The sequence below is a fragment of the Podarcis filfolensis genome (genome assembly GCF_964270895.1).
Source record: "Podarcis filfolensis genome assembly, chromosome: 14".
In the NCBI taxonomy this organism is placed as follows: domain Eukaryota; kingdom Metazoa; phylum Chordata; class Lepidosauria; order Squamata; family Lacertidae; genus Podarcis; species Podarcis filfolensis.
Window position 1 is genome coordinate 29,664,793 of NC_139616.1, and position 119,151 is coordinate 29,783,943.

The 119,151-nt window shown below is 46.1% G+C and overlaps 1 protein-coding gene across 2 annotated transcripts; it reads left to right on the forward strand.

The window, feature by feature from the left end:
• The first annotated feature begins 3,585 nt into the window (after window positions 1-3,585).
• On the forward strand, window positions 3,586-118,229 carry PKD1 (polycystin 1, transient receptor potential channel interacting). 2 transcript variants are annotated; one of them, XM_083584728.1, is made up of 46 exons: window positions 3,586-4,445; window positions 41,855-41,926; window positions 43,929-44,000; window positions 44,821-44,990; window positions 46,098-46,766; window positions 48,760-48,943; window positions 56,224-56,432; window positions 57,128-57,243; window positions 57,336-57,462; window positions 58,432-58,706; window positions 59,534-60,292; window positions 61,052-61,183; window positions 61,642-61,817; window positions 62,348-62,481; window positions 64,492-68,117; window positions 69,783-69,929; window positions 74,956-75,099; window positions 76,965-77,244; window positions 78,323-78,539; window positions 80,483-80,642; window positions 81,657-81,809; window positions 82,693-82,837; window positions 91,902-92,501; window positions 93,710-93,875; window positions 94,185-94,437; window positions 95,093-95,288; window positions 97,457-97,627; window positions 98,662-98,805; window positions 99,524-99,734; window positions 100,070-100,196; window positions 101,149-101,265; window positions 101,784-101,833; window positions 102,193-102,395; window positions 103,204-103,309; window positions 103,430-103,563; window positions 105,308-105,510; window positions 105,768-105,962; window positions 106,642-106,781; window positions 107,204-107,331; window positions 108,496-108,670; window positions 109,576-109,701; window positions 110,067-110,241; window positions 110,948-111,235; window positions 112,278-112,412; window positions 112,758-113,072; window positions 113,620-118,229. In XM_083584728.1, exons 1-46 carry the CDS (start codon window positions 4,153-4,155, stop codon window positions 114,208-114,210), a joined length of 13,209 nt encoding a protein of 4,402 aa, XP_083440854.1. In that variant the 5' UTR covers window positions 3,586-4,152; the 3' UTR covers window positions 114,211-118,229. The 2 variants fall into 2 exon arrangements, with proteins under 2 accessions (XP_083440854.1, XP_083440853.1); XM_083584727.1 differs by having other exon boundaries at window positions 3,814-4,445; window positions 59,534-60,283.
• Window positions 118,230-119,151: the final 922 nt, after the last annotated feature.

Consider the following 119,151-nt stretch of genomic DNA (forward strand, 5'->3'; position numbering starts at 1 on the left):
TTTGGAGACATCTGCCCCCATGTGGCGAAAGCAGACATATATTTAGTTTTTTTAAAAAAACGTTAATTATAAGAAACGGATAATGTTCCAAAATAACATATACAGCATAAACACACCTGAACATAATAGCCATATGTAGTAAGTCAAGGCAGCATCGAATCTCAGGTAAAGGTGAGGAGAAGGATTTCTATATGATATTTTTGTGTTTCTGTTGTTTAGAAGACATCTTGGGGACTCACCTTAAATGGAGCATCCTTCACCTCTGGATGCTGCCATTACAAATTTTGATGAACCTTTAATGAGTCCCATGAATGTGTATATCTGGCAAGGAATTGTGTTCCACCATCTTCCTGATTAACAAAAGAAATAAAGGCGCCCATGTTGCTGAGAATGAGTCTGTTGTCTTGGGGGTTTTTCCAAGATGTCCCAAGGCGGCATGTTACTTTCTTTTCTTTCTTTTTTCTCAAATGACTTTTTATTGGTTTATCATTATATATACATATAAACAAATACAAAGTATAATACATAAATTACATGTGTCATATCCAGTCCATGAATCATACATATATTACATAGTTGTTTTAAGCTCCACCAAGCCTTAGACTTCCCTCCACTCCTTTGGTAAGTATCAAATAAATTCTGGAATCACGTATTTTATCTCCTTTACTTATTAGTCGTTCGCTGTTAGAGTTATTCCAGTCCCACCAGTGTCGTCAAAGTTCTACAACTAGTTCTTATATATGTCAAATATTTGTTCCAATTGTCATGAAATTTCTGATCCCTTAATCTTCCTGTTATTTTAGCTAGCTCAGCATAGTTTATCATCTTGACTTGCCATGTTACTTTCTCCATGAATCCACTGTTGGCTGACTCATGTCAGCCTTCGTCAACCTGGTGCCTTCCATATGTTTTGGACTCCCATCAGCTCCAGCAACCACCGCCATGCTACCATCAACCCCTGGCTCCATGTGCCCCTACTCCCTGGGGTTGATGGGAGTTATAGTCCAAACTATCTGGATTGTCAGTGGCCGATTTGCATCCCCTGCTATGCCCGAGGCAGCTTTCTCTCTAGGCAGACGGTTAATTTTACTTCGTTCAACTTTGATAGTCATCTGCCACCACATGGTGAAACAAAAAAATTCATGTCCTTGGGTTTCACTAGTCTGGTCTCAAGTATATAAAGAAATATACGGTAGTTGTTGCCCATCAATGTAGACAATATTGAGTTAAGTGGACCAATTATCTGAGTCAGTGTAAAAATGGTTCCCGCCTATGGTTCTGTTGCCTCAGTGGTAGGGCATCGTTCAGCCCCGGACACTGAGGTCCAGCTCTGAGGGCCTTCTGGTGGTTCCCTCACTGTGAGTATTGAGGTTACAGGGAACCAGGCAGAGGGCCTTCTCAGTAGTGGTGCTTGCCCTGTGGAATGCCCTCCCATCAGATGTCAAGGAAATAAACAACTATCTGACTTTTAGAAGACATCTGAAGGCAGCCCTGTTTTGAGAAGTTTTTAATGTTTGATGTTTTTTTTAATATTCTTTTGGGAGCCGCCCAGAGTGGCTGGGGAAAGCCCTTCAGATGGGCAGGGTATAAATAATAAATTATTTATATTCATATTTATGTATATTTTTATATTATCAGGGCCCTCAATCCAGAACATGCTCCCAGTCTGGTTTTGGGGACCCCCCCCCATGTGTTTCCTTCCAAAAGTCTCTCTCTCTCTGCCCCTGCACCTACCCTGGCTATTATTGGCCTGCAAAGGTACCATTTAGACCAGCCAGGGAAGGTACAATTTTCCAGCAGGAAATTGGTGTGTGGCCCTGGTGTTGCATTCTCTCCAAAATAAATGCAAAGAGTTTAAGCTTGCTTTTTAAAAGAAAGGTGCATATTGGATGTGAATTATGTTCTCTCTTCTGTTTCTCCTGTATGGTCTGGAACTGTCTTCTTCCTTTTGCTAATTTGTTTTTTGTGGCGAATCTGGACAAGAGTGGTTCCAGGGCAAGGCCTGAAGGCACATTTGGAGCTTTTCAGTTTAGAGAAAAGGCAAGTAGGAGAAAGCATGATAGAAGCATATAAAATTAAGCTTGGCATGGAGAAAGTAGAGAAGCATTTTTCTCCTTCTCACATAACACTAGAACCTGGAGACATCCAGCAAAGCTGAATTTTGGAAGATTCAGGATGGAGAATCTGGTTCTGGTGGAATCAGAAAACTGTGGAATAGGAATGAAGTGGAGCGGCTGAAACCCGTAAGATAAAGCTGCCCACACTGCAACATTTTGCTGCAGGGTTTCACTTGCACATGCTAATATCCAATCTCCATGTGCCATCCTTTATTTATTTTATGTCTTATCTGCCCTTTGCCATAAGAACCCAGGACGGGTAACAACAATAACATATGCAATTATAAAACCAATAAAACAGCTACATCCATTAAGACTAGGAAAGTGTAAAAACAATTTAGAACAGTTCCAGATATAAAACATTTTTTAAAAATATATTTTAAAAAAGCCAATGCAAACATTTAAAAACAATTCCATATAGAAGAAGTTAAAACTTGGTTCCAATGCTGACTGGGATAAATATATCCAGTTAAAAGGTTTGTTGGAAGATGAAGGTCTTCAGCTGGCACCAGAGATGGCGCCTATCTAATATTTAACGGGAGGGAATGCCAAAGGGTCAGCGCCAGGACACTAGAGGCCTGGTTACCATATTGTGCAGATCCGACCTCCTGATGAGATGGCACCTGCAGGAGGCCCTCACCTGCCCAGCACAGTGATTGGTTGGGGATACAAGGGATGAGAGGATGCTTTAGGTATGCGGCCAGTAACAGCACCTTGAACTTAGCTGGGTAGCTAATTGCACAACCCAAATTCACCCATATGTGCATTTTGTAATTTAATAAGCTATGTGCCATTGCTGCTCAGTTTGATCTTTTTACCGTCATTTAAGTACTTGGTATTTTATGTTTTGATGTTATTTTGATGTGTTTTTTTTAATTGATTATAGTCTAGTAATGATTTATTGTGACTGCCGGGAGTGAATTTTTGTTAAATTTTTATTTATTGATATTTTGATGGTTAATTTTATGGTGCAAAATTATAATCTGAATGAATTATTGAATATTACTTTATTTGGTATAGGTTTATTTTACAGTCATCTATTTTTATTATGACTTACTTGCATTGGATGGGATTGTTATAGGATGTGTGATCTTTGTGGTATATAAACCGCCTACTATACAAAATATAGGAAATGAAATGAAAAATGCAATCCCATTCGAAAAGACCAACAGGGGCCGGATTAGGCCCCAATACGGACTTTGGACATGCCTACTTTAGAATCAGAGGAAGCTAATTTATATGGAGACAGTTCTTTGGTCCATCTAGCTCAGTATTGCCTACAGGGACTGGCAGTGGTTCTCCAAGGTTTCAGGCAGGGAGTCTTTTAAGCACCTGGACATGGCATTGGGGACCTTCTGCGTGCAAGGCAGATGCTCTCCCAGGAAGCTGCACCCATCTCTCCATCTAGCTCAGTATTGCCTACACTGACAGGCAGCGGCTCTCCGGGCAGCGAGATTCCGGGGACTGATCCTGCAGGGCAGACGATGCTCTTCCACTGAGCCCGGGGCCCTTTTCTCGCGGGCGTCCCGGGAGAGGCGCCGCCGCATGGGCCTCTTCTGGCCGCTGCCGTCGGACTGGCCGGGGAGTCCGGAGCTGCCCCGAGAAGGGGCCTGGCAGGGTTGCCTCCCTCCTCCGCCGCCTGGCCCTGGAGCCGCCTTGGCCGGGGCAGGCCTGGATTTCCTTCCTGGAGCGGGGCTTGTGGAATGCTGGCGAGGCGCCCCGACGGGGCTGGGAAGGAGGCGGAGGCGGAGGGGAACCAGGAGGCGGAGGCTGCCGCTGCACGGCCACGGCGGGAGTGCTGGACGACGACGAGGCGAGGCCCGCTCGGCTGGCTGGCTGGCTGGCTGCGGCGCCGCGGGCGAGGAGGAGGAGGCGGCTGGAGGAGCGCGGAGCGCGGCGGAGGGGCGCGGAGCGGCGGAGCGCACCGGCGGCGGAAAAGGCAGCGGGGAGGCCCGGCCATGGGCCGCCGCCGTTGCTGCTGCTAGGCGAGGGGGCGGCCCGGCCGGAGCGGCCATGCCATGCCCGCGCTGAAGCGATGCCTCCTCGGCGCTGCCTCCGGCCACGGAGAGCGGGGAGCCGGCCGCGACGCAGCCATCGGAGCAGCCTCGACGCCGCCGCCGACGGAGCCGCGGCGGGCTGGCCCCGCTGGTGCCTCTTCTGCTGCCTGCTGGGCGGCGGGCTGGCGCCGGCCAGCGCCCGCAGCTGCCAGCCCTGCGGCCCCGACTGCGCCTGCAGGAGCTTCTCGGCCGCCGCCTGCGCCGTGGATTGCGCCGCCCGAGGGCTCCAGCGTCTGCCCGGCCCGGCCTTCCCGGCTGCCACCGTCGCGCTGTGAGTACTGGCGGGGGGGGGGAGGGGGCTGCTCTTGTCTGTTTCTCTGTCGGGGGAGAGGGTTCCCCCCTCCAAAAAAGCGAGAGGGAACCCATTGTTCTGAGAGAGGGAGCCGTCGAGGTTGACGTCTCTCAGGACAGGCGGAAGGAGGCAAGGCTGGGCAGGAGCGTCTTTGGAACTCGCGGCCACCAGATGTTTCTCGGGGAGGGTTGGGTTGCTAAGCTTCCAGCCCCTGAGCATGGGTGTGTCGTGCCTGGCAAGGCGTTGGACTAGACGACCCTTTGGACCCCTTCCAGCTCTACAGTTATATGATTTTATGACTCAGAAGCGAACCCTATGGTGTTTGATGGGGCTCTTGTGGGCCCAGACGACATGTAGAACAGGTTAGAAAGATGGTGGAAGAGAGGGGTATATGTGTGTCCCCTTTTCAGTGGCTTTTGGCATAATGGAACCTCCATGTTCAGAGGATGCCTATCTTGGAGTCTCTCATACATCTTAGATGGGTGTTTTCCAATTTTAGGTCCCCAGATTCTTTTGGGATTTCAACACCCATCGTCCCTAACAAGCTGCTAAGCTGACTGGGGATTATGGGAGTCGCAGTCCGAAAACAATTAGAGACCCACAGTTTGAAGAACATGAACTCTTAGAGCAACCTTTGTGTTGGTTCTGTCATTAATCTGATACACCAACAGGATGCACAAGAATGTGTGGGGTTTGGATGGGGGGATGTTGGGGAGATGCAGTGCCCCTGCCAAAGATGCAGCACACAATTCAAGGGACATCCATGATTCTCTTAGCCATGTTCTGTCGGGAGGACAGTCTCCCTTGCACCCTTCCTTAATTGCCTCCTGAGCCCAGTCCCAACAGGATAGTTTCTGAAGTTGCAAAGCCATCTGGCAAACCTAGTGCCTCCTTCCATAAAGAATTTGTGCCCTAAGGATGGCATCCTGCATCCCAAGGGGATGGCAGTCTCACTCCACACCCACCCTGATCTTGGTCTCCAAGAGTTTCCATCTCATAAGAACAAGGAAGGGGAACCTGTAGCCCTCCAGATCTTGTTGGACGCCAACTCCCAGCCGTCCAGCAACATCTGGAGGGCCGCAGGTTCCCAACCCCTGCTGAAGAACCTAAGAGGAGTCCCGCTGAATCTGTCTGAGGGTCTGCCTGCCTGGTCCAGCAGCTGCCTTCCCACAATGGCTGACCAGACTTGCCCTGAGAGGAAGTCCTGAGCCCAGCCTGAAGGGAAAAGGGACTCTTCACTGCCTCATCCCAGCAGCACTCAGAGGTATACTTTCTCTGAGTGTTGGGTTTCCAACGTAATTGTTGTTACATTATTTACATTCATTTAAAGGTATTGCATGCTGCTTTCCATCACAGGTGACCTCAAAGCAGCTTCATAAGGCATTTGCAACAAGACCTACTTTTTTTTTAAGACAATGAAAACCAACAATACATAAATCAAGCAAAATCAATATCAAAGTGCAAAGAAAGACATTTATTTTGTGTTCATTGATGGATCTCTACTCTGCCTTTAAGCTGACGTCCATCACATGTTTTAGGTCTGTGACAATATTGGTGGTAGAGATGTCCTTCCTTTCACCTGCTCTGATTCAGGTTTCATTGAATCAGCCTTTTCCAAACTGGTGCCCTCCAGAACTAAGACATCTGGAGGGCACGGGGTTGGGAAAGGCAACATTGGAGGGTCTTACATTCTAGTACTTGGAATACAAAAATTCTCTGTTCTTCTCTGTCCACAACGTGCATCATTTTATAAACTCTCTTGTGTCCTTGCTTTGTTTTGCTAAGCTAACCATCTCTTATCTCTGGTTGCTTTGTTGCTTGAGGAGGATAGGGTACCACTGATCTCTCCTGATTCAATGGAAGGAGGATGTCCAGAACAGATAACGGTGGCATCCTTGACACCAAGGAGTAAGAAATAACAAACAGCCAAAACATTGTCCTTTGTAGTGTTGGCGTCTGGGACTCAAAGGAGGTAGCCAGGCACATTCCCCACGTAGGTAGACCTCTCCCTGGAATTGAAATGAAAACAGTGTTATCGTCTTACGTGTTAGGTCTCTCAAACATTCTGAAAACCATTGTGCTAAATCTCAGGTGTGCATTGAAGTTGCAGCTTGCATCTCTAATAAGAGCTAACATTGCCTGTCTGCTTGCCTGATGAGAAGTTCTCTGTAACGGAAAAGGTTCACTTATTATTTCAAGAAAAGAAAAGTTGCAATTTGCTAGGAGGAGGCCGATTTTTCTTTCACTTGGAAAACCCCAAGGGGGTCTGGCCTTTCTCTGTTGGGAAAGCCGCAGATCTTGCCGTGCGGTCAAGCAAAACTTATTAATTATTTGAGTTTACTTTGTGCTTAAACCCCCTTCTTTGCATAACAATTTCGTTGCTCAGATACGATGTTGTTCTGTGGTGTCTTCTTGGTGAATGTGAAGAATCTCGTTGGTTCGAAACAAACTCACCATTTTAAACAAAGTACTGATAACTTTGGATTCTGGATGTTTCGTTTTTAGATTAAATTCATTTAATTAACAAGTGGCTTCTACAGAACTAAATTTGCATGGGAAGGGCTGAAGCTCAGTGGTACAACAGATGCCTGGCATGCAGAAGGTCCCCAGTTCCTGTGTACACACTATCATTTCTCGGAACTGTGGTTTGTTAAAGGTTGCTGGGAATTGTGTCTCTGTGAGGGGTAAACTAAAGTTCCCAGAATTCTTCGAGGGAATTAATGCACTTCAAATGTGCCTTCAAAAGGGCCTTCTTGGTAGTGGCGCCCGCCCTGTGGAACGCCACTATCAGATGTCAAGGAAATAAACAACTATCAGACTTTTAGAAGACATCTGAAGGGAAATTTAGGGAAGTTTTTAATGTTTGATGTTTTATCGTGTTTTTAATATTCTGTTGGAAGCTGCCTAGTGCAGCTGGGGAAACCCAGCCAGATGAGCGGGGCATGCATAAATAAATAAGTAAATAAATAAATATTACTTTAAAGGTAAGGGAGCAGGACTTGCAAGGGCTGGTCCTGTTCTGCTGATCTTTATCTTGGTGACTAATTTCACTGTTCAGCACCGAAAGGAATAACGAGACCCAAATCAAGTGCAAAAATCGAGCCCTTAAATTGTCAGTCCATTTACTGGCAGAAAAACCCCAAAGTTAGATTTGCAGTAGATACCTTGGGTGGTAGAAGAGCATCAAAAGTAAAAAAACAAAACCCCAGAAATATTCCAATGTAATTTTTAAGTTGGTATTTGTTGAAATTTCTGCTCATCTCACCCATAAATGTTTTCACAGGGTGCAGATGCTGAACTGAGTAGACGTTTTAGCTTAATTCCCAGTTGGCTTAATTGAGCCTAACAGTGTCAATCTCAAGACGAGAGTGAGATTATGCGGCTGTGCTATATGGGAATCTAAATATACTCCATGGTGTTTCTGAATACCAGTTGCTGGAAACCACAGGAGGGGAAATTTGCTCTTGTGCTCAAATCCTGTTGGTTTCCTGCTGTGAGAACAGGATGCTGCTCTAGATGGGCCATTGGCCTGATCCAGCGGGGATCTTCTTATGTCCATATGTACTCAAGTAGAAAAGACAGAGGCAAGATTGACCACCTTTTCATGGGATGTCAAGCATTAATCGCAAGTTTCTGCTGTGCATAGATTCAGGAGCTGGACCACTGTTTGTGATGGAGGAAGTGCTGGGCTGCATAGATCTCTCAATCAGGCATGCAGAAAGATTGCCAGAAAGTATGGGAATCTTAAGATATTCTAGATGGTCAAAGCTGGATTTAAAATATCTATTTTGGCAGAAAGGGGAAATGTTGCTTTAATAACTTGAATTAATTTCAACTCTTTTCTTGGAATTTCAACTCCTTTCTTGGAGTCGAAATGTTTTTTAGTTAGCAAATTCTCACCCGCCTCCCATTTTCTTCCACTTCTGTCAGTTTTCCTTAATTTTGAGACTTGTATTTATTTTGACTATTTAGGTAGGTAAAAGAACAATATTGCATTTATAGGGAAAACTCTTTTTGATAGTTGGTCTTCATATTATCATCCATTTGAAAAGAAAACTGCTTTAAAATAACTTCTCAATGATTCCTTACTCCGTATAAATAAGAAATATCCATTTAGCAATAGTAAATCATGTTAGCAAAGTAAAATCAGCTTTGGCAGCTTTTTAGATTTCATTCAACTAATATTTTCTCCGAGTAGATCTCTTTAAAATAAGAATCCTAAATTGTTCCTGTTCTATTCTGAGGAGGATACAACTGTATATATAGCTTTGGGTGCGCATTCATGTACATATAGCCCTTTTGGAAAAAAGTTTGAAATGTTATTCAAGAAATAGGATATAATATCCCTCTTCATCCAAAAGATATTATTTTGGGATATTTTAAATTGGTTAATAGTTCTAGAACTGATGAAAAAATACTTAGCTGTAGAAATTTGTATTGCCGGGTCCTGGAAAACTTAAAAAGTTCCAATAATTTCAGAAAAGTTAAAGAGATATTGTTCTGTTGGTAAAAACAAAACAAAACTTATTACACAAAAGATTAATTTAGAAACCAAGACAATAGACGATTGAAAGATGATTTGTGAGTTACCAGGACAACAACTTTACAGATAGTAAGATTGAACCTTTTTTTTTATTTATTGTAAAGCTGTTGGCTTTGTTGTTATTGTGTAAATTTTTTCCTGATTTTGTGTAGGTAGTATATTAGCTATTGTTACTGATTCTGCTATTTATATGTTGCACATTTATGAATTTAATACACACATATATCACTATACATTTGTAAAATAAAACAAATGTGAAGTTGATATAGGAGAAGTTAGGCACCTAGTGAGGAGAGGTGCACGTTGAAGAGATCTGTTGAAATATGTAGCTTGCAAATTGCCTTACATGGCAACGTTGGAAGCTGCTTAATACTGAGTCAGGCCAATAGTCCATCTGGCTCAGTATTGTCTACACTGACTGGCAGTGGCTCTGCACAGTTTCAGAGAAGGGGACATTCCCAGCCCTACCTGCAGATGCCAGGCATTGGAACTGGGACGTTCTGTATGCAAAGTAGATGCTTTGTCACTGAGCTACAGCCTTTCCCCAGGGTCAGTCCAATAAAATACCACCAAGCCCTGTGCAGTGACTGACAGCGATACACTTTGGAGGAATTTGGGTACCAAATCTGAGCGATTCACCTTGCAACCAGTGGATGAAAGGACCCTTAGTTGTCGGAAGCTTCTGATGTCTTTTTTCCCATTCTGACTTGGGTGGCATCTGTAGTTGGGGACACATTCGGTGGGTTGTCTGAAAGGGCCCACGATGCTGTGGCTGCGAAGCTTAGAGCAAGACAAATGAGGTCTGGTAGGGAAAAGGTGGTTTGGGACATGGTTTAATTGAGTCCTGGTGCAAATGGTTGGTGGTGAGTTCAGTTGTCTGGCTTGCTCTGTCCATAAGAAAATCCCTGGTGGATCAGACCTCAAAGGCCCCATCGAGTCCACCATCCTGTTTCTCAGCATGGACAACCAGATGTCCACTGGGAGTCCTCAAACAACAACAACTCTCCATGTTTGTGTTCCCCAGAAACTGGTTTTCAGAGGAATGGTGCTTCTTGATCTGTCAGGGAGCATATACTGTAGAAGCCTTTGGAAATGACCCAAAGGTCATCTACTCCAGCTTTTTGCCATGCAGGAATTATAGCTAAAGAATCTCGGAGAGATGGCCAACCAACCTCTGCTTAAAAGTCTTCAGTGAAGGAGACCTGCCACCTAGGAATCAGAACCAATAGATCGGTTGACATGCTCCCACCACCATGAATCGCTGTGGAAATGATGTGGCCGAGTGTCTGTGAGATTTGGTTTAGAAAACGGAGAGAGGATAACCTGAGTTTGATCACTTGTGGCTCATGGAAGGGGAAGTTGAGATCCATCAAGGGGAAATGGATAATGAGGTGAAGCATAGAAGCAAAAGCTCGGGTGTTCTGATGAAGCTGTTTTGTGATCCTGAGAGGTGCAGTCCAACCAGGGCTCCTTGCAACCCCCATGACAGCTAAATATAAGCATGATAACTAAGCGGTCCTTCCGTATTCATAAAGAGGGCAAACCTTGGAATACCAGTGGCTGGAGTAAATTGCAGCTGAAGGCCACATCTGTGTTCATTTCTTGCTTGTGGGTTCCCACGAGCATCAGGTTGGTGACTGCATTGGATGCTAAACTAGATGTACCTTTAGTGTTGTCAGAAGGGACCTCCTTGTGTTGACTCTTGGCTTGGTTTTTTAAAAAAAATTAACTGTGGTCACTGTTGTGGGTCCTTTGCACTTTGATTTGGATGTCTAGATGTCTTTGTGGAGTGTCCCCTCCCTAATGTAACATGGGCTGTTTTTGAAATCCCCCCAAATCAAGCCGTCTAGTTCATGAAAGTATTGGGGAACAATCTCCATTTTATCAGTGTTTGTAAATTTAGCGTTTACTTTGTACAGATGCTCCAAGGAAATATAATGGGGCAAAAAAAAACCAGAGTGAGAATAATAGAGGGATTGTTTTTTGGTTTTTTTGCAGGGGTGTGTTGCTTGCTTTTCCGTTCCTGCTTTATTTGGGTTTTGCAGGGTGTGTGTGTGTATGTTTTGTCTGTTAATTTCCAGGAGGGTTCTAAGCATCACCAGTTATTCTGTGATATGCATATTCTGTGGGTCTCATGACAGTTTCTCAGACGTCCAAATGTGCCCCCCGGCCAAAATTGTTTGGGGACCCCTTTGCTCTGGGTACGAGTAAGATTGGATATCACCCACAGATATGCTTCTCTTTGTTCATTTACTTTATCTTTGAATTTGAGGAAGATACGATGTCATTGTACAGATGGAATGTTAACACCAGACAGACCCAATAGCATGTATGGAACTAATAAAATGATTTTTTTTTTGGACGTGCTGGACCCGTAGAGTGGATGCTTGTGTTACACACATGTGTTGGGGAATGTCCTTTTGCTAAAGGGTTTTTTTGGAAGGGCGGGGATGTGATATTTATAAGATAACAGAGATGCATTGAGACTGCATGCCTTTGTGATCTTAACAAATTATTTGAAAAACTCTGGTATATGAAAGGATAAGAGCTTGGCCTCAACTTCACTACACTGTATTGGCTCCCCTCATAGAAGCACGTCCCTTATTACTATTTTCCCAGTTGGTGAGGTGTTGTGTACTACTAGCATATAAAACAGGAACATCTTACCCTATATGTGCCCGCTTGACTGCTTTTGATCTGACACTTGTAGGAGCCACATAATACTTGTTCTGCAATTGTAAGAGATTGATATTTTAGTGTGACAGAACCTACACTTTGGAACTGCCTACTGCTTGACATCAGACAGGCATCTTCAGTGTACTTTTGACAGCACCTGCTTAAAACATTTTTGTTTAGGCAAGCCTATCCAGGTACCTAGATGTTGACATGATTTATTTTATTTTATTACAGTACTGTTAATTTAATCTTTATAAGTACTTGTTTTCAATATTTTTATTGGTAATTTTAATATTTCTTGTAAACTGTTTAGAGGTATATGATTAATTACCTGCCCTTCACCCTGAGGTCCCAGGACATGTTACAGCATTAAAACACTATATTAAAAAGTTTAAAACAATTTGCAATCACAAAAACAAGCTGGGTACTTCCACCTCAAGTATCAAAGGGCCAGGGTAAAGCGGTGCATCTTCAGCATCTTCCAGAAGCTGTATAATGAAGGTGCCAGACACAACTCAGGGGCCACCACGAAGAAGACCCTTTCTCGGGCTACCACCACTCTAGGACATATCTGCCGGTGCAACTGATCAGTAGTGCCTCAAACTGAATTATGATGGGTTTTTTTTTTAAAAAAAGGGACAGGAAGCATCGGTATTAAAGGAAGACATTCTTAGGGTCAGGGTACCATGCCTTTCGTATGATAAAATGTGTATAAATTGCATACAGGTATAATTTGTAGCATCTCAGGGAGATGAGCAGTTCATTTGATTGAAAATGAGCAGATTTAAGTTTGCTTGGTGCCCTGCTATAAAGGTATGACTTCTTTGATCCAAAGGGCATTTAGTAAATCAGAAGTAGGATTCTGAAGAAGGAAGTGTCTTGTGGATCAGGTATCAAAACTTCTGTTAAAGGCATGATATTTTGCAGAGAGACTTTTTGATCACCATTGCTTTCTTTGTGGCACACTTTAGTTTCAGAACTTGCAAAGTGACTTTGCCGGATCGCTGATCATTCCTGCTTGAAGTTTTGCTCTGCTGAGCCTCCTTTGGAGTTTTTAAAGCAAGACTATCCCTGCTTAGCCAAATCATGCTTGGTGGCGAACTGGAGTTTACAGCCCCATAAATATTTAGAACGCCACTTTGGTGGTCTTGCATGACAAGTCTCTTATTTCTCAGTTCCCCATCTGTAAAATGGTGATGTTATTAACCTCACCACAGGGCTGCTGGGAAGGACCCAAATGCAGATCTTAAAAGGACTCTGCAGATTTCAAGCGCTGTGTATGCCCAGCAGATAGAAAGAAAACGTGTTTCAAGGAGTGGTAAAAAAATATTCTGGTAATGAGCAGGTTTGAATTTTTATTTTATTTTTTAAAATCTTAGTAGTTTACACAAACCTGTATTCAGTTGTGTACCTTTTATAAACTGCTAGGCAGATGCCATCTGAAAAATGAGTCTTGACTAATTTTAAGTATATGAGCTTTGATTAATCAGTTCAATTTGCACTTATGTGGAACTAGATGTTCTGAAGCAAAAAAGCAAATTTTCTTGGGTTTTAGATAATGTGTGCATGCATCTGGTTACTTGGGACAGCTTTGTAGTCAAGCAAATTAAACACTGCACCCCTTGATGATAATGATTATGATGATGATGAATAACGAATAATGATGTTGTAGAGAACTATTCTTTTTCTAAGAACTCCCTGCCTGGTCGTCTGGAAATCACTTTTGTTAGCCAGTCAGCTGGGCATATAGCTATCTGCAAGCCAGGTTAATCAGCAGACTTTCTGCATGCTTTATCCAGAGGACAGCAGTCACTAATGCCCCTGACCAAAACCAGATCCATGATCCTACATTTCTCAAGGGGTTTTAAGAAGGTTTTGATGCTGATGCCAGCATTTCTCATTTGTGTTAGAAACCGATCCAGAAAAGTATTACGCTGCTTATTTCTTCTTTGGGTAAAATCTCAATGATGCCTCCAAGTCTTGAGCCTTTGAAATAATTTATAGCTTTAAATCCTTTCTCTGCGCACACCCTGGCCCCTCGGCATAGTTTTTTCAAGTACCAAAAATAACATCTGGAGAAAACAGAGTCTCACAGAAGGTTGCTGTCTGCAGAAGAAAGACAACAGGGTGGTGCCTGATTTGGGTTGTCAGGGGGAATTCTTATAAGTCAAGGAAGTAATCTGTATCATCTTCCGAAGTAACCAGTCTATAAAAAGGGCACCTGTTGGATGTGAGCATATATTGCATCCACAGAGCGACTTCTTCTAGTTTTCTGGGCAAAGCTGGAAGCATTTTGGACCTACCAACCCATCAGTTCCTTAGGGAGCTCTTGACTTGCTTGAAGATACTTACCCATAAATGGTTATGGGTATGCTGATTTTGGGACACCCACCATTCATAACTGGTGATGTGGGGCAGAAGATTTTTTTCAAAGCAGGATAGAGAGTGGTGTACCACTGGTGTGCAGCTCCCAGGGGGTTGCAAATAAACTTAAGTGGCCCTTGAACTGAAAAATGGTTCTCTGCCCCCATCTTATCCCATGGGAGTAATCTGATATAGTTTTTAAGATTGTCATTCTGTTGCATCAGGAGATGAGGCAGAATTACTTGGGGAGACTGGCTGGAAGAAGGGATGTTCTGAGCAGTGACTCATTCAGAGGTGCATTGGGCAGCCTTCTTTGTGAGTGGCTAAGTCCTGGGAGCTGCTGGTTGTTCATTTAGTTTATATTCCTGTGGCAGGCTTTCAATTCTCTCATGACACATGAGTGTGTCCTGCGACATATTTTTTGTGGGCGTTAAGGTTTCTAAAGTGCCATATAAATGTTCTAAAGCGCCATATAAATGCTCAGATTCATCACCATCAATAGCAGATTTGTCGCCCTGTCTACAGTTTTGGAGTTTTTGCTAGTTTCTTCATTGAGGGATCTTAAAAATAGGTTTTTGGGTGTGAGGAATTCAAATCTATTATTTTTGTGATTCGACAGCATTTCGCTTGGTAAGTCTACGTTGGATGAAGAAGCAAATAAGCTGCTTTCAGAAAACCAAAGAGTTTTAATTTTACCTCCTGAAAATGTCAGGTAATGCTAAACAACAACAGCAACATGATACAACTGCAAGTACTTGGCAATAATTGTTAATGATTTCTGTGCAATTTTACATTCATTTTACTTTCTAACAAAACTAAATTATATCCATTTAACCAAAATATCTTTTGAATTCCCAAGTCATGTTGCAGCATTTTAGTACCCCTCATTTTGGGAATCTGAAAGCTGAAAAATTCAACACGCCCTACCCTGACAAGGAAGCAGGTGGGGCCCTGCTCTCTTGCCCTTGCGGCTGTTTTCTGACGGGAGAAAAAACTCTGGCACCGGCGCTCGGAAGAGGAACGGTCACGGGTTCTGCCTCATGTGCTGCTTCTGTGTAAAGGCTTAATGGCTTTCGCATGGGAATGTTTCTCTCTTCTTTCTGAGCAGAAGGAGCTGTCAGAGACAAGAGCTGGGTCCATCAGCACCAAATGCTGGGGAACAGTAAGAAAGGGGGCCCGATCCTGCAGACGCTGGGCACATTACTCTCCTGTAGCACTTGAGCGTGAAAGATTTTTGGGAGAGAGGCTTTCCTGTGGGCATCTGTCGCCTGAAGGCTGATTCTCACCTATTTGAACCGAAGAAATTGGCGAAACTGCTAAATTCTGCTTTGCAGAGTTTGGGCAGAGGGTCCCATGGATGAAATTCCTTTCTTCCACAACTCAGTCATGTACTAGAGCTTTTTTTAGGCTACTGCCCCGCCTGGGTTCCATTAACTCACCCCCAGTGCCCACTTTGCCGCCCTATAAAAAAAATTATTCAGAATAGCAGTTTGCACAACTCACTTAGGAAGAGAACAACACAATAAAATTCAAAACAGTTACAATTCGTTGCACATTTATTCAAAACCCAACTAAAACTATTTAGTTTCGTTAATTTTTAAAACAAACAAACCAGGAACATGATTCAGTGATAGTAGCTTTTCAAAGTCTGATAGCCATTTTCACCTCCAGTGAACCACCTTCTGCCCTCTAGCATACTTCCAGGAAATCCTACTGCCTCCCCAAGGGGTGGGACAGTCCATTTAGGAAACCAATGCACTAGACCTTTCTTCTTCTTCTTCTTCTTCTTCTTCTTCTTCTTCTTCTTCTTCTTTTCTTTTGCATATACTGATCCTTGGCACAGGAGAAGCTGTGGTGTAGCTTGTCACCATGCTGGACTGGGAAGGGCCGTAGCTCAGTGGCTGAGCATCAGCTCTTAGCTGTCAACCTTCCCTTTTTTTGCGGGAAATTCCCTTATTCCAGTGCTGTTTCCCACTGCTTCCCGCTGCTATCCCGGATTGTTAGATATACCGTAGACTGTCCCCGGGACAGGTGAGGCTGCTGATCCCTTATTTTCGAGGCTGCTAATCCCTTATTTTGAAATCTGAAAGTTGACAGCTATTCATCAGCTGTGCATGCAGAAGGTTTTAGCATCTCCAGGTAGGGCTTGGAATATCCTTTGCCTGAAATGCTGGAGAGCAGCTGCCAGTCAGTGCAGACAAAGCTAGGGTAGATGGACCACAAGGGCCTGATTCAGTATAAAGCAGCTTGGTAAATGGCTATGACGTCTGATATTGTTCCTAGGATTCCCACTTCTCACCCACCAACCAAGAAGCCCACACCCCATGGCAGAGAATCCTTGCTTATTTCCAGAACCTGCTGTAAGCAGGAATTGTCCAGTTTGGTATTTCACCCCCAAAAGTCGTTTCTGCCCCAGTCGGTACCCAGTGGTCCAGCCTGGAAGCTGGCTGGGGTGAAATTGTTGCATATAATGTGCTGCAACAGCCCTCTGGGACAACTGGTTTCTGTTTGGAAAGATCTCGGTGCTTTTCTGTTCCTCTGCTGAGAGTTTCTTTAAGGAGATGGCTCATTGCTACTCCGTCTCTCTCTGTGTGTTTGTGTTTAAAGTGGTAAGGTTACATAAGCAGGAAAAAAAGTTGGAATAAGCATTTCCTGCAATTTGCTTCGGAGCTCTGAGGACAGTATAAAGCTGCATGGAGCTCCAGTGACAGATGGAAAGAGAATCGCCTTCTTTTTCATTCATATATTTGCAGTGTTTTCTCTCCTGCATCGTTGGGGTCCATCGAATCAGGACTGGTGTCCAGATTCTGGAGCAGTTAAGGGTCTAAGGGTCAGAGAGTTGTTGTTTGGGTTCCGGAGCGTGGATGGGGAACAAAATTGATCCAGTTCACATTTAAAGCCGAATTTCTCAAATTCACACTTTCTGAACAGTCATGTTTTTTTGGGGGGAGGTGGCTTCTGGATCCAGCTCTGTCACCGGAGTCTCAGGTAGCCTCAGTGGCTAGAGGTGCCTTTCACCAACTACAACCAGATTGACAACAGCAGCCATTTCTGGACCAGGAAAGCCTTGCCACAGTAGTTCATGTGTTGGCTACTGCAAAACTGGATTACCGGTACACTTGAGGGAAGCTAGTGCCAAATGCTGCAGCATAATTGCTGACAAGAGTGAGGCCTTGTCAGCATACCACACCTGTGCTCCGAAATCTGCACTAGTTGCTGACTTGCTACCGGTCCAGGATCAAGGTGTTATTGATGTCTAAAGCCCTTAACAAGTTGGAACAAATTTACCTACCAAATTGTCTCCCCCCCCCATGTGCCCAATGACCGCTTTGATCAGCGGAATTGGCACTACTTCAGGTGCCACACATAATACATTTTTCACATTTGTAAGAACTCCGTCATTTAGTATGGCAGCAGCTACACTTTGGAACTCCCTGCCTATTGACATCAGGCAGGTGCCTTCACTGTACTGTTTTCAGTGCCTGCTAAAAGCATCCTTGCTAAGACAAGCCTTCCCAGATGCTTAAAAAGTTGAGGTACTTTTAATCAGTTTAAGTATTTTAACTTTTATATGTTTTAAATTAGGGTTTTACTGATTTCATTGTTATATCTTTTTGTAAACCGCTTTGAGGTTCTGTTTTGTTTTTCAGTCAAGCATATATAATTTTTTTGAAATAAATAAAAAATAAATAATATGAGAACTGAAACGCAACTCAGCCTTCAAAATTTCCTCTTATCTGAATATTGCAGTGCAGTTCACCAATCAACCAATGTTTGCAAAAATGCATATATTAGGAGAAAATGTGCCTAAAGATGGAGAGGAAAATAGCATGCTGGGAGTGGGGGAGAGTCTGGAGGTGAAATCAGACACTGAAAAGCTGATATCATTGGATCGAGTTCATCAGTTTTCTTGACTTGAATAAACTAAAATGTTTTAATTGGATTTGGAATAACTGTGCAATTAAATGTTACCGTTTTGAATCTGGTTGCGTTATTATCTTCCTTAGTGGCTTGTGCAAACTGCTCTTCTGAATAATGCTTTTTAAAGGGTAGGGGGGTCACAGGGGATGAGTTCATGGAACCAAAGGGGAGGGTGCCCCCCAAAAAGTTTGGGAACTACTAGGCTGCATTGCCCAGGCCACATGGGCCACAGAGAGCATAGGAGAATGTGGAAAGGAAAAGGTTTCCTGAAAGGAGGAAGGTGAGTTGAGACACGCTGGCCTGGACTTTGCAGGTTAATCATTAGCCCTTGTGGAGTGGCAGGGCGGCTGCCTTCGAACTGGGATGGGTCACCCCGCCTTGCTGCGCTCGGGCTTCTTGCATCGAGGAAGCGATATCAGATTTTGGCACGGTGGGTCTGTTTCCCAGATCACCCGGCGAGCTGGCGGGGAGTGGAGAGCATTGGTTAATATCTAAATGAGCGGCGGCCATTTGTTAAGCTCCATAGCAACAGGGCCCAACACAGCCTTGTAGTACTTGGGCAGGCATGCGCTGCCAACCGTCCCCTCACTTTCCACTCTTCCCTTCACCAGTCACTTGTTTCAAAACGTACACCATGAGGGTGTGGCAGTTCATACATTGAGCTGCGGAGACCTGGGTTCAGATCCCCACTCGGACATTTGAATTCAATCTAGGCCGGCCTCAAAGGGCTGTTGGAGTATAAAACGGGGGCCATCTTTAAGTATCTCAAGGGCTGTCGCATGGTAGAGGGAGCAAGCTTGTTTTTCTGCTGCTCTGGAGGGTAGGATTCGAACTCACAGTTTCAAGTTACAAGAAAGGAGGTTCTGACCAAACATCAGGAAGAACTTTGTGACAGTAGGAGCTGTTCCATAGTGGAACGGTCTCTCTCAGGAGGTTGTGGGCTCATTGAAGGTTTTAAAGCGAAGGTCGGATGCCCATCTGCCTTGGTTGCTTTAGTTAAGATTCCTGCATTGCAGGGGGTTGGACTAGATGACCTGAGGGTTCTTTCCAACTCTATGAATCTATGGGATTCTTGGAAGACAGGCAGGTAATAAGTATAATTAATAACAACAGTTCTTTTTTTTAAGTTTGTAGAAAAGGGTGGGAAGTTTCTACAAAGGCGTTTATAATTCCACGCAAACACAGAAAAAGGAATTGGTGGGTGGAGGGTCCAGGTTTTATTTACTTATTTCAAAACTACCCCCAAGTTTCTAGACCTTATGGCGGCAAAGGGATGCTTGAACATATGTAGGCCAGATGTCTGTAGCCCAGGCAAAGGTGTTCACACCTTGGCGAGAGATGGATTAGGAATGGCTAACAGACTCTTAATAGGTGTGAAGCTGGTTTCAAAAACACCACATCCAACAGAATAAAAGGCGAGTAAGAGGCAGCATGATAGAAGTTCATAATATTATGCACCGTGTGGAGAAAGTGGATAGAGGGGGGGGATTCTGCCTCTGTTATTACACTAAAACCCATAGACATCCAGTGAAGCTTAACGTTGGAAGATTCAGGACAGATAGGAGAAAGTAGTAATTCACACAGTGCATAGTTAAACTGTGGAACTCACTTCCACAGGAGGCACAGGATGGTTATCAACTTACATGGCTTTAAAAGGGGGCTGGACGAAATCATGGAGGGAGAGAGAACTGTTAATGGCTATTAGTCAAAATGGCTCTGCCCTGCCTCTGCAGTTGGAGGCAGTGGTGCTTCTGAATACCAGTTTCTGGAAACCACAAGAGGGGAGAGAGGGCTTTTGTGCTCAAATCTTGCTTGTGAGTTTCACACAGCCATCTGATTGGCCACTGTGAGAACAGGATGCTGGACCAGATGGGCCATGGATTGGCCTGACGTTATCCAAATTATGACGTTATCCAAAATGCATGTTCTCTAAACTAATTGTGTGAGCGCTGATGTAAAAACCTAGCACTGGGAACACAGTGAGTGTGCAACCGATGGGAGTGTCAACACAGATCCTTGGTTACCCCTGCTCTGGAAGCAAACTGGGGCAGACGGGCCTCCCAGACTCTTGCGTCTTGGGCTCGCTGCTTTGGCAAAGTCGCGGCAGTTCTGCGCCTTGCTGGCCGTGCTCTTAAAACCCCAGGTAGGGATGAATAGCCTCCCTGTTCCCAGCAGCGGCTGAGCTTAGGAGGGGCTCTTGGCAAGTTCCCCTGTGGTTGTGCAGCCTGGGGAAAAAAGAAATCTCCCATCCCTTTCCTTGCCGAGGAAGCTGTGCCCAGCTGGGTTTGTCTCCAGCAGTAACCGGAAACTGCATCCAGCAGTAACCGCTGGTGTTCAGGAGAATCGAGAGAACATTGAAAATCAGTTGGAAAGTATTGGAGGCGGTGAATTCGTCTGCCAGGTGCCCTGATGAGACGGGCCTCCTGCATGATACTTTTTTGGGGAGGGGGTGTGCTTGTTAGAGGCCACCCCACCAAGAGCTGCTCCTTTGCATCAGCAGGCAGTTGCTTGGGCCATTTGGCTTTCTGGGTAAGGTCCTTTAAGGCAGTGGCACTATTCCGGCTGGACCTTGGGTTGTCAGTCTTGAATCCTGCAAGCCCCCCCCTCCCCCCAAGCTCTTGGGAACAATGCTGTGACTCTCTTCCTTTGAGCCCTTGAATACCAGTTGATGGGAATCGCTAGTGGGGAGAGTTGTTGTGGTTGTGTTAAGGGCCTGCTTGAGGGCATCTGGCTGGACACTGTGAGGATGGGGCTAGACTAGTTGAGCCCCCTTTGGCCTTATCTAGCTGCAGGGCTCTTCTTGGATTCTCTTGCTCTGATATCTAGGGCTGGGCAATACAGTCAAACCTTGGTTCCCGAATGCCTCCGTTTTGGAACATTTCGGCTCCCAAACGCCAAAAACCCAGGTAACTGTTCCGGTTTTCAAACGATTTTTGGAAGCTGAACATGCTAAGCGGCTTCTGTTTTGAGTTTCCCTCTTGGCTTCCCCTTTCAGTTTTCAGTTGTTGCATGTTTCAGAAGTCGAACAGTCTTCTGGAATGGATTATGTTCGACAACCGAGGTGTGACTGTATCTGGTTTTCAGCATCTCAGTATATCACCAGCTAAACACCGCAACATACCGATATATCATGATGTCTGAAATAAAGATGGAGCTATGTCAAGGCATTGGCTGGCTTCACGGTTTTCCCCACATCGTGATTTTTCCCGGTGCCTGCTCTTATGATTCTCTGCCCCTTGCATGAGACAGGGGAGAGCTGGGCCAGCAGAGTTAACAGGGGCTGCAGGAGTCGAGAGTAGCATTGGCCGGAAGGGATTTTCAAAACAATAAGATATAAAAATATAATATACAATAGAAGATCCATTAAAAATGATACCAAAATGCTAAAAGTGGGGTGACCGGTGTTGGTTGTGGATTATAGTTCTAGGAACTGACACTGGTTGCAAATTATCCTTGCAGGAATCAGTACTAGTCCTGAATTTCCTTTCAGGAATCAATGTTGGTTGCAAACTTTCTGATTGCAAATTATCCACGCAGGAATTTATGCAGGTTGTGAATTATCCTTACAGAAAGTTGTGGTTAGGATTACCCAATTTAGCATGGCTACCGATGCAGAGATCTCTGACAGTAGTAGAAGGAAGGCTGTTGAGGAGAGTGTTTTAAAAGAGGTTTGGGGCGGGGGAAAGAGATGGAAAAAGTCTGTAGAACCCAACCGGTTCTTTTTTAAGAGACATGCAGCAGTAAATCTGTGTCGGCAGCAAAGGCGGGCGCTTTCTCCTACCAGAACCTTGACATCTCCCTGCCGTTTATGAAGGTGTTAAATCACTGCGAAGATTTGCAGTGCTGTTAAGATCCACTACCCTGAGTCGTTTAGTCTGAGATGCTTTTTCCTCGTACCAGAAGGGCTGGAAGCTCCAGTCCTTGAATCTCAAGACTTCTTCTGATTTATTTATAGATTTGCAAATAAAATGTGATTCCTAGAACGAGGTGAAAATTTCTCAGGTGATGATCTTTCACAGACGGGTTCTCCCTGAAATGTTGGGAAATTTCATCCCCTACCCTTGAGAAAGTTTGGCCGAATTGTCCCCTCCACTGCTCTGCTGCCCACGAACAACCTGTCATCGTGTCCTGTTTGGGCCTTGTGCATAGCTGTCAACTTTCAGATTTGAAAATAAGGGATCAGCAGCCTCAAAAATAAGGGATCAGCAGCATAGCTGTCAACTTTCGGATTTGAAAATAAGGGATCAGCAGCCTCACCTGTCCCGGAGACAGTCTACGGGATATCTAACAATCCGGGATAGCAGCGGGAAGCAGCGGAAAACGGCGCTGAAATAAGGGAATTTCCCGCAAAAAAAGGGAAGGTTGACAGCTATGGCCTTGTGGTGGAGTCCGCAGGCCGAAGCAAGACCACAGAATGAACCGCTTGCTTTTGACAAAGGCTGGAGGTGTCTGCCTCACCTAGATTCAGGAAACAGGCCTTCAGTGTGGTGGCACCTATTAAGTTGTGGGTGGACATAGCAGTCGACACAGAGATTTCTCCAAGTGGTTCTTTATAGTAAGCTGGAACTAAACTGATCTGCAAACAGGGTTCACCGCCTAAATTAACTTACGTGGACCTGAGTGAAAACTATATACACACAATACCCCTGGTGGCCAGGGTAAGAACTTCAATACATAACAGCACCTACTCTTGCATGATACATCTCAGGTCCTGCCTGTGTCGTTCTTTGGTGCCTGTTGAGGAATATACGTGTGTGTGTGTGTGTGTATGTGTGTGTGTGTGTGTAGCTATAGATACAGATGCAGCATGCATATGCATATTGCCTTGCATGTGGAAGGCCCCAGGTTCATTCCCTGGTGGCATTTCTAAGTAGGGTTGTGAATGTCCCCTGTCTGAAACTCTGGAGAGCAGCTGTCATAGACTGGCTGGATGCAGAGGAGTGGTGACAGGCATCAGCTGGGGGACCCCAAGGGAACCCTCAGTGGAAGAAAGGTCAGAGCCAGGAGATTAGTGGTGGGATGACGACGAGTGGCCAAAGGGAAGAAGAAGGAGCAGACTGGGAGGAGGAGGTTTCAGAAGCTTAAGAGGCAACAGGGTTTAGGGAGCAGGAAGAGGCTGTGACAGAGGGCAGTTCAGACTCAGAGGCAGGAGAGGAGGCTGGAGAGGAGGGGGTCCAGGAGACAGTGATGAGGCAAGCTGCTGATGAAGCCAGGGAGACCAGCTCCCTTCGCCTTTGGTCTCCCAGAACACGTAGAGCACGGGTGTCAAACACAAGGCCCGCGGGCCGAATCCGGCCCGCCAGACCTCGTCATGTGGCCCGTGTAGCCGCCGCCGGCCGCCAGCCTTCACCTTTTATTCTCGTTGGGTTTTTTTTGACACAAGAAAGCCACCTCTTCAGCGCATGCGCGGCAGCCTCCAAGCCAGAGAACGTCTGCCCTCTAGCGGCGCCGGCCGTTCTACACAGGAAACCTTCACTTTACATGCATTCAGGAAACCTCCACTTGTTTTTATATTGAGCGCATATTGAGTCCTATAGATACAACCGGCCCTTTGAGGGTGACCAAACTGCTGATGCGGCCTCCGATGAATTTGAGTTTGACACCCCTGACGTAGAGGAATAAAGATGTAGTTTTTGACTGCTTGGGAAAGACCCCGGAGAGAAGGAGCCTTAGGAGGTGGTGGGAAGACGAGGGACCTCCAGTCCTCGCAGCTGCCTTGTTGGAGCAATACCTATTGGGGAAGGTTGCTGGGGTTACTAGGCCTGCACTGTTTGGGTTCCTTGAATAAATACAACTTCACTGGCACCATGCTTTTTCTTTGATTGCTGACCTATGCTTGACTCCAGCTCCTAACAGCAGCTTTCAGTCGGTGTAGATCAGTGGCCCCCAAACTTTTTGGGGTCCCCGCTCCCCTGGTTCCATAAACTCACCCCCCACCCTATAAAAAACATTATTCAGAAGAGTGTGGTTTGCACAACCCACTAAGGAAGAGAACAACACAATAAAATTCCAAACAGTAACAGTTAGTTGCACATTTATTCCAAATCCAGTTCATTTTATTAATTCAACAATATGGATGAATTTGAGCCGCTCATCCCAGCTTCTCAAAGTCTGATAGTCATTGGCACTTCCTGCCCCCTTGCCTCTTAGCGACCAGCAAGTAATCCCACCCACTGCAAGGGGCAGTACTGCCTACTTTGGGAACGACTGGTGTAGATGATGCTGAGCTAGATGGACCAATAGTCTGACGATCATATTCTGATCCCTTGGTGCCTGCCTAGGATACTCCAACTCTGTTCCTGACCTCTTGTGGAGTGGTCTGTAGCTCCGGATCAGAGCCCCTGCTTTGCACTCAGAAAGCCCCAGGTTCAATCCTTGAAGACATCTCCATGTAGGGATGGGGAAGGATCCCTGCCTGAAACACCAGAGAGAGGCTGCTAGCCAGTGTTGACAACACTGAGCAAGGGCATTCCAACCCGGTGTCCTGCAACTTCCTGTGTTCTTAAGCTTCAGGAAGAGAAGAGAAGAGAAGAGAAGTGTTCAGTGCTTCTTGGCGCTTCCGCGATGCTTCCCTCCACAGGTGGCTGCTCTTGGCTTGCATCCCAGCCCTGTCCACCTCTGGGAGCTCAGCATAAGCCCTTTTATTCAGCGCTAAGTAGGAAGAGACAGCCCCGCAACCTTCCCTGAAAGCAGCACAGAAGCCAAGCAGTAGCCTGCCCAGACGAGTCTCCTGCTGTCCGTTTTGTTTTGTTTTCGCTGGAGAGGACGGACTTAGGTCTCCATTGAGGCAGGTGGCAGGCCAAAGGCAGGGGAAGCGGGAGAGCACCTGGCAGGTGAAGTGGAAGCTGGTGTTGCTGTGGCTCTTTTCTGTATGTCTCCGCACACGCAGATCAACAGACAGACATGTTTTCATAGGGCCTGTCAAAGATTTTTGGAAACACCTGCGTTCCGCAGCCCGCCCAGTCCCTGGGTAGTTGTGTGAACATTCGTCAGCGTGTGCTTATCAGCAGCTCAGAGTCGGCGGGGTTTGTGGACGGAGAGTTTTCCCAGGCAGATCAAGTTCAGAAATCTTGGCTCTTTTCTGCCTAGATCTGAAGATGTCCAGAGCAACAGACTGAGAGCCGAAAGAGAGAAGCAGCAATTGCTCAACTCCTACTTAAACTCTGTAGTCAAAGTATTATTATTATTATTATTATTATTATTATTATTATTATTATTATTGCCTTTGGTCTTCATTGTCTTGGTTACACATGAGCAACCTTCCTCAACCTGGTGTCCTCCAAAGGTTTTGAACTACAACTCCCATCAGCCCAGCCAGCATGGCAGTGCTGTCTGGGGCTGATGGGAGTTATGTTCTAATCTAAAACATGATTGTGCTAACTGGGGTTGATGGGAGTTGTAGTCCAAGGAATATGGAAGGCATCACAGGCGGAGAAGGTTGCTCATGAGTGTACAGCCCTCTTCCGCCTTTAAAAAAGCGATGTGATGAAGGGAAGCCACACTGGGTTGAAGGCATCCTCTTTTGTTTGTCCCCACATTAATTTCAGTTTGTCGGTTAGCTTTTCTAGTAGGGCTGTTTTCCATACGGTTTGATACCAGTGGTCCATGTTCACTCCTGAGAGGTCCAGCAATTCCATCGATCAATGCATTTCACGACATTTGAAGCATCCCTATAGCAGGAGGAAATCCTCTAAAGGATTAATATTTGACCATATTAATGCAGAAGCAGAGGAGAAATAGGTGGGCTTGATCAGGGGAGCCTGGACTACTTCATTTACTTTTCCCAGTCCCTTTTTTTGAATTTTTAACATCACCTAACACGGGTGGCGCTGTGGGTTAAACCACAGAGCCTAGGGCTTGCCGATCAGAAAGTCGGCGGTTCGAATCCCTGCGATGAGGTGAGCTCCTGTTGCTCGGTCCCTGCTCCTGCCAACCTAGCAGTTCGAAAGCATGCAGTGCAAATAGATAAATAGGCAGGAAGGTAAACGGCGTTTCCGTGCGCTGCTCTCGTTCGCCAGAAGTGGCTTAGTCATGCTGGCCACATGACCCGGAAGCTGTACACCGGCTCCCTCGGCCAGTAAAGCGAGATGAGCGTCGCAACCCCAGAGTCGGCCATGACTGGACCTAATGGTCAGGGGTCCCTTTACCTTTAACAGAATGCAACTTTTTGCACGGCTTGGATTTTTAAACTTCCCAAATGTCCTTGTTGAATTGCCCGTTTGCACACCTTCCTCCCCTTCTAGGGTTAGGAGTTGTGCTGGGGCGGGGGGCTTTTCTTCTGGAACAGACACTGGAAATGTGCCCCCTAAGATATGTGCTAGCCCTGGTTTTCAACATACAGAGAGAATCTTTATTTTCTTCAGCACATGAGAGCAGCAGAAGATCAGTGGTTCCCCTGCATTTTCCACCTGAAAGGGAAGGACTTTTTACTATGTGATCTTGCTGAAAATGTCAGTCACCCCAAAGCCCTTGTCTTCCCCCGCCCCACCCCATCCACCATATGCATCGTTCAGGGTCCCCAGTGCATATTGTCCTATTCTTGAGGCTGAAATGTTCTGCCTGCTTTTTTCTCGAGGACATTCTGTTGCTCAGAAGGAGCCACCTAACCGCACAGATTATTAATACCAGAAGCAGGCGGCTCTCGGCTCTGCCTCGCAGACTAGGGAGGCTCACACTGGAGTCTGATTGAGCTCACGAAAAAAAGGAAACTTGAAGGGATCTGCAGCAGATGTTTATTTCGGCAGAATACGCCACTCTCTCCAGATCGACCCCATTGAGGTTTTTTTAAAAAAAATAAATAAATAAAGTTATAAACAGAGTTTATCTCTTTAACGTAACATGAAACAAGAATTTACAGCATTCTAAAAATTCTTTAAAATCAACAAAAAGCTATAAACCAGATTAAAAGGGGGGAAAACAGATTCCTGCATTGAAGAGGGTTGGATTAGATGGCCCTTGGAGGTCCCTCCCAGCTCTACAATTCTATGAAAACCCATATCAATGTTCTACATATCTGGGTAGGCTTGCCTAAACAAAACTGATTTTAGCAGGCTCTGAAAAGGGTATAGTGAAGTTGCCTGCCTGATATCAATAGGCAGGGAGTTCCAAAGGGCAGAAGTTGCCACACAGAAAGATCAAGTTCTTACAAATGCAGAGCTAGCATTATCTGGCACCTGTAACAGTTCAGCAGGTTGAAGCGACTGAGAGGGTATATTTGGAGTAAGGTGATGCCACAACTGGTCCCGAATTGTTAAGGGCTCAAACTTGGACTTGGCCCAGTATCAAATTGGCAACCAGTGCAGACCTTTGTTTTTGTTTTTTAAGTTTTTATTTATACTTTTCAAGTGTATGCATTTCATTAATTTTACAATCAATTTAACATTTCAAAATTTGACTTCCTTCCCCCTTTTTCTGCGGTTCCTTAAATTTATTTTTTTAATGTCTTCTGCATATCCAAATTCATTTGACTTGCTCATTTAATTATCTACTGTAAATATACAGTCTTATAAAACTACAGGCTATTATAACAATCCTGCGAATGTTTTTATCTGTTTACAATTTATATGTAAATATTCAACTTACCGGAAGAATAAGAAATCAAGATAACAAACTGTTTATAAGGGAATGGAAATGGTTTAACCAGTGCCAATCTTTGAGCAGGAGTGTTGCATGTTGACAGGATCCCCACTCCTATTTATTCATTTATGATATTTATATACCACTTAATTATTCACATTTCTAAGAGGGTGTGGAGCAACAACAGAACAATAATCTTGGCTCTCGTTTGAAAAGGCAAAGCCAGGTTCTAGCACTCACGGCTACAGGGATCCTTTTGTGGGCAAAGACACAGTGAGCCAGGGAGAGAGCCCTTGGATGAAGGGGTTCAATACCTTGACCTGGCCCCTTCTCATAAGGAGAAGCAGGATAAATTATGCCAAATGGCTTCGGAACGACACCTGCAAATATGCAGTGCTTCTGAAGATCATAGCCACCAGCTTTTCTTCACAAAGTAAATGAACTGACTGAGTGTAGAATTTCTCTTTTTCTGGAAGGTGGGGGTAGAGAGGAAATCACATTAGGCAGTGGGGGGGGGGAGTAATTCTAGTGAGTTTACAAATCTACGTAATTTGCATGGGGGGGGGGCAGAAATACATCAACTGAAATGCAGCCATCCTTTCCAATGTGCACTTTGTGCCCCCTACCTTATGAAAAGCATTATTCGGAACAACGTTTTGTACCGCTCACTAAGGAAGGTAATACGCAATAAAATTCAAATCTGCAACAATGAATCCCAATTTTTTTGGGGGAGGAACCACTGGTTTAAATACATCAGTGTGTCGCAGTATATAATTATTTAATATTTAAGAATTATTCATATGGTTTCCTTCACGGAGCTCAAGGCAGCATACTCTGTCCTCCCCATTTAATCCTCACAACAACCCTGTGGGGAAGGTTAGGCTTTCAGATGGCGACTGGTGCAAGGTCACCCACTGAGCTTTGTGGCTGAGTGGGGACCCTGTTCTCCCTGGCCTTTGTCCAGCCTATCTCAAGATGTTGGGGTATAAATATATGATGATGATGATAATAATTATTATTATTACCGCTCCCATCACCCCTAGCTGTCAGAACTGCTAACCATTCAGAATGGCAGCGCCACATCAGACGCAGTACAGTGGTGTTGTTGTTTAGTCGTTTAGTCGTGTCCGACTCTTCGTGACCCCATGGACCAGAGCACGCCAGGCACTTCTGTCTTCCACTGCCTCCTGCAGTTTGGTCAGACTCATGTTTGTAGCTTCGAAGACACTGTCCAACCATCTCGTCCTCTGTCGTCCCCTTCTCCTTGTGCCCTCCATCTTTCCCAACATCAGGGTCTTTTCCAGGGAGTCTTCTCTTCTCATGAGGTGGCCAAAGTATTGGAGCCTCAGCTTCACGATCTGTCCTTCCAGTGAGCACTCAGGGCTGATTTCCTTCAGAATGGATAGGTTTGATCTTCTTGCAGTCCATGGGACTCTCAAGAGTCTCCTCCAGCACCATAATTCAAAAGCATCAATTCTTCGGCGATCGGGTTAAGTACTTAATTCGTTCCGGAGGTCCGTTCTTAACCTGAAACTGTTCTTAACCTGAAGCACCACTTTAGCTAATGGGGCCTCCTGCTGCCGCCGTGCCGCCGGAGCACGATTTCTGTTCTCATCCTGAAGCAAAGTTCTTAACCCGAGGTACTATTGCTGGGTTAGCGGAGTCTGTAACCTGAAGCGTATGTAACCCGAGGTACCACTGTATTCCCAGTTCCTTGGAAGCACAGCTGTGGTGTGAGTGCCATAGCGTAACTATGGTGTCATGGTTCCATCTCATTCGGCCCTCAGAAGCCCACTTCTCTGAAGCGTGAAATGATGTCTTGGTTAACCGCAGAGGGCCGGCCTGCCGGCCTCCTCTTTCTTTCCCTTTCTGCTGTGCCCACCGTCTCGCAGGAGAGGCTCTCAGCCCTGTCAACAAGGCCTCCTTCGCATTTCTGCACTTGGAGGCGGTGGGTGGGTCGGCAAGGAAGCGAAAGGAGGCCATTCTGTAATCTGGAGGGGGACAGAAACGTTACATAACGCCTCTTCTTCTCCCCACCACCTCCTCTCCCCCCCCCACTCCAAAGACATATTCTAATGATTAATTTGAGGCCCTGGCAGCCGCCTCCCTTGGAATAATATTTTAAACATGACTTTTCCGTTCCCTCCTGCCAGCCCTCGTTACTGTGCGCTATGGCGGCTGTAAAATTTCACTTCAAGGATGGGTTTCACTCCCGTTACAAAATGTGTCTGGAATGTGCAGATGTTTCCTTTGGAGAGCGGGGGAGCCAATCCGCTCGAGCACAGCAGCCCTGCTGGGACGGCGTGGGGAACGACGCAACAACGTGCACTGGACGGCCTTGGGTTTACAGGATCACAAACAAACCAGGGGGGGTGGAAAGGGGGAAATAGAGGAGGGGACGCCCACTTCACGTGCCCAGGGCCTGCTCTGCAAATGGCCTGCAAAAGTTCTTTCGATATCTGCAACCCTCTCCCTTGTCTCTTATCTCCCTGCACCTTTGGAGTAACAGAGGCAGGCGCATTGGGACGGCCTCAGGGAGGGACACTTCCCCCCCCCCCCCACTTCCCAGCCGCTCGCCGGCTGTTAACGATTGGTAATGCGGTTAGACTTTTACGCAGTGAGATACATAATTCCTTTATGGGGGAAAGATTAAAAGGACAGATTTGCCTCTCTTGAAGGTGCTGGAGAACAGCTGGCCAGGATCAGAAGGAGGTAGACATTTAAAAAATGAGTTAAGGCAACCAGAGGAAGGTTTTGTCTAGAGCTTGTGTACACTACACAACGTGTACTTAAAACGCCCGCCCACCTGGAATCCTGGGAACTGTAGTTTACTGAGAATTGTAGCTCCCAGGGTTCTGGGTGGGTAATAATAATAATAATAATAATAATATTTATTAATACCCCGCCCTACCCAGCCAAGGCCAGGCTCAGGGCGGCTAACAAGCAATAATAAAAACAATAAAATAGGCTCTTTAAATATATGTTGTGTACACAGCCTTAGGCCATATTCAAGCTTGTTTTCAGCTGTTCCAGAGGATACAACCCAAACCAATGGATTCAAATGACAAGAAAGGATATTCTGACAAAACTTTAGGAATAGCTTTCTGAGGGTAAGAGCTGTTCAACATTGGAATTGATTACCTTGGAAGATGCTGGAATCTGCTTCTTTGGAGGAATTCCAAGAGAGGTTGGGTGGCCATCTGATGGGGATTCTTTAGCTGTGATTCCTCTATTACAGTGGTCCAGACTGCCACGTATTAAGGCGAGTGGCTTAGGAACCAAGACAGGTGGTTTTCTTTTGCACAGAAGAGATGTCCAATTTCTATTCTGTCACTTACTAATTCCTTTTCCCTGGTCAGATTCCCATTTCTTTGGACCAAAGGCCAGATGGATTGTTCTGGCCTTTAGAACATCGCCACATGTGGGATTTGTGAAGATGCACCATTTATTCCCTTCTGACTAACTGACAAAATGAATGATGCTCCCTTCTCCATCATCCTTTGTTATTTGCTGCAGCTGGGGAGTGCAGGTTGGTGGCGGAGGAGGCAGTCAGACATCCCATAGGAAGGGAGTGATCTCATAGCTTCAGCTCCCCAGGTGGCTCATCCTGAGCAAAGTATTCATCATCTCACACAGGTCTCTTAACTTTAGGCGAGTGACCTGCCATTGCATTCTGACCCACCAAGTAGAGCCTTATGCACTTCGTTCCCGCTTTGCTCTGCTCTGGAGTCCTGATAAAGCCACACGGTTTTGCTTCTGAAGAGCATTCTTTGAAATTGATCTGTTGAAAAGCGGTCCTAGTGGGGTCAGCATCTGGATAGCTCAGTTGATTAGAGTGTGGTGCTGATAGCACCACGGTTACAGGTTTGATCCCCATATGGGACAGCTGCATAGGCGGTTGAACTAGATGATCCCTTCCAACTCTATGATTTCAGCAGTTCTATGACTGCTAACAGCATCTTAAAAAGCAGAGACATCACTTTGCTGACAAAGGTCCGTATAGTTAAAGCTATGGTTTTCCCAGTAGTGATGTATGGAAGTGAGAGCTGGACCAGAAAGAAGGCTGATCGCCGAAGAGTTGATGCTTTTGAATTATGGTGCTGGAGGAGACTCTTGAGACTGCAAGAAGATCAGACCTATCCATTCTGAAGGAAATCAGCCCTGAGTGCTCCCTGGAAGGATAGATCATGAAGCTGAGGCTCCAATACTTTGGCCACCTCATGAGAAGAGAAGACTCCCTGGAAAAGACCCTGATGTTGAGAAAGATGGAGGGCACAAGGAGAAGGGGATGACAGAGGACAAGATGGTTGGACAGTGTTCTCAAAGCTACCAGTATGAGTTTGACCAAACTGCAGGAGGCAGTGGAAGACAGGAGTGTCTGGCGTGCTCTGGTCCATGGGGTCACGAAGACATGACTAAACGACTAAACAAGAACTGCTAAAGAGGGAGATTGATACATTTTTTAAGCAGTTCTTGTTTTGTAAGGCTTAGCTTCCGGGTCCCAGCCCCGCACTGCTCCAAGGCTTTTAATTAAAAAGATGCAAGAGGAAATTACCTTAAAACACACTTCCTTCTGGTCTCTGCGGTAGGAGATTTCCTTTGGGCAGGGGAAGGACCATAGCTCATTGGTAAAGCTTTGTGCGCAGAAGGTCTGAGGCTCAGTCCTCAATGGCATCTCCAGGAAAGGCTAGGAGGGACCCCTGTCTGAAAGAGAGCAGCTACCAATCAGTGTAGACACTACTGAGCTAGGTGGACCAATGGACTGGCAATATTAAGACAGCTTCTTACGTTCCAATGTCTGGGGAACCTTTGACCTGCCAGATGTTGCTGAACTACAACTCCCATTAGATTTTGAGGAGGCTGATCTGCAGTTTATCCTGTTGGTTCTTCTCCTTCTGTTTTGGCCAAGGAAGGCCCTTTTCTAGCATGTACTTAGATGCTGACCTGAAACTTTTCTGAGGCCTGAAAGTTGCTGATGGGAGCATTTGTCAGCTACATTCAGCTGATACTGAGAAAGCAAACAGCGAGCTTTCAGTGTATAGTTTTCTCTAGGGGAGCCCTTCCAGCTTCCAAAATCTATCATCCTTCTAAAATTAACCTCCTTTGCATCATGACTAAATATAATAAACCTGGCTGAGAGGCGGAAGAGTTAGGCAGAATCTGGACCACAGGATGGAGACGGGGGGAGTCTCCCTGTGGTGATTTTGTTCCCTCCTTTATTCCAAATGGTCAAAGATTTCCTTTCCAATAGTGGGCTTTGGAAGATGACTTCCACAGTGTTTTCAGACAGCTGCAGAAGGAGCACTCTGGGTTTAGACTTGTGGCTCGAGAGGCAGGAAGCTGCAGGGTTTAATTTTCACCAAGACACTTGATAGCCTCAAGCAAACCATTATTATAGGTGATCGGTAGTAGAGCATCTGCTTTGCATGCCAAATGTCTCAGGTTCAGTCCCTGGTATCTCCAGGTAGGGCTAGGAAAAGGTTTCACAGGAGACCCACTGCCAGCCAGTGTCAACATCACAAAGCAAGATGGACCAAGGACCTGACTCAGTGTAAGTGAGCTTCCTATATCCTTCCTGTCACCAGTACCTTTTCAGGTGGCTTGGTTTGCCACAACTGAAAATGCAACAACCACACAGCACATCATAGGTTTGCTGCAAATTTGGAGTCTTCTAGTCTCTGGAGAGAAAATCCAGAGGTTTCTGATGGTCCTGAAATAACATTAGACATTTGTTTGCTTGCAAAACTGTTTACAAAGAGATACAATAATAAATCTATCAGTAAAAGCAGTTAAAACAACTATTGAAAACATTTTTTTAAAAATCAGCAATAAATTAGAAACATATTAAAACATTCTACATGTGTCTAAACTAAAATGTTTTTAGCAGGCACTGAAAAGAGTACAGTGAAGGCACCTTGCCTGATGTCCATAGGCAGGGAGTTCCAAAGCTGCTGCCACACTAAAAGATAGATGACCCCTAGATCAGTATTTTCCTCTGTAGCGTCCTGGCAAATTCAAAAGTGCAGGGTCCCTTCATGATTGTCCCAGCCATGCTTCCTCACAGCCTTTGGAGATTATTCAAAGATTATTAGTATTGTATAATTATAATATTACTGTATAATCAGGGATGCATTGCAATGATCAATTCAGATCTCCCATGTGTTGACTTTGCATGTGTTGACTTCTCATGTACATGGGCAAATTATTTGGAGTGCTCTGATATCTTATTTCAGAGTGACTTGAAATAAGAGTGGCTTAATTTATTATTTGTACCCCTCCCATCTGGCTGGGTTTCCCCAGCCACTTTGGGCGGCTTCCAACAAAGATTAAAAATACATTAAAATGTCACACATTAAAAACTTCCCTAAACAGGGCTGCCTTCAGATGTCTTCTAAATGTCAGGCAGTTGTTTATCTTTTTGACATCTGATGGGAGGGTGTTCCAAGGGCGGGTGCCAATACCGAGAAGGCCCTCTGCTTGGTTCCCTGTAGCTTTGCTTCTCACAGTGAGGGAACCACCAGAAGGTCCTTGGCACTGGACTTCAGTGTCCGGGCAGAACGATGGGGGTGGAGACACTCCATCAGGTATACTGGGCCGAGGCCGTTTAGGGCTTTAAAGGTCAGCACCAACACTTTGAATTGTGTGTGCCTGGAGTTGTTCGGCAACCACCCGCTCAATCACCTTGTCCAAGAATGGAAGATTTGAGACTGGACGATAGTTGGCCATACTGGCCAGGTCTGAAGATGTTTTTTTAAGAAGCGGTTTAATGACTGAGTCTTTCAGTGGGTCTGAGAATGCTCCCTCACAGAGGGAAGCATTCAGCACCCTGCAGAGCCTATTGCCCAGCCCTTCCCGGCTTGCTTTTATTAACCAGGATGGGCAAGGATCAAGGAGACAGGTGGTTGGTTTCACGTGTCCAAGCAGCCTGTCCACATCCTCAGGGGTAATGGGTTGAAAAAGTTCCCTTTCATGTTAACAGGGAGGCTCTAGGACGCCTGAGACAGGGAATCTGCAGGGCCCTGCTGCAGAAATAGTAATAGTTCTTTGTCCCCCCATGACCCCAGACTACTGCGCTACTGGTACCCCGTTTGCAGTGTCTGTACTCCTGTCCCGTTGGTTTGCAATTGTGCTTCTTCTTGCACCATCTGCTGCAGCGAATTGCTGCCTATTTCCTCCCGCCTGAATCTGGGCAGATGCCTTTCCTTGATGCTTTTCCCATTATGGCTCTGGCTGGATGCCGTTTGCCAGAAGGTCCAGGAGAAGAGGAATCTGAAGCCAGTCTCTTTTTCTTCTTCTTTCCCCCTTCCCCCTCATTTTTTATTTCTTTTCCCGGAGAAACAAAGGCAGAGCAGGCCTACGGATGACATAATGGGAACATGACATCACACTTGGCAAAGGAACAGTTGCCTGTTTCACATGATGTGTTCTTTGGACGGGTCTCAACAGCAGCCCCTTGTGCCACCCCAGAGGAGGTGCATGCATGATGCAGATTACATCAAAGGCAAGGCCATGCGTTGCGCCTTCAGTGCGCAGCAGGCGCAGGGGCTTGCTACTTTGCTTTTGTCAAGCCTGGAGTTTACATCTGCACCAGAATCCCTCTGCTCCATCCAGAGGGGAGCGATACAGTGGCAAAGCCTATCCTCTCCAAGTTCCATTCAAGGCATTATCAGTCAGAAAATGGTATAAAATCACAGAATTGTAGATAAGATAAGATAAGATAAGATAAGATAGATAAGATAAAACTTTATTTGCATTAGCCGGTGACCATAGCTACAATAAGGGATGCGGGTGGCGCTGTGGGTTAAACCACAGAGCCTAGGGCGTGCCGATCAGAAGGTCGGCGGTTCGGATCCCTGCAACGGGGTGAGCTCCCGTTGCTCGGTCCCTGCTCCTGCCAACCTAGCAGTTTGAAAGCACGTCAAAGTGCAAGTAGATAAATAGGTACCACTCCGGCGGGAAGGTAAACGGCATTTCCATGCGCTGCTCTGGTTCGCCAGAAGCGGCTTAGTTATGCTGGCCACATGACTCGGAAGCTGTACGCTGGCTCCCTCGGCCAGTAAAGTGAGATGAGCGCTGCAACCCCAGAGTCGGTCACAACTGGACCTAATGGTCAGGGGTCCCTTTACCTTTACCTATAGCTACAGTAAAACATTACAGTGTACACAGAAAAGGAAATCTGATATAAGAGCACAATTTAAAGTTCTGAATCAGCCGTCAGTTAGTGGCCCTTATTCTGATTGCCCCTGCTATGCACCTAGCAACCTTTGCTGTTATCTGCTCATTTTGATCTGATAGAAGAAAGGACATTGTGGCAGTGGTTGAGCGCCCTGGGATGGTTAGTACGAGTGGGGTGATGCTCTCGTTCCTCAAGTCTTTGTAGAGAGTACAAGACAGGAGGACGTGTGCCGCTGTTTTGGTGCTACCATCTCCACAGGGGCAAAGACGTTTCTTTTGGAATCGACCCTCAAGTACCGCAGATGGCAAAACATCCAGTCTTCCAAGTGCAAAAGCATGTCTGTATTTTGGGATAATAAGTTTGTGCAGATATGGGGCCAGAGAGTCAAAATGGAGAGGTGGAAAATGAACATACCAGGGGCAGAATTTCCTTATAGTGGCCAGGTTGTTCTGATGCTCAATATCTTTTAGACGTTGACCAATTAGACTGTTGGCTTTAGTAGGACCCATAGCGAGTAGGTGTTGTGGGGGTAGGCCACTAGAGTTGTAGTGTTGGAAGGGACTCAACTCCCGATTTCCAGTAATTTCCAAATCATGTGCTGTGATGCCACAAAAGTGTTTGTGGGCCTTGAGAAATAAATAAATGCAAGAGCTGCCATGTTCCTCCTTGGCAACTGGGTGATGTGGGCTCTTGGGAGCCTATTGCCATTTCATTCATTTATATTAAAGGGGTTGACACTCCTCTGGGGTGTTAGGGGAGGGTTGTTACCTCTGGTGAAGGACACGTGCTCCTTCTGGGGTAGTTTGTCCACCTTTGGTCCCCACCCTGCACTCAGCTCTGAACTGTGGCTCCTAGAAGCTGCCAGCATGCAATAGCGGCCACACCCCAGGAAACGGCTTTGACTGGCAGGCTGAACCAGGTGAGGGTAGCTGATGAGTCTCATACCCTCAGTGTGGTGGGGACTTTCTCTGCATGCGATGATAGGCTCCAGCAGATTGAGCAGACGAGACCAATAGTGGGTCCAGCGGTCAAGAAGTCAGTTTTTGCACATGCTGTAGAGGGTAGTGAGGGGCAGATGGGGCTCATCAACCTGGAAAGGAAGCCCATCTGGGAGATGGAAAACTCTGGTCCTAAACCCCAGCTGCATTGCAGGGTATCTTCAGGAGAAGAAAGGGCTAAGGAGTAAACCCTACACAAATTTGGAGTGGAGTCCCTAAGCTGGTACCAAATGTATTGCTCTGCTTTTCTTCAGACCACATCAGCTAGACGGGGGGGGGGGTCCTTGTCATCTGGGCAACCCAAAACCTCCATACACACTGCCCAGGCTTGGGCCTCGGGGAGGTCACTTCAGTGTTGCTAATGCAGAAAAAAACAATGCAGGAGGCAGCAGTAATGACTTACCAGTCTCTGCAGCCACAGCAGGCGGTGTGATTCTCCAGCGATTTGACCACCTCCGGAGGCACACTCCATTGTCTCATTGCAACATACATATGTATGTTTTCCATACAACAATGCACACGTTGGAGAGAAATGCTCTCAAAAAGCCTAATGGATTTTTGTGTGTTCTTTTTTTATTATTAAAAAAAAAAGCAATCTTGTGCAGAAATGGAACGGAAGCAAATTTAAGACTGGAAAAATGAGAAACTGAAATGGACAGATTTTGCCCATCACTCAATGGGCTCGTGGTGATGGTGGTGGTATTTGAAACAGGAGAACAATTTTGCTGTTTAGTTAAGAGTAGCAACTGAAATGGCAAACCTCCAGTATTGCACTCACATGACTCTAGGGGGCTGCTGAGCGGCTGGGGGCGGGGGCGGCATTTGGGCTCCAGTATATTCTAATGTGACAGCTTCATGATAACAGCTCTTTGAGGCTGGGAGGTAGCAGAGCAGCAGAGAAAAAAGGAATGAGAAGGCAGCCGTCACAAGGAAAACTACTCTGCCGCAGCTTAAACGAGGGCCCGTCAGAAAAAGCACTTTTGAAATGCAGGTTGGAGGGGGGGCAGAATGGCAGGACCAGTTGCCCCCCCTACACACATTAAATAGAAAACCCTCCTTCCCCATTGAAAGCTAGTATCTCAGGGAGACTAGCTTTCCCCCTGAGCTGCTGTTCCATATGCAGGGAGGTTTTGTTTTGCTTTTAAAACCAAATATGGGAGACCTTTTGAGCAGACATGCTGCTGCCCCAGGTGAGAGACCCCACAGGATCCTTACCAGTGTGAAGGTCTGCTCTGCAAACCAGGTCACAAGTAACCCACAAAAATCCTTATCAGCCTGCTTGCCCCCACAAACCTAAGTTAGTAATTTGTGGCTTAAGAGGAAAAGGAGTAAGGGGAAAACAGCCAATTTTCTAAATATCCCACCCTAAACCTCTTACTGGCCTGATGCAGCCAGGTGTGTGGTCATTGACAAGCATGGTTCACGTGGATTAACTCAGGCCGGATCTAGACACATCAAAGAAGTGTTTCTGTTAAACACGTTGCAAACTTTGTATGAGAAATCGGGTTAGCAAAAACGGAACTCCACAGCACCATCTGGTGTCACAGTGTTAGAATGCATAAACAATGCATATAAAGCGATTTTTCTTTGCCAAGGCAGCTGAGTCCTCAGCCTTCCCCATGTCCTCCAGATGTCTTGGACTACAGCTGCCATCAGCCCCAGCCATAAAAACCGTGCAGTGCTGGAGCTGGTGGTGGGAGCTACTATAGTCCCAAAATGCTGTGCTGGTTGGGACTGATGGGAGCTGTAGTTCAAAGACATATGGAGGGTGCCAAGTTCAGGAAGTACGGTTTGTCTCAATAGTTGCTTTCAAAACCCTGTAAAAGGCCAGAGTTCCAGCGTTTCTCAAATAGAAGTAGGTTGCCTAATTTCAATTTCCCCTCCTCCTTTTTAATTTAACTTAATATTGAGTGTGTTTGAAGAATAGGTAAGCAACTGCGTTCCTTATCCAGAGAGGCAACAGCTGCAGTTTAAGCGAGGATTTATGAGGTCTTTGCTCCAGAGCTTCTTTCTGGAGTTTGGCTGAAGCCTGTGTCAAATAATAACAGAGAAGAGAGTGCCTTTGAACATGTGCAGAATCCCTTTGTTCCTGCATGGCTCTTCAACTGTTTTCTGACTGTTCCTTTTAGTTGTATGCTGCCTTCAATTAGTAAAAAGTTAAATAGGTACCTCACCTTTATATTTAAATGAATGCTTTAAAAATCTGTGCACAAGACACAAGGGCTGTCAGTTGGTTCTGAGCTTCAGCGCCTCTTATTTTTAAAACCCGAGCACTCTTTGACAAACAAATGGCCGGGCAGAATGACGTTTTGCAAAAGAAGCCTTTGCAGAATCTGAATTTTCACTGCACATCGTTTGGGTATTTGGGACAGAAGGTGGAAAACCCTCCTAAGCAGTTTGGGACTAGATGTACGCAACGAAGAGCCAAGGAAAATGGTGTTTGAGCTATAAAAACAACTGCGTCCGTACCAAGTGGAGAGGGGCCAGCCAGTCTTGAGTGGAGCTGCTGTGGTATTGATCCTTCAGAGCAAATCTGGTGTTCTTGGTCTCCAGCCTTGTGAGTGGGAGTAGGCAGAAATGATCCTCAGTGTCAAATGAGAAGAGCTCCTTTGCGGGCGCCAAGGATTTTGCACGGTTGCTCCTGAGCACTCTGCCATCAGGAAATGAGGGCGGGGGGTTGGGGGGCTGCAAGCATCTTTGTGAGCTTTAATTTGCATGCATTAAATTAAAGAGTTTTGTAAAATGTATGTGTTGGCAGTTCTCTTTTTAATGTGCTATTAAGCTGAAGGCAAAAAAGGGAAAGAAAATGAAGAGGGAACAAAGGAAAGGAAATACACCCCTTTCCCAAACCTTTCAAAGAAGACGTCAAATCCATTGAATATTTCATACCTATCCTGCCTGCATCTTTGCTAAAAAGTCTCTTTTGAAAGACTTCATTTATCCCGAAGTTATAACTTGACTTCAGAGGAGGAGAATAATAATAATAATAATACTTTCAGTTTTATTTTTTTATCGTCGTCTTCTAGCTTGGGGAGGAGGGGGAATTGCGTTTGGGAACTGTGGTTTGGCCAGCTGAAAAAATCCCTTTTCAAACAAATCCTGTTTTGTTTTAGCCACTTGATTGGGTTTAAATTAAGTCTGAAATGAAAGCTGGGATTTTTGAAAAGGCCCTCCGAACCCTTCCTAGCCTGTTGCTAGCGAATTCTCCCACAGCCACTGGCAGAGTCGGTCTGATGTCACAGAATGTTCCCGAGATTCTGTCTGGTGCGGGTGGCTGAGGAATGTGTCACACAAGCAGAATATTGACAGATACTGGTGGTGTGAGAAACGTTAAGAGGTCCGTGGAGTTGGGAAGAACTTGTCCTTGTTCTAAGCACCCATAAGAGCCAGTGTATTTCATTGGAGGAAATGGAATGAAGAGGAAATGGTGTGATCCAAACAGACAGTTTGTGTCCTACCGCATAGTTTTAAAGCTGAGCACCAGCACCTTGAATTGAGTTCCAAAGCAAACGAGTACCTAATTCTTCTGTTTTAGAATTGATGCAATGTAATTGCACCTGGGTCTCAGTTGCAGACCCACAATCAATATATTGCAGTAAACCAGCTGAGAAGTTGCCAGAACATGCCTCAGTTCTCCCATTGAAAGCTAAGGCAAGAGATCCACAAGGGGAACTGCTCAAGGGGGGGGAGTGCTCTCTCTCTCTCTATATATGTGTGTGTGCTTTCCCCCCTCATTTTGGAACAAGACACGTATCTCAGATTTTACAGAGGAGGGAAGAGAGGAACAGGAAGCGCAAAGTCTCATTTATGCATCCAGAATGGGACTTTGCATCACCTCCAGGTATGAAAGTTCCCATTTGGATGTGACAGAGAAGGTTAGAAAAAGAGTGTGACCAGAGGTTCCCCTTCATGTCAACTGTAACATCTGTGTTAAATCTTAAAAGTGCTTGCTCCAGATTCATTAGAGTGGTACCTCAGGTTAAGTACTAGATTCATTCTGTAGGTCCGTTCTTAACCTGAAACTGTTCTTAACCTGAAGCACCACTTTAGCTAATGGGGCCTCCTGCTGCTGCCGCGCCGCAGGAGCACAATTTCTGTTCTTATCCTGAAGCAAAGTTCTTAACCCGAGGTACTATTTTTGGGTTAGCAAAGTCTGTAACCTGAGGCGTCTGTAACCCGAGGTACCACTGTATTCACCTGGGTATAATGTTACATGGATTTTAAATGGATTTTGATTTGCAAAATGGTTTCTTAAATGGTTTGAACAAGAATACACATACAATATCTGAGCTTGCTTTTTATTGTTATCTCAACCTTCACAATGATTATGCATGCTAAAACACGGGAAGGAAAACAGTAAGCCAGGTTAAAATGAGCAAATGGTGAAAATCTGGGAGCAAATGTCAATTCTTAAATTCAAAATTACACTAAAGAATCAGAGGGTTATAGAGGAGAATTGGAAGGGTGGAGATTACTAGGGCAATATATATTTAAGAAAGGAGTTGGAATAACCGAAGATGGAGGAGATTCATGTTATCACATTTAATATTTAATTTAATAATGAAAAATTTATAAGCAGACTTATGAAGTATAAAATATTTAATATTTATTGACGTTTTATAAGTGGCTATTTATATGAATATCATTGGTGAGTTCGCTTGATTTTATGCGCATGCATGCTTCTATCTAATATCTTTCTTCTAGTAAGAAATGTTTTTAGCACATGAAGATTAATAAAAATAAACTTACTAAGGTTTACAATTTTTTAAAATAAAATGTACTACATTCTTAATGCAATACATTTTTTATAACAACAACAATTGGTCCTTTGCCGATTCCACCTGAATGTATTTTACCGTTGAAATATTTTGGGCTATTTTTGTTCATATATGGCCTCATTTTCCTACAATGGATAATCCAGCTTTAGGAATTGTGAGTGGCTTATAGCTGAAAGGTGTTGTCTTTGGCTAAGCGGATCCCTCTGTTTTCACTTGCCAAAAAACAGCTTTTTGTCTCAGTCTGGAATGAAGTGGGGAGACAGACAAGCACTTTTGAAGCCAGGATGATGGAACAAAGACAAAATAAAATGTGAACGATAACAAGCTCTATTCTCATTCTCTCTCTCTCTCTCTAGGAATCTTTCCAGTAACAAGATCAGTGTTTTAAACGTCGAGGCATTTGCACAGCTGACTTCCCTGACAAAATTGTGAGTGTCTCGTTACATCCTTTAAAATCTTGCAGCATTTAAATTTGCCTTCCCTTTTTTGGTATTTGGCAAGCCTCCTGTCACCCAGGCCTGTGTGTATTCTGTGATCCCACCGTTGACACCCTGCACGTAGGAAAGGTGGAACTGAGCAGGGATTAAGTTCACATTTAAAGGCGAACATGTTTAATTGGCACATTCCAACACAATAAGTGAACCGAAACACAGCCACCCTTCAAAATTTGACTTCTCCGAATGTTGCAATGTCAGCCAAGTGATGTGCACAAAAATGTAAGGTGCGCAGAAAAAGCCACACATTATTGAAAACAAGTTACGAAAATGAATTATAGTAAGGGAAATCATTTTGCAAAAATGTGATATCAGCCAAAACTGCATGCAAAAATATGTGTATTAGGAAGAAATTCACATAAAGACGTTAGTTTTCACGAGGGTTGAAAAAAAAAATCACCAACTGATCTGGAAATGCGAAGACATGAATTTAAGACTGGAGAAATGAGAAACTGACGGAACAAGAACTGACAGATTTGCCCATCCCTAGGAGTGAGTGCTCCATTCATCGTGTGCGGAATCCCTGCTTTAAATTTTAAAAGAAAACTCTAAATGCTGTGACATTGAGGTCAAAAGTATAGGGGCACACCAGGGGAGGGGAACGAGGTTCATGCTGTTCAGTGGCTATTCTGCAGGAGAAGGAGCTGGGCACCTTTGCATGATCTGTACAAAGCACAGATTTCATTCTTTTCTTAGTGAAGAATTTGCATTTCATTAATGCAGAATATTGACTTCTGTTAGCATGGAGCAGAGCCTGAGGGCCACATTTCCTCGTGGGCAGCTGTCTTAGGGGCCGGATGCCAGTGATGAGCAGGACCAGATGCAAAAGGGGAAAAAATACATTGTTAAAAACTCAGTTTTCGGTTAGATAACCACATCACAAAATTCAGAGAAGAGCAAACTTTGGAGGATATCTGTGCTCTGTTCCACATGTTGATTTGGGAAGCGCAAATGAATTTCTCTCTCACACAGCCCTGCATCCCTACCACAGGATGAGGTTTTAAAAAGCAAAATGGGCTGTGATTTGAGCCGCTCTGGTTCCCTGGTTTCCTCAGAACGTTGTTACCCTAGCGAGCCAAAGCCTTTGCCCTCTATTCATTGAACAATATTATCCTTCTTGAAAAGGGAAAAAGGAGAACAGTGTTGGATGAGCTGTCAGCCCTAAGTGGTCGGTTGGGTGGACAGACATTTTTGACGCATCTTGGGGCCTGTTGGCTCCTGGTGCAGGAAAGGAGAGGTGGTTTAAGGAGAAGGCCAACATAGCCAAAGACAGTTAGCTGCAGTTTCATACTCAGGGTACCTTGGTCTGAAAAGACACCAAGGCTGGCATCCCACTCTGGGCTGAAAGCCAGTGTCAGCTCAGACAGAGACCAGCTCTAAGGGCTTATATGAAAAAGTGGGATTTAAGGTCCAAACAACATATGACATTAAACTTGCTTTTTAAAAGGCCTAATTAGTTCTCACCATTTTCTTTCTCCTGCCACTTTCCTTTCTCCCCTCGCCCAGCAAAAAACCTCCAGAGGCTTTAACCATTTCCTCCCTGTGCCATTTTCCTGCCACAAACCACCTGGGAAAAGGGAACTTGCCAGATGGTGGAGCGACCTGTGGCAGGAAAATGACATTGCAGGGAGTGCGGGAAAGTGTTATTAAAGTCCCTTCTCTCCATGCATCACATTCCTAATCCTTTTTCCCCCCTGGAAGTTAAGGAGGGTAATGCTAAACATGCATCTCTAAAATATGACGTAACATGTAGTTTAAACCTATTTAAAGGTATTTAGGCTGTTGCTAAATTAGCAAGGACTCTGGTTCCTTTCTCTCTTGTTTCATTCCAGCTGATATGGGGCAGGATGTGGGGGTCTGGGCAAGAAAACAAAGCCTTTTTGTTCTCAAGATAATACTCAGGATAATATTGTTCTTTGTCTCTCCCTGACTGCAGAGATATAAGCAACAACAAGATTTCTTCATTACAAGATGGAATATTTGATAATTTATTTAATTTAAGTGAAATGTAAGTCTGAGCATGCTAAACTTCCATATCTTTTCAAGAGAGTATTGTTTCTTTTCCTCCTTTTTCTAATGCAATAGTGCAGTGGGTTTATTGCATTTATAGTCCATATTTCATGCCCGCCCCTCAAGGAAGTCAAGGTGAAACTCATAGTTCTCTCCCTCACAATTTAATCCTCACAACAACCCTGTGAGGTAAATAAGGCTGAGAGGCAGTGATTGGCCCAAGGTCACCCAGTGAGCTTCATGACTGAAAAGGGATTTGAACCCTGATCTCCCGGGTCTGACACCACTACAGCACTTCTAGTGTAGGGCTGCCATATGTCAACAACTTTTGGTGGTTTCCTGGTTTTTTTGAAATATGGTGACGCTGTTCTAGTGCCACCTTTGTTGGCAGCAGCTGCAGGGACCCTAGAAAGTTAATCTCTAAATTACACCCCCACATTTCCATCCCACTAATCTTTGGTGTGTAGCGTTGCAGAAAGTAGGTTCACAGCAGCAAAGAAATTTCCCATTGTTTCTTTAGCTCTGACATTTCTGAGGGCTTGCCATTAACGTGCCATAGCTTTTGACAGACTTTGTCATAATCCTTTGGAAACCTAGTAGAGACATTGTGTTCTCTTCCTAGGCCAGAGAAATCCTGCAGCAACCCATCCAATGTGAAATTGCAAGGCACTTATAATTTGGGAGGGGCAGGGGCGGGAATCCTGCATTCTGCTTTATAAGTAACAGCGGTTATTGGTAGGAAAATAATTTTTTTATAAGGCTGGCTTTTGCTTGTCAGGAGAATGTGCCTTTCATCTCACTCCTCTGCCTGCTTTCAGAAACTTAAGCCTGAACCCGTTCCTTTGCGACTGCCGCCTCGCCTGGCTCCCCCGCTGGGTGGAAGAGAGAAGAGTGAAGATTGTGCGTCGGTCAGAAACGAGATGCGCTCAGCCTCCTGAGGTGGCAAACGTCCCGCTCTTCAACGTGTCGTTCAGCGACGTTACTTGCGGTGAGGCTAGGACAGGAGATGCCAACATTTATTTGGGCCGATGGGCACATTCAGAATGTTGAGTGAGCGCCACCAATCACAAAATGGCTGCTGTAGGGTGTGGCAGAAGACAAAATGGCGGCCACATTGGGGGTTGGGAAAAGGAAAGAAAGAGACAGGGCCCACAATGTTGTGCAAGCGTGACTTATATCAGCCACCCCATCAATGGGGGGAAAGGCGCCTCTCCTCTGTTTGCTATGGATGGGAGGGTGAGCATTATAGTTGAAAGTTGTTTTTAATACTGTAACCCACACTGGGAATTTAGGATGAAAGCTGGGAAATAAATAAATAATGGTGGATTGATAAAGTCAGACCAATTCAAGGTTTTCTTTTTATAACGGGAGACATAAGCATGTTGGTTCAAGAAAGGGAATGTACCAGTCTGGTATGCAAGTCTGGCCTGTCTCCGAAGGACGTTATAAAAATAGATGCCTTTTAGTCCCATTTTATGAAGTTCCATTGTGCTGCATTGAGATAAGAAAATCAGCTTATCAGGCCTCTTCCAATGTTTTTTTTTTTTTTGAACCAGCAAAAGTGGGAATATTTACCATATAGGGAAGTGAGGATTATGTATTTGTTTTACTTAGATAATCCATGGGGTTGTATTCAACTAACTTTTTATTCAGAGTCAACCCACTGAAATTAGTAGACCTAATTCACACCCATTATTTTCAATGGGTCTACCTAGACTAGGACTGACATTAGCCACAACCCATAAACTGCTTGCTCAGAAAGTAAATTTTAAAAAATAAATCCAAGGCATGTGCAAGATAGCGGGTGCCACAGAGACAGGGCAGCTCATCGTTGACAGTTCAGAGAAGGTTCCAGCCAGGGAAAAGCAGCTGAGGAGGCTACAGATTGGGGCTGGTGAGGGGTGCATCTTAAGGCATGTCGCCTGCAAGAGTTCTGAGGGCCTGATAGCGAATCCTGAAGGGCCGCATTGATCCACCAGGCTGGAGGTTCCCTGCCTCTGGCCTAATGACTTGAGAACTATAATTTAGAATTCCGTATTTATGTGAGACCTCATTTGTTTTGTCCTCTCTCTCCACCTCTCCGCCATTTTTGCAGGAGCTGACTACATTGCCTGCCTGACAGACAACAACACAGGTGTGGCCGATTCCATTGTCCGATTCACCTCCACCCTCCCTCAGAACCTGACGGAAGAGACATGCGGCGCTTTTTGCTTTGCTGGAGGGCAGGACTATGCGGGCTTCAGCCATGACGCACACTGCCTGTGTGGCATCGCTCTCGAACCAAACTCTTCCTCGGACTGCTTGCCATTTTGTGACGTGCCTCCCGCCGGGCCTGTGTGTGGCGGCCCTGCCCTTGTTCCGAGTGTCTTCCCGGCACAGCTGCCCATTTCCTTGGTGGGGCCTGACGCACCTTTTGCCCCTTACCAAGGGGTAGCTTTCAGCGTCTGGGCCCCAATTCCCATTGACACCTTTCGGTGGGACTTTGGGGACCACACAGGCCTTTTGAACACCACCAAGACAACTGCCCTCCACCAGTACACGTCACCTGGGCAGTACAGCGTCACGGTTGCCATCTTTGTCGGTGGCCGGTTGACGTCCGCACAGACCAACGTCACGGTGGTGGCAGCCCCAGAGGAGATAGAGCTTCAGTGTCCTCGTGTGGTGAAGACAAATGAAAGTTTGAGGTTGCAGATAAGGAATCGAGGGGGAACTGACCTGTCAGCTGTGTATAGCATCACAGTGCAGGAGAAAGAGTCCAGACAAAGTGAGTTGAATATTGTCTGATGAGGAGAGACAGAGCTGGCAACTTCACGTTGTTGTTGTTGTTGTTGTTGTTGTTGTTGTTGTTGTTGTTGTTGTTCTCAATTACCCACCCTTCATCACAAGATTCCAGGACAGGTTACAACAATGCAGATATACAGGGTATATATATCTGCGTAAGCCATACGTATAGTAGGCCACTGAAATTAATGGACATAACTAATTGAGGTGCATGAATTTCAGTAGTAGAACTTAGGCAGCATTCACTTTTAAAGTGCTATGATGCCATTTTAAACCGTCATGGCTTCTTCCCCCAAAGAATTCTGGGAGCTGTCGTTCATTAAGGGTGCTGAGGGTTGTAAGGAAGTCCAGATTCCCCTCACAGAGCTACAATTTTCAGAGTTCACTGTGAAGAGGGATTGGTTGTTAAACCACTCTGGGAATTGTAGCTCTGAGCGGGGAACAGAGAAACAGTGTTGTGCAGTGGTTAGAATGCTGGACTGGGGTTCAAATCCCCCCTCAGCCATTCACTGGATGACCTTGAACCAGTCACTGTCTCTCAACCTCAGCTACCTCGGGTTGTTGTGGGGATAAAATGGAGTGAGGGGGAACTATGTACACCACCTTGAGCTCCTTGGAAGGAAAGGTGGGATATAAATGTAATTAATAAATAGGGCCTCTTAACAACTCTTGGCACCCTTAACAAACTACAGCTCCAAAGAGTCTTTGGGGGAAGCCATGACGGTTTAAAGTGGTATACCACTTTAAATGTAGGCTGTGAATGTGGCCTTAGAGTTAAATACAAGCTACAATACTTACTTACTTACTTACTTACTTACTTACTTAACTTATTTATTAAATTTGTATACCGCCCTGTACTTGCAGTTCTCAGGATAAAATCAGAATATACAACCACAAAATATATCATAATAAAAAAATAACCCCAACAACAACCCAATAACATCTGTCTCCTGTAGAATATGGACTATACCATGAAATCACACCCTTTCCAATCATATTCAAGCTACTAGATCACCTGGGGTGCTAAAGAGGCTTATTATATACAAGTGAATTGGATACATTCCAAGACAATTTATATTTGGGGTGACAGGATATTATGGAGACATTTGTTGTATATTACAGAGCAGCCCAGCAAACCATTATATTTAAGCTGGAAGTTTTTGCCAATTCTAGTTTCCCATAAGACTTCAGTGAAATGTGGTAGACACAAGAGATGCACAGAATTTGTGATTTGAGAGTAATTATGTCAGGAATTTCAATCTTGACATAAAGTTTCTTGAGATAATGCAATAACGACCAATGGTTTTATTGAACAGAAATAGGAAAATGTGTGTTTGATTCATGTGAATATTTATCTGCATATGTACACACTGTTTAATAGTATAATTAAATGAATTTATTAGAAAAGATTAAGGACTGCAACTTACAGGTATTTTTATGTACATTTAATTTAGAACAACATTTTATTGAATCAATTAATTAACCCCTAGTTAATTATTTCTGTTAGTGTTAAATTCAATGAGCAGGGTGGGGTGGAGGTGTTGCCTAGCAACCAGGCCTAGCAACCAGGCAGAGTGGCCTGTTGTTTCCTGAGATATCACATGCCCTGATTGACTGTCCACTTGTGAGGGGGTTTCTCTTCTGTGTGTTTGGTTGAATGTCTCCCTGCTCTCTACAAGGCCTGGAGCAACAAAGGCAAAACCTCTCTATTACTTTCTCCTCAAATTATACATTGTTTTTGTCCAGTTTTGCTCAGTAGAGAGTTACCATGATTTCTTTTCTCCCTATACTCATCGACATTATTTAGGTGACTTTTGCTAAAAGCTTTGCAAGGTAATGCTCTTCATTTTGGCCTTGGCTGCCCTGGGGTTCTTCAATGACTTTGTTGCCATAGCTTGGTCAGGAAAGACAAGAGTCTGACCCTTGAGCTTCCAGGAAGCAGCCTGAACAATGACATGTTGATGCTTCCTCCACAGCGGTCCAACCAGTGTGCCCCTTGGATAGCGTGGTCTTCCCTGGCAACAGCCACTGCTATTGGCTGGTGGCGGAGAAAGCAGAATGGCCAGAGGCTCAGCAGCATTGCTGGGAATATGGCAACGGTACTCTGGCCTTCGTCAGCAGCCCCCAGATCCAGAGTTTCTTAGTGTCCCGCGTCACCAGGTAAGTGATTAAAAGATAGATGGTTCTTTAATTACCTGCAATAAAGTGATACTTGTTGAGGTTAATAATAATAATAATAATAATAATTTATTTATACCCTGCCCATCTGGCTGGGTTTCCCGAGCCACTCTGGCCGGCTTCCAACAGAACACTAAAATACAATAATCTATTAAACATTAAAAGCTTCCCTAAACAGGGCTGCCTTCAGATGTCTTCTAAAAGTCTGGTAGTTGTTTTTCTCTTTGACATCTGGTGGGAGGGCGTTCCACAGGGCGGGTGCCACTACCGAGAAGGCCCTCTGCCTGGTTCCCTGTAACTTGGCTTCTCGCAGTGAGGGAACCGCCAGAAGGCCCTCAGCGCTGGACCTCAGTGTCCGGGCAGAACGATGGAGGTGGAGACGCTCCTTCAGGGATGCTGGACCATGGCCGTTTAGGGTTTTAAAGGTCAGCACCAACACTTTGAATTGTGCTCAGAAACGTACTGGGAGCCAGTGTAGGTCTTTCAAGACCGGTGTTATATGGTCTCGGCAGCCGCTTTGTTAAGGTCCACATTCGCATCATACATTTAAGGTACTATGATACCACTTTAAACAGTCATGGCTTCCCCTCCTAATTCTCTGGCTACAGTTGCAAGAGTAGTTTAACAGTCAAGCCCTCTGTTAAACTCAGGAACTCTGGGAACTATAGCTCTGGGAGGGCGATAGAGGGTTCCTAACAACTTCCAACACCCTTAATGGATTACATAGACACAAACATAGCTGCATGAGGAGTATCTACCCATGATAAACACCTACCCAGAAGCGCAGGATTGTGAACATGAGATTCTGCTCTTAGCACGGGACCAAATTAGGCCTGCGGCAGGAGTGTTCTTCAGTCAGTCATCCAAAACCCATTAAATTTTGTTTCCACTGATAAAGAGCATCTCCTCCTGTTCCCAGCCTCTTAAATGATTAATTTATTGCACTATTTCATCTTCTCCTTTTCAGACTGATTGCCAGACTCCCAAAGTATTACGGACGCATTGCAGGCTTGAGTCCTGACACTGCTGAATCTGTCTGGCAGATCTGTGTTCAGGGGGGTGGTGACAGGGGAAAGAACACATTAAGATTCAAGATGCCATGTCACATTTAATAATCAATGGAATTGCACCGTGCTCTCTCTCCACCGCAAATCCCTTCACCTTGTATTAATCATGGCTGTGTGTGTGGCATTATGTGCTGCATTGGTGGCTAACACCTTATCTTGTCATTGCCAGAAGTATGTTCTATCTCTAGTGTCAAGAGGCAGTAAATGCCACTGAATGCCAACTGCCAGGAATCAAAAGTGCAGAGAGTCATGTTGCACTTAGGTCCTGCTTAGGGGCTTTCCATTGGGGCATCCGACTGGCCACTCTGAGAATGGGGTGCTGGACTAGATGGGCCTTTGGTCTTAAGTAGCAAATCCACTTCGAATCCCAAGTTCACACTCTGTTAATAGGAGCCATCTGTGCTATGGTTAACCACAGTTAGGGCTGGTGCAGGTGTACCACCCTACTAAGGTTAAAGCAAACTATGGGAGGAATGTAGAGCTGGACGCATCAACTTACACCCATCTCATTTCATTTTTGCTGGCGCTCAAGTATAGATCAATCCGGTTTTGTCTGGATGTTTGGAAAGAATGCATGTAAAGTTCACATTTGAATTGTACACATAGATACATGTGATACCACGTTTATTATTGAACCCGTTCCTTAAAAAGATGTGTTTTCCAATGCTTTTTTCTGTTCTTTACTTTGAAATATGTGTTTCATATGCATTTAACTGTAAAAATGTGTGTGTGGAGGAGAGTTCCATACTTTTTGTGCTCTGAAACCGCACTGCAAAATCTGAAAGAGTGCAAAATCTGATCGCGTGTTGGGAGTTTCAGTCATCGAGCAAGCTCCAGATCCATCAAGTTGGGCCGGTCTGTTGAAAAAAGCAGACTGAACGAATTCCTCCTAGAGGAGGGGAAGAGAGTACACGATCCCATGACACAATCTTAGGTCAGAAACATCGCCTCTGCATTGGGCCTGCCTTTCCGTGATTTCATCAACCTAAAGCCCTCTGTCACTTTAAAGGCTACATTGCTATACCATAACTTTCCTCAAGACTGTGCAATTTGCTTTGGCTCTGCTCAATCAAATCCTTTGCAATTTGGCACCTATCCTGCCTCCACCTCATAGTGGGTGGAATCGGCAGCTCCTGTTGAGCCTTCCTAGACACTGCCAAGATACAGGACGTTCTACTTTATTCCTCTTTATTTCTTTCCTTCTTTGGGCGTCTCAAGACTGTCAAAGTGCTTTGCAGGAAGGATTCAAGCGCATACCAGGAAAGTTAGGTTTATGTAATTCAAGTGAATTTAGTGCCACAGAGCCACTTAAAAAAAAGAGAAGGGGGACAGGCCAGTGCATTGAAAAGTGTAGGGTGAACAAATAATTTGTGAACATACAACATATAACATATTGTAAGGCATTGAAACACCCTGCAAATAAATCATAGAGTTGGAAGGAACCTAAATCTCCATATACAATGGTACCTCGGGTTACATACGCTTCGGGTTACATACGCTTCAGGTTACAGACTCCACTAACCCAGAAATAGTGCTTCAGGTTAAGAACTTTGCTTCAGGATGAGAACAGAAATTGTGCTCCGGCGGTGCGGCAGCAGCAGGTGGCCCCATTAGCTAAAGTGGTGCTTCAGGTTAAGAACAGTTTCAGGTTAAGTACGGACCTCTGGAATGAATTAAGTACTTAACCCAAGATACCACTGTAGTTTAACCCCCTGAAATCAGGGTTCAGTAAAGGCCAGATATAATCTAACCTTTGTGCAAGCAAATCAGCACTAACGCTCAATAAACAGGACACCTGGAGGAGCTGTCCTTTTTTTGTTGACTGCTTCTCATTACGTAGTTCACGATTCATCTGTCTGGAGGAAAAACAGCCAGTTTCCTCCGGCACTGGGCTCTAGCCGGCATCTGCTCAAATACCTCACAGACAAGACTGAGAACATCTGTATTTTATTCCCTTCAAAGTCCTTAACACAGCCTTCCCCAGCCTGGTGCCCTCCAGCTGCTTTGGACTACAGCTCTCTTCATCCCCCAGCCAGCACCCCATCTGGTTTGTTTCAAGAGCTAGGGCTGATGGGAGTTGCAGTCCAAAACAGCTGGAGGGCACCAGGTTGGGCGAAGGCCACTACCCTGATAAATCTTTTTTCTCCAGCTCAAGGAGCCCCTGGCCCTGAGTCCATTTTCCCAACTGGCCCTTCTTCTAGATCCCAGATTTGGGCTCTTTTCAGGTCTGGAGTCTGAGATTATTGATACGTCCCAACTTTTGGTTGTAGAGTCACTAAGAGTCACTGGCCAGTTGCCCTCTCGGCCTTTGGGTTATGTCCAGTGCTAGTCCTGCTCTGAGCAGATCCGTTGAAATTGGTGGGATTGAACTCTGATTTGTGTGGGACTTCTCTGAGTAGAACGTAGCTGGATACTGCCTCTTTGATTCATGTGCAGGCTGGGGTGTTGCTGTGTATTTTATTTTATTTTGCTGGATGGGCTGAAGGCGGAATGAAAGCCCCCAAGGGAGGGGATGGGGCGCGGTGGGGTGAGCTCCTTCCCAGCTGCCGTGCGCCTTGCTTTCCCTCTCACCCCCGCCCCGCGTCCCAGTGTCATCTACGTCCTGGTATTGCTGTATTTATTTGATCCGTTCTATTAGATAAACAGGGCGCAAAGGATTCCAAGCTGATGAAGTTTCCTCCTCCCGTTCGTCCAACAGCCCCCTCCGCCCCCCGCTCCTAATTCAGTGATAGAAGATGAATTGGTGGAGCTACTGAGCATTTTCTTGGAAGGTCCTTCACATACTCAGTTTCTTGTGGGAAAGCAACTGCCGAAGGAATCTGTTTCCCATTAGCCTGTGTGGCAGCCAGAGAACCCTCTCTCCATCTCTCTCTCTCCCTCCCTCCATTGATGCTTAAAAAAAATTGTTTATAAAAAATATTTTTGTGCCACCCACTCATATCAAAATCCAAGGTGGAGCACAACGACAAGTACTGACCCAGAAGACATAAGAACAAGGCAATGCCTGATGTCTTTCTCCTCTTTTTCTTGCTGTTCCTCTTCTTCAGCCCACCCCCCCACCTCTCCTCAAGGTGTTGAGGTGCTTAAGGAAGGAAGCGCTTGGTGGGGAAGGTGCCCACTTGGGGTGAGGGAGAAATTTGATTCGCTTTGCATTTAAAGGCAAATCTACCTAATCCACACTTTACGAAAGAGTAGGTGAACGAAATCTACACTTCTCCACATTTTGCAATGCTGTTTTCCAGCCAAGCGACGTGTACAAAAATGCATGTATGGGGGGGGGGGCAAAGTGTGCATGGAAATGCACAAATTAATAAAACTTGCCTGCAAAAATGCATTCTGCTAGGGGAAAATGCTTTGGAAAAACATGCATAGTAGGGGAAAGTTGCATACAAAAGTTTTTGTGTTTGGAAAAATCCACATCCAAATGCTGATGCATTTTGTCATGAGGACTTTTCAAAAATAATAATCAGCTAACTGACGTGAAAATGTGGAGAACCAAATTTAAGACTGGAGAAATGAGAAATGGAGAGCAGCCAAAGCGAATAGATTTGCCCATCCCTTCTGCCCACTGACACACTTGCCCAAAGACCCCCACTTGAGCCAGTGGTCAGCAGGCGGGAGGTGCAGTCCATCTCGTCGTTTTTCTGAGGGGGGCGGGAATGAGTTAAGAGTTAGATCATAGCTGGAATTAGGACAGGAAAATCTCCCTGGGCCTTCAGCGATGGCAGCGGCTTGGATGTTTCCTAGTCTCTAAGTGAAGCCAATTGCTCAGGAGCAAAACACAGTCGGTTTCTTGTTCTTTAGACATATTTTTGTAGCTTAAAAAGAAGAAAAAGCACGCCCTACTGGCTTGGAAGGCCAAGTTATTTTTGTCACCGTTTTTTCGCTGCAAAAGCTCTTTTTTGAGATGACCTCATTTATTACTATGACCAGCAAAGAGCCTCAGTGGTAGGAGAACCACTTATTATCTTCTTGCAAGCTAAGCCACGCCGTCTTGTCTTATGGAAGACACCCACTACTTCAGGGGTGGAGATGGGAAGAGGCTTGGTCATAGTTGAATTAATGTACTGGTTTATTGAAAATGTACTGCTTCCAACAACAACAAAAAGCACCCAAAGTGATTCGTAACAAGAATAAAGTACAGTAACACAAATACATAAACAAGCTAAAAGCATACTTTTACTCTGATTATCTAATAACTGGTGCTGTCCAGAGTGGCTCAGCAGCAATGCCTTCTCTTGGGGTTACAATTTAAAAGGCACAACACAAAAGGAAAGGCAGTTGGAAGGGAGGAGGAAAGATGGAAGCTCAGTTACTTAGTTCTTAGTTACAAAGATATTGCAATGACCAGCTGGAACAGAGTGATTTAGAGAGGCAGAGCCAAAAGTTGGTGGCTTCAGGGTCCTGGTTCGCTCCATTTCCCACAGTCCGATGGAAACTGAGCCGCATAGCAGTGGATCATCAGAGGCACCCAAAGAGGAGTGCTGCTCCTACAAGCCCCAAGCTTTCCTAAGGAGCAGCAGGCTGCTGTACTCAGAGGCTGATTTCGGTACATCTGGACAATGCACATTTCTCAGCAGCCTCCCTGAATTACAACAGAGACTGCAATTTCAGAGCAGATTCAAGTGGGAGAGAAATGTCCCCAATGGTGAGAAGGGTTGTTATTCCAACCAGATGTGTCCAGAGTGCTCGTGAAATGTCAGGCTTCGAAAATGTGACATCTTCTTCCAGCCACACTCTTTGCTTCTGCTGCTGCTAAATCATGCAGACATCCACTTCAGTGCCTCCACCCCTTCTAGCCAAGGTTGTTCCTGTGTTTTTGGACCCTGCTGTCTTTTAACCTCCGTTAACTGGAAGAGAGAGCACCGTAACAGTTGAGGCTGTCTAGGGCAAAATGGCCATGCAGGCTCAGGCTGTGTGGGAGTTGTGCCAAACATCTGGAGGGCACCAGGTTGGGGAAGGCTGCCGTATGAGGTGTCACAACTGAGAAAGCCTTCTCTCCAGTTATCACCCGCTCTCTACTTCAGAGGGACGTGGAGGAGGGCCCTGGATGATGATCAGTTAGGTTGAAAGTGGTCCTTTAGGTCCCCAGCTCCTAAGCATAAGAACATAAGAATAACCTGCTGAATCAGACCAATGGCCCATCTAGTCCAGCATTCTGTTCTCTTGGCGGTCAATCAGATGCACCTGTAAGAAGGACCCGTGCACAAAAGCAGTCGCCTCTCCTGCCATTTCCAGCAACTGATATAGCAGTGTAAGGCCTTAAACATCTGCACTATGAATTGTGCTTGAAAACAGACGGGCAGCCACTGCAGCTGTTTGAAAACTGGAAAAAGCGATCCTCCTAGCCAGTTCCAGTTGGTAGCCCCACAGTTCCATTTTGAACTAATGGGAATTACTGAGAATCTGTTGTTGACAGTCCTGTGTACAATTTGTTGTGCTAGTCCAATGCAAGAGTTACCAGTGCTCAGAACAACAGCCCATTTCAGCACCAAGAAATTAGATGTTGGTTAGATTTATTAGGAAGGGTGGTAAATCACAGTTTCCATGGAGCTTTTGGCACGACCCTTCCAGCTTAATCTACTGACTGACTGACCTTGCTCAGAAGCCTAAGCATTTCCTCCCATTCTTCTTTAGAGAAGCTCCATAGCTTAGTGATAGAATATCTGCTTTGCATGTAGAAGGTCCCAGGTTCAATCCCCAGCATCACCAGGTAGGGCTGGGGAAAGACCCCTCCCTGCCTGAAACCCTGGAGAGCCTCTGCCAATCAGTGTAGATAATAATGAGCTAGATGGATCAAGGGTATGACTCTCTGTAAGGCAGCTTCCTATGTTTCTCTTTAAATCAGCCCTTGATTCAGAATGATGAAGACTAGAAGCTTGCTTTATTTTTAGGTGGTAGGGCATCTGATTTGCATGTAAGGCGTCTGAGGTTCAGTACCCAATGGCATCTCCAGGTAGGGCTGGAAATTACCCCCACCTGAAACCCTGGAGAGCTGCTGCTAGTCAGTGTACACATTAATGAGCTAGATGGACTCTGTATAAGGCAGGTTCTCTTTCTTACCTTTGGCACCCCTGCTCTTGCCTCCTCCAGTGTTGGAATTCGGATTGCAAACTCCTCCATGCATGCACTGGTGGCGTGCTTAATGCCTTGTGATTCCCTGATACTATTCTGGACTTTCTCTTCCCCCAAAAGGAGCTTGGATGTCTGGATCGGGTTCAACGCAAGCCCCAGCCCTCTGCAGCGAGAGGAAGGCTTCAATCTGCAGAGCTGTCAGAACTGGCTCCCAGGAGAGCCTCACCCGTCCAATGCTGACCACTGTGTCCGGATGGGCCCGGCCGGCCAGTGCAACACAGACCTCTGCACAGCCAAGCACAGCTATGTCTGCGAGCACAAGCCGCAAGGTGGGTGGCTTCATGAAGGGTCTCTCTTGGAGGCAGCTTGTGGGCAGAGTTCTGTACTTAACATTAAAATTCTGCACCAATAATTCTGCAACCCGGACAACACATTGTGCGTCATTTCTCTCATCCTTCGCAGTCTTTCTGCTCTGTGTGACTTACTCTAGTTTTTTTCCGGCTGGGAGGGAAGGACAAGGAGCCAGAAGTTCTTCCCCCAGTCCATGAAAAATATATCCAGGCACTGAGTAGGCTCTGCCCATCGGCTGCCTGGGGCAGGCTTGCTTTTTACAGAATCAGAAGGCTGCTTGTCCATCAAAGGCTTGTGGGGAGGAATTTAATAATAACTTTGGAAGATGCATCCAGGTACATTTTCCCATTGAACGTATCCAAATAACTAGATGGTGTCCAAAGTAGGCGCATCTTCCGTCCAATTGATTCTTCTGTTTCCCAATAGCTGTGATAGTTAAAAAAAATAAAAATGGGATTTTTAAAATATAGCAACAAATATATAGCATAACTTGATATATGTTATGTGCTTAGTCTTGGGTCCTGCTTGCAGGTTTCCCACAGGCAACTGTTCAGCCACTGTGAGAACATGATGCTGGACTAGATGGGCTGATCTGACAGGCTCCTCTTAATGTCACTCCATAAGAAAAAAGAATAGAGGCTAACTTCCTTCCCTACCTGTTTCTTTTAAACAGAGATCCTTTTAAATGCTGAGCACTTTTACCTGGGCACTCCCACCTTTGATACTCCTGTGGCCACGAGCAATGCTACGGAAACCGAGGAGCTGTCAGCCCCGTCAGGAACGGTGGAGGTGAGGAATGCTAGTGGTTCCCTTCCAGCCGAGATCTCCCCTGCTAAGGCACCCTGCAGCTCTGTGAACCTTTTGAGTGTTGTGTTTTCCAGACGGTGGTGTTTCCCGGCTTGGCGTTCCAGCAGGAGGGTTATTTGGTAGCCTTGGAGCTTGTGACTCAGGAACTGAAGAGGGATGTCCAAGTCCGGTTTCGAGTGCACCGCCCAGCACTCACAGAAGGTGAGGTGCCATTATGTGGCTTGCTGGGAAGTCTTGCTAATGTGAATCTGAAATATTTGTACGAAAAGAAGGAAATTGGTCTCATGCCCCAGTTTCTGCATTGCATTGGAACGTTATGGAATCATAATATTGTAGACTTGGAAGGTACCCCAAGGGTCAATCCCCTATAATGCAAGAATTTCAGCTAAAAACTCTTTGACTGATGGCAATCAGACCTCTCTTAAAAAACCTTGAATGAAGGAGTGTCCACCACCTTTCCAAGGAGTCTGTTCCACTGTCAAACAGCTCTTTCTAATGTTTAGTCCGAATCTCCTTCCTTGTAATTTGAATCCACTGGTTCAGGTCCTACCCTCCAGAGAAGCAGAAAACCAGGGCTTTCTTGGGACTGGCAGGAACCCTTTTTATTGTGCATCATTCAAGATTATTTGTGCTCAGGATAGTTATATACAATCCAGCTTTCAATACTCTTTGCATCTGCAAAGGTTTGGGGGCAGAGATGCTGCTTCTTTTCCAATCATCGCATGCCCATAGCTTCCTACTGAAATCCTGTAACTTTTCATACCACAAATGTTCCAGCATTGTTGTTTTGTCCAGCTTTTGTTACACCACTGTTTGGAACTCTTAGTAACCCTTCAGCGTCACACAAGAATGTCATAAGGCAACCCACCCAACCCAGACAACATATTTACAAGCAGAACATAACAGAAAAGGATGTGTTTTGCTCCCCCAATATCAATAATTATTATTCTTCCCAGATATTGTGAATGCAACAACTCAAATTTGTACCTTGATTTTTGGTTTCATTTTAATTTCCATTCAACTATATTTTACATCTGTTTCTTACGTCTTACATGTTATGGAGTATTATGTTCTTGATTAAATAAATAAGATTATTAATGTATCTCTGGAGCCCAGACAAGGCTCAGGCAATATTTATCTGTTTTCTCCTTTTCTCCTTCCTGCCCATAGTCTGCAAGGAAGTCCTGAACACCATGGAGCTGTTACCCAGTTTGGAAGAGAATGGGACGTGGGCAGAAATGGAGTGTGCGCTTGGGCTCCTGTGGTGCCCTTTGACCAATACATGCCTTCCGCTACAAAACTGCTGTGATCCGGAGACATGTGCCAACAACTCTGCCACCAGCTCGCCCAGCCCCTCTCCTCGCACTTGTGAAAACCTGTCAGGGAGGAGCGAACTCAAAGAGTCGCTTTTTACCTTGCCACCTGGCCCTTCCACACGGTACCTTGTGAGTGTTTTGAACCGAAAGTGCATCCGGGATATTTCTACCATTGTGCCATATTAAGTCACTCAGTAATATTTTCTGGAATCGATATACAGTACTGAGTTTCAATTGCTTCTGGCTAGACTCTGTTTCTAATCCTGGCCGCTTCCCCCCTCCTTTCCTCTGAGGGTCTGTTTGGGCTCAGTAGTTAGCGCTACCTTGAGTAGTTTTGCTTTGTCCTGTTGACTGCTTCTGATGTGTTGCAGCCTGGGCTGCGTTCTTGGTTAGCAGAAGGCTTGTATGGGCAGATAGCTGCATTATTGACCAATTTGGTTGAGAAGATGTAACAGATGGAATGAAATAATATGCTGTGCATTAACCAAGAAGGGCTGCTAAAGTGGTTTACAAATCACAAAATGGGGGGGAAACGATAGTCCCAGACCCACTGGTGGAGGAGGAGGGGGTGCGGTCCGCCCTGGGTGTCATCCCTGAGGGGGGTGACATCGCCGCGCCCCCACGGGAGGCTAGCCCTGCCCCTGGGTGCACAGCATGTGCACCACTCCAGGTGCCAGAGCGTCTAGCTCCGCCTCTGCCCAGACCTCAGACTTAGGATCACAAAAGGAAAATGGATTGGGAGCAAGAAAGAAATAAGCAAACTTGGGCACAATGTCTTAGATAAATGAGTTCTTTTGAGCCTGCTGTACCCAGTTGGGTGTGACCAGCATAACCAACCCCTGCACCCAACATTCAACTCACAGTTGCAGTACAAGGGTGGTGGTGGGGCCTGCAGCGGCCCATACAGAATGGGCTGGGTTTGGAGTATCGAAGTGACCGTGACTTCTCTTTCACAGTTGCACTTCAGGAGCAAAGACACTTTCATCAGGCCAAATGACACCGTGAGCATCCAGCATGACGCAGGGCCTGGGGCCTTCATCCTTTGCCACCCAAGCCAGGTGCCATCTTACCAGATGAGTTACTTCACCCTGAACTCTTCAGACTGGGAGCCAGGCTCTCTCATGCACCCTGAGGCCGGTGGCTGGCATAACGACTCCACCTGCTACTTTAGGGTCCTTTCTTTTGCTGAAAAGACAGTAGCCATTATCGGGGAAGGGAATTTGGGTGTGGACCGCCCTGGCCTGTATGCCGTGAGGGCCACTGTAGAGAACGGAGTCTTCAGCGCCAACCTATCCTGTGATTTCGTGGCTGTCTCTCCGGTGTCGGGCCTCCGCGTCATTTACCCTCCAGAGCAAGGTGGCCGAATCTACGTGGAAACCAACCACACTTGGCTGGTGGTGAAAATCTCTTCTGGGGTGAACGCAACTGCTGGATGGTTCGCAGGGAGCCAGAGCTTTCCCTTTGGAAGGAGCTGCCCACCTTCTGTCATCCCACTTGTGCCTGAGTGCACCAGGGACACCAATGATACCTGGTTCTCAGTCGTCGTGTTGGAGAACATCGGGGGAAATGCCAGCACCCGAGTGCTGTGGGCAGAGAACGCTGTTAGCTCCCAGAACATCACCATCACTGTGAAAGCAGAGGATGCCATCCGAGGCCTCCGCGCAACCCCAAACCCAGAGACCAGAGTCTTGCTGAATAACCGTGTGGTAAGTAGGGTAAGGAGATACATTTGCTTTGGTTCTCCTTTAAGCACCACCCTGCCTCTTCTGCACCTTCTGGAACGATGCACAAACCGAAATGCACTGATCCTTTGAAATTTGCACTTTTCTGAATTTTGCAATGCAGTGCTTCAGCCAAGATATGTGTACAAAAGTGGGTGTGGGTATGTGGGTGTAAAAAAATGCATATATTAGTGAAAATAACTTAAAATGCATTATATGAAGGGAAGTGGTTTGCAAAAATGTGTATGTTCAGGAAAATATGCACTAAAATGCTTATGTGTTCTAACTCAGCCTTCCTGAGTGTTTTGTGCTACAGTTCGTATTAACCCTGGCCAACACTGCTATTTTGTACTACAACTCCCATCAGCCCCTGTCAGCGTATCTGTGGCCATTACAGTCCAAAACATCTGGAGCCCACCAGGCTGGGGAAGGCTGTTGCACCATTTCCCAGCTAATCATTGTCAGATCCGTCCCTTTCTGAGTTTGACATACTGTTGACTTCTCCTCTGCTTTTTGACAAAAGTGGTTTGAGAATGATGGAGCCCACTCGCCAGGGGCCCTGCTCTTATAATGGTCATGATTTGAAGTGGAAAGTCACATGTAAACTTTTCTCTGAAATAATAATAATTTATTATTTATACCCTGCCCATCTGGTTAGGTTTCTCCAGCCACTCTGGGTGGCTTCCAACAGAATATTAAAATACAATAACCTATTAAACATTAAACGTGCCTGCCTGTTCCCATCCACTGCAGAGTTACGTCCCCATGATGGATGCCGGATCGGATGTTACCTTCCGGTGGACCGTGGACGATAAGCGCTCTTTCACTTTCTACAACGATGTCTTCCACGTTATTTACCAGACACCGGCTGTGTACAAGCTGTCGGTAAGTCACAGGCAGCTGCTATCAATGGCTACTAGCCATGATGGCTTTGCTCTGCCTTCACTGTTGAAGGCAACAGTGCTTTTGAATGCTGGAAACCACAGGAGGGGAGAGTGGTCTTCTGCTCAGGTCCTGCTTATGGGCTTCCCATTGGGGCATCTGGTTGGCCACTGTGAGAACAGGAAGGCTGGGCTAGATGGGCCCCTTTGGACCTGGTCTAGCAGGTTCTTCTTACGATTTTATGTTCTTTTGCATTTATGTTCTTACGTGTTGGGTAACAAGGAGAGGAATGAAGGGGTAAAAGCATGTGAGGATTTCCAGCACGTTTCTCTCTCCCAGAGCGGATGATGGAGAGGAGGGGGAAATAGATGTTGAAGGATGTCATGGTGCAAATGCCCCTTGGTTATATATCTGTGCCATACTGTGCCAGAGCTTTTTCTTTCTTTCCCCTTCCCTTATAGCTCACTGCCTCCAACCACGTCAGCAACGTCACTGTGGACTACAACATCACCGTGGAGAAGATGAACAGGATGAAGGATCTGGTGGTCTCTGAGATCCCACCCCTCGTCCCTCAGAACAGCACTGTGGAACTGGCAGCCATGGTTACAGTGGACTCTGCTGTGGATGCCACATTCCTGTGAGTTCTCCCGATGTATGATTGGAACAAAACAGAATGAAAAAGAAGGGCTGCGCAGGGGAGTGTTTCCACTCCATGCATCAGGGGTGGGAAGCAGGTTTTCCATGGACTGGGCAGCTGTGTTGGCCTTCCAGCTTTTCTGTTACCTGCCTGCAACTGCATTGAATTGAATGAATAAAACAACAATGCAATATACAAAAAATAGAAATAAAAAGTCAATTATATAAAATACATTTTGGGATTTTGAATCAATAGTCAAATGGTGGATCTTATTCTGATTGCCCCAGCTAAAAACCTTGCAACCTTTGCTGTCACCTGCTCATCTTGATCTGCCAAGAAAAAGGACGCTGTGGCAGTGGCTGGGTAACCCAGAATGGACAATAAAAGAGGGGTGATAATCTCATTCCTCAAGTCTTTATAAAGAGTGCAAGTCAGAAGGGCATGTGCCACTGATTCGGGAGTGCCATCTCCACAGGGAGATCTGTTACCTGTCAGCAACTGCATGTTTTACTACTTTTTCTGCTGTGCAGGTGGGACTTCGGAGACGGCGACCGTGTTGCTTTCCAGTTCAGGCCTCCCTATAACGAGTCTTTCCTCGTGCCAGACCCCAACATCCATCAGGTTGTAATTGGGCATAATGTATCGCATACCTACCAAGAATCAGGTGAGAAAAGTGTTCTGTTTTGTTTTTCGTTTGCGACGCCATGGCCAATTGAGTAAACGGGATGTGTGCTTAGGACAGTTTCTACTTTCTGCGTTGATGCAAATCATAGCCATAGAACTGTAGACTTTGAAGGGACCCAAAGGTCCCTTCAATGGACCTCCTACAATGCAGGAATCACAGCTAAGTATCTGACTACTATTAGCACACAAATGGGCCCAACAAGCAGCTGGGAACTCAGAGAATCATAGAGTTGGAAGGGACCGTGAGGGTCATCTGGACCAACTCCGTGCAATGCAGGAATCTTTTTGCCTAGTGTGGGGGTCAAGCCCATGACCCAGAGATTAAAAGTCTCATGCTGTACCGACTGAGCTATCCCAACTCCCAGAGTTCATTTTGTGGCCCCTTTCGCTTTTCCAGTTGCTGCCTCCTGTGTGCGCAGACAGCACTCAGTGGCTCTACAAAGCAAGTTCCTTTGAGATTGCCTCTCCCCAAATGTCCCCCCTTGGCATTTTTGAACTACTTCTGGTGCTCTACTCTGTGTTCCATCCCTGTGGGAGGTCAGGTTGACCTCAGCAAGAAGTAGTTAGCCAACTGGTTGCTATTAAGTGTGGTTGAATAATGGCCTTGTATGAAATTCCCATTGATGGATGGTCTTTGGAATACAGCACCAATTGCAACGTTTTATATTTCAGGAATTATATATCATGAATGTGGTGTCTGATCCCATGTTATTGTGACTATCATGTAGTTTGCAATTAATTAGCAGGCAAATGCACAGTGGGGGTTTTATAAGAAAGGTTCCTGCACGAGGAAGAACCCGCCAAATCAACAGGGATTGTCACCCAAAACCAGTGCGTTTGTCATTTGACTGACCAGCTCAGGAGCTTTTTCGTGATAATTGCCTTTTCAGGGCTGTTAGAGCACATCTCAGGCCTCTAGAAGGGAGTTGCAAGACCTGCCTCTTCTGGGGACCGCTTGGGAACTTGCTTAAGTTCAGAGGATTTCTCCTGCTGCTAATCTGGCTGTATTTTAAGTTTTTATTTGTTCTTCTTATGAGGTTGTGTATGCATGATGTTTTGAACATCAAGCACAAATGATATAAGTGAATGAATACGCAGAATGAAATTATCTGATAACATTCAAATCTGCATACACTCTGTGTGGCAAGTGAAACCAATGTGCTCCAGATTCTGTGTTTCTAAGAGCAAATGGTTCAGATTAAGTACTTTTGCTTGATTTGTTCTCTCATTCCACCCATGAAGACAGTCTGGAAGATAGTGCTGGGTGTTCCTCATTCGGTCCTGTCCCCTCTCTGACATGAAAGATGGGGATGGGGAAGAAAATCAATTCAGTTCTCCCTTCATGGCAACCTTACCTAATTTATCCTTTCTGAAATAATATTAGAACTGAAACTCGGCCATCCTCAGAAATTCACACCTCTGAATTTTGAAGTACAGTTACTGAAAACAGCATACAAAAGTTGGTTGTATTAGGGAAAATTGTTATATAAAAATGTGCATATTAGGCAAGATTTTATAGAAAGATTTGTATAGTGGGAGAAATTAGCACTGAGATGCTGATGGATTTTCATGATGTGGAAATGTTTCCAAACGGATCTGGATAACAACATAAGATTGGAAAAATGGGAAACCGAAATTGACAGATTTCCCCTTCTCCATGAAATGCAATGCAATGAAATATTGTTGCTGTTGCCCTGCCTTTCCAACTAAAGGTGCCCAGAGCAGCATGCAACAGAGCAGTAAAAACAGTACAGATTTTTTAAATTAAAAAAATGATTAAGATGCAAATCGAAACATCCTCAAAAGTAACCATTTCACACTTGCTTATCCTTCATCTACCAAATATGCACATATTGTTCAAAGAGAGAAACCACAGGAGTGGGAAGTTCTTATTCATTTCTCTCCCTCTCCCTCTCCCTCTCCCTCTCCCTCCATCCCTTTCTCCCTCTCTCCCCCTGCCCCCTTCTCCCCGGCCTGGTCACAAATGCAGGTGAATATATCCTGAGTGTTTTAGTATCCAATGAATTTGAGAACCTGACCTACACGATTCCTGTCCACATCTATACTTACCTGATGGAAGTGACCCTGGAAGTTGATGCAGATGTCTTGGTTGCTGGTCGCCCTGTCACTTTCAAAGCTGTCCCCCTGCCCTCTAGCTATGGGGTCTCTTACACCTGGGATTTTGGGGATGGCTCTGTGGCGTCTGTGCAAAGCCTGCCGGCGATAGTCCACACCTACAGCAACAAGGGGATGTACAACGTCAGCCTGAGAGCCAACAACACCATTAGTGCTGTAGAAACATTCCAGAGTTACCGTGTCTTTGAAGAGATTAGCGGGTTGCAGGTGGTTCTGGAGGAAGCAATGGAGCTCCGCACGCCAGTAGAGATCACCGCTTCCGTGGAAACAGGGGACAGCATCCTGTGGATATTCGACATGGGTGACGGGACCGTGGTGAACAGTTCCGTGGCATCCGTGATGCACATCTATTTAAAGGAGATGAATTGCACAGTAAACGTCACAGCAACGAATCCAGTCAACTCCGTTTCCCAAGCTGTTCCTGTCCGGATATTTGTGCTGATGGTTCTCAAGATTGAGCCTTCCACTTGTATCCCAGAGCACCCCGATGTACAACTTATTGCCTATGTTTCTGGTAACCCAGAGGACTACCTTTTTGACTGGACGTTTGGAGATGGGTCATCCAACGTCACCGTGAATGGGGACCCAACGGTGAGGCACAACTTCACCCGCAGTGGCACCTTTCGCCTTTCTTTGGTCCTCTCAAGCAAGGTCAACAAAGCTCATTATTACACCGAGGTCTGTGTGGAGCCAGAGGTCACCAACGTCTCGCTGTTCATAAGGCCGCAGTTTGTGAGACTGGGCAACGAAAGCAAGTTCCAAGTCACAGCTTTACCCCCTTACCCCTATCGCTACCTCTGGGACTTTGGGACAAACGAATCCACTCGGTTTGGTGGGACGGAAGTTAGTTACACCTACAAAGCCCCCGGTGTCTACTTGGTCACAGTGACAGTCTGCAACAACGTATCTTTCAATAACGACTCAGTCTTTGTGGAAGTCCAAGAGCCGGTTGGGGTCGTCAGGATTGAGTCCAACGGCTCGAAGGTTTTGGAACTGAACCAAGTCTACCTGTTCTCTGCCAACGCTAGCGGGACCAATGTGAGCTATCTGTGGTACTTTGGGGATGGCATGAGCCAGCTGGGGAAATTCATCACCCACTCCTACAACAAAAGTGGCACCTATGCCATCACCCTGACGGGCTGGAACAATGTGAGCTTCCGTGAAGCAAGGCTTAATGTGACAGTGAAGAGGCGCCTTCAAGGCCTGACCATCAATGCCAGCAGGACAGTGGTGCCTCTAAATGGTTCTGTGAGCTTCACGGCTACCCTCCTCGCTGGCACTGCTATCCGGTACTCCTGGATCTTGTGCGATAGGTGCACCCCCATCCCAGGCTACTCCACCATCTCCTACACTTTCCGTTCAATTGGGACGTTCAATGTGATCGTGACTGCAGAGAACGAGATTGGGTGCCTGCAGGACAGCATCTTTATCTACGTCTTGGAGCAGATCGAAGGGCTTCACATTGCCGGTGGCGACCTCATGGATGACACCTACTTCCCCACCAACAAGACGCTCCAGATGCAGGCGGCAGTGAGGGAGGGCACCAACATCTCCTACAACTGGACTCTCCTGAAGGAAAACCACCCTGTGCAGACTTCTGCAGGGAAGACCTTCTCCCTGGTTGTCCTGGAAGCAGGGGTCTACGTCATCCACCTGAAAGCCACAAATATGCTGGGGAGCTCAACAGTGAACAAGACAGTGGAGTTCATTGAGCAGGTTGGTGTCTTGAAGCCCATCGCTTCCCCCAACCCTGCTGCAGTCAACATTTCTGTAAACATAAGTACGAGTGTCACTGCTGGGACTGGATTGATGTATATTTGGTACCTGGAGGATGGTCTCTTTCTCCAAACTGCCTCCTCTGCCATCACACATTCCTTCCCAAGTCCTGGTGCCAAAGCAGTTACCGTTGTGGCAGAGAACAAATTTGGCTCTGCCAATGCAACGCTTGTGGTGTACATTCAGGAGCCCATCATAGGAGTGAGGATCAGGACCGTGAGGCTGAATTATACTGGTTATGTTGAGTCAGGCTCAGAGGTAAACTTCTCTGGGGAGCTGGAAAGGGGTTCTGATGTAGCATGGACCTGGAAGCTGCTGAACACCACCATATGTGGGCAAAGAGTGGCCTTGACATTCCCCTCACCTGGAGTCTTCTCCGTCTGCTTAAATGCTTCCAACGATGTCAGCTGGGATGTGGCCTGCCACAGCGTGACCGTGGAAGACCCAATCCAGGGCCTAAAACTCACTGTGGGCAAGGAGGTGCTAGAGCCTGGGGAAGAGGTCAACTTTGTCATTGGGATGGCTGCTGGTTCCTCTGTGAGCTATAAGATGAGTGTCGGCGGGAACCACTCCATGGCACTCAACTCTTCCAGCTTCACCTATACATTCACCCAGGTTGGAGATTACTTCGTAAGGGTGACTGCAGAGAACCACATCAGTGTGGACTACACGGAAGTTCTCATTGTGGTGCTGGAGGCCATCCATGGCTTGAAGGTCACGGACTGCTGTGAGCAAGGCATGCCTGTTGGAATAGAGAGGCGCTTCACAGCTGAGGTTGACAGTGGCTCGCGGGTATCATATTTGTGGCAGCTCTCCTTGGAGGGAGACCACGGGCGTTCCCAGGTCCGCGTGGAAGGCCAAAGCATCTCTTATATCCCAGAAGCTGCAGGTCGTCTGGAGATCCATCTCACCGCTTGGAACCGTCTGGGCAGCCTAAACATAACCATCGTGATAGAAGTCCAAGACATCATAATGCAACTTTCTCTCCTGCCTGTCAGCTCCTTTGCTAACCGGACAACGACGTTTGAGGTGTCTGTGCTGCCCAGCGCAAAGAAAGTTGCCTTTTGGTGGCACTTTGGAGATGGTTCTCCAGCTCAAAGGACAAGTGTGCCATCCGCCAGCCATACCTACCTAAGGCATGGGGATTACTTGGTGGAAGTGAATGCCTCCAACCTCATCAGCTTCTCCATTGCCCAGCTCACCATCACGGTCCAGGTGCTGGAATGCGAAGAACCAGAAGCTGAGTTGGCGTTACCTGGGCAAGTGGTCATGAAGCGGTCGCAGAAGAATTACTTGGAAGCCCAGCTTGACTTGCGGGGCTGCACTAGGTACCAGACCAAGTACGTGTGGGAGATTTACAAAGCCCCCAGCTGCCTGCAACTGGGCGCCTCTGACAAAGTCCTCCTGTCCAACGTGGACGTCAGCCGGCCGCAGTTGGTCATCCCCAAGCTGGCACTCGACCTGGGCACCTACTGCTTCAAGTTCCTGGTCTCTTTCGGAGACACACCACTGTCCAAGAGCATTTTCGCAAATGTGACTGTCACTCCTAACAAGCTGGTGCCCATCATTGATGGAGGATCGTACCGTGTGTGGTCCAGCACCCGAGACCTGATCTTGGATGGGGAGAAATCATACGACCCTAACCTAGAAGACTGGGAACAGACGCCGTTGCATTATCAGTGGTCTTGTATGTCTTCCTCCAAGGTAAGCAAACCCTGGGCTTTGAGTGAAGGAGCAGCTGGGTGGGGGTGCACTTGTGGGTAATTTCCATCATTTTAAATACTTAGACGTGGGTAGCGCTGTGGTCTAAACCACAGAGCCTAGGGCTTGCCGATCAGAAGGTCGGCGGTTCGAATCCCCGCAACGGGGTGAGCTCCCATTGCTCGGTCCCTGCACCTACCAACCTAGCAGTTCGAAAGCACGTCAAAATGCAAGTAGATAAATAGGTACTGCTCCAGCAGGAATTTAAACAGCATTTCCGTGCGCTGCTCTGGTTCTCCAGAAGTGGCTTAGTCATGCTGGCCACATGACCCGGAAGCTGTCTGCGGACAAACACCGGCTCCTCGGCCTATAGAGCGAGATGAGCGCTGCAACCCCAGAGCCCTAACGGTCTGGGGTACCTTTACCTTTTAAAGACTTAGAAGCCTGGTCTGGAACTAGTGCTGCAGGAGATCTGTACTTTGAGAAGGGGGAGGGGCATTGTGAGCCGAGACCCCATGTCCCCATTCTCCCCCTGCTTTCTGCCTTGATGTGTTTTGCTTTTTGGATTGGCAACTGGGGCGGGGGGCACAGTAGCTGAATTTGGCTTAAGGCTTGCTGAGCTCAAGACTGTGGCTGCATTGACGCAATATATTTAGGTCATATTCCCTCCCCCCCAAAGAATATTAGGAGTTGTAGTTTGTTCAGGTTGCTGAGGGTGTAGCTCTTTGAGGGATAAACTACAGTTCCCAGGATTCTTGGGGGGGGGAGGGAGGTGCAGACAAAGTTTAGTTTAAATGTATGGCATGTATGTGGCCTAAAATAGAATTCTAGAGATACAAGTGGGTGGGGGTTTATTAGGTCATCTAAACCCCGCTGCTCAATGCAGAAAATCCAGTTAGATCAAGGAGAGCCCCCACCTCATCCCTAGGTGATTGATTCCTATGCACTGGAAACCATAATTTGATTAACCAGCTCCCAAATCAGATTAGCCTTTTTGGCAGTCACATCACACTGCCGTCTCAGGTTCAGCTTGGGATCAGCTACAATCCAGATATCCACCTGTTCTGCTGACAAGCCAGGTATTTCCTATCCTATACCTGTGCATTGGATTCCCACCCCACAAAGAAGAAGTTTTTTTCATTAGACTGCAGTGGTGTATTCCCATTAAACACCCTCGGTTCAAATGTTTGACTTCCTTTGCCCAATTTTAGGAACAGAGCCCCAGGACTGTGCAGGGACACTCACCTGCCCTGGTTCACACCACCTTTATTTTGCTATCTTTCATGACTGTTCCAAAATTGTGTTTTGGCGGCATACATATTTTGCCCTGAAGTACGCCCTACAAGAAAAGCAACCCAAAAGTTTGGCCGTCGGAGGCCGTTTGTAGGCATGGAAGCTGCATTTACTCTTACTCACTTCCCCTCTTTGCTTTGGCATGCCAACCTGGTGCCCTTAAGATTTTGGAGTACAGCTCCCATCAGCTCCAGTCAGCCCCATCATGGTTGGCGCAGCCTGTTTTAACAAGATGAGGGTACTAGAACAGGAAGAAGTTTGACATATACCCAGGTTCTGGTCTCAGACCCTCAGGACAGGACTGACCTTCTGTTTTAAGGCAGGTTTTGAATGTCTCCTCTGCCCTCCTCCTCCCTGTTTCCTTGTCTGCAACAGAGCTCATCTGCGGGGTGTGCGCTCAACTTCACTGCCACAGGGGGTGTCGTTACTGTTTCCCGATCCATACTGGAAGCAGATGTGGAGTACACATTCGACCTCGCTGTCTGGAAAACGGGGATGAGTCCTGAAGCTACGAATCAAACGGTTAGTGTCATGGAGTCCTCTCTGCTCTTCATCCTCAAACAGTACCTTCCTGTACTGCCGTTGCGGGTTGCTTCAGGGCAGTAGGGAAAGGCAGGCTCATACTCTCCTTGAGAATGCCCCTCCACTGGTACTTAATTGTGTGAACAGCCATGCAGGGCCCTAGTCCGTACTGATGATCGTGGTGCTCTGTTGAGACTGCATTAAGGTCCCTGGAATTAGAGCCTCTCACACCTGCCTCCCCAATGAATCTGAGAATTTGTTCTGTCTTCATAAATCTTTCTCTGCAACTCCAGATATTTTGAACTACAACTCCCATCAGCCCCAGCCATCATGGCAGTGCTACCCAGAACAAAACTTTCCGTTTTTAAGCATTCACATCACCTCACACATATTCTCTGTAATGCTTGCAATACCCGTAAGCCAGAGGTCAGCAAACTTTTTCAGCAGGGGGCCGGTCCACTGTCCCTCAGACCTTGTGGGGGGGGCGGACTATATTTTTTTTTGGGGGGGGAAATATGAATGAATTCCTATGCCTCACAAATAACCCAGAGATGCATTTTAAATAAAAGGACACATTCTACTCATGTAAAAACACACTGATTCCCAGAACGCCTGCGGGCCAGATTTAGAAGGTGATTGGGCCGGATCCAGCCCCCGGGCCTTAGTTTGCCTACCCATGCCGTAAGCTATACACTGTTACTGTAGTAATGTTACTGTTTTTATTCTTACATTTCTATCCCATGTTTCCTCCAAGGAGCTCACAGTGATTTACATGGTTCTGCCTCCTCTCCATTTTATCCTCACAAGAACCCTGTGGGGTAGATTAGAGTAAGAGACAGTGACTGGACCAATGTCACCCATTGAGCTTCATGGCTGAGAGGGAATTTGAACTCTCGCCTGCAAGGTCCGAGTCTGACACTCTAACCATTATGCCACACTAGTGTTGCATGTTCATGGCTGAGGCTGAGGTTCTGAGGTGAAATTTGAGCCGAAAAGTGCCAGGATTTCTGCTCCCATAGATATTTCACTGCTTTTGGCTCTACCCACCACTAGCATGTGGCCCCTGGAAAGTTGCTCACAAATGAATGTGGCCCTTGGACTGAAAATGCCCCCCCCCAAAAGTGCACAAGTGGGATAGGATGAACTCTGATTTGGGAGTCCTGGGTTTGCATTCTGGCTCTGCCACAGATTCACAGTGTGACTGTGGTGAAGTCAGTCTCCTGTGGCTTCAGCTGCCCCATCGGCCACAGGAGAAGGGCAGGAAGGGAAACATGTTAAAGATTGCAAAGGAAATTGAAAGTGCTGCTTTCATTGATAAGCAGCAGGTCCTAAAGGTCCACACACACACACACACACACACACACACACACGTGTTGCTATATGTGGAGTCCTACCTTTGGTGCCTCTAGCTCAGTACTGACTACACTGGCAGGCAGTGACTCTCCAAGGTTTCAGGCAGAGAGTCTCTCCTAGCCTTTCCTGAAGGAACTGAATTTGGAACTTTTTGTATGCAAAGCAAGTGCTGTATCTATATTCCTTTTATATTCCATCTATATTCCTTCAACTAAAATGTAAGATTCCAGTTCTCATGGTTCTGAATAAAGGGCTGACTTAAACAGGAACATAGGAAGCCGCCTTATACTGAGTCAGTATTGTTTACACTAACTGGCAGCAGCTCTCCAGGTTTTCAGGCAGGGGGTGTTTCTTAGCCCTACCAGGGATTGACATTGGGATCTTCCTCTTCCTACACAGACCTGCCATATGTGAAATCATTGGCCCATCTGGCCCATCACTGTTGTCTCTGCAAATGTCTCTCCAGGCCTCATGGGGAAAGGGAGCTCATCCCCAACCCTGACACCTCAGTCTTTTTTACCTGCAGATGCCATTGCGGATCGAACCTGGCACCTTCTGCATGCAAAGCAGATGCTCTCCCACTGAGCTACATGGCTCCCATTTCTGCAGGGAGACAGCTGCCAGATAGATTAGGATAGCCCAGTGTGTTGGGTGGGGTTGCAGAGGCAGGCATGGAATGCCCAGAGTTGCCCATCTACAAATAGAGTGGTACCTCGGGTTACATACACTTCAGGTTACATACGCTTCAGGTTACACACTCCGCTAACCCAGAAATAGTGCTTCAGGTTAAGAACTTTGCTTCAGGATAAGAACAGAAATCGGGCTCCGGCGGCGCAGCGGCAGCAGGAGGCCCCATTAGCTAAAGTGGTGCTTCAGGTTAAGAACAGTTTCAGGTTAAGAACGGACCTCCGGAACGAATTAAGTACTTAACCCGAGTTACCACTGTATGAACATTAGGAGAGAAAAAGAACCCTTTTGCTGATAGCCGAGGCTTTTCTTTTTTGCTTTTCTTCCCATGGTGCCTTGGAAAAAGCAGAGGGAGAGAGGGAGGGTAACACACACACACACATTCCCCCTTCTTTTTAAAATAACTGCACCTATTGGTAGGCCGCAAAACAAAACTGAGCAGCAAAAGGAACCTGCAGGCCAAAAAACCTTATGGTTTCTATCACCAGCTCCAGGAGAGGCTTGGCAACCCGAGATGCCGTTTGTCTGCAAGTGGAAATTCTTACTGCCTTGATCTCCCTCTTGCTCTTCTCCCTCTTTCCTTTTGTGTGTGTGTGTGTGTGTGTTGTTCTTTTGGAAACTGAAGACTGGAAGGAAATAGGAAGGTGGGGGGGGAGGCAGAAAGAACCAAAGTCAAATTGATAGTCTTTCAAGGACATTCCGTACAATCTCGCTTGCATACATGAATGCAAAACAATGATTTGACTGTCACAGGGATGGGAGGAACAGATGGGGCCCTTCAATCTTGCTCTGCGGAGAGAGGGCTTTGGTGCTCTTTTAACAGCCTGCCACATTAAACAGCAGCTCTATCGCTACTGTCAAAAATGCCTATTATTGCCTGAAGCCTCAAGAGACACCCTTGGCTTCTGTAGTTATTTAGAGTTGCATGGAGATAATGGCGCAATAGCCGGAGTATCTCACAGTTGCCATAGCTCAGTGGTAGAGCATCTGCTTTGTATTGCAGAAGGCAATACAAGTACTCTATTTGTATTGCAGAAGTACAACCCCCAGCATCTCCAGGTAGGGTTGGGAAAGAATTTGTAATAATCCAAGAAGAGCTTGCTGGATTGGGTCAGAGGCCCATCATAGTCCAGCATCCTGCTCTCACAGAGACCACCCAGATGTCCCAAAGGGAAACCTGCAGGCAGGACCTGAGCACAATAACAACCCTCCCCTCCTGTGGTTTCCAGCAACTGGTATTCAGAAGCATTGCTGCCTCCAAACATGAAGGCAGAGCTTTCTTCTTTGGCGATCACTCGTAGCCGAGTAAGATTGTTTTCCACGAGCACAGCAGAGCATAGCAATTATGGCTACTTGGCACCAATAGCCCTCTCCTCCATGAATTTGCCCAGTCTTCTTTTGAAGCCATTCAAGTTGGTGGCCACCACTGCCTCCTGTGGGAGTGAGTTCCATAGTTTAACTACATGTTATATTATTCCCTGGAGAGATGCTGCCAGTTAGTGCAGGCAGCACTGAGGTAGCTGGACCGATGATCTGGCTCATTATGAGACCGTTTCCTACGCTGTTGGAGAGACAAGTGTCCCGTGGAAGTGGAGGCCATCCTGGGGTGCCAGGGTTTAGCAAAGCATTTCCCTATGGAACCCAGCTGGGAATTCCAAGCATTTGCCATTCAATTCTCATTTCCAAGTCTTTTTCATACTTGCCCTTTTGACTCATTGTGTGTTGTTTGCTTAATCAATCAGCAGTCCTGTTTTCAATTGCGTAATTGAGGAAAACCTTGGTGAACAGTATTCCCCTTTCTCCAACCATCCACAGTTGGGCAATAGCTTCAGTGGGACCAACCAAAGTGTTACACAAGTGTGGAAAGCTTCTGAGTCCTCCAGAACTCTTCATCATCAAGACGTTACACAAAGCAGGAGCTAGGGGTGGGTGGAATGAAGAAAAACTATAAAAACAAACAGGACTCCCAAAGTAGTCTTATGAGGCAGCCATGAGGTCAGCTTGCAGAGTTGATTCTAAGATGGAGATATGGGCTGAACAAGTCCCTCCCAAGTGCTGTAGGTAGCAGGTTATAAATTTAGGATTCTGAGACTAAGGCATCAAAGAGAAATGTAAAACACAACGTATCTGATGTAGGCAGGAAGCAGAAGCAAAGACAAACTTGGCCGCCTTTAATTTAGTGAAGCCTGGGATAAATCTGATGAAAATATCCCCTGGAGCCAAGTTGTGTAGTATTAACTAATGGAGGGGATGTTAACCTCAAAATGCAAGGGCCCTCTTGTGGGGTTGGGAAATCATCACTCTTTGTCTGTAGGTTCCAGCTGTGTGAAAAAGGACCTGTTCATGCCAGCCTTCTCTGAACTGGTACCCAGCAGATGTTTTGTAATACAACTCCCATTAGCCCCAGCCAGCATAGCCGTTTATGATGTTGAGGCTGATGAGAACTGTAGTCAAAAATACTGTAGGGTATCAGGCTAGGGAAGGTTGTTTTCAATGAATGTGGAATCTTCCTAGTTCTGTAAGAGAAAATTCTATCTAGGTCTGTATGGACTGCCCCTCCTTCCCCCTGCCCCTGGTCATCCTATAGATTACAGCCTACATCGTGCAAAATGATTATTTTAAGTAACAGAACGAATCACACAAAATGATGGGGAAATTATGTAAATCCATTAGTTTTGCAGAATTTATATTTATTTAATAGAAATTATATACTGCTCAATGATCAAAACCTCTAAGCAGTTTACATAAAATATACTTTAAAATTACCAATAAAATCAGATGTTACAAACAAGTTAACCTAACAAAAAAAAAAAAGAAGAAATATATTGGTTGTGGGATTCAGGGCCTCATGGTGCAGAATTCAGATTCTCATAGTTCAGAATTTTGCTCTCTTTTCAACACAGACTCTGCTTCCTCCAGTTATCCTCTGGGGAGGGATTCTGCTGACACCTCTGCTTCTGTGGGCTCACTGTGCTTTCTCTCCCAGGTGCTACTGAAGAAGGGGACGGTCCCCATCGTCTCCCTGGAGTGTGTCTCTTGCAAGGCCCAGTCTGTCTACGAAGTGAGCCGCAGCTCCTATGTGTACCTGGAAGGGACCTGCTTGAACTGCCAGAATAATTCCAAACTGGGGGTAAGGTGGCCATTGGATGTTTCTGGGGTCAGCCTTGCACAGTCAATTGCCAGCTAATTGGGTGCCTGATGTGGCCCCTGTGAGACAGAGGGCCTTCTCAGTAGTGGCGCCCGCCCTGTGGAACGCCCTCCCATCAGATGTGAAGGAAATAAGCAGCTATCTTATCTTTAAAAGACATCTGAAGGCAGCCCTGTTTAGGGAAGTTTTTAGTATTTAATGCTGTATTGTTTTTAATACCCGATTGGGAGCCGCCCAGAGTGACTGGGGAAACTCAGCCAGATGGGCGGCGTATAAATAAATTATGATGATTATGATTATTATGATAAGTAGGAACATAAGAAGAGCCCTGCTAGATCATGCCATTGGCTTATCTAGTCCAGCATCCTGACCAGATGGGAAACCCGCAAAGCAGGCCTTGAGCACAGGAGCACTCTCCCATCATGTGTGTTCTAGCAACTGGTATTCAAAAGCATTGCCACCTCTGACCATGGAGATGCTATTAGTCATCCTGGCCATCAATAGCCCTCTCTACCATGAATTTTCCTAGTCCTCTTTTAAAGCCATCCTAGTTGGTGGGGGAGATAGTTCCATACTTTAACTATGCAATGCATGAAGGATTCCTTTTTTTTACCCATCCTGTGTCTTCCAGCATTCATTGGATGCCCACAACTTCTAGTGTTATGAGAGAGGGAGAAATTTTTTTTCTCCAACCACTTTCCCACCATACAGCTCCCAAAATCTTTGGAGGGAAGCCATGGCTGTTTAAAGTGGTATCACAGTGCTTTAAATGTTCCGTTGTGAATGTGGCCTGTATTGTTAAGCACAAACCAATCTCTAGGCGGTGAGAGGTTTTCCAGGGTCCAAACACTTTTCATGGGTTTGGATTCCTTGGATTGATGCCCCTGGAGACTTTATGGAGTTTCTGTGATAATCAGATTTTATTTACACTTATATACAGTCTGAGCATGAGATGGGAGTTCTCACTGAATTCCTAATGCCACACCTGATGGAGCACTCTGGGAAATCCCTGAGATTTAGACAGCCTTCACTAGGGATCGAGCCTTTAGTGTGGTGGGCTCTGCCCTGTGGAACTCACTGCTGATTGATGTTTATCAGGAATCATCCCTGCCTTCTTTCAGACACTTCCTATAAACTGTATTATTCACATAGGCCTTTGCCATGTGAATTTCTTTTTACCAACCAGTATTTACTGAGGTTTTAATTATCTTGTATTCTGTATACCACTTTGCTGTGTTTTTATGGAAGTGTGGTCTATAAACATTTAAAGTGACAACAAACAAAAGCTCCCAAGAGATCCTCATCAAGTAGAGAACATGATTCTCGCAGAGAACAGGCCTCTTGAATCTCTGTCAGATCCAGTTTCAAGTTGCTGTTGAACTGCAACTCCCATCATCCTAGACCGTTGGCTTTGTTGACTGGGGCTGATGGGAGTTGTAGTCCGCAGCATCTGGAGGGTACCAGGTTAGGGAAGCCTGCTTTAAACCAAGTGATGGGGCCCTGCAGAGGTCCTAGGACTCTTCAGTCTCGCCCCCACCCGTGTTCTCCTGTTCCCTCTAAAAAAAATAGTTGGAAGGTGATGTAATGCAGGAGACTCAAGCTGGATCCCACGGTGGAAGTATTCCCAGCAGACAGTTTGGGCTCCTGCCTGGTTCTCCTTGGCCCAAATGTCTGGGAATGGAGTTGAGTGATCATCCAAAACTTTGGCCGGACGTTGAAAGTAACTTTCCTCTATACACACACACGCAAACTCAGTCTGAAAACATTAGAAATTCCTTTTTGAATTTCTACATGACAAAAGTTAAAGCTTTTCTTGGTCTTTTTCTGCGCCTCTTTTGTCTGTGTAGAGATGGTCGGCACACAGCTTCAAAAATAAGACTCTGGCCTTGGACAGAACAACCACCTCCACCGGCAGCAGAGGAATGAACCTGGTCCTGAGGCCAGGGGCTCTGAAGGACGGCGAGGGCTATACCTTCACTCTGCACATTACAGACCTGGCCACAGGGGAGGAAGGCTTTGCCTCCATCGACCTGTTTCCAAACCAGCCACCATTCGGGGGGTCCTGCTGGTTGTCTCCAATGGGACCTATCCAAGCATTGACTGCCAAGATTCATTTTGAATGTACAGGTGAGACCAGATTGTAAGATGATGTCCAACACGGGCTTCAAAATACGTACCTGAGAGCAAATTTTGCTTGGTTTGATAGATCCCTAAAAGAAATAGGAGGGACAGTGTAGTATATTAGATAGACTAGGTGTGGCCCTCCAGATGTTGCTAAACTACAGTTCCCATCAGCCCCAGCAAGGGTGGCCAATGGCTAGGGGAGATGAGAGTTGTAGCTCAGCAGCATCTGCAGGGCTAAAGGTTGCCCACACCTTAGATAGATGATTGAACTTATTGGAGACTTGTCTTAAAGCTAGTCTTTGGCTATGGGGCCTATGGAAAAGGTGCCTCCTCTGAGTGTGTCCTGAGCCATTTTTCTTATTCTTTTGTTTGTTTATTAAATTTATATGCCGCCCTTTATCCAAGGATTATTTATTACTTTTATATCCCAGCTTTCCTCCAAGGAGCTCAAGGTGGTCTACATATTCCTCCTCCCCATTTTCTTATCCCAACAACCCTGTAAGGGTTCTTCATTTCAGCAGCTTAATTCAGGTGGGAAAAGTCATTTTGTTGAACAACTGGAAGCCATTCTGGTCACCAACAGTAGCGCCATTAGTTCATGTTTCAGAAGCCCAAAAGGTGCCAGCTAGGAGTTGGGCATTCTCAGTGTCACCTACATCACAGAAATTTGGCAGGCATCCTTGTTGCTCACTTCCAAGTGTCTCTTGAAAATATTTTATGCCAACAGTCTTATTCAATTGTTCATATTTTCTTAAGATGAGCCTGCCATTTTTTATGACAATACAGAATAGTCTTTATGGTATCTTAAACCTTTATATTGTACCTGCTGTACACCATGTTGTTGTTGCATATGAGTAGACAGTTTATGAATATTTATTATAAATAAATAAATCCATTGGGTTGTATCAGCTAAGTTCTCCTCTGAGCAGACCCATTGAAATTAGTGGCCTTACGTTAGTTGTGGCCTCTATTTTCAATGGGTCTACTCTAATACTGGAAGCAACCCAATGCAAATTACCCAGTAAATCCTAATCAACCTTCTGTAGTCACCCCTGATCTACTTTGTGCATTTGGCTGGCAGGCTGGAGAGATACGGAGGACGAAGACACCCCCTTGGTATACACACTGCTTGCTGCCCGCTGCCGAACCGGTCACTGTGAGGAATTCTGGGTATATAAAGGCAGCCATTCTGAACATTCTGCCTTCCTGCCCCCTGGATTCCAGGAGGGAGGCTCCCTGGTGTCTGTCTCAGTGCTGGTGCAGGACCAGCTGGGAGCAACCGTTGTGGCTTTCAACAGGTGATGATTGTTGATGTTGTTTAATTTGTGGCTCCCTTCCACTGGAGCATCTTGAAGCAATTCCACAATGCAGTGGAAACACATTTAAAACTGTTGAACACATTAAAAACAGTTAAAGCAATGTCAAATCCAATACAGGTGATGGCTAGGACAAAAATCTCCACATAGAAGGGCCTTTCCTTTCCAAAACAGTATTCTTTTTACAGAAGACGAACTAATACTGCTCTGCTGACTTCAAAAACCCATATGAGCACTCATAAATACCCACAAACCCTACTGTTTCCTCAGTCCCCTCCAAATGCTTGTCATTTCTTTGTCTGCAGCCAGATGGGCAGGCTGGATGACTGGTCCGTCAACAGGTGAGCCTGCTACCACCAGTCCCCCCCCCCCCTGCATAATAAGGGATGCCCCCACCCAGTCCTGTTTGCTTGGAAATAGTCTTAACCTATTTCAAGGATCAATCCAAACTTGCATGGGTTAGTACAAAATGTTCAGCAGTTTTTATTTGAGTACTCACCACATCCCTGGGAAAGAATTTCCCGTAGGTCTGTAGAGGGGTTTCCAAGAGCCTGGAGACTTCCAAGTTAGGGTGAGTTGGCATCAGCCTTACCCAATTTAGCATCTGTTCATAGCACCTCAGCTAAAGAGTCAGACATAATCTGCTTTCCCTTTCTCTAGTTAAAAACTCTCAAGCTAAAGCCAGTTATCTATTATTATAGCAAGAGGTGTGTTTCCTTTATATTCTGAGATCATGCTTTGATCTGGTCATCTTTCCTCCCGGTTCTCTAATCTACCAACCCATAAAACCTCAGGGAAGTACTAGGGTCTTAATTCCCAGCTAAAGGTAAAGGTAAAGGGACCCCTGACCATTAGGTCCAGTTGTGACCGACTCTGGGGCTGTGGCACTCATCTCGCTTTATTGGCCGAGGGAGCCGGTGTACAGCTCATGGTCATGTGGCCAGCATGACTAAGCTGCTTCTGACTAAGCGCACGGAAACGCCGTTTACCTTCCCGTCAGATTGGTACCTATTTATCTACTTGCACTTTGAAGTGCTTTCAAACTGCTAGGTTGGCAGGAAACTGCTAGGTTTCCCAGCTACAGACACTTAATTACCAGCCAGGGTTCCACCTTCCAGACTGACCTCTGGCCAGGCTTAACAAGTTAACCTCATGGTGCCCTAGCAAACTTAGGAGCAAGAGTTACATTTTTATGTAACAGAACATTTCCTTTGCAGTGCCCTTTAGATGCTTTGGAGTTGGCAATAACTCCTGGCATCTGTTAGGGAAAGGCTGATGACAAGGGTTTGTCCAAGTTTACAGCTCTTTTGAGATAATATGGGTGGCAGGTGGGAGATCGATACTCTCTGAAATGCAAGTTTGTTGGTTTATAAATCAAGGGGAGAGGCTGTGTCTGTAAGCGCTGTCCAATTTGTTTGTCTCAAGAAAGGATTCAGCACCCTTTTCTCATCAGTAACAAACAGCTTCGTGGTGATGAATGGGCTTCTGCTGGGGACAAATTGGAAACAGAGCAATGCAACATTCATCTTAAACGAGATGCCTGCTTCCCATGCTGGCATCACACGCCCCTGCTCCTTTCTTAGAAAATTTCTGGGGAAGCTGAGCTGATCCATCACAACAAGGCTTTAATGTGGAGAGGAAAACATGTGAGGAGCCTGAGTGGGTGTGTCCTGCCCTTTACCTTTTCTGCACCTCAAGAAAACAACTAGGGATTGAAGAATGCTTAGGACCAAATGAAGTACTCTATCTCCCTAAACCACAAGGAATCTTCACACAAAGTTCCCAGTGTTCCCCTTTGGGTGGTGGGAACCACTGTTCCATATTTAAAATATAATACTGCAGATAGAAAGCTAGCATATAAGACATCTATTTTTCTATGTGCAGGAAATTTTTGCATGACACTGAAAGGTTGTTTTCCTTCCCAGCTCCATGGCCATCACGCTGCCTAGCCCTCCAGAAGGATTTCACAGCCTTCCCCAATGGCTTTCCAACCAGACTGAGGTGGTGCTGCAGGGCCTGGTGAAACAGAGCGATCCCCAACAGGTCATTGAATATTCCTTGGCTCTCATCACCATCTTAAATGAGGTATGAAGCAACACCTTTTTTGGTGGCTGGGTGGAAGGACATTTGTTAGGTAGGTAGGTAGGCATTATTAGTAGATTCAACATGATTCTGGCAGCAGTGAGACCCTGTCAGCATATGATACCTGTGCTCAAAGACGCACACTGGTTGACAGTTTGCTATTGGGTCAAGTTCAAGATGTTACTATTAGTACAGGAAGCCCTTAACAGCTTGGGACCAGTTTATCTGTGAGATTGCCTTGTCGGCATCTCCGCTCGGCCAAGCTAATAAAGCCTCATTTTCCTCCGGCCGAGCCTTCGGAATCGCCTCCGAAGAATAATTAACAACCTGAGCCTTTGATGAGGCTCCAAGGCACGTTCCCATTAAGCAGAGTTTCCAGCAGCATGCGGAAGTGATGGCTACATTGCAAAGAGTTTTATTTCTAAGCTACGCAGACAGAAAAGACATCCTCTCTCTATGAAAGCAGAGAGCAACTGAATAAAGGAACAAAGGAAACAGGAAACCAGTAACGTCACATCCGTCTCTAGTCTCCCATGAGACTTCCAATAGCCTGGACTGTCTCTGGAATGTAAACAGAGCCTTGTGACTCTAAGCAGCTGCTCAGTGGCAAACAGAAACTAACATGCCTTACTCCACATGTTTCCCCCTCCCGATGGCTACTTACCCCATGGAAATGGAAAGGTTTCCCTCCTTGCTTATCACTGAAAGAGAGAGCCCATGGCTTGTTTATTCATTCATTTACTGCATTTCTATACCATCATTTTCTCCAAGGAGCTCAGGGTAGTATCAATGATTCTCCCTCTCCTCATTTAATCCCCATAACAACCCTGTGAGGGAGGTTAGTCTGAGAGGCAGTGACTGGCCCAATGTCACTCAGTGAGCTTTATTCATGGCTGAGTGGGAACCCTGGTCTCTCCCAGGTCCTAGTCTTACCCTAACCAGTACACTACATAGGCTCTCATAAGAACTGTCTTAAGAATCTAGTTCACATACTTTTCTTTTCACCCCCAATGTAAGTATGAGTGCTCCATGCGTTTGAAACCAGAAACCAAACATGAAGACCGTCTCCGGGCCTGGACACGGAGGAACATTACAGAAACTCTGATTTCTCTTAATGTGACCACTGTGGATGACATCCAGCAAATCGCGGCTGCCCTGGCTCAGTGTACGGTAGGTGGTATCGCATTGCTCTGCCTCTTTAAAAAAATTAAAGATTTCAACACAGTAATTTAACAAAAATACATCATCTACATTGTCCCCCCCTCCATTTTTTTCCTCCCCCTCCCCCCCAGATAGAACACCCATCCTCCCACCCCACCCCAGACTGCCCTCAGCTCCTTTCTCTGGTTTCTCAACACATATTTCTGTCTGCATGTTGTAAAATTGTAAAATCCTCAAATTATCTGTCTATATATTACAATAAAGAGTTTGTGAATGTTTATTCAAAACCTGCCAAAGAGCCCAATTCATTTTGTTTCCTCTTCAAATATTTCATAAAAGGTTCCCATTCATCTTTAAAATCAGAGTTATCCTTGTCATGTAGTTTATGTGTCAGTTTTGTCAGTTCCACATAGTCCATCATTTTTTCTTGCCACAGTTCTTTCATCGGGGTTTCTTCCTTCTTCCATCCTTGTGCTATTAAGACTCTTGCCGCATTGCTCTGCCTCTTGGGCATGGGGAGCAAGTGGGAGGGAGGCTGGCGCTGAAGGGAGTTGGACCACAGCTAGCATAGCCATAGGATACTGGGACTGATGGGAGTTGTGGTCCAAAACATCTGAAGGACACCAAGTTTATTTGTTTTTTAGATTTATATCCCACCTCTCCTCCAAGGCGCTCAATGGTGTCCATGGTTCTCCCATGGGCTGGGATTTCTCAGCCCATGTGAGTACATTTGCTACTGTTTGGTGTCAAAGATAGCAGTGCATGCCTGGAAGCTGTTGTGTGGGAAGTAGCAGTTTGCCATTTGCAGAAGGCAGATCTTACACTCACATGAGGACTGGCAACTTGGTGGCTCAACATATAAGGTCAATTAACTTGCATCTTGGATTCACAGGTAGCCAACAAGGAGTTTGTTTGCCAAGCTTGCCTGACAAAGACCTTGAAGAAACTGAGAGACATGATGGCCATTCTGCAGGGAGAGACCATGCAAGGGACCATGACCCCAACAACCATCGCAGACAACATCCTCAACATCATGGGTGAGTGCGCAGGAAAGTTCATTTTTGAAGCAGCCTTCCCCAATCCCACGTCCTCCATATGTTTTGAACTACAACTCCCACCAACCTCAACCAGCACAGCTGTAAAAGATGGGACTTTTAGTACCTGGGAAGGGCTAGCTCAGTGGCAAAGCATCTGCTTTACATACAGAAGGTCCCAGATTCAGTCTCCAACAGCATCTCCAGGTAGAACTGGAGGGGAAACTCCCTTTCTGAAACCCTGCACAGCTGCTGCCAGTCAGTGTATTTTTTGTATTTTTTTTATAAATATTTATTGAATTTTCCAATTTTATACAAACACAAAAAGAAAAAGAAAAAGAAAAATATTAAAAACAAATCAATTTCAATAACAGTTTTTCAATAACATGTTTCTTTGACTTCCTCATACCTCCCCTTCTTGTTTTCTAGTTCAAATTGTTAATCCAGCAAATCCTAATCTCTTAACATTCCTTTTAATTAACACCTTATATTCCAATCAACTTTTTAAATTTTAAATTTTATGACTTAAACAATTTTAATCCCAGTTATTTTTATCATAACAGCTAGAGACCACATAAGTTCAATCCAGCATCTTTCAGAGTTCATTAATTTTGTAGTATTTCTGTAAATAGTCCTTGAATTTCTTCCAATCTTCTTCTGCCGACTCTTCTCCCTGGTCGCGGATCCTGCCTGCTACCAGTCAGTGTAGACAATATGGAGTTTGACAGAGGAATGTCTGGGTTTAAGCCCACCTCGTGTGTTCCTATGTTAATAAATCCCCAAATCAATTTTTGTGTGTGTGTGCGCATAGCAAATCTTCAATTTTGAAAGCCATTATTGAGAACCCGAGGGAACAGCACATAGTTTCCCTTTAAGTGAGAGGTAAGGGCATAAGAAACACTTTAGACTTCGCTTCAGCAAATGAAAACCCTCACATTCATTTGTTAGGAATACAGTCGCCTTTATTCATAATTACTTTCTTTGTGAATTTGAGAGTATGGAATGCGATATTCCGTGTCATTATGCAGTTCATGAGATCCTAAGGGAAACCCAGTGGGATCAGTATTCAAGGTTCAGGTGTTAAAAAAAGGGTCCATCTAGATTTCTGCTGAGCACTCTTGGCTTCTCTGCATTTCTTTCCCCTCCGTCAGGGTTGAGTTCCAGCATCTTTGCTTATGGTCATAGAATCATAGAATCATAGAGTTGGAAGAGACCACAAGGGCCATTGAGTCCAACCCCCTGCTAAACAGGAAACACCATCAGAGCACTCCTGACATATGGTTGTCAAGCCTCTGCTTAAAGATCTCCAAAGAAGGAGACTCCACCACACTCCTTGGCAGCAAATTCCACTGTCGAACAGCTCTTACTGTCAGGAAGTTCTTCCTAATGTTTAGGTGGAATCTTCTTTCTTGTAGTTTGGAACCATTGCTCCGTGTCCGCTTCTCTGGAGCAGCAGAAAACAACCTTTCTCCCTCCTCTATGTGACATCCTTTTATATATTTGAACATGGCTATCATATCACCCCTTAACCTCCTCTTCTCCAGGCTAAACATGCCCAGCTCCCTTAGCCGTTCCTCATAAGGCATCGTTTCCAGACCTTTGACCATTTTGGTTGCCCTCCTCTGGACACGTTCCAGTTTGTCAGTGTCCTTCTTGAACTGTGGTGCCCAGAACTGGACACAGTACTCCAGGTGAGGTCTGACCAGAGCAGAATACAGTGGCACTATTACTTCCCTTGATCTAGATGCTATACTCCTATTGATGCAGCCCAGAATTGCATTGGCTTTTTTAGCTGCTGCGTCACACTGTTGGCTCATGTCAAGTTTGTGGTCAACCAAGACTCCTAGATCCTTTTCACATGTACTGCTCTCAAGCCAGGTGTCACCCATCTTGTATTTGTGCCTCTAATTTTTTTTTTTGCCCAAGTGCAATACTTTACATTTCTCCCTGTTAAAATTCATCTTGTTTGTTTTGGCCCAGTTCTCTAATCTGTCAAGGTCGTTTTGAAGTGTGATCCTGTCCTCTGGGGTGTTAGCCACCCCTCCCAGTTTGTTGTCATCTGCAAATTTGATCAGGATGCCCTTGAGTCCATCATCCAAGTCGTTGATAAATATGTTGAATAAGACCGGGCCCAAGACAGAACCCTGTGGCACCCCACTAGTCACTCTTCTAGTCATCCTCAGCATCAAACATAACTGGAGGGCAGGAGGTTTAATTTGTGGTTGGATGATCAGCACAGTGTTTAATTCAAGGGTGAGGGATCTTTTTCAGCTTGGAGGCCACATTCCCTCATGGGCATTCTTCTGGGGGCCACATGCCAGTAGAGAGAAAAGTGAGTGGAGCTGTGGATCAGACTCTTATTTTTCTACGCTGGACTTAAATTCTAGCAAGAATCAGAGGCTTATTTTTTAAATTGATTTTTAATTTCAAGTAACAAGACATACAAGGAAAACAGAGCTTAGTAGTTGTACAGAAAAAGGGAAAAACAGCAGTTGGTGGTTGTGGTTTTAGATGTTCCAAGAAGGGCAATCAAACAAACACGTCTCTCCATAATGTTCCATTGGTCGAAGGAGGGTGAAAACCATGTTTGGCTTTCTTAACAAAGTCAATGAAAGGGTACCATTTCATATATTTTTTTTTTTTAAAGTAATTTTTTATTAAAAGTTTTTATAACAATAACAAACATATAACAAATACATAAACAGACAAAAACAAAAACAAAACGAAAAACATGTACCATTTCATATCTTAATTTCTTATACCTTTCTTCCCCGACTTCCTCATGCCTCCCTTTTCTGTATTCCAAATTCTTATCAATTACTCAGCAAATCTTCCCTTATTTTAATTTAAATTTAATCTAATCTTCCTTATTCTCCTTGTCTTAACCCTTGCTAATAGTAACCATTTACTTTCCAGTCCAACATCATTCTAACTTTCATTAATTTTGTAATATTTCTTTAAATAGTCCTTGAACTTTTTCCATTCTTCTTGCGCTGCTTCTCTTCCCTGGTTTCGGATTCTGCTCGTCATTTCTGCCAGGCCCATATAGTCTATCACCTTCATCTGCCATTCTTCCAGTGTGGGTAGTTCTTGAGTCTTCCAGTACTTCGCAATAAGCATTCTAGCTGCTGTTGTAGCGTACAAAAAGAAAGTTATATCCATCTTTAACACCCCCTGTCCGACAATACCCAAGAGAAAGGCCTCTGGTTTCTTAGGGAAAGTATATTTAAATACCTTTTTAAGTTCATTATAGATCATTTCCCAGAATGCCTTAATCTTCGGGCACGTCCACCAAAGGTGAAAAAATGTACCCTCCTTTTCTTTACATTTCCAACATTTATTATCAGGCAAATGGTAAATCTTTGCAAGCTTGACTGGGGTTATGTACCACCTATATATCATTTTCATAATGTTTTCTCTTAGAGCATTACATGCCGTAAATTTCATCCCGGTGGTCCACAACTTTTCCCAATCAGCAAACAAAATATTATGACCAATGTCCTGAGCCCATTTAATCATAGCTGATTTAACCGTTTCGTCTTGTGTATTCCATTTCAGCAGCAAGTTGTACATTTTTGACAAATTCTTAGTACTGGGTTCTAACAATTCTGTCTCCAATTTTGATTTTTCCACCTGGAAGCCAATTTTACTGTCCAATTTAAACGCTTCATTTATTTGATGATAGTGCAGCCAATCTCTCACCTTCCCTTTTAATTTCTCAAAACTCTGCAATCTCAATTTGTCCCCTTCCTTTTCCAAAATTTCCCAGTATCTTGGCCACTTCGACTCCATGTTTAACTTTTTAACTGCCTTAGCTTCCATTGGCGACAGCCACCTTGGAGTTTTATTTTCCAGCAGATCTTTATATCTAATCCAAACATTTAATAATGCTTTTCTGACAATATGGTTTTTAAAACTTTTGTGTGCTTTAACCTTGTCATACCACAAATATGCATGCCACCCAAAAATGTTATTAAAACCTTCCAAATCCAAAATGTCTGTGTTTTCAAGAAGTAGCCATTCTTTCAGCCAGCAGAAAGCTGCCGCTTCATAGTAGAGTTTAAAGTCTGGCAGGGCAAACCCCCCTCTTTCCTTTGAGTCCGTTAATATCTTAAATTTAATTCTGGGCCTCTTGCCCTGCCAGACAAATTTAGATATATCTTTTTGCCACTTCTTGAAACAGTCCATTTTTTCCATTATTTGCAATGCTTGGAACAAAAACAACATTCTTGGCAATACATTCATTTTTATAACTGCGATTCGACCTAACAAGGAAAGCTTTAAGTTTGACCAAATCTCCAAATCTTTTTTCACTTCTGTCCAAGTTTTTTCATAATTATCTTTAAATAGGTTCACATTCTTAGCTGTCATGTTTATACCCAAATATTTCACTTTTTTAACCACGGCCAACCCTGTCTCATTCTGAAACCTTTCTTTTTCAGTCTGTGTTAAATTTTTCTCTAATACCTTTGTCTTTAACTTATTCAATTTAAATCCTGCCAATTGACCAAACTCTTGAATTATTTCCAAAACTCTTTTCGTACTAGCTTCTGGCTCTTGCAGTGTTAGTACTAAGTCATCTGCAAATGCTCTCAGTTTGTATTGTTTAGCTCCGACCTGAATCCCTTTAACCAACTGGTCCCTCCTAATCATATTAAGCAAAACCTCCAGGACCGATATAAAAAGTAGTGGGGAGATAGGGCACCCCTGACGTGTCCCTTTTTCAATCTTGAACTCTTCTGTAACCACGTTATTTACAATTAATTTTGCTTTCTGTTCAGAATATATTGCACCTATACCATTCTCAAACCCTTGGCCTACCCCCATCCCCCGGAGGTTCTTTAGCATAAAATTCCAAGAAATGTTGTCAAAGGCTTTCTCGGCATCCACAAATATCAAAACAGCCTTAGTGTTTATATTCACTTCCAACTTTTCCAAAATGTCAATTATATTCCTTACATTGTCCGACAAATGCCTTTTCGGGAGAAAGCCCGCTTGGTCCCCATGAATCTCCTCCATCAAAACTCTTTTCAATCTTTTTGCTAAAATATCAGCAAAAATTTTGTAATCCACATTTAGTAACGAGATGGGTCGGTAGTTTTTAAGTTGGGTCTTTTCAGTCTCTGTCTTTGGTATAAGTGTAATGTAAGCCTCTCTCCACGTATCGGGTGCCCTTTTCCCCTCCATAATCTCATTACAGACTTCCTTCAAAGGTTGTATCAATCCTTCCTTCAAAACTTTGTAGTATTTGGAAGTCAGTCCGTCCGGCCCGGGGGATTTGCCCAACGCCATGCCTTGAATGGCATCTTCTATTTCTTGTGCTGATATCTCCTGGTTCAAAATTAACTTACTTTCCTGTGAAACCTTTTTCAGCCCATTTTTCTCGAGGAATTGTTGTATGTCCATTTCTTTCTGCGGCCCTTGTGTGTAAAGTTGTCTAAAGTAGTTCTGAAAGCAATTCCTAATTTCCGCTGGGTTACTTATGTTCTTTCCTTCCACTTCTATATTTGTTACCGTGTTGAGTTTTTGTCTCTTCTTTATTTGCCAGGCCAATAGCTTGCCACATTTATCAGCAGATTCAAAGGTCTTTTGTCTCATTTGCTTGATTTTCCACTCTAATTCTTGATTCATCAGCTCCATATATTGTGTTTGATGGAATTTAATCTCTCTTAAAATCTCTTGCGATTTCGGCTTCAATCTTAATTTCTTTTCCCCTTCTTTTATCTTTTCCAAGATTTTTTCCTTCCTCTCATTTTGCTTTCTCTTCTTTAATGTATTTTGTTGTATCAAAAACCCTCTCATCACGGCTTTACTTGCGTCCCATACTATTCTTTTTTCTACTTTAGTCCTCAAGTTAATTTCAAAATAGTCTTTCAAAGTTTTTTGGGCCTTCTTGCAAATCTCCTCATCTCTGAATAAGTTGTCATTCATTCTCCATCTGAAAGAGCCAGTTGTTGTTTGCTTCATCACCATCTTTACTGCATTATGGTCGGAGAAGGTTTTTGGGCAGATTTCCACTTTCTTTATATTCGGCGCCATACTGCTAGTCACCCAGATTTGGTCAATCCTTGTCCATGTCATTTTGGCTTCAGAAAAGAAGGTTCCCTCTCTTTCTAATGGGTGTTTTGTTCTCCAAATGTCAATCAAGTCCATATTGTCAGTCATTTCGAAAAAAGTCTTTGGTAGTCTTCCATCTTTTGTTATTACCTGTCTTTGTGCTTTGTCCATATTTGTTGAAACTACTCCATTCATATCTCCCATCAAAATTAAGTTGTAATCCATATGGTCCATCAGAATTTCATGCAACTTCTTAAAAAATTCAGCTTTCCCTTCATTTGGTGCATAGATTCCCACTATCAGGTACTTTTCTCCTTGGGATTGAATTTCAATTGCCAGATATCTTCCTTGGTCATATTTAAAGATTTGTTTCGGTTGCAACTTTTCTTTTGCATAGATCACCACTCCTCTCTTTTTTACTCTGTCTGAAGATATAAATTCTTGTCCCAATCTTTTATTTATTAATAATTTTCTATGTGCTCTTGTCACATGAGTCTCTTGTAAACAAATCAAGTCCAATTGGTCTTTCTTTAAAGCGTGGAATATATTTTTTCTCTTTCTAGGAATGTTCAAACCGTTACAATTCCAGGTTAGAAGTTGCAAAGCCATGATGGGATTATTTACCCCTTCCTCCTACAGCTCCCTGTTTTTGTTCCTCGTCTGTCGGTGGTACCGTGTCCGTATCCAATGACGGATGCCCTTGTCCTGGAAATGTCTCTTTCTGTAGGTCTTCTTCGTGTTCTCCCAAGAACTTGTCTTTATCACTCACTGTCTTTATTCTTCTTTTCTTCCCCTTGTATTTAAAAGACAAGCCTTGGGGAAATTCCCACCTGAATGGTATGTAGTTCCTCTTCAGCAGTGTCGCCAAGTCTTTGTAGAATCCTCTTGCATCCAAAATACTTTTGGGAATGTCTTTAAAAATCTCAATATGAAAATCTTCGATTCGAAGGGTTGTTTGGAAATGCAGGTTCAATATTTTGTCTCGCTCCTCCTTTGATCTTAGAGTTATTAAGCAGTCTCTGGGTCTGTTCTTCCTCTGCTTTGCTCCCAATCTAAATGCGCTTTCTATCTTAAATTCTTCTTTGTCCAGCTCCTGCTTCCAAAAGTCAGAAAATTCTTTTGTCAAATAGTCCACCAGGCTATCTCCTTCCTTTTCCGGCACAAGTCTGATCCTTAGGTTCCTCTCCTTACGTTGCATATCCTGCATAGAGAGTGCCAGCTCATACTCATCTAGTTTCTTGTACACTGGTGGAAACTTTTCCTCAGCAGCAGTTGCAATTTCTTTGGCTTCCTCAGCTATCTTTCGTGTTGTAGATGAATCTTCCAGTAATTTCCCAATTGCTTCTGCATTTGAGTTCACTTTGTTCCCAAGGTCGGTTATGCTTTTTGTATTTAAATCAATTTTCCCAGAGATTTCTTCAATTTTCTTATTTGTTTCAGCAATTTGTACTTTAGTTTCTACACCTTGCTTTTTTAGTTCCTCCAATGAATCGTTTATCTTCTCCAAAACCTTAGCAAATGATTCTTCTGAAGACATTGTCTTCACTTTTGCCTTTGAGACAGCTGTAATTCCAGAGGCCCCTGTTACAGAAGCCCTTCTTTGCTTGGAAAGATCCACTTTGTATTGTCTGCCAGATCTCAAGGTTGCTTCTTGTGAATCCTCTTTCTCTTTACCATCTGCCATAACAAAGTCTTTTAGTCAAGGTCATTCCCACACTCTTATGCTGTCAGACAAAGTTCTCAGATTTTAAACTCCACTTGTTGCTGAAACAATTTATAAATCCTCTAGAGGGCGTAAAGTCAGTTTTTTACTTTCTAATTAGTCCCACACTCTCCAGAAAATTAAACAAAGGTCCTTCTAGTCCCTTTCAATTATTCTTTTCTCTTTCTGGAGGTTTCAAATCAATAATGTCCTGCAAGTATCTTTACTTTGCAACAAAATACATATTTCAAGTTGAGAGTAGCCAAAGTCAGTCAAAGATACTTTTTTACCTTCTTGTAGCAACAGTCCTTAGCCGGTGCTTTTTCTCCGGCAGTCCGATCCCCAGGTAGAAGAGCAGCGATAAATAACTCAATTTCTTTTAAATTGGCAGGAAAATACTTTCAAGTCTTCTTCCCCCCCCCTCCTGCCTTCGGGGAGGGAGTTCTTTGCTTGGTGTTGAATTTCTTAGTTCCTGCAACTCTCCTTTCCAGCGGTTACAGCTTAAATGCCTTTCGCTTTGATCTTGCTGCAGAACGGAAAGCAGACTTCCTTTTTGGTGCTTGTCCGTCTCGGTACCCAATTTCTTAAAATTTAGTGTCCAATTTGGTTTTAGAAGTCAATCCTACTCACGGATAGTTGTTCTTTTTAGTCCAAATTCACCGGAAGAAATCAGCGCTCTCCGCTAATGGCGACGCGGCTTCGCTTCGCAGGCTGGGTGAAAGCGACTCTCAGCACCGCTCCGTAACCCCTCCGCTGATCCGCAGCCTTTAAAAAGGCTATTTCACAGCGTCGGGGGGGCACAAAGGTGCCCGCCGAGTCTCCAGTTCACAGGCTACGCGCCTGTGATTTTTGAGGGTCCCCGCTCCGCCGTAGCTGGCAGGACCCGAACCTACGAAGCAGATCTCTCCCGGAGCTCCGGGAGAAATCCGCCATTAAGCGCTGGCGCTAACCGGAAGTCGGGTACCATTTCATATAAGGGGTGTGAGTCTTCCCTCACCCCCGTCAAAGTTTTCTGCACAGGCAAAACACACACAGAGAGAGAGAGTGCTACCTTTCCATCTTCAATCCAGGCAAGCAAGAGGCATTGTCAGTGTTCAGCAGCACATTCCAGCTAGTCAGAAGCACCTGCAGAAAGTGTGGAGCGGGGCCAGTGACAGGTGTAGCCTGGAGAAAGTTCCAGGGAACAGGCAGAGAGGCTTGGAGGGCCACATTTGGCGGCCCAGGTCTGAGGTTCCCCACCCCTGATTTAATTAATTGAACTTCCATCCTCAGTAAGGACTACACTAACCTTTCCTGGCTCCTTTGCAGGGGACTTGATCCACCTTGTCAACACCGTCTCCCAGGAGACTGAGCCTCGGGAAACGTGCAATGACCAGAGCCCCGTGCAGGTGGCCTCCCAGGCGTACGCCCTCTCCACCGACCTGATGCGCATCCTGATGAAGTCCCGAGTCCTCAACGAGGAGCCCCTGGAACTGGCGGGAAGCAACATCACGGCCAAGGGCAAGCGGGCCGGCCCACTGGGCCTCCTCTGCTACAAGGAGCACCCCAGCTGCCAGTTCTCCATCCCCTTAGCTTTCAACGCTACGTTCTCCGACCTGACAGACATTGTCCAAGTCATGATCCGGGTGGACTACAACCCTTTCCCCTTTGGCTTCGTCACCAACTACACCGTCTCCTCTGAGGTGGCGTCCATGGAGTTCCAGGACAACAACGGGACAGAGATACCAGTGGGGAGCCTGGATCCCGAGAAGGCTATTGCTGTTACGGTCTTGGACCCCGGAGAGAAGAACATCACCATGATTACGGTCATGATTGAGGAAAGGAGTTCGGGGACTGCAGTGGTCATGGTGGAGGATGACAATGCAGAAGCAGGGTTGTATTTCCAGGTCACCTTCAGTGTTGTAAATGGTAAGGGTGGGTTTTTGTGGCTTCTACAAAGTTGCTACGTGGACCCAGAGTTTTAACAATGTCTGTTGTGTATGCATTTCTCCTGTCCTTCCTCCAGTGAGGTTAGGCCAGTGCATTTTAGAACTGTTTATTGGACTTTGTTCCATGTTTGATTTACCTTGCCCTGGGCTCTCAGGGCAAGCGGAAATAAATAAATAAATAAATAAATAAGCAAGCAAGCAATTAAAGTAGATCGTGCTAAAAACTTGCATGCCTGGGGAGAACCCATCCCTTAATACCTGTCTGGAAGTGTGTGTGTATATACTGTAGATATATATGGATATGGTTATGTAAGTTGAGTGGTTAATGTGCAGCATAGCAGACAGCTATTTTACATATTCCTCAGCCCTTCTGCTTCTGGGAGACCATGGATACTGACCAGAGAAAGTTCATATTGCCCAGAGTGCTGTCTAGATATGCACATTCCTTATAGCCTGTGGGGAGGTTATGCATAGTGGCTGGAGAATTTACAGAATTCAGTCAGCCTATGCATGTTCCCGAAGGAGATTGTGTATACTGACCAGGAAATGTGCACAGTTCCCTCTCCATGGACAGATAATGTGCACATTCCTCAGGAGGCCTTATGAATGTGCATAATGGCTGCTTGTTACGCACATTAACTGCTCAACGACACGGGTGGCGCTGTGGTCTAAACCACAGAGCCTAGGACTTGCCAATCAGAAGCTCAGCGGTTCGAATCCCCACGACGGGGTGAGCTCCCGTTGCTCGGTCCCTGCTCCTGCCAACCTAGCAGTTGGAAAGCACATCAAAGTGCAAGTAGACAAATAGGTACTGCTCCGGCGGGAAGGTAAACGGCATTTCCGTGTGCTGCTCTGGTCCGCCAGAAGCGGCTTAGTCATGCTGGCCACATGACCCGGAAGCTGTACGCCAGCTCCCTCGGCCAATAAAGCAAGATGAGCAACGCAACCCCAGAGTCAGTCATGACTGGACCTAATGGTCAGGGGTCCCTTTACCTTTATATATCATCTATCTATCTATCTATCTATCTATCTATCTATCTATCTATCTATCATCTATCTATCTATCTATCTATCTATCATCTCAATCCTATATGAATAAGAGTTCTATTGCACAATCTCTGTTGCTCGTGGCTCCCCTATCTAGTTGTTTTCTGACCCTGTCTTTCCTCTCTTCCTCCCAACAACAAGACCGTTATGTGTCCAGTGAGCAGGAGCCGTTCATTGCTGTCTGTCTCTTCCACTCACTTGAGACCCACCAGCACAACTGCACAGCCTCCAAGAAGATCTACCTGGAGGATATGACCAGGATGCCTCAGGGCGACCACCGGCGCTACACCTTCTTTGTCTCCCCTGAGTAAGTGACACCTCTGCAGCTATGCAAGAGAGCCCGCAATGAGCTCCCAGGCAGGGAAAGAGCTTGCTGTGGGTGGGGTCTGGAAGAAGCTAGCCTAGTGGCTGACGCTAGTGGATATAGCAGGAGGTGGATGGATGTCTCTCCTCCCTTAAATCCATGCCTTGAATGCAGAGATACAACTATTCTGATTCATCTGCCTGGATTGAGGATGTGTGGTTGAACCATGAACCAAAGTCTCCTCACAACCCCAGGTCAAGTGTGCCTCTACAACCAGTCCTTCCTTACTGTTTCTTTCTTTCTCTCCCTTAGCACCAGCAACCCTGCGAGGGAATATTACTTGAACATCACCAACCACTTTGCCTGGACTGCTGTGGAAGTGACCCTGGGCCTGTACAGTTCCTTGTGCCAATATTTCAACGAGCAGGAGGGGCACTGGAAGACTGAAGGCATGGCTCCCTTGGAGGGGGCCACCCCTGACAAGGCTGTGTGCTTAACCCAGCATCTGACAGCTTTTGGCGCAAGCCTTTTTGTCCCCCTTCATTCTGTGCAGTTCATTCGGCCTGTGAGTCAAGTCTAAGGGTTATTAACTTTTTCAAACAGCTGCTTTTAACTTTTTCTATATTGATCCTTAGGGATGCGGGTGATGCTGTGGGTTAAACCACAGAGCCTAGGACTTGCTGATCAGAAGGTCGGCGGTTCGAATCCCCATGACGGGGTGAGCTCCCGTTGCTCGGTCCCTGCTCCTGCCAACCTAGCAGTTCGAAAGCATGTCAAAGTACAAGTAGATAAATAGGTACCACTCCGGCGGGAAGATAAACAGCGTTTCCGTGCGCTGCTCTGGTTCTCCAGAAGCGGCTTAGTCATGCTGGCCACATGACCCGGAAGCTGTACGCCGGCTCCCTCGGCCAATAAAGCAAGATGAGTGCCGCAACCCCAGAGTCGCCCACGACTGGACCTAATGGTCAAGGGTCCCTTTACCTTTTTATATTGATCCTTATATTGGTACTTCTGTTGTTTTGATTCCCCACACCCTTTTTTCCTTACAATCAAGCAGTATATACATTACATGGAATAAATAACTTTATATAGTGATTGTATTTTTAATCTATCATTGTATGGGTGAGCTGCCTTGTTCCTCAAAGTAACCTATAAATTTCTGCAGGGAAGGAAAGCACATAGGCACACACACATATATATATGCTTTATATTTTGCTCAGCCTCCAGGCCCAGGTTTGAACTACATTGTGCTGCTGACTTGCGCCATCTGTTTTGTGACATACTCGGTGGCGGCTGTGATTGTGCACAAACTGGACTTGATCGACATCAACCGCGCTGGGGTGATCCCTTTTTGTGGGAAGAATGGGCTGTACAAGTATGAGGTCCTGGTGAAAACGGGCTGGGGCAAGGGGTCAGGTGAGTAGCTGTGATGCTCTGGGCACTCTCAAAGAAATGTTTGTGTCTTCTCCCACAGCCATGTTAGCGCTTAATTATTTAAAGATACAGCCCTACCTACTATGGAGGAATGGTTCATAAAATTAATGGACTTAGCTGAGGTGGCAAAGCTAATGTGTTTAGAGAAGAATCAGTATTGACATTTATTAAGGATTGGAAACTTATTATGGACTTTTTGCATGAAAAGGGAAATGAACTTGTAATAGCTGGATTTGAAGATTGAAAACAATATTGACTTACAGAAAACAAAATAGTTGGATGTTCATGACAGACAGAGAACCAGAAGACTTTTTATTCTTTCCCCATCTTCTTTTCTTTCTTTTTTCCTTTTTCCTCCTCTTTTCTCCTGTTCCCTTTTAGATTAGATTTTGAAACCATTTCTTTTATTCTGGTGTATTATAAAAAGATACTTTGTATTGGGTATGAGTTTTTAAAATAAAAATAGACCTTTACAAAATAATGGCCTTTTTCTCCTGCACTTCAAACCAAAAAAGGCTTCAGGAGTGGCTTGTAAACCAATAACGGGGGGGAAAGACCATCCCTACCTGCAAGTTTACAATCCAAGCAGACATGGCATAAAAGGGGAATGGTTCGGGAGGGAGGAGGAAGTAAGCATGCTTAGGTTTAGTTTTAGCTTTTTAGGACTGCAACCAGCTGAATTCGACTCAGCGGAGACCCATTGGAATCCATGGGCTTAATTTCAGTTGCTCTGTTCTGACTAGAGCTTAGTTCTTCTGCTCTTAAAAAAAAAGTTTTTGGAAAAGGCACCAGGTTGGTGAAGACCACCCTGCTTAAACCGCACACCACAGATCAAGAGGGTCACTGGGGTGGGCTAGGTGGAACTGTTGCGCCCTTGGCAGCCGTTGACAGAGCAAAGAGGAGCCTGGATTAAGCCTTTTTAGCCGCTCTGTGGAGAGAATATCCAGGACAAACATCCCCTCCCAGTAAAATCCTGGCAAGAGAATGAGTATTAGAGCCACTCCTGTTTGGAGAGGAAATGGAGGACGGATCCGTCCAACCCCTCAGCTGCTGCTCTCAAGGATGCTGTAATGTGATCCCTGGGTGTGGTGGAATAGCACACCAGAGAAGCATGTTCCTGTTCTGACCAGAATGCAGAATAACCCTTCCCAAACTTGCTGGTTGGGGATGGGGGGAGGCCTTTGTGAAGCCTGGTGCTCTTCCCCTTTCTGTGAAGGGAGGGGATGGAGAATAATCTGAACCCTGCTGGACAGTAATCTCCCTTTAGGGGTGTGGTTTTTTTATTACCTGCATGTGTTTTTGTATGAATGTCTTTAAATTATTACTTATGCTTATTTACGCTAACGTTTTAAATACGTTGCAAGGCATAATAGAATTGTGTAAAGTTGGAAGGGACCCCCAAGGGTCATCTAGTCCAGCCCCTTGCAGTGCAGGAATCGCAGCTCAAGAATCCCTGACAGGTAGCCGCCCCAACCTCTGCTGAAAAACCTCCAATGAAGGAGAGTCCACCAGCTTTCAAAGGAGCCTGCTCCATCGTCGAATGAATCTTGCCACCATAAAGTTCTTGCTAATGTTGCCTTTTGAGGCCTTTGTGTGTAACAAGTTGCTAGCAAATTTAATGAATAATAGTGAATAATTTAAAACCAACCAAAGTGCCACAAAGTCACGAGTGACCTTTTGAGATCACCGGGACACTTCCTCAGGCTGTATGTTAAATAACTGTGTGGATGTGTGTTAGAGAATTGGGGTTTCTTTTGTTTGCCCTTTCCCCCCAAACAATGCATTTTTAATGTAATTCGCAATGTAAGGTGGGTCACAGTTAAATTTTCCTGACGTATTTTTTTTAAAAAAAATAACCCTGACATAAAACCGCACCACGAAATTCAGAGTAGTGCAAATCTTCACTTCAGTTATTGGATCAGGAACTGCGAATTAAAATGAACTGGACGCCTTTCCTCCCTGGGGTCCCCTTTCTCCAGATGCAAAGCTGAGGTGCAAAGGGGGTGGGGGATCATTTGCCCCAGACTGGAGGCTGGGGGTTGAAGGATGCTTGAAGGGTCCCGTTTCACCTTCCTCTCCCCTGCCCCACATGAGACAAAAACCAGGCTACTTTCCCTCTTTAAGAATTTGCACCCCCTCCTTCCTTCCAGGGACAACGGCTCATGTGGGAATCACTCTGTATGGGATGGAGAGCAAATCTGGGCACCGGCACCTGGATGGGGAAAACGCCTTCCACCGCAACAGCCTCAATATCTTCCAGATCGCCACAGAACGGAGCCTTGGGAGCGTGTGGAAGATTCGCATCTGGCACGACAATAAAGGTGCGTATGTGAGAGCAGACTGCAGCTGAGGCGCACCAGGCCTTGGGACCCAAAGCCTGTTCGTTTGTGTTTGTTGTTGCCTGGCTCTCCCCCTCCTCATGTAATCCACACAACAGCCCTGTGAGGTAGGCTAAGCTGAGAGACTACAGTGACTGGCCCAAGGTCACACCCAGTGAGCTCGGCCCTCTAACCACTACACCACACTGGCTCTCCCAGGGTTATTAGCGGTTATTAGGTTGCGTCGGTGGGTAGAGATAACACTCAATCCCACCCCATACCAGCTCAGTTGTGTGTGCAAAGTGTGCGCCTAGAAAACAAATTGGGATCCATCCAGCCTCTGCAACCCAAATGAATAGAGCTGCAATTCTTGATGAATTGCAACTTGGCAGTTTCCTGCTGGAGCCTCCCCCCCTCCCCCCGCCCTTTGAAGCTGCATGTCTCCCATCTGCCAAGACAAAGGACAAAACTCATTGCTAGCATTTCGCAGAGAATATCATAATTACAGTTTAGCAGAGCCTGAATTGTTAAAGCTGAATGAGAAACATAATGAATGTAAAACGGTCACTTAAAAAACTACACAGACCCTTTTCAGGCAGGGCTGGTTTGATCATCAGTCAGAATGAGGCAACTGCCTCAGGCAGCATATGGCTTAAGAAGGAGAAGTGAGCAGCCTTAAGGAGAAGTGACTATTCTTTGTGAATCTCCCAATTATCATCCTTCTCTGTTGGAGGACAGATGTATGTGGGCCAAACAGCCTGTTCCGCATTTCCTATGAATCCCATTGCCAGTGTTGAAGTCAAATTTAGCTACCTTTTCATTTGACTTTTGTATGTCCAACAAGGGGTTGCCATCTTGTATTTCACCTCAGGCAGCAAAATGTCTTGTGCCACCCCTGTACTCAGGATTCCCCCCCCCCGCCTGCCCCCCCAAAACAGTTTAAATTCATGGAGAATGTTAGTGGATGCATCTTGGAAACAAATTAGATAAAAAGAAGATGTCTTAAAGCTGTGTTTCCTTTTTTCCATGCTGCTTAGGGCTAAATCCATCATGGTACCTGCAGCACGTCATTGTCAGAGACTTGCAGACCTGCAAGAGCTACCACTTCCTGGTGAACGACTGGCTGTCTGTCGAAAGCGAGGAGAATGACGGCCTGGTGGAGAAGGAAGTCTTTGCTGCCAGTGAGTGGGAAAGGGAGCACACTGAAGACGCAAAATCTGCCTACAACAGCCTTCCCAAAGCTGTTGCCCTCCAGATTTTTTGGACTGCAACTCCCATCTGCCCCAGCTGGCATGGCCATTTTCAATTATAGCTCCCATTAGGGTTTTCGTTGTTGATGATTTAGCAATTTATACCTTTTGTTAAATAAATGTGGCCATAATCACAAACTTGCTGACAGCGGCGAGAGTGATCATAGCTAGGAAATGGAAAAAGCAAGGTGGATTTCAAATAGAAGAATGGTATAAAGAAGTGAGGGAGATAGTGATTAATGATAAATTTACGTGTGCTATCAAAGTAAGAAGGGGAATATGGACTTTGAGGAAATGTGGAAAATATTTGCGGAATTTGTATTGTTAAAACAAAAAGGGGGTCAAGCCATCTCAAGAAGTGTTAAATTTTTGGAAAGTTGGATAATTATGGTAAATAATGGTCTCGGGGGGTGGGGGGTTTGCACATTTTTATTTGTATTATTATTACTTTGTTTAAAAGTTTTTTAAAATAAATAAATAAATGTGGCAAGCTGAAATGGGGTTCCGCTTGAACCCCAGTCAAACTTTGAAGACTGAAATGAGGACAGTCACTTGGGGGTGCGGGTTGAGGTGAGATTCCTTCTCTGCAGGGACAATAATGTTAAGATGGGCATTTTGACTGACCCTTCCCCCGCTTCTGGCTCCGCAGGCGAGGCTGACCTCAGGAGCTTCCTGCGGATCTTCATTGAGGAGCTGCAGCGGGGTTTCTTTGAGAAGCATGTCTGGCTGTCCCTGTGGGATCGCCCCCCTCGCAGCCGCTTCACCCGCGTCCAGAGGGCATCCTGCTGCTGCCTCCTTGTTTTCCTCTTCCTGTGTGCCAATGCCGTGTGGTACGGCATTGTGGGAGATGTCAACTTCAGGTGCGTTGGGGATTTCTGATCCTATCTAGCCCAGGAGGGGCACTTCCTTCCAAAGATAGATCAGTGGGGGGGCTGTGGGATAGCATGGCCAGTGTTTCCCTCGTGTCCTGTGGCCTTAAGAACATGCCACAAAAGGTAGCTGCCTTTTTTATTTGCTTATTTCCTGCCCATCACCCTAAGGTACCAGGGCTGGCTACAGCATTAGAAACAATATTAAAAACAATTTAAAACACCTTACACTCATAAATATGGGGGCGGATGTCCATCTCAGCTTTGTCTTGCACTAGAAATGGTGCTAGCGTCCTCCCTGCTTACTCTCTCCTGTCTTTTCCTAGCAACGTGGCCATCTCCACCTTGATCCCGGTCAACGGTGAGACAGCTGTGGTTGGTCTGGTGTCCAGTTTGGTTGTCTATCCCCTGTACCTGGCCCTCCTCTTCCTCTTCCGTATGGCACGGAGCAAGGTAACAGTGAGTTGGGGAAAGGGGCAGTAGACTGCTTCTGGGCAAGGCCTTCAATTGGCCGCAGGCCACTGCAATAAATATGATTTTAGATTTTGGGAAATGGCTATAGCTCAATGTTAGAGCATCTGCTCTGCATGCAGAAGGTCCCAGGATCAATCTCCAGGTGAGGGCCAGGAAAAACTCCCTGCCTGAACAACTGCAGAACAGCTGCTGGTTAGTGCAGGCAGCATGGAACTAGTTGAGCCAAGGGTCACCTGACTTGCTATAAGGCAGCTTCCTGTGTTCTATGGTTACCAGTTTTAGCCAGAATGTTTCATTTAATACATTTCACTGCTTATTTCCTTAATGGGTTGGAATGCAAACATGGCAATCCCTGTTTTTAGAGAAGATAGTCATGTTTATTTATCCATGCAATATAATATTTTGCTTGTGTACATCTGTGTTTTACATCATTTACTCAATGCACAGTTCTTTATCAGAATTTTTGAGGTTCCTCTTCAAGATTGGGTGGTGCCCAGAAGAGGAAAACAGCTCATGGGTGGCACATATGAAGCCATCTTATACCACCAAGTTCGGTAGCCATTGACCCAACTGGCTGCGTTCTTCTGCTCAGACTGGCAACAGTCCTCTGGCGTTTCACGCAGGAATCGATTTCTGGAAGCTTAAATGTGACTGAACAGGCCCCTCTGAATAACAGAGATGTTTAGCAAGTCAGTGGTTCTTGTGAATTTCTGACTTAGAGAAGTGGCACCCTTATCCCTAACAGCTATTTTTTAAATAGGGAAATGGAAAGAAAGTAAGAGCTGTTGGCAGCTGGCTGGCTTTTTCCATTGAAAATAAGATCAAAGTGACTCCTCAAAAGTTGGGGTTACCTGGGAAAGTCTGACAAATTTGCCCTTCCGGCTGAAAGGAAAATGTCCTTCCTTGCCTCAAGCGCCCTCTTCTCTCCTAGGTGTCTGTCAGCCAGTCCCTGGCCCATTCAGACCAGCAGTCCTTAGAGATCGACAACTACCTGGACTCGTCTCTTATGGAGAGCGCCTTCCTCACCTTCCCTGGGCTTCGGACAGAGGTGAGAGTGGCAAGTGGCAGGACAGAAGTGTGGGGTGGTTTCTAAAGGGGTCCTAGGCCCTGCCCCACTTCAAGCCCTGCCTTTCTTTCCCTCAGATCTATGTCCTTTTACCTCATTCAGCAGTGGAGAGCCCCTGGCCCTCATGATGTTGCTGGTCTCTCAACTTCCATCCTTATTATTAATATTACTACATTAATATTCCACATTTGCTCCAAGGAGCATTAAAGTGGTGTACTTGGTTCTCCCCCCCCCCCCATTTTATCTTCACAACAACCTCGTGAGGTGGGTTAGGCTGAGAGTTAAGGTCCTTGAGGTCCTGAACTTCCACTCATTGACCTTGCTGACTAGAGCTGATGGATGGAGTTGGAGTCCAGCAACATCTGAGTGAGGGGCTCATGTCAGCTGCCTGTGGCCTAGTGTCCAATGAATAGCCTTCACAGTGGTCCTCCCTAAGGGGCTGCATTGATCCCAAAGAACCAAGCCTGGCTGAGCAGTGAACCCTCTTTCCTTCCCTACAGGCCTTTTCAGAGCAGACCAAAACAGATTTGTTCCTGGACGATTCAAAAAGGTAAATGGGATTTATTTATTTGTTGCATTTATATCCCGCCGTTCCTTCAATGTGCTGTACGTGGTTCTCTTCCCATTATATCCTCACAACAACTGTGAGGGGAGGTTAGGCTGAGAGACTGTGACAGGCCCAAGGTCTCCCAGTGAGTTTCATGGCAGAACAGGGATTTGAAGCCTGGTCTCGCAGGTGCTAGGTCCATCACTCTGACCACTACACCACACTGAGATGTATGCATTTGGCTTCAGTTTGGGCTGTGAGGTCAGCTTGAAGAGGAGGATTGTATTTATTAAAGAGCTCTGCCTAAGGGTGTTCCTTGTTCCCGTGCTCATCCTTCCTCCCTGCTCTTGTTTCTGCCTCAGCCTAATACGGTGGCACTCCAACGAGGCCCTCCTCAACTGGCCCGACCTGCTCAGTGACCCTTCCATCATGGGCAACACAATCCAGAAGCTGAAGAGGGGCAGGACCAGTCGCCATCTTGGCCTGGAGGCTCCCTTGGCAGCTGAGGAGGACAGTTTGTCGCTTGGCTTCCCGCAAGCTCAGGCCAGATACTTCTCAGCTTCAGGTATGAGGCGGGTGGACAGGAAAACAGTCCAAATCTGAATGGATTCATAAAGGATTCTTTGCCACAAACATTTATTTCTCTTTAACACAGAGGTGGGGAACCTGTGGCCCTCCAGGTGTTGCTGGACTACAACTCTCATCTTCCCTGACCGTGCGGGCTGCTGGGAGCTGGAGTCTTAACATCTGGAGGGCAACAGCTTCCCTTCTGAGGTTTGCCAGGTGCCCTTAATAGTCAAGAACGTGAGATTTGCTGCCTCAGATGAAGGACTAGCAGAGAATCTAGAGGGGCCATTGCATCTGATTTCAACCCTGGCATCGGGATATTGATCTACATGGTTCCTGAGGGTAGCCTACTACCTGAGGAAGTGCAGAGCAGGATAGATTAGGGGATTCAAGCAGAATTGGGGGTTGGGAGGTGCTGCCACCCTCTGGCACCTGTTGTCTTAGGGAGGTGACACTCCGCCCAATAGTAGGTCCAGCCCTGTTAACCTGAGTGCTGTTTATACGGAGGAGTGGAAGGAACAAAGGAAGGAAATACTTGTGCAGTTGAAGAAAGGCAGAGTAAGAATGTGTGAGAGGCAGAGGGTTCACTTTCCCCCTTTCTAGGGCATTCATGTCCACCGCACGCAGCATAGGGCCAAGGAGAAATCTCAGGATTGCTGCATGGGAGAACCAGCCTTTTGCAAATCTGTTCTGCATATATTTGCAGAGTAACACATATGCCCCACACAGTACCTGCTACAAGCACAATTCATGCTGCTAACATATCTTGATGTGAACCCAGCTTGACACACGTTTCTTGGTCGCAGATGAAGATCTGATCCGGCAGATTCTCACCGATGGAGCTGGCAGCCTCTCCCACCCTCAGGAAATGGGACCATACCCCAGGGTTGAAACTGACCTCATCTCAGGGCTGTAAGTCTCCCATGACAGAGGGGGTAGTGGTGCTGGTGCTGGTGCACGAGGCCAGCTGCTTACTGACCTCCATCCCAAAGGAGATGCAGTGCTTAACACCCTTGTGTTTTTTTCTGGCAGATCCAGCATGCTTGGGGAGAAGACAGAGACTATCATGATGCAGCGGCTGACCGAGAAAGGGCAGAATGTAGCAGCAGCAGCAGCAGCAGCCCCTGGCAGAGAACTGAACCGCTCGGCCAAATCAACGCGAACAGGTAGGGTGGGATATGGCAATTGGTGACCAGCTTGGAAGTGGGATTGTGGGAGTGGGTGGGGAACGCACAGACCTCTAGACCCATCATGTCACCTTCACTTTCCAGTCATGCCTAGGCCAGCATCTTCCTCCCAGAGACTGAGCCACCTCCCATCCCCTTGTGATAGGATTTCTTCTAAACCAGCGGTTTCCAAGCTTTTTCCGGCCACTGCCCCCTTAGTTCCATAAATTCATCCCTGCGTCCCCTACCCTATGAAAAGCATTATTCGTTAGAGCAATTTTCACAGCCCTCTAAGGAAGATAATAACACAATAAAATTCAAAACAGTAACAATTAATTGCACAGTTATTCAAAATCCTGTTAAAACTATTTAGTTTAATTAATTCCACAAAGTTAATGAACTTGATCCAGTGATGCCAGCTTTTCAAAGTATGATAGCCATTTACACCTCCAATGCCCCTGTGCTGCCCCCTAGATAATCCCATCACCCCCCAGAAGGTGGTACCACCCACTATGGGAACCACTGATATGAATTCCGTCACCTTCAGCTTATCACACTCCCACTCTGCCTCAGCTGAAGACCTTCTCTATTGCATTGGAAGAGTCAGAACAATGCGTAGTTAAACTATGGAACTCGCACCCGCAGGAGGCAGTGATGGCCACCCACTTGGATGGCTCTGAAATAGGAGGAGACAAATTCATGGAGGAGGATTAGACTATCTGTGGCTACTAGCCATGATGGGTATGTTTTGTCCCTACGGTCAGAGGCAGCAATGCTTCTGAATACCACAGCAGGAGAGAGTGCTTGGATCCTGCTTGCGGGTGTCCCATAATGGGCTTATGGTAGGCCACTGTGAGAACAGGAAGCTAGGCTCTTGGCTTGCTCCAGCAGGCTCTTCTTACGTTCTTACATCCTCCCCTCATGCACACTCCATTCTGTGGAACGAAGCCAGATTACTGACTCCTGTAACTCTATGGATGTGCAACCTTTCATGAGGGCATCTGCCCAGCCCCTGTGGTGCTTCGTACCAGCTTCTGTTGCAGCACCAGGACAGGGTGTGCAGATCTTGAGAAAAATAAAAAGTAATTGCCCCACAGAGGACCTTAAGGTCCATAAATAGCAACATCCTAGAGGTCCCAGGCCCTAAGGAAGTTTGATTAGCCTCAACCAGAGCCAGGGCCTTTTCAACACTGGCTCCGGCCTGGTGGAACGCTTTGTCTCATGAGACCAGGGCCCTGCAGGATCTGATTTCTTTCCGCAGGGCCTGTAAGACAGAGTTGTTCCGCCTGGCCTTTGGCTTGGAGCCAGTTTGATTCCCTCCCCCTCTTTCTTTTTTCCTTTCTCCTCCTGTGAAGAGGCTGCATTTTAATATTTTAATATTGTATTTTAATCTTGTTTTTAAGTTGTATTTTAATCAACTTGTTTTTATTATTGGTTGTTAGCCGCCCTGAGCCCGGCCTTGGCTGGGGAGGGCGGGGTATAAATAAAATTTATTATTATTATTATTATTATTATTATTATTATTACTACTACTACTACTACTACTACTACTACTACTACTACACTCTTCCAGATACCATCTTTCCCCCTCTATTTATATAAAAGGGTTCAAAACTTTTAAGAATGGTGCAGACCCTGCCTTGCGTGTGTAGCATGTAGCTGCTCTCCCTGCCCCACAGAAGCAGACTGAATAAAGCAAACCAGCCCGTGCTCACCCCTTCTGTCTTGTGTGTGTCTCCTGCAGTCACAGATCACGCTCTCCGGAAGCGCCTGCTTCCCTTCTGGTGCTCCTACCTGGCCCATGCCATCAGCCTGGCCTGCCTGGTCATCTGCTTTGGAGTCTCCGTGTGGATTGGAGTGGGTTTCACCTCCAGCGTGGCCCTCATGTGGCTCATCTCAGGGATTTTTAGCTTCCTCTCCTCCTTCTTGCTGTGGGAACCATCCAAGGTAGGCTCTGATGGAAGCTCAGCGGGAGAGGGGAGAGGTTGCTTCCGGACAATTCCAGGTTGCCATTCCAACCCATGTCCCATTTCCGATTAAGCAGCATATAAATAGAAATAAAATCAACCGCCCGCCAAAGTTACTCGGCAGTGGACATGAGAATTACAATTCACAGATGTGTCTCGGACCCACTGATGACTTGTGCACTGGTCAAGTGGTCCAAGAAGCCACCTCCTTGAATGTTCTCCCTCTGCCCTGCTCAGGTTCTGCTGGAGGCCCTCTACTTCTCACTGGTGGCCAAGCGCCTGCACCCCGAGGAGGATGACACTCTGGTGGAATACCCGTTCGTGGAGCACGTGTCGGAGAAGATTGGCCGGGTCCGGCCCCCTCAGGGATTTGCTCTCTTTCAAGCCAAGGAAGAGGCCAAGAAAGTGAAGCTTCTGCACGGCCTGCTCAAGGTGAAGAGGGGGAGTTGCTGCCAGTTTGCGGCGTCTGATGCATTTTAGGAGGGAGATTAGCAAGGGAGGGGAGGAGGAGGAGGAGGGCAGGCCCTGTGTGCCTTCCAGACAACACTGGGCACTTTGAAAGCTCAGTGGCTCAGTGCTTTAGAATGTCGCGGATTCAATCCCCAATGGCTTTTCCAGGGAGGACTGGACAAGACTCCTTGCCTAAAATCCTTAAGAGCTTAAATGGACCCATGGTCTGACTTGAGATATGGCAGCTTTCCATAGGGAGAGGAGCACAGAAGACAGGCTGGAGCTCAGTGGTAGAGCAGTTGCTCTGCAGGCAGATGGTCCCAAGTTGAATCCCTTATGCCATCTCCTGGTAGGACTGGAGAGTCTCCCTGGATGCAGTCCTGGAGAGTCTCTGCTGCCACTCAGTGTGTCAACAGTGCTTAAGCTACATGGACCAATGGTCCAACTCAGCATAAGGCAGCTTTCTATGTTCCAAGAGGGGCTCATCCAACAGCTCCCAATCTAAGGAGCATCCCTGTGCATGGTGGCCCCACTCCAAGGGCGGGCAGGGGGTGAGATTCTGCTGGTTTGTGCAAGCTGTGGGTGGCTCTTCTGCTGAGGCAGCCACAGGCGGTTCCCAGCAAGAGAGCGAATCAGATCCTCCGTCTGTCATCCCTGCTAGAACTTCTTCATCTACATGCTGTTCCTCCTGGCGACCCTCCTGACCAACTATGGCGATGCTTCGCACAACAGCCGGGCGTTCCTCTTGCAGAGCTCCATCAAGCAGCAGCTGGGCAGTGAGCAGTTCCTGCGCATCAAGAGGTATTTCAGCATAGCTCAGCTGCTGCTCAGGTCTCCAGCCTAATGTTTGGAAACATTCCTCTTCAGCACTCTGCTCAGCTTTGCTGGTGGGAATTGCAGTCCCAAACAGCCGTACGGCCCGGGGCTGATGGGGAAAAAATGTCTGGCGTTCACAAGGTTGGGGAAGACAATACATAATTTGATGGACCAGGGATCTGACTCAGTGTAAGTCAGCTTCTCTGCAGAAGTGATGTCATTATTGCAGGGACAGAAACTCCTTGCCGGGCCCAAGAAATTCCTCTTTCCTCTTTGCCACGGAAACTGGTGACTACTGAAGTCTGAACCTTTCAGTTTTGGTTGCTTAATGCCAAAATGGCTGCAGAATAGCAAAGTCTCCACTCAACCGCCTCCTTCCTTTTTCTCTCCCGACCGTGCATGCACAGATCTGATGAGTTCTGGGTCTGGATGTCCCAAGGGCTGTTGCCCTATCTCTACAACAACCAGTCAGGCCGGGGAAGTTACAGTGTCACCCTGGGGTCCCCACGGCTGCGGCAGATCCGCCTCCAAGAAGGTAGGTGGGAGATCCTCATTAAGATGGTCCTGGATGGGGTCACGCTTCCCTGGAGGTGCATGTGTGCCACTTGGGAGCGCTCCTGGGTCCATTACTGGATCACCAGAGGCACAAGTGGCCTCCGTAGCTTCTTCTACCAGCTTTGGCTGGTGGCCTAGCTGCGACCTGATTTGGATGGGAAGGTCATGGCTTCATTGAACTCTGTTCCAGTAGCCTCTATTTTAGGCAGCTGTAATGTACTGCACATGAGGCTGCCTTTGAAGATTGTTCAGAATCTGCAGCTACTGTAGAGTTTGGCAGCTAGATTATTTCTGTAAGTGAAGCAGTTTCCTGTCTCTGCAGGACACACAACAATGGTGGTGGTGTGTGAGCCTCTGTTGTCATGCGCAGGCTTGAAGCATCTAGAACAGCCTTCAGTAACCTGACACCCACCAGATTTTGCTAGACCCCAGCTCCCATAAGTTCCAGCATCTTACAGCCATGCTGGCTGGGGTTGATGGGAGTTATTGTCCAAAATACTGTAGGACACCAGGCTGGCAAAGGCAGATCCAAAATGATTTAATCTCCCAGCACCTCTTGCTAACCCCCTGGGGTCTGATTGTGGCAATTTGTAGTCTGTGCAGACAACCAACAGTGTCAGGCCCAGGTGGTGGAGGGCCTTGCCTTCCATAGAACAAGCCTTGGCTAGCAGGCAACCCTTTTGATTGCTTGCCTCTCTCGATTCTGCACCTGGAAATTGTAACACAGGATGCTGCCATTTTAGATGCTCTTCTCAAAAGCCAGAGGCTGCAATTTTGGGAACGTTTGTGAGATGGAAGTAGAAATATGTAATAAATTCACACACATACACATTTCTTTTATATATAGATTCAGGCACATACAACAAGCCTTTTAAGCAGATATCTTTCCTAGTCCGTTTCTGCATGAGAATTGTTTGTAGATGTATTAATTGCTTTTATATTCCACCTTTCCTTTCAAACACTAAACAAACAAATCAATACTTCCAGCCTTCCCTTCACCAAACGGTCCCAGGGCATGTTACATATACACTGGAACCCTAAGTTAAAACCTCAGAACTAAGCAAGGTCATCAAAATAATAATGCAGCAATGTCATCACAGCCGTGCGACCAATGAAGAACCCTCTTCTGACTGCTTTTTTCCAGCGGAGTGTCCCAGTTCCGTCCGCCATATCCTTAGTGGGACCGATCCATCTGCAACCGGGGGGAAATGCATCCTTGGTTCAGACAGCTTTGACACGGCCAGTTATGCAGTAGGCTGGAAGAGTGTTGCCGGCAACCTCACAACATCATGGACTTACTCGCCACCTGATCTGCCAGGGTAAGAAGCACTAGATTCCTCCTGTACATCCCTTGCACAAATCAAAGGAAGGGCATTTCCTGCCAGCTCCCTGTATCTTCTTCTTCAAAAAAAAATTTTTAATCCCTTTTTTACCATTACTAGCAACCCAAAAGTACGATAGCAGGGTATACCATCATGGCATATACAAAGCAAACAAGCAATTAATAATAAGAGAAAGAAATGGTGCCACACCAATATAACTCAAGAAATCCAGATTTCCCAAGCTGGCAGGGATGGTGAATGTTGAGCATCTAAGTCCAAAGCATTGGAAATAAAACCCCACCAGATGTCCTAAAAGTGTTCTGGATCCTCCATCCCCCTGGAAACACACAACCTGTGTGTAATTTTCCCCACAATAACTGAAGTCCATAAGTTCCTATACCACAAAGGCAAATGTCGATTTCTCAAGGTTTTCCATTGCTGAGCTATTGAAATCCTGGCTGCAGCTAACATTCACGTCAAAAGCTCCTTAGGGCAACAAGCTTTTGTGTTGATTGTCCACATGTTCAATAATGACAGTTGTGGAGAAGCCCGAATAGGTGATTTAATTACATTAGATACTTCTTGATATACTTGAGACCAGAATAGTGAAACCTGAGGGCATCATCCCCTCTTTTTCAGTTCTCATCCCTTCTCCTCGCTCCCAGTGCATTTGGGCATATGAACACAAGCTCACAACAAAGGACAGAAGTGTGTGAGACACTGTGGGAAGAGCAGACAAGGCCCATTCTTGTCCTCCAGTTAAATTTCAAACATTTTCAGTCAGGAGATGGGCTGAGCAGAGCAGAGCACCAGGCCCTGCCAATGCACGGAAGACAAGGGACCAGACGAATTCCATCCAGGCCTCGGCTTGACCTATAGGCCTGGCCCTGCTTCTCTTTCAGGGCCTGGTACTGGGGCTACCTCTCCTTCTATGACAGTGGTGGTTATGTCCAGGATCTGGGGACGACTCTGGAAGAAAGCAGGGCTCGCTTAGAGATCCTCCAGCGGAACAACTGGATCAGCAACGTGTAAGCATGTTGGGGGAATCAGTGCCTCGGATAAGACCGATCTGAGGGGCTAGGCAGACTCGCTCGTCCAACAAGTAGACTTGAACCATCCGGTTCAGTCCTTCTCTTAACACAGGATGCTGCTATATCATCCTTGCTGGACTGCAGAAGCTCCAAGGTTTGGCCCCCAACATCTGTAGATAATGGTGGGAGACTCCCAGGCTGGAACCTTGGAGTACTGCTGCCTGTCAGTGTCGACAGTACTGAGTTAGATGGACCAACTCTGTATAAGGCAGCTTCCTATGTTATTCTGCTGCTGCTGCTGCTGCTGCTGCTGCTGCTGCTGCTGCTGCTGCTGCTGCTTACCCATTTTTTACTTCCTGCAGGAGCCGAGCAGTCTTCGTGGAACTGGCCCAATACAACCCTGGCTTGGGCCTCCATGCGGTCATCACACTCAGGCTGGAGTTCCCTATAGTGAAGCACGCACTGCCGGCCGTGGCCGTGGCTGCTCTCCCGCCCCTTCCGCTTAGCCAGGGAGTCACGCTGCAGCTCCTCATGATGGTCAGTCCCAAAGAAAGGTTTCTCTCGCCTCTTCCCAGAAGGATCTTTCGTCCAACTGGGGAGCACATAGATGCTGTTGCTTCTCCTGTTTACACTCTTTTATCTAGTGCCAACCACATGAAGAATTTGAGTATGGCAAGGGATGAGGACAGGTGTCACCTCTTGCGGAATTGTCCTCCTTTCCCAACATGGTGCCCTCTGGATGTTTTGGACCATGGTTCCCATAAGCTCCAAACATATGATGCTGGGGCTGATGGGAGCTGTAGTCCAAAACATGGCTGTGCTAGCTAAGGATTGGGGTGGGGGCTGCAGTCCTAAAATATATGGAGAGCATCAAGTCGGAGAAGGCTGCTTTAGAGCGCACAGAGTTGCTAAGAATGGAGATTGTGCTCTTTTTATAGACTCCAATAAGGGAATCAAAGCAGGGAAGGAGCGTACATAGTTCTACTTCCTGTCCAATAAAGTTTAAAATTTGTGTTAAATTCCACACTGGAGAGCTCACATCCCGTACCAAGCAGAAACGCATACAAGCCTGGGGTTGTTTCCAATGGAAGTCCTACACAGAGTGGAACCATTGACAATGCTAAGCATGGCACACTTGGGCCCGTTCAGTTCAATGAGTCTCCTCTTGAGTAGGCTATTCTTGGCTGCTAACCTGGAAGCCGCCATCTCCGTGGCACTAACAGACTCTTTCCCCCCGATCCAGGTCTTCTTCATGATTGTGGTCGTCTACTTTGTGGTCTCAGAGTCTCTCTCCATCCAGAAGGCAGGCCGGGCCTATTTTGCCAGCGTGGGCAGCTACTGGCAGTGGCTACTCATCCTTCTGACCACTGGCACTGTGGTCGTCCACTTGAGCCAGGTCACCCTGGCCAACCGGCAGTGGGCCAAGTACCTGAGAGACAAGCAGGGCTTCACCAGCTTCTACCAGGTGGCTTCTCTTCACACCGCCTTCCGCTGCCTGGCGGCCTGCCTCCTCTTCGTGCTGACAGTCAAGGTACAGTTTGATCGCTGGCATGCATGATGCAGACCTCCCTTTTGATGCATTTCAGGAAAAGAAGCCAGGGACAATGCCTGTTTGGTCACTGCTTCAGGGAACAGAAGAGCGAGGCGAGGCAGCCTTCCCAAACAGATGTTTCTGGACTGCAGCTCCCACCGGCACTCACCTTTGTCCCTGCTGGCTGGCTAGTGGGAGCATTGGGAACCCCCCAACATCATCTGATAGGCAGCAAGCTGGGGAAGGCTGCATAAAAGTGAGGAGGAATGCAGCTAAATTAGACAGACATACTGGTGAATCAAAGCCATCTCAGCAAATTGCAGAGGTGGGGAACCTGTGGTCCTCCAGGATGTTGTTGGACTTCAACTCCCAGCAGCCAGCATGGCCAGTGATGGGAGTTGGAGTTCAGCAGTCTCGCCTCTTCTTTCATACTTCAGGAGGGCTGGCTGACTTTTCCTTTTTCCTAAAGATTTGCCATGTAGAACTGCTTTGGGGCTTGTGAGGGGATGAGAAAAAGCCTTCATGGGATTGAGCAACTCAGCAGAAGACAGAGCCAACTTCTGCTTAAACATTGTGGCCAGCAGAGGGCGAAGAGCCTCAGCCCTTAAGTGCAGCAAGATTGGCCCCACCGCTTTGGACATGTTAAGCCCATTTCTTCTCTAGCAAGAATTGGAAGAAACGAATCATGTATAGGAGTTTTGCTGTCCTGTCAGGAGAAGGAGTTGTGGTCCCTTTCAGAGAGGAGCATGGATTTATTTATTTCAAGCCTTCAAGGCAAAACATTTCCAGAGCAGCTTACAGTGTGATTTTAAAAAGAAGAAACCTTTAAAAACAACAGTATTGAGAAAAGAATTCCTTTGGAGATTTAACAGTCTGGGAAAATACAAAGGTCTTTATCTGGTGCCCAGAGAGACAGAGCAGGTGTCAGCAGACACCCCCGCCACCCCCCAAAATGGCCCTTCAGACTGATCTGCAAAGGGGCCAGTTCATGGGGTGCCAAGTGCTTTAAACAGGCTTCTGTTCTCATCTTCCTTCCCTACAGGCTTCCCAACAGCTGCGCTTCATCCGCCAATGGTCCACTTTTGGCAAGACTTTGCAGAGGTCTACGAAGGAGCTTTTTGCTGCAGGGCTGGCCTTCACAATCCTGACTCTGGCTTATGCGCAGCTCGGCTTCCTGGTAAGCCTGGACTCCCAGATGCAGGCAGAGAGAAGAGTGGGTTGACTAGTTTGGCCAGGTTCTCTCCAAAAGCCAGCTTAGAGGCTTCTGCTGCCATGCCCCCAGATGCCTTTGGACTACAACTCCCATCGTCCCCAAGCCTTGTCCATACCACCTGCTGGGGTTGATGGGAGCTGAAATCCAAGAGCACATCTGGAGAGCCACAAGGTGCTCTAGGGAGAGGCCCTACTAAGCCTCCCCACACATACAAGCAACGGCAGCACGTGAAATGGGACATGGTTGCCCACAACGGCAACCCACATAGAGCTAACATTCAGACTTCTGCTGTGTCTCCTTTTTGCCCAGCTCTTCTCCCACTCCGAGGCCTTCCCCAGCTTCCCCAGCACTCTCCAGCTCCTTTTCACCGCCTTCCGCAGCAGCAGCAGCAGCCTGCCCCTCTTCCTCCCCGAATCCGTGGGGCTCTCCCACCTCTTCTACGCCAGCTACGTCATGCTGGAGCTGTGGGTGGTCCTGCGGCTCTTTGCCGCGGTGCTCATGCACCACTACCGCGAGACCCGCTTTGAGATGTACCGGCCAGCCTTCGAGTCCCAGGACTACGAGATGGTGGAGCTCTTTGTCCGGAGGCTCAAAATGTGGATGGGATTCACCAAAGCCAAGGAGGTAAAAGTCTGGCCAGAGGCAGAAAAGACACATTCTGCAACCTGCATAAATTATGCACAGTTTCCTATTCTGCATAATTTATTCTGTTTTGCTAGTCATGGGGAGGACTGCTGTCCCATCCCCAAACACAGGGAACTTATTTTGCCCACCCATCTTGCGCGTATCCCGTCAGGTCTTCCAGGGCAGCCAAGGTGCTGTTTGTGAAAAGGAAGCTGTGATGATGGTGGAGCTGAAGTTCTGCACCCAAATACCACGTTCTCCGGAACTGCAGGAGACATGCAGCTTCCTGCACCCTCTGGCGCTCGGTGTGCCAGACCAGAATTGCAGGAAGCCAATTTAAACTTGGTTGTGCATCAAAGCCAGGGACTCTTGGGGGTGCTGCTGCTACCCTGTGTCCTGAAAGGGATGGTGTCAGGCAAGGGAGGATTTCTGAGACAACAGCAATGAGACAGCCGGGAGCAAAACTCATGGATTTGGCTTCTCTGCCAGCCTTTTGCTCTGTAAAACAGTCCCAGCCATTGAAATGACCCCTTTCTGTCCTTTGCAGTTCCGCCACAAGGTGCGTTTCGAAGGCATGGAGCCGCTGCCCTCCCGCTCCTCCAGCCAGGACTCCCACTCCTTGCAAGGCCCCACGCCCACTGCCACCTCCGACAGCTCCCGCGCCTCCACCTCCTCCAGCCAACTGGATGGACTCAGCCTGGCCCCCAGCGCCCGGGACAGCTCCGAAGTGGATGCCGACATCCAGCGCCTCCTCTCCCTCTTCGAAACACTGCTCATCCGGTTTGACCAGGTGAATAAGGTGACCAATGATGTGTACCACATTGAGTGCCAGCTAGAGGGCACACGGAGCGGACAAGCCAGGAAGAGGGGTGGACAGCAAGCAAGCCGGCACCACCCAATCCGTGCAGACCCTGGGGTGCTTTCCTCTAACTTCACCCCTAATAACAGCAGCCGCTTCCTGCCCTCTCGGCCCCGCAGCAGCTCCACGTCACCCATCAAGGTTATCCAAGCCCCCCCGCAGGGCATCAGCCAGGGCGCCCTGCTGTCTCCGCAGAAGACACACGCATCGGCCGTGCCAGTAGTCAAAAAGAAGAAGCCGTTGCGGGCAAACAACAGGGTCCATCCCAGTGGCAAATAGCAGCCAGGTTCCACAGAGTTGCAGCAGTCGGGTGGCCCTCCTACGTAAGCAGAAGGGAAAAGGCTTTTGCAGTTTCAAACTTGGTTGCCAAAAACTTTGCCTCTCATTTACGGGGACAGTAAGCAAGAGCAACAGCCTTTTTGCGAGTTTGTTGCCAACAGACGAGAGGGTCGCTGTCGCCTAGAGCCACCAGAGTTCCCACCCACTGCTTTCCACAGTCATGGCCCGTGGCCTTAGCAGTGCATCAGTATTAAGGTTTTTTCAGAGGCCAGACAAGATCATGCTGTCTTTCAAAGGGCAAGCAGGAGCTAGAAAAGGTGAGCCCAGCTGTGCAATATTTGCATTAGCATCCTTGGAGTGAAAGGCAGAAAAGAAACCAGAATCCAGGCAAGGAAAAATGAAGAAGAAAAACTTGTAAGGAAGCAAAGCCAGAACTTTTAATATCAAAAACAGAAATGCAACCTGGTCTACTTTTAAATGGTTCTTCATCGAGATTTGCTGAAGGCAAAAGCTGCACCATCCAGGCAAAGAAGCCCAGAGATCTCCAGGGTTCAGCAGGCTGAGCCTGGGCTGGGAAGTGGAGACAGCAGCGCCTGGAAGGGGTCAGGTTCCCCTTCCAGGCATTTCACGAAGAAGGTGCACTTTGGAGGAAGAAACTACGCAGGAGCGAGTCAGTCAATTCTCCCTCAGGAAGTTCTCTCCTGAGACAGCCATGCCCTCCTCCAGAATATTCAAAAGGAACCCAAAAGTTTCCTTCAGCCTGAGAGTCTTTAAGAGAAAGGACCCCTGTTCTTCAGCCAAAATGCTGTCAACAGAAACAGACATTTGGATGGGCCAACAGTGTTTATTGAAAAGGGGGGCTGGGGGTGATGCTGTTTGCAGAGACCTGTCCCTGTGAGCTGGTTTCACTGGGTACTTATTCCAACAGTGTCTCCCTTTGCCCCCCCCCCTCAAAAAAAAACCCCAATTGAATAGCTTGGTGTGTTGCATCCATCATTGTATATGTTGAGGTGCCTGAGTGTGTTTATATTTGGTGTTTGCGTGTCTATTATATATATATATATATTATATATATATATATGGTTTACTATTTCTATTTACTGCCCAGCACTTTAATCAATGCTTTCCTTAGCTAACGGTGACACATGCAACTTTTAAAATAAGAGCAGGATAATATATCATGGAAGCAGTATTTTTGTTTGTTTGTAGATCATAATTTAAAACAGGCCACTGGAATATGAGCACAGGGGAGTGCCCCTGGCTACCCTCATTGTGGGTGGCTCCCCCAAGGCTCCAAGGGCCAGCGGACAGCCCACATTTTTGGCAGTGCCACATATCATGAAGAGTACAAATGGCTAAGGTTTGTACGTTTGTACTCTTCCCTTTTTCAGAAGAGGGAAGATCTGCTTCTCCATGCTTAGAGAAGCGATGCTCCCAAGCAGCTCAGAAGCAAAGATTCAATTTAAAAATTGATTTGAGGCTAGGATAACATGTCGACATCACAGCCAAAGCTATATGTAGTTTTCCATTTAGGAAGACGGTTTTTTATTTACGCAAAATTTGATTGTTATCCTGGACTTCCCAATGCAGTGGAGCATGTTGCTTTTCTACCATGCAAAAATCAAGGAAGAAAAAAAAGCAATGGAAAGTTGCAGTGGGAAATGTGGGAGAACAAGTACCAGCTGGCAGTGTTGCATAAGCTCTGTGTTAAAAGTATCAGAATGAATGCCCAATAAGCAGGTGACATCGCATCACCTCTGTGCAAATTTTGTGCAAAAGTATTTTAGCATGGCTGCTCAATGGGCAGCTGGTCTGTAAGCTCCCACAGGTGTGTCCCTGGCCAAACCTCAGCAGTTTGCATCACAGCATGGGCCAATAGATGCTGCAGCTGTTGCTACCCGCCTCCCCCATCCCAGATTTAAAGCAATGTGCTGTTAACCCATAGAACTGGCTGCCACTGTACATGTGCTGGTATTATCCTAGCCTCAATCAGTTTCCTTGTTTTACACAAGGTAATGAGCTTTGATTCAGAGTGGCTTTTGGAGCGTCTCAGAAAACAAGTGCGTTTAAAAAATCAAGTCCACCCCCCTACCACCATCACCATTCATTTGACGTGAATGAGTTACATCCTTCCATTGGAAGCTACAGCTGGCTTGTAGTTTCTCTAGAACCTTAACTCTGCTTTTGGGAGTCAATTCTGGCTTCCTTTCTTCAAAACATTTTGCTGCCCCCCACCCCCCAAATAGCACTGCTCCTGTCATCATATTCCATAGGCCAGTTTAATGTTATGTATATTGCAAGTAATTTATACGGGATTTTTACAAGGAGAAAAATAATGTATATTTTTGTATGTTTGCTATATTTTTATAGCATTTGGTACTGTGCTCAACACATGTAGATAGGAGTTATTTAAAAAAAAAAGGGTGTCAAAAGCCTTCTTGCTAAAATGTTTGTGGTGTGCAAGCAAAGCGCCCGTGTGTTTGGGATTTGTGCCAAAGGAAGTCTGAGAGATCTTTCTGTTCCCCACATCCAGGGCAGGGGGGCAGGAACTCTCTGCAATGCACTAGCCATAATTTCTCCTAGACATTGCTAAGTCTAAAAAGAACTCTGATATCAAAGCCTACACCTAGTCTTTGACTGGGTTTCCACAAGTGCCGTTTCTAAATGCTGACTTGCTTATTCCATTGCCAGCATCATTGGTAGGAGTTGTAAATAGAGATTTTTTTTTTCTGGAATGTTTTTTTTTTTAATTGCTAATTCTTTTGGCTGTAACCATCATCCTAAAAATGAGGAAAATATGGTTATAGGCACATCTTTTTATAATATTTCATTATTTATAAAGGGTGCTATTTTTTAACAAACTCTTTTCTAAAATATTCCAAGCTGCTTTACTCATCAGGTACAAAGTGGAAAATGCACTTGCTTCATTCTGTGAAGGAACAAAGAAAGATCGCTAGGAGGTAGGAGATGGTCAGTGGATGGGAAAAGGGCATTGCATTGCATTGGCCAGGAGATAAATTGCTGCAGGACTAAAGACTTTCTGTAATGGGTCCTTGATAAGGAGATTCAGCAGGGAGGTTTTCCAGTCATCATCCACTAGACTTGAGCGCACATTGGAAGCTTTTATCGTGAGTGAGCCAGTGGGCTCCCTGCATTCCCTGTGAATGCAATGCAAAAAGCTGCAAATTTTGACCAGAGCAGGCCTCTGTTGCCACAAGTGGAGAAAATAAGATATTGATCTGTTGGCTTATTTAAAGAATGCAGCCTGTGTGTGTGGGAAGTGACTGAAGTGAGCTAGAGATGGGTATGGCTTGAACCAAGTGAAGGGATTTTGCACTTCTTTCTCTGCTAAATTAAAAAGTTCTCATAGTTTTCTAGGGTTGTTGTTTTTAATGTAGGTCCTTACAAGGGTAAATCCTAGTCAAGTCAGGGAAGCAAGCGCCTTAGCACACGAGCTGTGCTCTTACACTAAGGAGGGAGTGGGGGGTGTTTTCCTCCCAGGGAGGAGGAGCATTCTGGAGCACAGAAGACGTGAAGGTAGCAAGGAAGGAGCTGGTATGGGAGGAAGGAGAATGTCCCTGGTGCTTTGCTGTAGATAGATCTACTTCAGCGCAGACCATGCCCGCTGCCCACCGCCCCCCTCTCTCATCAGCAGCGGACCCAACTCACGTCCCTACCTGCCAGATAAACTCTTGAATGTATATTTTGGTATTTACTCACAGGCAGATGGTTTCTTATTTATTGTTGTCCGAAACCCCACACTGATGCCTACAGTAACTTGCTGCTTAGCACAGAACTCTCGCCAGCTAAACAAAAACCACAACCCAGCTCTCTCTTTAGAGGCAGGTGGCTTTTATCAAGGCTTCTGGTAGCAACGGCAGAAGCAGCAGCAATTGTGATTAATGTTAAGTTTTGCAAACATACGTTGTTTTTTTGTAACGGTGAAAAAGAAATGACAAAGTCTACTTTAAAAAGTTAATGGACGGCTCAATAAAGATTTCTGTGCCTTATTAAGCAAATGGAAGTGTCTTGCTAAATTGAAACTCAATAAATAACAACCCAGACCCAAGTTCGCAAACTCAAACAACAACAAGAGGTATGCAGTTAGCAAGCCAGGTGGGGTGCTGAGTGCACTGCACAGAATGTTACTTGTACAACTGTCTGCCCTACTGGACAGAAGTCATGGGTAGGCACTGGGTGCAGTGAGTGCCTGGCCATCATAGGACACGTCTGCCCCCTTGTGTCCCCTGGCAGCAAGTCCCACTGGCATATACAGTACTGTATGTCAATTCAACCGTTGGGAAACACAGTCCGAGGGTCAATTCACATAAACAAAGTCCCAACAGTCAGGAATCATAGTCTAAGTAAGCCAAGTCCAGCAATCAGGAAACACAGTCCAGAGTCAAACCCAAGGCACAGTCCAGTAGAAATCCTAGAACGTCAAAGCTGAGGTCCGTCAACATAGGCAGTTAAGCAGACAAAGCAGCTCAGCTCTGGCTCCCCCTTTATACCTTGCATGTGGATTGCAGCATCTGGGCTGGACGAGGCAGGTGAGCCTCACCTGCTCCAGTCAAGGACTCACACACCTCCTTCCCGAGCTAATGAGCCCCACCTGGGCAGTGGGTCCTTCCTGCCTAAGCCTCCCTGAGCACACCTCCCACTGCTCCATACACCTCAAAGCCCACCTTGGTAATGGGAGACGGGCCTCTGGCTCCGATGACAAGTCCTGCTATTCTGGTCCCTGCACACTGACCCCCATTCCTGCGCCACCCTCTGCCACTCCATGTGTGCTTTCCACAATCCCAACCTCTCCTTTCCCATCCGTGGCTTGCCTCAATGGGTCCCAGTTGCAGCTGCACCCCTCGTCGGGATCCTCTTCCTCCTCCCTGTTGTCCTACCAGTTCATGACACCTTGATGCCAAGGTGGCTGACCTGGAGAAG

Bases quoted from the DNA above. Each gene is read 5' to 3' on its own strand.
- PKD1 (XM_083584728.1), top strand. From the start codon at position 4,153: ATGCCTCCTCGGCGCTGCCTCCGGCCACGGAGAGCGGGGAGCCGGCCG. The intron at 58,707-59,533 runs GTGAGTGTTTTG...TCTCTTTCACAG, and splicing joins GCCCTTCCACACGGTACCTT to TTGCACTTCAGGAGCAAAGA. The intron at 78,540-80,482 runs GTGATGATTGTT...TTTCCTTCCCAG, and splicing joins ACCGTTGTGGCTTTCAACAG to CTCCATGGCCATCACGCTGC.